General features: G+C 49.7%; 5 protein-coding genes across 6 annotated transcripts; 2 read left to right on the top strand and 3 right to left on the bottom strand.

Moving 5' to 3' along the window:
- Positions 1-3,862: 3,862 nt before the first annotated feature.
- Plin1 (perilipin 1) lies at positions 3,863-16,894 on the bottom strand. The gene is made up of 9 exons (XM_052160204.1): positions 16,788-16,894; positions 16,092-16,150; positions 13,343-13,547; positions 11,546-11,628; positions 9,813-10,077; positions 9,094-9,266; positions 6,674-6,877; positions 6,020-6,265; positions 3,863-5,182 (listed from the first exon to the last, which is right to left on the bottom strand). The coding sequence occupies exons 2-9, from the start codon at positions 16,134-16,136 to the stop codon at positions 4,844-4,846; spliced, it is 1,560 nt and encodes a 519-aa protein (XP_052016164.1). The 5' UTR covers positions 16,137-16,150; positions 16,788-16,894; the 3' UTR covers positions 3,863-4,843.
- A 3,508-nt stretch (positions 16,895-20,402) lies between these two features.
- Pex11a (peroxisomal biogenesis factor 11 alpha) lies at positions 20,403-27,027 on the bottom strand. Of its 2 annotated transcripts, XM_052160190.1 has the most exons (4): positions 26,870-27,027; positions 26,360-26,564; positions 24,677-24,792; positions 20,403-22,431 (listed from the first exon to the last, which is right to left on the bottom strand). In XM_052160190.1, the coding sequence occupies exons 3-4, from the start codon at positions 24,771-24,773 to the stop codon at positions 21,863-21,865; spliced, it is 666 nt and encodes a 221-aa protein (XP_052016150.1). In that variant the 5' UTR covers positions 24,774-24,792; positions 26,360-26,564; positions 26,870-27,027; the 3' UTR covers positions 20,403-21,862. The 2 variants fall into 2 exon arrangements, with proteins under 2 accessions (XP_052016150.1, XP_052016144.1); XM_052160184.1 differs by lacking the exon at positions 26,360-26,564.
- A 106-nt stretch (positions 27,028-27,133) lies between these two features.
- Wdr93 (WD repeat domain 93) lies at positions 27,134-68,815 on the top strand. The gene is made up of 18 exons (XM_052178299.1): positions 27,134-27,197; positions 34,337-34,674; positions 35,222-35,414; positions 35,702-35,766; positions 40,846-40,924; positions 43,493-43,608; positions 46,155-46,193; positions 50,372-50,407; positions 52,735-52,819; positions 53,424-53,595; positions 55,167-55,237; positions 55,688-55,774; positions 56,538-56,657; positions 57,341-57,554; positions 58,531-58,594; positions 59,653-59,809; positions 60,147-60,351; positions 68,601-68,815. The coding sequence occupies exons 2-18, from the start codon at positions 34,375-34,377 to the stop codon at positions 68,695-68,697; spliced, it is 2,100 nt and encodes a 699-aa protein (XP_052034259.1). The 5' UTR covers positions 27,134-27,197; positions 34,337-34,374; the 3' UTR covers positions 68,698-68,815.
- A 5,246-nt stretch (positions 68,816-74,061) lies between these two features.
- Positions 74,062-75,290, bottom strand: Mesp1 (mesoderm posterior bHLH transcription factor 1). Its single transcript, XM_052178286.1, has 2 exons — positions 74,634-75,290; positions 74,062-74,366 (listed from the first exon to the last, which is right to left on the bottom strand). Exons 1-2 carry the CDS (start codon positions 75,288-75,290, stop codon positions 74,301-74,303), a joined length of 723 nt encoding a protein of 240 aa, XP_052034246.1. The 3' UTR covers positions 74,062-74,300.
- Positions 75,291-92,995: 17,705 nt separating this feature from the next.
- Mesp2 (mesoderm posterior bHLH transcription factor 2) lies at positions 92,996-95,392 on the top strand. The gene is made up of 2 exons (XM_052178272.1): positions 92,996-93,838; positions 94,582-95,392. The coding sequence occupies exons 1-2, from the start codon at positions 92,996-92,998 to the stop codon at positions 94,822-94,824; spliced, it is 1,086 nt and encodes a 361-aa protein (XP_052034232.1). The 3' UTR covers positions 94,825-95,392.
- The last annotated feature ends 8,212 nt before the right edge of the window (positions 95,393-103,604 follow it).

The following is a 103,604-nucleotide window of genomic DNA, read 5'->3' as shown; positions in this document are numbered from 1 at the left end:
ACGAGGGAGGTTAGGGGAGGAAAGGAACAACCTGGTCCTTTGAAAGTGGTAGACCTAAAAGTCCAAAGGGGTCTGGCAAGCTGGTTTCATTATCGTGGTGGTTTGAATACACTTGGCCCAGGAAGTGGCACTATTTGGAGGTGTGGCTATGCGGGGGTGGGCGTGGCCTTGTCAGAGTAGACATGGCCTTGTCTGTCACTGTGGGCATGGGCCTTAAGACCCTCATCCTAGCGGTGGTGGCGCACGCCTTTAATCCCAGCACTTGGGAGGCAAAGGCAGGCAGATTTCTGAGTTCAAGGCCAGCCTGGTCTACAAAGTGAGTTCCAGGACAGCCAGAGCTACACAGAGAAACCCTGTCAAAAAAAAAAAAAAAAAAAAAAAAAAAAAAAAAAGACCCTCATCCTAGCTGCCTGGAAGCCAGCTTCCTATTTGCCTTCAAAACAAGAGGTGGAACTCTCAACTCCTCCTGCATCATGCGTTCTTGGACACTGCCATGCTCCCGCCTTGATGATAATGGACTGAACGTCTGAATCTGTGAGCTAGCCCGTTAAAGGTTGTCCTTATACGAGTTGCCTTGGTCCTGATATCTGTTCACAGCAGTAAAACTAAGAAAAAGCAAAGTGCAGGGAGTATCAAGGTCACTCCTGCCAACGGGTAGTGTGGGGACACCTAAGCAGGTGTAAAAGCTGAAACCGCTGTGAGTCAGACACTCTTGTCAGTCCTACAGAAACGGAATCCACTAGAAGCGAGACTTGTGTAACAGGACACTGATCAACGGCAGCAAGCCAGGCTGCCCGAGACGCCAAACAGAACCCAGTCTACTGATTCCAACCAGGCAGCAGACAGCACTAAGTCAGGAATTTCCAGCTGACCTCTGGGAATAAAGATAATTCAGTGTGAAGCAATTGAGAAGCATACAGGTCTCCAGTTAGTTCTCCACATGGATGGAAACACCAAACCCCCCACTTAAAGAATATTTTAAAAATTAATCAAATGTAGAAAACACTATGAAAATATTTGGAAAAATACATGTGACACCGCTGAGATCTCCACCAGTGAAGACACAGGTTTAAGGCAATAGACAGTCTTTATTAGGTAGCCGATGGCTACACTGGGTGGTACAGACCTGGGTGCAGTCATGAGCCTTTCTCAGGGTGGGTTTTTGGGGGGTTTTGTTTTGTTTTGTTTTGAGACAGGGTTTCTCTGTGTAGCCCTGGCTGTCCTGGAACTCACTCTGTAGACCAGGCTGGCCTCAAACTCAGAAATCCACCTGCCTCTGCCTCCCAAGTACTGGAATTAAAGGTGTGCACCACCACTTGCCTGGCTTTTTTTTTTTTTTAAGATTTATTTATTTATTATATATAGGTACACTGTAGCTGTCCTCAGACACCCCAGAAGAGGGCGTCAGATCTCATTACTGATGGTTATGAGCCACCATGTGGTTACTGGGATTTGAACTCAGGACCTTCGGAAGAGCAATTAGTGTTCTTTACCACTGAGCTATATCTCTCCAGCCCCCTCAGGGTGGTCCTTTAAGTGCAAGCACGTGTGTGTGTGTGTGTGTGTGTGTGTGTGTGCTCATGTGCGTGCATGCCTGTGCACTCAGCCCCCCCCCCACACACACACACACCCTGGACTGACACAACCTATTTATCAATAGCAGTCAGAAGAGGGAACTACAGAAGTTGAAAAGCAACATAGGGGCACTTTTCCAGAATTGTAGGATTTGATGGATTAGACCTCTGTTCTCATTTTGGCTGATGGTGCTGTCTACATGGGGGGTCACATGGCCTGTGATGGAATGGTACTTCGTTCATGGTGTCAGTTTTGCTAAGGGGCTACTAAGGTCTGGACCGCTGTTACAATATTGCAATGACTTTGTAGTAGGGAATACTTTTAAAATCATAACTAAGAATTAAAAGCTATAAAAGAAGAAAAAAGTCATTAGACTAAATATAATTATAAATCAAATTGAATCAATCAATTTAAGTCAATCAATTCGATCAGTGCTAAGAGCACGTTGCTCTTGCAGAGGACCCTAGTTCGGTTCCTAGTACCCACATCACCTAGCTCACAGTGGATTGTAACTCCAGGCTCACAGGATCCGATACCATCTTCTGGCTTCCTGGGGCCAGAAGATGCCCTCACAGTGCACAAACCCACACAGACACACAAACTTAGGCACATAATTCAAAATAAAACCTTTTTGAAAAGAACTCCTACTCATTGAAAAAAAAAAAGTCATGCAGAAACCATGAGGCGTGAGTTGAGGGGCAGCATGTGCTGCCGCCGCGAGCTCAGTATCTGGAAAAAGGTACAGAACTTGCAAGCACGGATGCTGAGAAGTAAGTTATCCAGCGAAAAATACAGAAATGTTTTGACAGCCACTTTACAGAAGGGGAAATACAGATGTTCAATAAATACAGTAGGACTTTTGTGGTTTGTTTTGCTTTGTTGCAGTGTTGTAGATGGAATCTCAGGGTGGGTAGGGAGGTCCACCTTGGCTGGGAGGTATCCAGGGTAGATGGGGGGAGGGTCAGGGTGGGTGGGGATGCCCAACATGAATAGGGAAACCCAGGATGAGTCTGCATTCCTGTCTACACATCCAGCCACTGCCCATGGAGTCCTGCCAGAGAAAGACTGCTTCTGCATGGCACGGTCTAAGGACCCCTCTTGCCAGGTCCACACCCACTATAGACCAGAGCATTAGTGAGGGTGGTGTGTACTTAGGAGGGGTGTGTTAGTCATGCTCACGTGTGCATGCCCCTGTCTACCCCCATCCCTATTTTTGGCATCCTTGAACTCCAAACACCATGGATTAAGGTATAAAACTCATTACAACAAAGATCTGCCAGAACCCAGGGGTCAACCACAGCGCAGCACATAGCAGGGGCCAAGAAGGCACTCATGGGTCCAAGGGATTCTAACAGGATCTAATATGGATATCTAAATGACAGGTGTGTCCTGATGGTTTATGTGCATTTCTATAGCAGCATATGACAATAACTGAATAAAATAGAATTTCCTTTAAAAACTACCTGGAATCATCAGTATTGCAAATTATATATTATTTAATCAAGAATGTCATAGTTACACGCTACAATTTGTCTATGAGTGCATGTGCGCATGTGCACGCACATAAGATTGTGTGTGTGTGTGTGTGTTGCTGAAGATCAAACCCAGGTATTTGCACATGCTAAGCAAATGTTCTATCAATGAGCTACTTCCTAGCCTTACTGTTCACAGTAGGCAGGGGAGGGAACAACATAAAAGTTTGTCCTTAGGAAGCTAGCTACACCAAATTATCCATATTAAGTTCATATTATGGATTACCATTCAAAAGAGCAAGTAGGATTTCTGATACTGGTACAAAAAGATGGATAAGATGGATTGTGTAGTTGAGGAGCTGGAGAGACAGCTCAGAGGTGGAGAGTGCTTGTTGATCTTCAGAGGACCAGGGCTTGACTCCCAGCATCCACATAGCCGGTCACAACCATGTGTAATTGCAGTTCCGAGGGATCTAATGCCCCCTTCTAACCTCCGTTGGCATCAGGCACACACACGTGGTGAACAGACATATATATATATGTGAGCAAAACCTTCATGCATGTGAAGTATAAATCTTTTTTAACGTAATAAAAAATGTTTTAAATGGTGTATTGAACAAAGTGGAAAAAGTGAGGAAGGCTGCCACTCAGAGCTTAAGTAGGCAAAGACAGAGGTTTCTACACATGCGCTTGCCCAAGTAGACAGTGTATAGCTGGAAGAATACACTGCACTGTGGCTGTTTTTGTGGAAGAGAGTAAAAAAAAAATCCATAAAGGAAAACACACACACTTTGTAGTATTTGCACGTTACAAGTATATATTATGAATTTTATAGATTGACCAAGTATCGGTATTTCTAGGAATGGGATTTAGAATGAACAGGGACTGAGGATATGTGCTCTATATATTATATACCATATTAAGCAAAAGAGGGCCACTGCTGGTTCCCAGCATCTCGGGAATCAACCTTCCAGGGTGACCACACAGGCAGTGATGCCGTGGGAAAGTGGCTGGCACTAGAGAGGACAGGCCCGAGGCCCCACCTGTGCAGGAGAGAGAGCCTCAGAAACCGGAGCTGCTGTCTAAATAAACACACAAAGCTTCCGCACCTCAGCTGTTCTTTTCAAAGCAGTGTGCTGAGAGCTAGGTAGTCAGAGGCTCTCACAGAACTCAGCGACAAAAATGCACTGAGAATTCCTGACATTCAGAGAGAGCTGGCCAGAGAGGGGCTCACCTAGCACTGGAAATGGAACCAGCCTAGACTATATACGGAGACATTACTGAAAAAAAGAGGAGGAGGAGGAGGAGGGAGGAGGAGGAGGGGGGAGAAGGGAGGAGGGAGAAAGAGGAAGAGGAAAGAAAAAGAAATGGGGGGGGGGTAGAGAAAGGCAGGAGAAAAAAGAAAAGAAACTGTCAACTGACCCACTACTTTTTGGCAATAGATTCCTGTCCACAGAGAAGGGGATTCTTAGAACTAGTCAGATGTCACCTGGCCACACGTTTTGTTAAAGAAGTGAGAAATCCAATTAAGCAATTGCTTTTATAGTTTAAAAAAAAATAAGCTGTGAGAGATTCTGCCCACGAGAGGAGGAGACAGTCGACTGCTGCTCTGGTGCCCCTTAAAAACTGGCTCTGATGGTCAAGCCCCCAAAGGATGCTTTAGACATGATGTGTGCCTCGAGAGCATCCTGGGGTCGTGGCTCGGGCTTCCCAAGAGGCCACCCTAAAGAAGAGGCCCTTGGGGAGAAGCGACCTTCCCGCGGGGTGGCGCCGGGGCGAGCAGGGGCACAAGTTGCTCAACTCTTCTTGCGCAGCTGGTTGTACTGCGCGCGGCCCAGGATGGGCTCCATAACGCTGGGCCGGAAGAAGCTGTCGCTGACCCGGCGCGCAGGCTTCTCCCTGGGCATAGCCAGGAAGCCCGGACGCCCAGACGCCTCGGTTTTGTCGTCCAGGCCGGGGCAGGAGGGCGCGCTGAGACCGCGCACGCTGCGCAAGCTGCCGCGGGGCTGGCCGGGGCGCGGCGTAGACTCCGGGCTGGCGGGCCGCGCCCCGGACCCTTTGCGCTCCGCCTCTGCAGGAGGGTTATCGATGTCTCGGAATTCGCTCTCCGGCTCCATCAGCGACAGCCTGGGAAGCTGACAGCCGGGCATCCTTGTTAGGGATCTCTCTCCTAGGAGTCCCCGCCCTTTCCGTGGCCTTTGGCCTAGTTCTCCCGGGGGCGGGAGGGGGGGGAGGGAGGACGCTGCCATCACAAGGATACAGACTGGGTGTAGGCCATTAGGATGGCAGGGGCGAGGGGACATCCGGTAGAGTCCCTGGTTTTAAGAGTTCTGATCACCTCTGGTGGACGGAGGAGTCCCCGTTCTTGAAGCGTGCCCCCTCTCCCAGTTTCCATATGTTTGGGACCAAAAAGAAATAAGCTTGACTGACAAGCTCTTGGTAGCAATGATTGAGTGACCTTTCCCCTGGGCAGATCTAGAGATCTTGTTCCAGAGAACTTGTTCCACCAAGCTCTCCTTCAGCCTGCTCGATCTGTAACTTCCATTGGAGAGGGTCTCAGGGACTCCCAAAAGGACAGCATTAGTGTCCCTTGGCCCCTCCTCCCATTCACCCCCACCCCCACCACCCGTTGGTGATAGAATTGACATAGGGCCAGCTGCTGTCCCCAGGTGCCTGAAAGTCTATTGGACAGTGGCATGTAAGCCTACCAGGTCCTTCCTCCGGGATCTGAAGAGGCAGGGCTGAGCCACTAGGGACTCACAAACAAATGACCCTATCATCAAGTGAGAGGCACGAAGTGGGGGTGGGGTGGAGTGGGAGGTATCTTGGGCTGGGAAAGATAAGTGTATAAGAAGGCTCTGAGCGCCGAGGATTGGAGAAGGGTCTCCAGGTACTGGACGAAAGGAGGGTTTATATCTCCTTCAGTCAAATCTACCTTGGGAGTCAGAAGGTGGCCCTGGCACAGGACTCACCGGCACATAGTTTACCACAGTGTCGACCACGTTATCCGTAACACCCTTCAGGGCATCGGACAGGGACATGGCCCTCCCTTTGGTGGAGGAGGCAGCCTGGGCTGGTGTGAGGTGCAGGATCCTTCCCACCGTGCCCAGCACAGCCGCAGGTGCCCATGTCACTGCTGAGATGGTGTTCCGGAGAGTCTTCTGCACGGTGTGTACCACACCACCCAGGAGGCCCCTCGGGTTGGGCAGGGCTGTTACCTGTGGGCCAGAGCACCGTTAGCCCCTGCCCTACATCAGCTGCTTGGACCCGGTCCTTAACCACCAGCCTCAGCTAGAGAAGAAATGTGGACATGGAAGGAAGGAAGGAAGGGAGGGAGGAAGGAAGGGAGGAAGGAAGACAAAATCTGGGGCTGGGTCTGTCCTTAGCTATAGGGAGTGGCCCCTGGTCATGTCACTTCCTCTCTCTGAACCCCAGTCTCTTCCTCTGTAAAATGGAGCAACAATCCCCACCCCCTACTTTTATTGATTTTGTGACAGCCACTGAGTGACATAGTGATAGTTAGTTGGCTGTGGGTTTGGGGGGTGACCTGGGGACAGAGTCCTTTACCTCATCCCCCTGCTTTTTACCCCCCCACCATGGGCTCTCTCTCCCCCCTCCCCTGTCACCTCTCTGAGCACGCTCTCCTCTGCCTCTGATTCCTCTTCTTCCTCCTCCTCGTCCGTCTCCTCTCCCTCTGTGTCCGTCTGGTCACCGTGGCTCTCATCCTGGGAGGCTGCCAGGTTGTGCAGCCAGGGCACCCGCACCTCACTCTGCCGCCGCTGGGACACCACCTGCATGGCTGCTGATGCACCCCACTGGGCCAGGCTGCTCTGAGGGGGGACAGCAACAGACAGCTGCTCAGCAGACCTACCCCCACAGGGCTACAAAGCCCTTGTCAGAGGAGCAGGGTAGGGTGGGGGCAGAGCCTGGCCCTACCGGGTTTTTTGTTTGTTTGCTTGTTTGTTTGTATTTTTCGAGACAGGGTTTCTCTGTGTAGCCCTGGCTGTCCTGGAACTCACTCTGTAGACCAGGCTGGCCTCGAACTCAGAAATCCGCCTGCCTCTGCCTCTCAAGTGCTGGGATTAAAGGCATGTGCCACCACTGCTCGGCTCCACAGGATTTTTTTAAATCTATTTTTTATTTCATTTTATGTGCATACATGTGCATCATCTGTGTGCCTCGTGCACATGGAGGTCAGAAGAGAGCATCAGATTCCCTTGAACTGGAGTTTTGGGTGGTTGTGAAGTCATTATGTCTGTGCTGGGAACTGAACTGGGTGTTCTGCAAGAGCAACGTGTGTTGCGTGTTCTTAACCACTGAGCCATCCAGCTAGCCTCTCCCTCAGCATTTTAATTAGAAAAAGCTTATCACTGAAGGCACACATCATTGCACCGAGCTCTGTGAGTTTTTGTAAGCACACTCTATGTAACCAGAGCAGATCAAGACAGAGACCATTTCCACACCATGGAAGACTCCTGAGTGTCTTCTGTCGGCATCCCCTGTCTGTGGCCCCCTTCTGAGGTCTACAGCCACATGTTCGTGCTGGCCCCTCCCTTTCCTTTTTAATGTTGGATGGAATCCAGGGCCCTTCCGCGTGAAGCTGGAGCCACACCCCAACCTCTGTGCCCATCTATTTAGTTATTTACTTAGCTGTATTTTTTATCTATCGAAACAAGGCCACTCACTATTAGACCAGGCTGGACCCTAAATTTTCAATGATCCTCCTAGCTTCTTCAGAGAACCAACTCCTGAGGGTTGTCTTTTGACCTTGGCACTAGTGCCACCATGACATCCATCCATCCATGTCTCAGAAAGGGTGGACGAGATGACACACGGAGTAATAATAAATAAAACAAAATTTGAAAAGGAGAACACTCACATCTGGATGTGATGGGAAACACTTGTAATCCCAACACTTGAAAGGCAAGAGAATTGTCACAAGTTCAAGACTAACCTGAGCTACAGAGAGAGAGCTTATCTCAGAAACCAAATCAATCGAAGAGAGCTTAAAAGATAACGAAAGAAAAGGCCCTGCAGTTGTTTCCTGCTAACCTCTGGGTTTTCTCTTCTCGAATTACCATGGCGATGTATGCCCAGGCTAGACCCGCCCCTGTGTTCTAATTTTGTTATTTGCTTCTGTTTTGTTTGTTTGTTTGGGGATCTTTTGTTGTTGTCTTTTGAAATGATGTCTCACTGTACAGCTCTGTTCGGTCTGGAACTTGATCTATAGACAAGACTAGTCTCAAACTTGAAGAAATCCTCCTGCCTCTGCCTCCCATGTGGAGACGATTAGCATGTCCTAACACACCTGTCTTTACCGCCCCGCCCCATGCTTTTTCTTTCCTTTTTTTCTTCAATTTAGTTTCTCACTAAATTCCTTTGTTTTTCTTTTTTTCTTTTTTTCTTTTTTTGGTTTTTTTCTCGAGACAGGGTTTCTCTGTATAGCCCTGGCTATCCTGGAACTCACTCTGTAGACCAGACTGGTCTCGAACTCAGAAATCTGCCTGCCTCTGCCTCCCAAGTGTTGGGATTAAAGGTATGCACCACCACCACCCGGCTAACTAAGTTCCTTTCTTTAAAAAAAAAAAAAATCATCCTAACTTTGTCAAGATGACTAGAGAAGCAGCTTTGTCTGGGTGTTCTGGGGGAAGCCGAGAACCCTAGAGGGGAGACTGGAGGTCTGCAGAGTCAGGGATGGCAGCTAGTGGGCCTCTCATCCACTGAGCAGGCTTTATGGTGTTTGTTTGTTTGTTTGTGGGTGCCACTGTTTCAATAGCAAGTAGGGGCAGGAAGGCCCACAGAAGAGGCCCACATGGGGTCATGACGGCTGGGAGTCAGAGAGACTCTGAGGGAAGGTGGTGGGCAACCCTCAGTGTGCATCACGTCCGTTTTCTTCTTCCATGGCCTGAACAACCAGCCCGCCAGCCTCTTAGGACCCCTGGCTTTATGTCTAAAGTCCCAGTCCAGCTCGAAGGATATTTCCAAGACAGAAGGGATCAGGAAACCCACAGAGTTGGGCCAGGGAGAACTCAGAGCAGACACTCACCAGGGGTGCCACACCCGGGATCCACATGGCCAGAGAGTGGCCCTGCTTCAGGGCCCATGCTGTGGTCTGCATGGTGTGTCTAGAGAGAGTGTTGGCCAGGGTGCTGACCCGCCTCACGAGGCTTGGTTTGGTCTTGGGAGCCTTCTGGGTCTTCTGCCGTCCAGAAGAAGGGGCTAGATACAGATAAGGGAGGAAACAGGTCAGAGAGGGACTGACTGGGGGCAGGGGAGACTCTCAGCATTTGTGCTTCTTGTGGAAGACTTGAGTTCAATTTTCAGCACCAATATGGATTCCAGGGGATCCAATGCCCTCCTCTGGCTTTTTCTGTGTGTGTGTGTGCGTGTGTGTGTGCGTGTGCGTGTGTGTGTGTGTGTGTGTGTGAGAGAGAGAGAGAGAGAGACAGACAGACAGAGACAGAGAGGCAGAGACAGAGACACAGAGAGACAGAGATGGAGAGAGAGAAAACACAAATAAAATGCAGTCAAAACAATCACACATATGGACATTTTGGAAAAAATAGGAAATGGACCTTGGGCTGGGAACCAGTTCCCTAATTTCTACCACTGGTAAGCCGCCCTCTCACATTTGGGGTGGGGGAAACTAAAGCCTGGGAATCCTCTGAGGATTCTGAGGGACATTCCCTATCCCAGAGCAGGGCCAATAGGACCTGAAGCCTCCCACTGATCCTCGGGTGCTGAGCGGGTCTGAACAGCGGATACCTGACTCCGCCTTGTCTGGTGGCAGGAGGAACTCTACCACCTTCTCGATGCTTCCCAGGGCCAGATCAGCCCCTCCAGAGGCCAGTCGGCCAACCCGGGTGTTGGCGGCATATTCTGCTGTCTCTTTGGCCATTCCCAAGGCAAGCTCGCAGCCAGCCAGAGTGGCCCCCAGGACCTTGTCAGAGGTGCTTGCAATGGGCACACTGATGCTGTTCCTGGCGCTTCGAAGGCGGGTAGAGATGGTGCCCTTCAGTTCAGAAGCGATCTGAGGAGTGTTGGGAGATGGTCAGCTATGTGGAATCCCTCACAGGCCCCGATCCCAGCAGCTCCCTGGAGGGCCCCATTTAAAGGCCCAGGGCCAGGCATGGCAGCGCATACCTGTAATGTAAGGACTGGAGGCTGGCACAGAAGGGGCACTGAGAGTTAGTGCTACCTTTAGCTACACACTGAGTTCCAGACCAGTCTGTGCTACATGACAAAACCCTGTCTCAAAATGCCAAACTAAATACACAATAATAAAAAAAAAATGGGGGGGGGAGCTGGAGAGATGGCTCAATGGCTAAGAGCACTGACTGCTCTTCCATAGATCCTGAGTTCAAATCCCAGCAACCACGTGGTGGCTCACAACTATCGGTAATGAAATCTGATGCCCTTTTCTGGTGCATCTGAAGACGGCTACAGTGTACTTAGATATTACAATAAATAAATCTTAAAAAACATAAAACAAAAAAGGACCCAGGGACCAGCAATAATATGTATGGAGAAAAAGACCTGTGTCAGCTACCTGGGTCTTCTGGGTTCTCCACACTACCTGAAGATCTGGCCTTAGAAGATAGTCCCAAAGCCTTGCCTGTTAGCACCTGTCCTGATACCTTCACACAGGCAGCCCGTCTTCTGAAGCCCTACCCTCGCTCCTCTGTCTTTCCCTCACACCCTATTCACACTGGTTGGTAGACATGGCTGGCTCTCCTGCAAGTTTTGCAGTGGAGTAGTTAGCCTTCTTCCTCTGTGGCAAAGACAAGTTGACTGGAGCACTAGAGAGGGGCGGCTCGCAGGCCTGCCCCCAGTGGCGGTCACCTCAGGCTGTTTACTCTTCACAGTGTGGGTAGCAATGCCAATTACCAAGGATGACCCAAGAGGGCTCCATGAAGGCTGTGTGCTGTGGCCGTTGGCAAGGGCATGATGCAGGGGAGATTTGTAAGAAAGATTGGCGGTTGCTCAGTAAAAACACACGAGGTCATAGGCCCGACTAAAGCCAGCCCTGGATAAAGGTTGATAAAGGTGTGCCCAGGGGGAAGTGACTTCTTTAGTCTCGTGGTCCATAAAAGGTTGGATCTCAAGGCCATGTGTGTAATCCTGAGATCTTATTGAATGGAACCCGAGATCTTAGGTAGCTGTTGTCAACAAGGAGCCCCGTGTAAACCCAGAGTTCCAGATCCCAGGGCCACAGTATCAGAAAGCTGTGCGATTATGTGGGAGCCATGTTAAGGTTAGCCCTTCCTTCCCTAAAGACCATGAAAATGTCTATCTGCGCTTGTCCGAGGTATAGACCTGTGATCCCAGACACCCCAACTCTACCTGGCCTCCCAGGAAGACGAGGGCTTTTTACTTGCCTAAGAGGGTACTCACCCCCACGAACGCAGAAAGTGGCACAGCTAGACCGTCAGCGGCTCTCCTTCATGAAAGGAGGACCAACAGAGTATAGGGAGCACCAGGGAAGAGGGAGGACTCACCTTTTCTGGAGGGTATTGAAGAGCCGGGATCTTTTCCTCTAGGTGGTCCAGGCCTCTGCAGGCCAACTCATTGGCAGCTGTGACTGAAAGGGAAGGGCCATGTTGGGGTGATCCCTGCCTGCTTGCGAGGAACTAACAGTGGCCTCCGCCTCAAAGAAAGTACATTGGGACCCACACATTCCAGCCCTGCTGCTTCCGGGGCATTTGGGGACCGGAGAGTCTTGGCTGTATCTAGCGCTCATGTACTTATGATTCCTTGAGAGCAGGGTCATTTTGGAGCCGGTGGAACCTGCACTCAAGGCCTCGCAGCTCCACCTGCACAGTATGTGGCTTTAGCAATCCCGTCTGTCTGACTAAGACTCACATAACCCCTAATTTTTAATCTCTAGGATCCTGGGCAGTAGCTCTCTGCTGCCCCCTCCTGTCAGAAGTCAGAACCACCAGCCTCTGCGGTTCCGCGGCTGGATGGGCAAGCTTGTAGTGAAGGCAGTTCTGTGAATCACCACCAAAGGCTTTTCTCTTCCTTCCCTGCCTCCCTGTTCAGGATTCTGGAATCCATGTGGAAGTGAGGGAGGTGGCACCAGGGCCTTTGCATTGGCCTCAGTGAGACCAGGCTTGCCTAGTCCTGGAGGTGATGAATTCACAGCTACACAACCGTCAAGATGGCTGAAAGCTGGCAGGAGCCACAGGGAGAAGAAAAACTCCACAGAGGATTCAGACTTGTCAGGGGAGACTGCCCACGGTTGGCTGAGGACACAGGCTCTGTGGGCAGGGTCATGGAAGGCACAGATTCAGAGGGTATTTATAGATACTCTTTCATAGTTCTTTCAAGTAACAAAGAGCCCAGAGGATTGGCTGTCTTCTGATTGAACAGAATGAGGGCTTCCAGGAGGGCTAGCCTTGGGCCTGAGACATTTTTACTATCTAATTATCAGTAACTGAATGTATTTTTCATGGACAACTTTATTCATACATGTGGTGCATTTTCTCACTCTTATCCCGGTGTCTTCTCAATTGCCCTATGACTCTTGTCAACCCCCATGTTCGTTTCTCATGTTCTCGTCATTTTGTTTTCTTGTTCACAGAATTGAACTGGGGCCATCTATGCGACCACGGATTTTAAGTGGAGCCTTTAAGTCTTCCTTGCCTGGTTGCTGGGTAGACTTTTCACATACCCGCAAGCCTCTATCAGGATGGTAGGAGATGCCAGCTTTCTTAGTGCTGCTGAGAGTTCCCTAAGCCCCGCCGAGAGCTGAGTCTTAGAGACCATAATTTCAGATGGAGTCAGAATAACGGAGATGCGGCGAGTGGTAAGGCTCACCTCGATGGACCCTCGTTTCTGCTACCAGGAGCTCTCTGCTGCCCCCACCTGTCGGGATCCAGTATCAGCAGCAGCTGGGCGAAGGGGCCTTCTCTTTCCTTAGCCTTCAGCACTGCTAGGCCACTTTTCCTGATACTGTTGCTTCTGTTGCATTTGGAATTGAGGTGCTTAAATGTCCTGCCACTGGCCCTACTCTCACCGCTTCTCACAGAGAGGAGCCCACCTCCATTACCCCGCCTCCCGAACACTTTTTAGCCCAGGATACCCTAGGCTGGGCTACAGCTAGACAAGTATAGGTACATGTCTGTAGAGGAGGAGACCAGGAAGTCGGGTATAGATAAGCAAGGGAAGCAGTCAGGGCGGTGGACAGGGCGGTGGAGTTGTGAGATGATCAGACAGACCGACAAGCAGACAGGCAGACACGCGGGGAGGATCAGTGGGCGGGCGGGGTGCCACGGAGTTCTAGGAGGACTCACACTGGGTGGACAGCCGGCGGACCACCGGCTCCATGCTCCAGGCAGCCAGGTTGCTGGCACCCTGTACGCCCTTCTCGTAGGCATTGCACACAGAGGCCACCAGGGGGTGCGCTTCTTTGGTGCTGTTGTAGGTCTTCTGGAAGCACTCACAGGTCCCGCTCACCACAGGCAGCTGCAGGACTCGCTGGAGCACATTCTCCTGCTCCTGTCAGCAAAGAAAGAGTCAGATGCTCCCGCCCCCACTCAGCCTCCTCGCGAGCTGACCCTTGTTAGGATCAAGCATGTCGTTGTAAGGCCAGCCCAAGCCTAGGGGAAGCCAGGTATCTCCAAATGGCCCAGTCATGAGAATGCGAGGAAGCCCACGGGGAAAACGGAAGCCATCCTGCCACGCCTACCTAGACTCTGTCACCACCTAGGCTCTGGGGAAGTCCTCAGACCATTTGTGTTCTCTGGGAACCAAGCCAAATCCCCTCCCCCCCTCCCTGCTCATCTCTGAGACTGACTACCGAGGGAAAGTGAATGCTTGGGAGTTTGAGTCCACCTTCACCTAGTATCTTCACCTAAACATTTCCATGGTCTTTCTGAGATGCTGGACTCATGTCTACAGATGCTGCCATTGTCAAATAGGCTCTTCTCCTCTCACGCATCCCTTTTTTTGTTGTTGTTTTTTGCTTTGTTTGTTTTTGGATTTGGTTTTTTCGAGACAGGGTTTCTCTGTGTAGCCCTGGCTGTCCTGGAACTCACTCTGTAGACCAGGCTGGCCTCGAACTCAGAAATCCGTCTGCCTCTGCCTCCCAAGTGCTGGTATTACAGATGTGCGTCACCACCGCCTGGTTCCCGCATCCCTTTCGACTTGATAGAATATTATTCTCTCACTATCACCTCCTCTGTGAGTCAGGTGACACACATCTCATGTAGCCCTGGATACATAGGGATATAGTTGAGGATGTCCTTGAACTCCTAATCCTACCGACTCCATCTCCCAGTGCTGGGATTACAAGCATATGTCGCGTGTCACTAGGACCAACCTTTGACTCTCCTCCATCCTGGCTGTGTCTGTCCTTGGGCTGCTGACCTCTGCCCCCTGCTCTGGCTATGTGTTTATGTCTTCTTTCTCCCGGTAGAGTGCCTGGAGGGCCTAGTGCCTGTCTGCAAGCCGAAGCCAGGAGAAATGAGCCCCACGTGGGGCTGCACCTTGTAAATGTGTAAGTTAAGCTCTCTCTCTCTCTCTCTCTCTCTCTCTCTCTCTGTATATATATACATATATACATACACACATATATATATGCATACACATACAGGATCTCACCATGTAGCTCTGGCTGTCCTGGAATTCACTGTATAGACCAGGCTAGCCCCAAGCCCACAGAGATCTGTCTGCCTCTGCCTCCCAAGTGCTGGGATTAAAAGCATGCACCACCACCTCCTGGCCAGCTCCTATCTTAGTTTATGAATGGTTCATGCGATAGATCTGTGATCCTTTCCCCTCGGCACTCTAAAATTTGGCATGGCCTTTCTTAAAATACGACACTCCGTGTTTACGACACTCCGTGTTTAAGTTGGTGGTCCGGTGAGCCTGGGCCTGTGGGGTGTAGTGGGGCCATCTCTTCTTATTCAGATGCCATACTCTTATTAAAAACATTTTCCTTTGTCAGCACTTGCATAATTAAATTTTGGAAAGTAGAAAAAGCCCAATCTGTGAGTGAAAGAGTGATTCTCATCATGGGGTAGGAAGCAACACTCAGTAGAGGCTCTAAGGCTCCGGGATACTGGTCGGGTGCCTAGAGCTCTCTTAATCGGCACTGCAGTTCCCTCTAGATGCTCCTGGGCCTTGTTCTGCTTGCAGGAGGTCAAGTTAACAGAGCCATCAAGGAGACCTGCCTGGGCTCCGGGACAAAGCAGACCACATGATTTTTGTTCTGCAAGTGAGTCAGATATCAGAGGGAGAAAGGGATTCTGACTGCAAGAGGAAACACCCTCTTTAACGGTCTGAGCAGAACATTCAAGAGTTGTTTCAGACAAAGCTAAAGGAGAAATGAACTGGAAATGGAAAAAGCCACTAATCGTTAGTTAGAAGGTTTAACACTATATATATATTTTTGTCATCCATTGACACCTCTCTCATGATTTAGTATAAAAGAAGGCAGTCGCCCCGAGAGCGGAGCTTAGTTAAAGCCTAATTTGGAATGAGTTTCATCTCTTCCAGAGTCATATGCCTGAATTTCACTATCTGAACTGGGCCCAAATCAGAGAGGCCTTGGCAAAAGATGTCAAGGACACATAAAAGTATCAGAATTACTCAAAATCATGGTGAAAACCGAGTCAGAGCTAAACACCGGACACACTAGACTCCCAGTTCATCCCCACACACAGCCGCACAGGCTGTGGGCTGCAGGTGAGGGTCGTGGACTGAGGCCATAGCCACAGAATGCATGGGCTCTGTCGGCCATGCACATTCTTGTGGTGGCCTTGTGCCTCTGGATTTATGACCAGGTGGTTTCTCTCCCTCTGTCCCTCCTGAAGCCCCAGCTGACATTGCTATCCTTTTCTCCACGGCTCTTAGACCTCTATAGTCATCCCCCTGCCCCTCCCAAATACCCCTGTGAAAGTGGCAAGGACAGGAATAATAGAGACAGTGAGTTCGGAACCTAAGATAGACATCTTGCTTGAAGGCCCCTCTCTCCTGCTCTGTTCATCCCTCTCCCCTGGGTGGCCCATTCCCCCCCTCACAGGAGCCCAGGTTACTTACAGGGAGATCTCCATCCAGCAGGGTCGGGCCCTTGGCCATTGACATGCTCACTCTCCACGCTGCAAAGCAGAATCCCAGATCCATCAGAAGCCTACAAGCTGCTTGGTATTCCACAGGCTCCCTCCCTCCCGCTCTGCTGCCCTCTAGCCATCTGGGAGCTTGGCTGGCCTAGGTTAGAGGGCAAATGTTACATAGGACAGGCTGCCCCTTGGGGTCCCAACACAACGAGTCTCCTAGTCTGCTCAAAATGAGCTCCGTAATCTGCTCAGAATTGATTTTTTTAAAAGGTCTCACGAAAAATGAAAATGTAGGCAAGTAGATGAAGATAATGAGACGAGAAATGGGTTGGGACAAAATCTGCGACTCTTAAAAGAGAGACTGAAAGAGACTAAAGAATGAGTGTCAGGTAGAGTTTAGTCTTTTCTTCACAACAAAATTCCAGTTAATTCCCGTTTCCCTCTTTTGTAAGCTAGGTTAAGCCTTCTCTGAAAGAGCTATCTTCTGGGTAAGCCCATGGTCCCTCTGTGCCCCTGGCCTCTCATTCTTTTCCTTGGGGGTCTCCCTGCAAATTTCTGCATCCCTTGGTAATTTTCCCCAGATGTGCTTTCTCCCAGCTCCTTCCCTTCAACACCGAGAAAGCAGCCAGGTAAAGCAGACACCCAAGGTAAAGCAGACACCCAAGGACCCCACACTCACTGCAGCTGACAGCCACCTCGGTCTCAGACAACCCAGCTGGGGAAGATCTCCTCCTCAGAAACACTTCCAGCCACTCCAGGGGATCTTGGGCAATGTCGCTCAGACCTCCCAGCTAGAGGAGGGCAAAGAGGAAGGGAAAGCTGGGACAGCCCCTTGCCATGGCTGTCTGACCCAGGGTGTCCCCTGGGCTCCTCCTAACATCTATGGGGAATGCTTAGCCAATAAAGAGGTGGTTCTCAGAGCAGAAGGACTCATTTGTCAGAGCCCAGAGATGATAGTTCCAGAATATTTCTGACTTTCAATTGACAAAATTTACTTTCCATAAAAAAGCCACTGCAATGTGTGTCATTAAACTCCTGAACTCAAAGTGACATATAATTCTATAATCTTTGCTCCCTTTCCTGAGAAGTTTCTATGGGACAATGTTCAGACATAGCCCCATCCTTTCTTGTTTGCTAGCACAAATAACTAGTGAACAGCATGATTCAAACCCACACAGGGATAGGGTTCACCTTAGTGTATTAGTCTATGGCTATCAAGATTAATTTTCTGCACAGAAAGACAAGATAGAGCGGTGAGAATTGAATTCTTAGTAACCTGGGCTCTGAGGGAGTAGTTTCAACCTCTGTAAACCTCCAGAGTTAAAGAAAACATTTTAAAGCTGGCTGATGCGGCATGTGCCAGTAATCCCAGAACTCAGGAGGCTGAGATGGGACTGATGATTTGAAGGTAGCCTGAGCTAAATAGCAAGCTTGTGTCTCAAAAATCTAGGGGATAGGGGTGGAGCCCCATGCCAGAGTGTTTGTTGATGGCCCTGGTTTTGATCTTCAGCACTGAGGAAAGAAAAGAGGGAAAGAGGGATGGAGGGAGGGAGAGAAGGAGGGACAGAGGGGGGAGAGAGGGAAGGGGGACGGTGAGAGAGAGGGAAGGGGGACGGTGGGTGAGAGGGAAGGAGGACAGAGGGGGGAGAGAGGGAAGGGGGACAGAGGAGGGAGAGAGGAAAGGGGGACAGAGGGGGGAGAGAGGAAAGGGGGACAGAGGGGGAAGAGAGGGAAGGGGGACAGAGGGGGGAGAGAGGGAAGGGGACGGAGGGGGAAGAGAGGGAAGGGGGACAGAGAGGGGAGAGAGGGAAGGGGGACAGAGGGGGGAGAAAGGGAAGGGGGACAGAGGGGGGAGAGAGGGAAGGAGAGACAGAGGGGGGAGAGAGGGAAGGAGGGGCAGAGGGGGAGAGAGGGAAGGAGGGACAGAGGGGGGAGAGAGGGAAGGAGGGACAGAGGTGGAGAGAGGGAAGGAGGGACAGAGGGGGGAGAGAGGGAAGGAGGGACAGAGGGGGAGAGAGGGAAGGAGGGACAGAGGGGGGAGAGAGGGAAGGAGGGACAGAGGGGGGAGAGAGGGAAGGAGGGACAGAGGGGGGAGAGAGGGAAGGAGGGACGGAGGGACGGAGGGAGGGAGAGAGGGAAGGAGTGACGGAGGGAAGGAGAGAGGGAAGGAGTGATGGAGGGAAGGAGAGAGGGAAGGAGGGATGAAACTTTAGTCTGAGATGTCACCAAGGTGTCAACAAGCTGGGCCTGTTTGTTTGTTTGTTTGGTTGGTTGGTTGGTTGGTTGTTTTGGCCAACCAATAGCACCCAGACAGCTAAGAACTATCCGTTGCCATTCCTTCTACAACAGAAACTCAAGCCCAAGCTCAAATTTGAGTTCCTGATTTAAGTTGATGGACCACTGTGGTGCCAACCTGTATCTTTAGATAGACTAGAAAGAACCTCTTAATCACAACGAACGAGAGGACAACACTCGTGTTAGCGCCTACTTAGCAGATGTGCATGCTGCTGAGTCTACTAAGTTTGTTAGTGTGGGTGACAGGATAGAAAGGCACTGGGTAGGGTCGCCAAAATGGATCAGCAAGTCAAGGTGATTGCGACCAAGCCTGACCACTTGAGTTCAGTATCTGGGTCCCACAGAACTGAAGGAGAGAATTGACTCTGGCAAGATGTCCTTTGACCTCCATATGCATGCTGTGACATTTGAGCACTTGTATAAGTGTGGGTGTGTCCGAGTGTGCACGTGTGTGGGAGCACACACACACACAGACAAGCACGCACACCCCGAATACTTGCATAAATAATAATGATGTGAGAAAGAGCTACAGATAGATTCTTGCAGTAAATTTTATCTTCGGTATAATAAAACAGGAAACAAGAAAAGAGAAAGAACAGGAAAGAGAGGGGTGTGGAGCAAGGAGCTTCCAAAAGAGGTGACACATATGTAAAACATCTGATACTTATTAACCAAGGTCTGAGCTTTCGGGCTGTTAGACAGCAGTGGAAGAGGAGGGAAGCAAGTAAAGTGGCCTTTGCCTTCGCTTCAAGGTTCAGGACGAGTGATCTGGACACAGCCCAGGCTAAAGGGCAGTTTGCCTTCCTGGGCAGTGGCTTTGGGCCAGAGAGGATATAGGATACAGGGCTCTGTGCCTGAAAGCTCTGCTGACAAAGCTGGTGCTTTGGCCGCTTCCGTACGGATTCCAGGATGTGGGTGAAAGGTGACATGGGAAAGAGCCAGGCAAATCCTGAGGGCGAGGGTGAGAGGTAGTTCTCCAGCACCACAGGGGGATGGGCAGAGAGGAGCTGCTCCCCTTCTTCCACTACAGGAGAGCAGGGATCTGGGCCATTCTGTGCACAGGTGGGCCCCCAAGCCAAGCACCCAGACGCTTGCTGCGCCAGTGCTGGGCAGCGATGCCCCGCTGTCGGTGTGCTGCCCTGTGCAGCTCTGTAGTTGACAATGTTGGTTTCGTTAAAAAACACAGAAATAGTATGGGAATGTGTTTTTGTTTTAATCCCAGGTTTGGGGGATACGGGGCTGCTTCACAGCAGGTGACTATGATTTGCCTCGTGCCTGGTTGCTGTTGGCTGTGGTGGTTGTGGTTGGTCGTGGTTGGTTGCGTCGTGTGCAAAGAGACGAAAAGAGGAAGTTAGATATCTTGATGATGAAGATCAAACTTGCTCCAAGGAACTCAGTGGCCCTAATCAGCAGGGAGTAGTCTAATAATATGGTCGCCCTTTTTCCTATCCCGGACTTTATTCAGGGACTTCTTTCTCTCCTGCCTAGTGTTAGGAGGCTGAAAGGGAAGGTGATGGGTGGAAAAGGGTGGGAGAGAAAAGAACCCACAAAGTAGCCCCAGGTCCAGCTACGCAGCCCCTCAGGCTTTCCCAGTGTTTGAAATCCCTCACAAACATGGGCCCAGATAGAGAGGGTTAGCTGAGGGGAAAGATAAGAGGGTGAGGCGGCAGGGCCCACGGAGGTTTACAGACTCTAGGGGATGGCAGGTCTTCACCCTCCAATACCTTCTTTAATGTGTAAGACCATTACGCATTACACATGTGTACCAGAACAGATACTATGAACCCTTGTCACGCCCTGAAGGCAGGCTTCTCCAGGAAGAAGCTGGCCGGCCACCAACAGGCTACTGTGGAGCATCTTAGGAGGAATGATTTGGACAGCTCTGCAAGGGAATCTCACAGCCCAGAGCCTTGACACAGTCCCTGTGCCTTCCTCCCAGCCTGCACCCTGTCACTCCTGAGCTCCCTCGGACTCCGATTCAGACACGCAGATGCATGAGTCAACTTTATCTAGAAATTTATTAGACATAATTAATATTACTGTACAAATAGGCATTTACTGGTATTTGTCTTGTTTTAGCCACTTTAATTTCTCTCAAAATCCCCCAAAAGTCTTCTCAAAGCAAATTATCATTTTAAAAATAGAATGCCAAGGGCCTGAGTCCACTTTTCAAGAATCTTCTTCACATTCATGGGAAGCAGTTACTTAGTGCACAGTTCTCATTCCACTTAAATATACACGGCTTTATAGGTATAGGCCACCTACTGGTCAGCGTCTCCCACTCCACACACCTAAACTAACCAAGCTCCAGACAGGAAGACTGACCCGTGAAGAGGGTCCACTGGCAAACGCACTAACTCGGCATCCCCGAGTCCCCTCCACGGGCTCTATCGCTTTCTCGTCCCTCCCAGTTTTCCTGAGAAAAATCGGATATGTCACAGAAAACTGACATTCCTACATTCATAGACAGAAACATTTTAATTCTCTTATTTTGATAAAAATTACTGTGGAGGAATTGTCCAAACTGTTATGTAGTTTTAAATTAAACCAACCTGGGTGAGTGGAGATTGCTTTGCATTTCATAGACTGGAACAGAAACCATCAATTGAAGTTCCAGGGCTGGGGAGGGGGGCGAGGTGTGGAGGGAGTGGGGGTGGGGGGGTGGGGCGTTACGGGGCTAAGGGCTCTGGAGCCTGGAAATGCTGCTGAAGGTCATGAGATCATGCGCATCACTCTGGAAAAGGACTCAGAATGAATCCGTGCTGTCGGCTTTGCTTTGTACTCTCACGGCCCTTATCTGTGCCGGATTACATAATAGGCAGAGGTGACCTCCCGCCTACTTTCACCGCTGGTCCCTCCCACAGCTTTCCTGCTTACTCATGGCTCGACTGAGAGGCTTCTACCTGTGGACACAGCTTCCACCACAAAGGTACTGATGTTTTTCTGAGTCTACTTCTGGACATGGTCAGGACACAGCTGCAGCAATGACCGGGGCCAACAGGTTAAGAGGCTCTGAGCCAGCTCCCCTCCATCCCACTGCTGACATCTGTGGGGATGGGGGAGAACAGCGGAAGGGAAAGGGGAAGCCTTGACCAGAGCTCGGAACGTTGGGCTCCAGCCCTGATGTGCTCGTCAAATCAAGGCCCCATGCCACCGGATCCGTAATTCTAGTGTCTTTGGGTCCTTTATTCTTTCTTTCCTTTCCACCTTGATTCGTTCAGCATACGCTAAACTCTTACTACATACATAAAAGATGCTCAGTCTCGTTAGCTGAAGGGAAAATGTTAAGAAGTTAAACCGCGTCAGTCCGCATGCGCCATTGTTGGTCCTGCCTCTGCTCACATCACAGGTTGGTAAGATGCTCACATGATTAAAAAAAATTAAGCACAGTAGACGTCACAGAGACAAAGACAAATGTCTGTTTCCACTGAACTGCTCGCCTTAAAGCCTCCAGACACCCTAGCGGGCCTTCAGTTTCAACTGGGGATACACTACAGTGACGAGACCAGCCAAAGAGGACACGAGGCCTCCAAGTCCGACCACGCCGAGATTGGACCTGTAGATCCCGAGCTGGTTCAAAGGGATCAGGATGTCACAGAAGTTCTTCACGGTGTCCAGGAGCAGGGGAGGATGTTGCCTGAGAGACTGGAACAGGAGGAGGAGGAGGGATTGGAGCCACTGGCTTTCTTCACTAGCCACGCTGTACTTAGGGGGCTCCTGCGAGGATTTCTCTCTCTTTGCTCTGTCACGTGCAACCTGTCCCATCTGCAGCAAGATTTCGTACAGATCCCGGACCAGGCTCAGCAGGAGGAAGTAGTAGTAGTGGCGGGCTGCCCGCATTTGCCATTTCTCTCTATTGATTCCAGAGGTGAGACCCACACTTTTCGCCCAGAGGACAGTGTCACAGATGTAGTACACCACGCGGCTCAGGTTGGCTAGCGTCAGGCACAGGCGGGGCACGAGGTCAGAGGCTTGGATGCTCTGCTCTGTTGCCTGGATGGCATGCAACACGTTGCCTAGTCTGAACCCTGTGGAAAGAACCCACAGAATCCACACTTTATTAGTACTTAGTGGGAGGCACAGGTCCTGTGATAAGCTAAGGATGGAGGAGACAGCAGCTGACATCAGTTGAGGCTCAGTCTTAGCGGAGGAAAGGAGCCCTACAGTGATCCTGCAAAGCCCAAAGACAGTGACTTGACGACTTATCACCCCCGTTCCAAGGACTGCATTAGCATTCATTTCCAGAATATTCCAGGCAAGGTTAATCGTGGATGTGTACTAACATCTATACTTCAGAAGGAAAAGAGTAGTTAGCATGACCTCCAGATTCAACACTCTTATACATTTGATTTCCCATTTATGGTGGTTTAAGTAAGAATGACCACCCTCCACACACACCTCCAATAGGCCATTAGCCACCGGGGAGCAGAACTCTTTGTTAGGATTAGGATTAGGAAGTCACTAGGGAACAGGGCAGTAAAGAATCCAAAGTCCAGGCCCAGGTCCGGTTGTCCACCCCCCAGATCACCCCTTCTTCTCCTTTCTTCCTTGTCCCCCACCTCCCACCAAGACACAGCTCTCAGCTGCTTCTCCAGTAGCCATGCCTGCCTGCCACCAGGATCCCTGTCACCATGCTCCCAGCCACGATGGTTATAACGAACTAAGTCCCCGAAACTGTGAGCAAGCCTCCAGTTAAATGCTTTCCTATATAAGAGTTGGCTTGATCATGTTTCTTTGCAGCAACTGAACGGTGACTAAGGCGTCATCAGAAGGGTACCTTTGGCAAAGCAGCACTATCGCCTGTCTATCGTCTAGCCCACCTATGGGAGAAGAGCAAAGAGAAACGTCGGATTGAGTGTCTGTGGTGATGGATGGTCACGTAGTGCTCCTAAATGAATTAATCGACCACCGTAATGTGTCCTTATGTAAGCAAACAATTAGTCAATTAGTGGTCATCCACGCATTGACTGGGGCACCCAGGGATGGGCCATTCGGCTTAGAAACAGCCCAGAAGCAGCTGCTCTCCAAACACGTACAGTCCCAGAGGAGCACTTGACATTATTTTACCGCGCACTAACCCAGACCAGTATATGAAACGGCTGTTTCAAAACTGGGGTTTCAGGCTCTCGTTCCAGCTCTTGCACCAGCCGGCTGGATGGCATGGGGTTAAGTACTTTCTGGACTTTCAAGACAGTGAAACTCCAAAGGACACCTCAGCAATGACAGTCTAGAGAATTTATGACAGAATTTCAAATCCTGGCTTTCAAAGCCATCCAGAAATCTTACCCAACCTTTTCCCGCCCCCTTGTTGACTAGTTAAGTCTCTCTACCAAACTAGCTTTTCGGTTTGGCGCCGATCTTCCTTGAGAGCTGTAAGGGCAGACTTGGCTTCCACCAGGCCTGAGCCTCTGCTGTGGGCAACCTCCCCCTCAGAAGACTTGTTTCTCCAGCCACAACTTAAATCCTCACCTCCTTCAGAATATTTTTCCCTCTGCCCCAGCCATCGTATTTGGCACTGAATATAATTTATAACATGTGATTTTTACCTGTCCCATAAAGTTGAGGAATGCACCTTTATGAAGTAGGTATTTAATACAACTTATCAATATGGGGTGCTCTACACCTCATCCCGATACATTTGCTGATCTACTGTTGAGACATCTGCGCTTCATCAGACAATGGAGTCGGGCAGGCGGTCGCTCTGAGAAGCATGGGGTTTCCCAGGGTGAGGAGGACAGTGTGCTCATCAGCGACAACCCCTGCCTGCACTCTTTGCCTTTCACACGAAGCTACCTGGCACACAGTCTGGGAAAATGTCTTCATTTAGATCCTCCACCAACCCTCAAGGGAGGAGGAGGAAAAGGCATATGGTCTAGGATATGGCTATCCTGTTCCAAAGAACTTAAGGACTGATGCTAGACCAAAGCTCATGATGGGCATTGCCAATACATTCTGAGAACCAGTGTGAGCTGGCACACTGTGGGCCCACTGGGCTATGACAATATGACGTGAATGGACACACTGTGTGCCCCATGGGCTATGACTATGCAGGAGCATATGGTGTGGCGCCCAATTCAAACAGAGGGAGACATCTGTGAATCCTCTACAGCAGACCATTCAACCTTCTTGGGGTCTCCAGGCAAGGCTGATGTCAGCTTCACTGTAGAGTTGGTGAGTGGAAATGAAGACCTCGAAAGCATGTTGTAAACTCCAGGGTCTGAGGCTAAGGACTCTAAGGCAGAAGCCACCGCCCCTCGGGAGACGGGTACTTACATTTACGGCCAGTGCTCACACTGGTCTCCAGGCTCTTGAGCTTCGTCACCAGCTCCTCTTTGCCAGCTTTAGACTCTAACAAATATCTAAGCAACATGCATGCGTGTTGAGTGGCTCTGAAATGGGAAAACAAACGAGGAGAGTGGTTTACAAACCAAATCAAGGCTGATTCAAGGAGGGAAGGAGAAACACATCAAAAAGCAAAGAGAAGCGTGGTGCTGAGGAGGAGCTTCTGGGAAGGTTTCTCAGGCTGAGGCTCTTACAAAAGCAGCATTCTGCAATAGGCCTTGCATAGGAGGGCCAAAGGGTGAGCATGCCGTGGAATGGGACACAAAGGTTAGGGGAGAGGACTCAACGGTTATGTGGGGTGCAGCTCCCCGAAGCCCTCTGCTGGCACAGAAAAAACGGATGGACTCAAAGTGAGAGGATGCACAGAGATGTCTTTCAGCTCCACAAAGGTTCACCTATGCTATGCGCCCCTACAAAGAATGGGTTTCAGATTTTCAAAACAAACAAAAATCCGCCATATAGTTTAAACTGACTAACTACTGCTTCTACGACAGGAAGCAAACTCAAAAACCAAGTGAAGGGTCCAGTCTCAACATTTAGTTTTTAAAACTTAAGGACCAAATACACTCCTGCATAGTAATGCATTCAGTAAATTGATTAATATCATGCCAGCTAGGATGGCAACAACACGGTGATGAATATACTAAATAAATTAGAATCACAGACATCCAAATGCATCTGTAGCCTACTTAATAAAGTAGGTGCCAGGTCGGGTGTGGTGGCGCATGCCTTTGTTCCCAGCACTCAGGAGGCAGAGGAAGACAGATCTCTGTTGAGGTAAAGGCCAGCCTGGTCTACATAGAGAATTCTGGGTCAGCCAGGGTTATATAGTGAGACCCTGTTCAAACAAACAAAAATCAGTAGGTGTTGATCCCTACTGTCTTAGAATTGCAAACTGCATTGGCATCCCTGCACAATTTAAATATTCTTCTCCGTAAAATTGTGGCACAGAGCTGGTGGCTCCTGTTTACAACTCCAGCACCCAGAAGACCAAGAGAAGAGGGTTATGGTGCAATCTGAGCTACACCGTAAGTTTTCTCAAAATACAAAAATAAATCTTCCCCAGAGTGGTACATTTTCCACAATGAGCTGTTTTTTTTTTTTTTTTTTTTTTTTAATAAAGTAAAAAAAGAGGGAAAGAGGGAGAACAGGAGACAGAATCCACTCTCTGGCCAGAGGCTCACTGCTCGTGTCATACAGCTTCCTCTCTCAGACTTGGTCCAGTGGTGGCTGAAAACAGGGTATTATTTTAGGAACGCCGGTTTGTTTGTTTGTTTTCTCATGGTTCTATAGCTCCTTAAAAGGGTTGGGAAATAAAATTCTGCTGAATACGTATATCCTAAATCAAAGACAGTGTAGGGTACATTCTGGGCACACTAAAATGACATGTGCTGACTTTTAATGAACCATGGATAATATTCAACCATTCTGAGAATCTACCAAGTTAAACAGAAAGGCAGCAAGGCTAAGTGAAGGGTGGACTGGAAGAGAAGAGTTGTTAAATAAAAACTCCTATGGTTCACACACCCCCTTTCCCTTCTATTAAATGTCATCGAGCAGCATTCAAATTTCTCTTTAAAAAAAAATGAAGTAGGATTAGTTTTAAACACTCACTGGTGATTTCAAAAGTACACCACGTGCTTTGGAGGTATTGTTCAAACACTATGTCCATTGTGCAGTGTACAGTTTACAACGCAGCTTTTTTTAACAGTAGATATCTCCAAGGCGCAGGCTGGACCAAAATGAAGATAAAGAAGATAAATCTGCCTTTCCGAGAGTAAGACTTCACCAGCGCTCCAAACTACAGGCGTTGTGTTTCCTTAGGTACAAAAGAAACCCAAAGTTTTTCTGGAAAAGAAATCTCTAGGAAAGATGTTGAGCCGCCGGGACTGAGTTTCCCTCTCCCGGGGAAAGTTAGGAGATAAGCACTCGTGGGCCGCTGTCACATCCAGAGACACCGAGCGGCGGGCACGCGCAGCCCCTCTGGGTTTACAGGGAGGAGGGGCTCCAGCGGGAGCTGGCCGCGTCCTCGTGCCTCGATTTCCCGGGCTATTACCTATTTCTTGAAAAAGAAATACCGGGTCCTGAAGGGACGGGGGCGGAGGCTGACGGCACCTGACTCACCTGAAAAGTCGGTCCCGACCCTGGCTTTGGTTGGCGACTCGGATGAAGGCGTCCATGGCTTCCACCCACGGCCACGCGTTGCACCCGCTCACTCGTGGGTCCTCTGGGACGTCGCGGGTCCCGGGGGACAGCCGGGATCAGATTAGTCGCCGAGTGGGTGGGACCACGTCTCTCCGCCCACACGGGGGTGGGCACAGCTTCGGAAGCGCTGATTTTTAGAGTTCCGGTTGGGATCGGAAGTGGTAGTTACTAAGGCGACGCCAAGCCACAAGCAGAGCTGAGCTTCACAAGGTCGGCTCTCGAGGCCTTCTCCCGTCTCGGTTTCCAGGTAGAGGCACTGAGTGGACCACTCCCCTGCCTCAGGGTTCCAGGTGTCCCTAGGTACTCACGAACCCCATCAGGAATGCTAACTGGTCTTCTCAGGCAGAGGACCCCTAAGTCTTCTGAGACTGCAGGCCTCATCCTTCCTCAATGTCAGGCCTTATGATGCAGGCAACAGAGCTAAGTCAGTTCCTGGGGTGTGTTTCTAGCAGGAGAGTGGGGTGAAGTGGGAGAATTTTCTATTATTATTTATTATTATTATTATTTTGGTTTTTCAAGACAGAGTTTCTCTGTGTAGCCCTGGCTGTCCTAGAACTCATTCTGTAGACCAGGCTGGCCTCAAACTTAGAAATCCACCTGCCTCTGCCTCCCAAGTGCTGGGATCAAAGGCGTGTGCCACCACTGCCCAGCTTCTATTAAGATTATTGAAAACCAAATGATTCCAGAGGAAATCCTAAAAGCTCCACAAGAACAAAGTACAGGCAAAGGAGACCACAGTGACATCGCAGTGCTGATCATTGGTTTTGTAGAACTTGAAGACGGAGCCCCACTTATTTAGAAAATTTCTTTTCGCCCTTGCTCCCCCTTTCCTCCCTCGTTACCCCTCCCGTCTTTCTGTTTGCTTCTCTGGTCTCCCATTATTTACCTCCATCCCTTACAATGTTATTCCAGCAATGACTCTGATGGCTAGGTTTGGATTATCCTGCTGAAACACAGCCTCAGTCGTGTTACCCTACGTTCTTAGGGGATCCCCCAAAGGTGCTTTTCTAAGGATGGGCTAGCATATGAGTTCCCGTCTAATGTGAAGGCCTGTCAGCCAGGGCACGTCAGTGACGCCTCTCTAGCCTGCTGAGCTATGAGCCCTGATCCCTGCCGGGACCTGGGCCGCAACAACTGTACAGTGATACACAGCACATGGTCCTCCCTTGCCTGGCGCCCTTTCCTAATGCGCTATCTCATTACTGGGGACAGCAAGGCTCCCTATTGTGGGTCGGTAAAAGAATTTAGGAACAGACTCAGATTGAAGCTGGAGGGCAGTTGTACTGAGCGTTTGAAAGAAAAACAACAGGGCAGACAAAGTGTAAATCTCAGTAGCTTCCCGGAATAGAGAGATGAAGAAGAGGAAAAGAGAAAGCCATGCTTTTTACAATGGAGGTAGTGAAAGGGTGGGAACAGGGCGTCAGAGAGCAAGTGGGACGGCCCAGAGCCCCTGGAAAGAGCTGCTCCTTGAAGGGAAGTTTATACGCTTGCTCCTTGTGGCCCTGAAATCAGGTCTCCTGATTTTCTTTATTCCCCCTGCCCTAACACTTGCAGGCCTGTAGATTCTATTTGAAAATTGTATAACAAGTAACAAATGGTGAGGTGTGTTCTAGTTCCTGGGTTGACACACACTCTCACAGTAACATAGAAAGCTAGGCTGACTTTTAGAATTCTAAGGCTCCTTGAAATATCCACAAACACAGCTGGATATAGTAGTATAGAGAAAAAGGACTCCCAGCCCTTCCCCACTTCTCTTCTGATTTCTTGCTCCCCCTACATTGATGAAAGAGGGGAACATGTGGATACTGCAAGCTACATGCAACATCTGTCCCATATCTCTGCAGACAGCTATGCTGTAGGAACATCTAGGTCTACCTGTGCTCATGTTAGCATCTGGTTCCCCCTCTAGGGAAACTGGGAAAGGCTGGTGCAGATCCTGGTGTCCTTTGGGCAGTGATTTCCATAGACGCGACTAGAAGAGGGACATAAGGTTTTAGGTAAAGATATCCTCTTGACTCTATGATTGTGTAGTTCTTCTTTCCAGAAGAAAGAGAATGGGAAGTCCTCTCTAAGAGCCCAGTGGCCCAGCCTTGTCCTTGAACCCTCCACCCCCTCTCCTCCCACCAACTCCCCACCCCTACTTCCATATCATTTGGGATGAAAGGTTGCTTTGTAACATACTAGGTTTAGCCAGGGTTGTTCCTGTGGGTGTGGTTGTATAGCGGTAAGAATCTGTTGAGGACTAGCTAAGCACAGATTGCCCTGCTTGGCTCACCGGGCAGGAACCACAGTAAACAGATGAGTGCGGTAGATCTGCCCGATGACAGAGACAAACACGGGTGCTTTTTTTTTCTCTACTGAAGTGCAAGATTTATTTCCCTTGTTTTCAGTGCATTCCTGCATTTTAAACAATGTCATAGAAATGTAACCATATTGTGTGTGTGTGTGGTTTTTTTTTTTCTGATTTCTTTCACTTACCATAATGTACCCGAGCTTCATTCATGTCAGTACTTGGTAATTTTTTTTTTTTTAGATTTATTTATTATGTATACAGCCTTCTGCTGGCATGTCCCAAAAGAGGCAACCAGATCTCATTACAGATGGTTGTAAGCCACTATGTGGTTGCTGGGAATTGAACTCAGGACCTCTGGAAGGCTCTTAACCTCTGAACCATTTCTCCAACTCAAGTAATTTTTATAGTTATCAATTGATCCACTGAAGTGCACTTGAGTGGTCTCTGGTTTGGAACAATTGTAGATACGATGACTGTAAGTACAGATTTTCATAAGAAACTTAAGGGCTTTTGGTTTGTTTGTTTATTTGTTTGTTTAAATACATAGTAATGTAATTGCTGAACCATATAGAGGGTTTTACTTTGTAAGAAACTACCACACCATGTTCCATCCTGGCTGCATTATTTTATTTTCCTAAGTGTGAGAGTTTATCTGTTTGCCCAGTGGTCAAACATGTAATCATTTCCCCTTTGTGCTCCTAGAAATAATGCAGTCGTTGTGCATAAGGTTTGCAAGTGTTTTATCTCCACTCCTAGAATTGGAATGACTAGACCATCATCCTATGTGTAGGTATAATTTTGTTTCTTTGGTTGGTTCATTTGGTTTGGCTTTTGGAGGCAAGGTTTCTTTCTCTGTGTAGCCCTAGCTTTTCTGGAACTCTCTCTGCAGACCAGGCTGACCTTGAACTCAGAGATCTGCCTACCTCTGTCTCTCAAGATCTGGGATTGAGGGCATGCACCAGCACTGCTCTGTTCCTCTTGTGTTTGACTCTTTAAGAAGCTGTCAAACTCAGTTTTAAAAAGTGTTTATTCTTTGACCTTTCATACATGTATGTAATACACCTTGGTTACACTCATCCCATTCGTACATGTATGTAATACACCTTGGTTACACTCATCCCATTCGTACATGTATGTAATACACCTTGGTCACACTCACCCCTCCCCCTTCTTGTTCTCCACCTCTCCTCAGTAGGGGGCCGTTCTGGTGCTGCTGTGTATTCAGATGCTAAACACTGTATCCCAAAACCTGGTCGCCCTGAGACTAGTGAATTCTCAGTACACCAGCTTTTGTTGTATAAACCTTGCTCCCCAAGTTATCCCTGATTGGTTACTAAAGATGGGCTGGGCAGAAGAGAGGGAGGCAGAGCGAAGGTTCCCAGGCAGGGACCTCGAGGAGATTAAGGAAGAGCCAGGAAGGAAGTGGCCGTGGGGTAGGTGGCTCAGGGGCCCATGGCCGTGAGGGCTGGCCTGATGGAGTAGGCGCACCCAGGCAGAACATGGCAAGTGATATCTTGGGGATCCCACAGAGAAGTCCACAAAACACACAGAGGGTGACGTCTGCCCAGCGCGAGTGCTTTTGAGCTTACTGTGAACCTACAGGTTTCTGTGTCTTTTACCTGGGAACAATATGATCTGAATTTGGGTAGAAATCCCTAGCAGACATTTAAATACAACAAGGGGGTGTAGCAACCCCAAGAATAACAATAATCACAACAGTCCTTCTCCTACCGGCACCCCTCCCCTTTCATGTCTTTTATTTGGTCTTGTTCTGTGACTTATAACTAGGGTCACTCCTGTAAGTATGGGTGCGAAGCTATGAGGGCTCCCCCCACCCACCACCACCACAAGTAACTTGCCAGCCTGTGGCTACACAATGGACTCTTCTCTCTCTCATCAGTGACCTCACAACCACCCTGGGTGAGGTGGTGGGGCCTCATGAGACCCCCCTCCATGACTTAAGGTCTAAGGTCTTGCTGTGAGATCACAGGTGCCACAGCCCTGTCCTGTTCCTGCCTGAGGCGTCCTTTCACCCTCCCTCCCGCAGCAGAGGCTATGTGGGCGGACCATTTAAGGCTGAGCATTGAGCAACCACTGGTTCTCATCGCTTTACCTGCCACAAATCTTTGCATTAACCACAATTTACTGCAAAGAGAAACTTTTTGTTTTGTTTTGAGCAAGGTTAAGGACAGCGTTAGTCTATGAGTATAAATACAAATATTTGGGTGGCATTTTGACAACATATGCACTCACAGGGGTAGTGGTTGTCTGCTAAGGCCCATGACCCTCCAGCCAGAGGTCTTCAGCCAGGTCCATGGTTCTCCATCCCATAGATCCAATCAGAAGCCAAAAATGGTGATCTCATAACAATCATGCCATCATCATGCCAGTAAGCGACACACCTGTTGACTAATTCGCTGGCACTGTGGCATTCAGGGTCCAAAGAAAAAGGAAAGACCACTGCCAACTCACAACCCCTCATGCTGTCCCTCCCCTACCTATAGCCCTGGCAGCTCCTGAGCTAGTCTCCTTACTTGTTTGGTAGTTTTGCAAATACTCCATAAGTGAACCCCCTCTGTATTGAAGTGTGGAGACTGGTTTCTTTCACTCTAAATAAGATTCGGACATTAGTTTATGTCATATGTGGCAACAGTGCCATCCCACCCTGTTACCACATGGGACTTCGTTCTTTGTACCCATTTATCCACTGAAGAACATCCCCTCTACTTCCCACATTTGGAGGTTGTAAATGAAGTTATAAATATTTACAAGCAGGTTTTTAGTTTTGTTTTTACTTGTAGACTGTTGATATGGTATGTGTCTATGCAGCTGTATAAGGTACTGTCAGACCGTTTTCCTGGGCTCTGTACTGTTTTCTATTCTCAACAGCAACCCTGACCCTAACCCTGGCCATCAGCCTGGATGATGGAGAACATGGTGGTGTTTGACCATGGCTGACAGAAAGCTGCTACAGCGCACAGTGGTGTTTGCGAAGTGATGCTGGATTGTTTTGTTTTGTTCCGTGCTCCTGTAAATGTTCCTAAGCTTTGTTCTGGGATGACGTTAAGTTACACAAAGGCACTGTGGTCTTCTGTGCTTTAACACATCTTTCCACGGGAGTGACACGGTACAACACACGATCTTGGGCTTATTTCCCCACTACCAAGTCTAGATCCTTCTAAATGCTCTACCCCACTGTTTGTGACGTACGAGACTGTCCAGTCTGGCTAGTTAAAGGAACTACATTACTTCTTGCTCTGGGTGAGCTCAGCTACTGTCCTCACTAATGCCCTCGAGTGGTCCTTGTCCCAACACCAACCTCATCTCTCATGCATTGGGAGCATCACATATGTACTCAAGCATGTAGGGAAAGACCATGATGGCAGCTGGATACTTATAGGACTTGCATAGACTACGACCATGATACAATATAAGACCATACTGTCCTGGGTTCAGCATATTAAATGCCTCCTAATGTCCTCATTAAAGGTTTTTTAAAACTATGACAGTGGCTGGTGAGATGGCTTACTGGGCAAAGGCACCTGCATCAACCTGAGTTAAATTTCTAGGACTTACATGGTGGGTGGACATAGCCAACTCCCTAAGGCGTCCTCTGAATCCCACACATACACCATGGCACACACAAATAGAAACGTGTAATTAAAATGATGACATTTGAAATCCCCTTGTTGCATGTAATTTTAAAAATCCACGCTAGCTCTGGCTAGGCTCTAGAATCAGTAGCCGCCTGTCCCTCCCTGCCCAGTGCCGAAAATGGCCCTCAGGCCCTGGTTCCCTCAGCTGGCTTGCTAAGCAGCCCAAACCCGTCCTTCCAGAGAACGCCTGGTACTACCTCTCTTGTTCCACAGACTGACCGCCCCAGCTACACCGACCACCAATGACCACTCCATGGTTTCGACCTCTCTCTTGCCCACCTAAATCATCACAACGGAAAACACCAGACAGCCTTAATATTTAATACCAGCCAGATTTGTATTAGTAAATCTTTAACCCCAATAAGCCTGTGCAAAGAACACACAACTCAGTTACAATATTTATAAGCCGCATGCCTAGAGTGGGCAGATGTACCACTACCCTCCTCTGTTCCCCAGCTAGGAGATCGAGCCCTTGCTACTGGTGGCTCCTCCAGGCCACGTGGTTCTGCTCCATCTTCCACCACCTCTTCTCCATCTTCCTCTCTCTCTGTCCCTCCATTTCATCCTCTCTTCTTCCTCCTCCCTCTCTCTGTTCTAAAACTTCCAGCCCTAACTTTCCCTTCCACTGCCCAATCACAGGCTCTAGTCTTTATTCAACCAGTTAAAGTGAGGAGAAGGTTCACATGGAATTACCTGAGTATGTGATCTGCTCCTCTTGCTGTTGCGGGTTTAGGGGGAAGGATTAGCACCAAGGAAATCAACAACATCCCTTTTACAAAGAATTGTACACACCTTTGAAGCTTCTGAAGTACAGATTATCTGTTCCCTTCCTATGGGCTCGCACTTTATAAAGATATGTAGAGGAGAGCTGCTAAATTATAAACACTTTGGAAATATCTAATTATTCTGATTTTGCAGGCCCCGTCATTAGTATTCTTTCCATGTCCCAGACATTTCTGTAGACTCTTTCAGAGGAATCAGGGGCAGGGCCTATCACACCAATGAGATTGACAAAGGAATAGGTTGTCCCACAAAAATTGGACATGTTGAGCTGCCTCTGATTGGGCCTGAGAGAAGAGAAACCTGGAGATTCAATGGCTCAAACAGAGCCATTTGCCAAGGCAGAGAACCAGGGAAAGATATCAGCTGTAAGTGGATTCCATTTGGAACAGAAGACAGTTACTTGTCCTATCAGGAAGTGAAGAAAGATAACAAAATGCCAATTCTCTATCACCAATCCCATCTTCTCAAGTTAGCCTAGTGACCCGCCCTTTTGGCCACCTTATGACTGTGAAGACCATCCCAGGACTGTGGTAGCAATCATGATCTGTAAGGAAGTCCAGCCTGAGGCAGAAGGGCCCTAGGACACTGTGCTGGGGAAGGCTAGCTTCTTGTTGACCCTTTTCTCAAAGTCTCTTTGCTTGCTTTGCTTCTCAGCTCTGAGTTCCCAGAAGGTCTCGGTGCCACCTGCTGCGATGTCATCTTTTAAAGGAAGTCAGGCTCAGAAGCCAAGGCTGTCTGTGTTTTCCAAGGGACCACTGGAGATTCCATCTCCAACTGAGGCAGACTGGCCTAAGGATGACGAAAAGGACTTCGTCTTCAAGGACATGGATCAGGAACTGGATTCCCTTCCTCAGCCTTACCGAATGATTAACAAGCTGGTGAACTATCTGTTTGACCAGTCATGGGAAATTATTGAAGAGAGGGAATCTTTACGGGAAGTTGAGAAGAACTGGACCGTGACCACCACCTACCCTCCGTCTGCAGAAATCCGGGTGTGAACAAGAGGGCCTGTTTGTTTGTTTTGGTTTGTTTTCACTTATATGTTAATGAAAATGCCTGATTCAGGGAAGAAGAAATTCTTCTCCATCAGAAATACAGGTGCATTTTTGAGAGACAGTAGGGCATGCTGCAGTTTCCTGCAGGAAATGGAGTGTTATGGTTAGCTGACGATTACACAAAGGCCCTTATGTCATGGTATTGGCACTGAAAAACATCATTAATGTATTAGGTCCCCTCCACATGTGGCAATGAGAACTGTCAGAGATTCAGCCGTTGTTCTTCCCACAGGACACTAGGCTGGGTAAAGCACAGGATGTGTGGCTATGCTCATGCTCAGAACGTGTACCTAGTCTTACTTCTGTTTCTCGGATTACTTTCCCCCAAAGTGAAGTGCTCCGGGCCAGCATTTCCGACAGGCACATGTTTGGCAGTGATATGTCTAGGAAGATCCCTACTCCTCTCCGAAAATCTAGTTCAAATTGCTTGACAGCACTGACAAATGAAAATAATTTTTGACTTTCTTTGTGCTTGTTTTGCCAGCTCGACAAAATGCCTGGTGGTATGGCTGTTTCCCAAGACTATCTGTTTATTGGAGGACCCAAAGGATTCTCGATCTATAATCTGCACAGTTGCAAAAAAATATATGTTTTGGAGAAGTTTAAGGTTGATGTTATTTCCATCTGGGCCACAGATTTGGGGAATGACGTGCTCATTGTTCCTGTGGATGAAATGGGTATTTGTTCTTCTTTGTTTTTAGATTAATTTATAGGAACCTATAGACTGGTATTCAGTTTAATCTCTTTTGCAAGTATAAGTGAAGTCAGGTGTGGTGGGCTCTCTCTGCTCATGTAGTCATAAGTATAATCTACACACAAGAGGGATGTGCCAGGCCTAGTCTAACATTTCGCACATAGGTCATAGGGCTGCAGAATGCAGGCAGGACAGGAACTTTGGAGTCAGATGCTGCGCCCAGCGCTTCCCGGCTCTCCAGTCTCACAGTCTTCTATTTTTCTGTTTCAGGTATTGTTAGATTGTTTTACTTGTGTAAGGACAGTCTTTATCTCATCAAAGCCATCAATGAAACGGTGAGTTCCCGTCCCTTCCCCAGGAGCTGGAGAACATCAAGCGGGCACAGAGCACACTCCTGATAAACAGCTCGTATCCAAGATGTATGAAGCCGCCGAGAATTAAAACTTTACTAAAACCAAGCAGGGCTGGGATGGCTCAGGGGGTAGCCCGATGACCTCAGTTCATTTCCCTGTGATCTCTCTCTCTCTCTCTCTCTCTCTCTCTCTCTCCCTCTCCCTCCCTCCCTCCCTCCCTCCCTCTCTCTCTCTCTCTCTCTCTCTCTCTCTCTCTTTCCCTCCCCCCCCCTCTCTCACACACACATACACACACACACTCTTTTAAAATTACTTCAATGAAACTCTGCTGGGCAATGGTGGCGCACACCTTTAATCCCAGCACTTGGGAGGCAGAGGCAGGTGGATTTTTGAGTTCAAGGCCAGCCTGGTCTACAGAGTGAGTTCCAGGACAGCCATGGCTACACAGAGAAACCCTGTCTCAAAAAGCCAAAAGAGAGAGTGTGAGAGAGAGTGTGAGAGACAGAGAGACAGAGAGACAGAGAGAGAAAGAGAGAAAGAGAGAAAGAAACTCTAACTATTCTACAATCGCCATAGATTCGTGCGTGGAAACCGGTGGCTGCCATGGTAACTGAGCTGAGCGGTTAGTCGATGCTCACAAGGCTCTGTGAAGCTCTTGGAGATTCACACCAGCCAGTGAGACTAAGCGAAAGCTTTGTCTGAGGACATGTATGACAGGGCACGTCACCATCTCCCACTAAGGGAAGTGATGGCATGCCAGTGCTTTCCAGAACCTCCGAACTGGACCATAAAAATGCTCAGGGCACAGCAGGGGTTGAAGAAGGCAAATCAGGGACTGGAAAGATGGCTTAGCCAGCAGAGTGCCTGCTGCTCTTTCCAGTGCCCACATCTGGCGGCTCATAGCTGCCTGCAACGCCAGCTCCGGCGGCGCCTGACACCTTCTTCCGGCCTCCCTGGGCACTCACCACAGGCGGATACTCTTTTTTTTTTTTTTTTTGGATTTGGTTTTTTCAAGACAGGGTTTCTCTGTGTAGCCTTGGCTGTCCTGGAGCTCACTCTGTAGACCAGGCTGGCCTTGAACTCAGAAATCCACCTGCCTCTGCCTCCCAAGTGCTGGGATTAAAGTCGTGCGCCACCCCCCACTCCCCCCCATCACCCCCACCCCAGCTAGGCGTATACTCTTAAAGATACACACATTATTTAGTTATGGAATGGAAAATAACAGGAATTGATTTGCGTGTGTGTGTGTGTGTGTGTGTGTGTGTGTGTGTGTGTTGGTCACTGCATAAATGTGACAGTCTGAGGACCTCTTTCAGGAATTGTTCTCTCCACCATAGGATTCAGAAAGGACTGTATGTCTCAGTATTTTTTATTAATTAGTAGTAATTGCAGGTTTTCACTTGCAGTTTATCTTATAAAAATACTTTCAGTGGAGCAGGGCATCGTGGTCTACACTGTAACCCCAGCACTGCAGAGGCTGAGGCAGGGGCAGCTTTGTCAGCACGAGCCAGAATATGATAACAAAAATTCCCATTTTCTTCAACAAATAAGTGCCAGGCAAGGAAACGAGGGGAGCTAGTATACATTAGGAGACTCAGCCAGGCATAGTGTGTACCCTTTTAATTCCAGGACTTGGAAGGCAGAGGCAAGTGGATCTCTGAGTTTGGGGCTAACCTGGTTTCCATAGTGAGTTCCAGGAAGGCCAGACTATGAAGAGACACCTTGTCTGAACTAGTTAATTAATTTAATATTTAAGAAATAAGTGGACAGTGTGTGTGTGTGTGTGTGTGTGTGTGTGTGTGTGTGTGTGTGCAGATGGGTGTGTATCTGTGTGGAGGCCTCAATCACTCTCCACCTTGGGTTCTGGTGCACTATCACTCTGTATGTAGCTCGCTGATTTGACTAGAGCAGCCGCGGAAGCAAGCTCACGGTCTTCCGTTCTCCACCTCCCCAGCACTAGGATCGCAGGCGTGATGCTACCTCAGTTTATCGTCACCCCTCCCCCCAATCCCCACCAGCACCCCCCCCACACACACACAATTTACATAAACGATACTGATTCAAACTCAGGTCCTCACTCAGGTCCTCAGGCTTGCATGGCAAGCTAAGGCATCTTTTCAGACCCTTATACTTGGGGGTTTTTTGTTTGGTTTTGGTTTTTAAGATAGGGTGTGGTGGTTTGAATGTGTACAGCCTCATTCAGACTTATGTGTGAATGCTTGGCCCATAGTGGCACAATTAGGAGATGTGGCTTTGTTGGCATAGGTGTGGCCTTTCTGTAGGAAGTGTGTCACTGTGGGGGAGGGTCTCCTACGTTCAAGCTTCATACAGTTTCCTTCTGATGCCTGTGGATCCGATGCCTGTAGAACTCCTGGCTCCTCCAGCACCTTGCTTGCCTGCATGTTGCCATGTTTCCTGCTGTGATGATAATGGACTAATCCTCTGAAACTGTAAGCTAGCCCCAGTTAAATGTTGCCCTTTATAAGAGTTGCTGGTCATGGTTTCTCTTCACAGCAGTGACACCCTAACTAAGACACAGGGTCTCTCTTTGCTTCCCTGACTGGCTTGGGACTCATTATGTAAATCTGGCCAGCCTTGAACTTGTAGATCTCTGCCTGCCTCTGCCTTCAAAGTGCTGGGGTTAAAGGTGTGTACCACCAGGTCTGGTGGGCTTTGTTTTGATTGTAATCTGAACCAGTTGTGACAGACATTAATACCCTCTAGGAGGAGACTGTGGAAACTCAAAGCAGACTAGTTATTAGCTACTGTTTAGGAATGAATCATTTGGGCTTAACTAAATATTAGCAACTTATTGGATTTGGAAGGTAATAAACACAACTAAAATTGTGATACCACAACACAACAACATGATGATACAAGGGAACTTGTTGTCATTAAGGAACTGTGATGTCACAGTAATGTCACAGTGCAGCATGGGTGGCACAGTTGTAAATTCACATGCAGTATTGTTACAGCATAGTCATGTCAGAATGCTTCATTGATGTCAGAATGTGTCATTATGATCTTACAGCACAGTAACAGTGAGTGATGTCCCATGATGCACTGTGATGGTGTAAAAATGCATTTGATGGCACAATTGCAAATTGCCCAGGGCAACATTGTGACAGCACAATCAAGCAGTGTGACGTCAGTTTGAGGCAATATTTGTGACATTGGTGTTTATGATGTCACAGTACAGCATTGTGGCATGACTATGCTGTGACAAAATTAAATATTATAATGGCACAATGCAGAATTATGATGCTGAAATGCAAAACTGTGATGTCATAGTGGACCATTACGATAGCACACAGCAGTATTGATGTCATACTGTGAAGCATTGTGATGCCACAGTCAAACATCCTGAAGACACAATGTAGCACTGCGATGTCACAATGAAACATTCTGATGACACAATAGAGCACTGTCTTGTCACAGTGCAGCATCACAAAGCATTGTGGTGGCACAGTGTAGTATTATGACAGCATAATACTTTGTATCATAACAAGCAGCATTAAGATTTTAGGATGGAGGATTGTGATGTCACAGTGCAGCACTGTGACACCACAGCTGAGCATCTCCATGTCACAGTGAAGCTACGCTGTAGCATGATGGAGTATCATGATGGCCACATCAGGGACTCATTATACCACTTTGTTTTTGTGTATTTGAAAATCTATGTGACTGGGGCAGTGGTGGCGCATGCCTTTAATCCAAGCACTTGGGAGGCAGAGGCAGGCAGATTTTTGAGTTTGAGGCCAGTCTGGTCTACTGAGTGAGTTCCAGGATAGCCAGGGCTACACAGAGGAAAGAAAAAGAAAGAAAAAGAAAGAAAGAAAGAAAGAAAGAAAGAAAGAAAGAAAGAAAGAAAGAAAGAAAGAAAGAAAGAAAGAAAGAAAGAAAGGAAGAAAGGAAGGAAGGAAGGAAGAAAATTATTCTAGTACGTTGATAGATATTAAGATATATAAATAAAAATTGTTTGCTCTTTAAATAAGTTAAGGACTGTCTTAGCTAGGGTTTTACTGATGTGAACAGACACCATGACCAAGTCAACTTTTTTTTTAAAGATTTATTTATTATATGTAAGTACACTGTAACTGTCTTCAGACACCAGAGGAGGGTATCAGATCTTGTTACAGATGATTGTGAGCCACCATGTGGTTGCTGGGATTTGAACTCAGGACCTCTGGAAGAGCAGTCAATGCTCTTAACCACTGAGCCATCTTTCCAGTCCTCCAAGTAAACTTTTATAAGGACAACATTTAATTGGGGCTGGCATTACAGGTTCAGAGGGTCAGTCCATTATCAGCAAGGCAGGAATATGGCAGCGTCCATGCAGGAGTTGCTGAGAGTTCTACATCTTCATCTGAAGGCTGCTAACAGGGGCCTGGGACAAGTGGGGACTGGAGTCAGCAGGGCTGGAGCAAGAGGGAGAAGGGAAGTGGTGGTGGGGGGAAGGAAGGCTGCTAACAGAATATTGACTTCCAGGAAGTTAGGATGAGAGTCTTAAAGCCCACACCCTCAGTGTCACACCTACTCCAATAAGGCCACACCTACTCCAACAGGGCTACACCTTCTAATAGTGCCACTCCTTGGGCTGAGCATATGCAAACCATCATAGGGTCTCAGCGGCATGACTAGTCTACCACGGCATGTTGTTAGTGGGTCTCTAGCTCCTCAGGTGTGGCATGCCCATCCCGCAGCCTCTCCCAGCTGGCCCCCAGTTGGAAAAGCTTCTATTCCAGGGTTCTGCCCCAGCTCTGCTACAGTCCAGACAAGCACCAGTTTTCGCTGTCGTGTAGAACCTACTTCGACTCAGCTGAATAATTGAGTACAGCCTTGACTTTAGGGTTTGCAAGCCAGGTCTGACGGCACTCCGTGACCTTCGAGGAACTCCACTGCTTGTCCAATCCCTGGACAAAGCTGGGGATATGAACTGATGTGCAGCCTTGCCATCACAGGCTTCTGGAAGACAGACCCCTGTCCTAGTGTGAGTCCCAGCCCTGCCCTATGCCCCGGCCATTAGCAGGCAGCACTCACTCTGTTGGCTTCTCTTTCCAGGATGATACCAGCAAGCAAAGCACCTGCATAAAGATGGAGGTCTCGCAGAGTGGGGACTATGCGGCTTTCCTGTTCCAAGGCAAGGTCACCCCAAAGCTGGAGGGGGGGGGTCGGATGTGTGTCTCGTCCAAGCTGTCACTGTACACCTGTAATCTATAAATAACATTAGATCTGGACACGTGCGGTGGTGCACACCTGTGACCCTAGCTCCAGGGAGATGCAGCCAGAAGGGTCCTGGGTGTGAGGACACAGCGAGACCCTGTCTCAAAACCCAAAAACCAACAAAAGAGTAACTTTCTATTTAAAGAATAACAAGGGCTGAAGAGACGGCTTGTGAGTGAAGAGCTCTGACTGACCCAGAGGGCCAGGTTTTGATCCCAGCACCCGAGTGGCAGCTCACAACTATCTGTGACTGTAGTTCCAGGGGACCCAACCACCTTTCCTGGGCACTGTCTGCAGGTGGTATACAGACATGCACAGAGGCAAACGCCCATACACAGAAAATAAGTGACATCTTTAAAAAAAGACAGGAGAGGCAAAACCTATACATAGCTCCTCTGAGCTCTTATACTAACACCTGCATGTAACCTGATTGTGTGTGTGTGTGTGTGTGTGTGTAGACTAAACCAGGAATAGTGATACTGCCCCTGTTGGTGGGATTTCCCATCACTTCCTTGCTATTTTTCTGGTTTTTGTTTTTGTTTTTGTTTTGTTTTTTCTCCTCTTTAGGCAAGGATACAGTATCACAGAGTCATATGTCACTCTAGTATACTTCTGTGACAACTTCCTTTTTTGGGGGGGGTTGGTGTGTGTGTGTTTGTTTGTTTGTTTGTTTGTTTGTTTGAGATGGGGTTTCTCTGTGTAGCCCTGGCTGTCCTGGAACTCACTCTGTAGACCAGGCTGGCCTCGAGCTCAGAAATCCTCCTGCCTCTGCCTCCCATGTGCTGGGATTAAGGGCATGCACCACCACTACCTAGCCGGTGACAATTTCTTCATCGTTAGTTTCCATTACTCTGACTTTTCCCCAGGAGAACCAACCAGATAGCCCTGGAATGTTCTTCACTTCAGTTTGTCATTTTTCTCTTGGTTCCCCGAGGCCGAGGATTTGTGGGGAGCTAGCCCAGGGCCAGGCACTGTCTCAAGAATTGTATGGTCCCGGGTTGACTCACTTTTTCTGCAATTAGCTTAGATCACAGGTTCCTCCAGGCTGGCTCCAAAACCCTGTGCTCAAGCAATCCTCCTGCCTCAGACTCCAGAGTAGTTGTCACTCCAGGTCTACACTACCATACCTAGCTTAATTTTTCCCTTTTAATCCTCTGTAAGGAGCAAGACACTAAGCCCAGACAACAAGGGAGGCAACTCAGGTGTCTCCTAGAGGCAGGAGAACCAAAGATTATCTAGACATGTGTTAAAACTACTCTTGTAGTTATTAGATGTTTTGGGGATCAACTTTGAGAAGATACAGGTACCTTAGTTTTCCTTGAAGTTTTATGTACCAATCTTAGCACGTGTTTCCTCATCTGGCCAGCTGCAGTTACGCCCCGTATCAAAAGAGCATACTCTATTCAAATGTTTGGTAGTTTGATTTTCAACTTTTACACATTTAGACATATAAATATTTTATACAGTTCTGGAGCTATACTTTTTCCCCCCAAAGAATCCCTACATACTAAATGTCTGTGGAAGCTAGAGATTTTATAGTGCTTTTTGTATCAAAGAACATGTCAGGGGCTGGAACCATGGCTCAGCAGTTAGAAACACTGGCTGCTCTTCCCGAGGACCCAGGGATCGTTCCCAGCATCAATATGGCAGCTAGAAACCATGGAAACAACATTTAACTCTGGTCCCAAGGGAACTGACACCATCTTCTGGCCCCTGCAGGCACCACACACACACACATAACATACAAACATACATGTAGGCAAAACACTCACACATTCATGTTCTCAGGCCAACATAACAGAGACCCACAGTGTGGGTAGCTTCAAACGATGGTGTCTGTTCTCTCATGGTCCTGGACAAGATGTGTGAAATGAAGGTACCCATATGACTATGTGTTTAGTGGAACACTGGGGTGGGGTCCCACTCCATGGGAGAGCAATCTTTCCCACCTGGGTCAACATTCAGACCAGGAGCTCAGCCTGGTCTTGTGATGAGAGGAGGCACCATAGATCTCCACCTCAAACGCTGGTCAGAGAACTCTTTGGGATCTGTGCCCATTCCAATTCTCCCTTTGCCCTAAGCCTCTCTTCCTATGCTTACCTGTGCCAGCTTCCTCCCCTAGGAGGCAATGTCAACTCTAGGGCAGAATGTCAGTAGAACTGACATTTGCAACATAGAAAATATGGGACTTGGCAAAGATGGCAGTTTGATTAAAAACTGAGTTGTGCTGGTGTTGTAGGAGAAGCCCCTGACTGCATTAGAGAGCAGTGGCTTGAGGGCTCAAGCCTCCATGCAATATCGCTCGTCAGGAAGGGCTTACACTAGCCATTGCTTCAGTTTGCGCAAGCCCCCTTCCACAGGCACTGACTGCAGAAGGTCTGTCGGGTCTCCAGGCCAGCGCTTCTGAGGAGACAGAAAGTCTCCAGCTGAACCTTGCCACAGCACTTCGTTGCCCAACGATTGTTTGTTTGGTTTCCCAATGCAGGAGCTGGGGATGTCTGGCTGGAAGTGTATAAGTTACCCAAGGAGATTTGGCTAAAGGAAGTGGAGCACCCCCAATCAGCTCTAAATCAAAAGAAAAAACCCAAACAGCTGCAACTGGTAGGAAACATCCTTTTAATCAATATTTTCTCTCTATACTATATTAGCCCAAATCTAGCCCAAATTCACCATGGAACTAGCAAGGCCACTGGGGCTTTGACAAACAGGAACAGTGGACAGTCTCCAAAATTGATTTACTTTAGATACAATATTAATAAGGAGAGATGTCTTGAGTAGCCAGAGGTCCTGTGTCTCTCTTGACTTGGACTCCTGTCCCTGAGACTGCACTCAGACGTTTCTCGTGGGAGGGGAGTGTCTTTTATCCTGTGTTCTGCCTCATGTATACCTTTCCCCACTCCTGGTCAGAAGCAATCCCTGAATGTTTCGGGTTCTAGTATGTTTACCAGCGTGTGGACTTTGATTTTCTTAGTAGGTGCAACTTAACTGTTTCAGTTGGCTTGAAATCTAATTTCTCAGTAAAGATTAAAGCTTAGTTTACTTAAGAATATAATATAAATATGCATGCATTAGTTTTCTATTTAGAAATCAACTATTATTAATTGAGCACCGCATTTGAAAAATATTGTGTTAAGCTAGGTGGTGGTGGCACACACTCAGGCAGAGGCAGGCAGATGTCAGTGAGATTGAGGCCAGTCTGGACTGCAAAGTGAACTGAAGGGCATCCAGGGCTACACAGAGTAACCTTGTCTCAAGAAACCAAATAAAACAAGAATAACAAAAAAAAACAAAAAACAAACAACAAACAAACAAACAAAAAGAAAACAACCATATTGTGTTTAGTGTGCTGGGATAGGGAAGTAACTCAGTGGTAAAACATTAGCCTAACCTGAGCTAGCACACACTAACTAGCCCAGCCTGATCTAAGCAGCACATACTAGCCTAGTCTGAGCTAGGCAGTCTACAGTAGCCTAGACTAGACTAGTATACACAGAGACAAACACCGTGTCAGGTCTGACAAAACAAAATCCATGGTCTTATTAATATGGGGGACAAAGGCTGAGATGCTCCTGTGCTGAGCCCCCCATAGGGTCTCCTCAGAAGGAGGAGATTTAATAATCAGAGTGCCGAGCCTCCTCTTAGACACTGATGGAATTTGCCAGTCACACATCCTTTCTGGCTCTTTGTACATACGGCTTCTGTTTTTACCAACCCTGATATGTGTAAATGCTCCTTTGTATTAACTGGATGGCAGATTTCCAAATTAAGGTCACAATCTTAATTGTGGTTAATTTTAATCACAAAGTCCCATGATGTCATAGTCAGTGCCCAAGCAATATATTTTTGAAAGACTGGTTGATTTATAATTGAAGTAGGAAGAATACATTGGTTGAAAATATTCTTTCTATGTGTGTGCATGCACGCATGCACAGACTGGATTTTGTTTTGTTTTGTTTTGTTTATTTTGAGGCAGAGTTATGTAATATGACCTACAAACTTGAATTTGAAGCCATTCTTCTTCAAGTGCTGGGATGTGTCTATTTATTTATTCTGGGTTTTGAGACAGGGTTTCTCTGTGTAGCCCTGGCTGGCCTAGAACTTGCTCTCTAGACCACCCTGGCCTTGAACTCAGATCTGTCTGCCTCTGCCTCCCGAGTGCTGGGCTTAGAGCCATCTGCACCACCGCCCGGCCATGCACTTATCTTTCATAACCGAGGATCAACCAGCAGCAGTGGGGGATCTTTATTGTAAGTTTTATTGAGAGTTACTTAACTGTAGATTGTTAGCATCATCCCATGCTTTCCTGATTAGAAATACCCACTTCAGGACTGCGCCACAGGCTGCCGGGCATAGCGGCACACACTTTTAATTCCAGCATTTAGGAGAGAGGCAGGTAGATCTCTGAGTTCAGTGCCAGCCTGGACTACATACTGAGTGAGTTCCAGGACAGCCAGAACTATATAGAGGAATACTGTCCAGGAAAAACAAACAAACAAACAAACAAACAACAACACTCTACACCACAGCACAGTGCATCCATGTTCAGGTATGTCACACGGTGCTCTCTCTATATATATATGCTAATTTCAAAAAGAAAAGGAAGGCCTGGAAACTGCTCAGTGGATAGAGGCGCGCGAGCTGGGCAACACGAGCGTTGCCCCTGAGACCCACATAACAGGAGAGACTGCCTCCCACAAGTTGTCCTCACTTCAGCAAGCAAACCAGGTGCATGCAAGGCTCCCTCTCACAAAGAAATAAAGTAAATTAATTACCAAATTACATTATTTAAATATTAAATTTTAATATATTAAAATAAAAATACAATAAAAAAGAAAGGAACTACTCATTTCATCTTTCTTCGGTGTTGGTTTTCGTGTGGCCCATAATGATCCTCTCACCGTACGCCATTATTACATGCCTCATCTGTGTCCAGCTCATTTAAGGTCCCGAAGAATGGGTGCCATGTTCTGAAACCCTGCAGGCTAGAGAGCTGCCCAAATGCTGGTCCTCCGTGTGTACTCCGTGAATTCAGTTCTTAGAAAAGGAAATGGGTCAGGGAGAGAAAGAACATCTCGGAAGATATCAGGAGTCAGGAACGTGGATCAAACCCACTGTGAATTAATTTCCCTTTTATTTCCTCTCCTCAGAACACTCCTGACCCTGTTGTTACAGAAAGCATAGAAACGGTAAGAAACTTTAAAGACAGTCTCCAGGGAGAGACTTCAGGTACATTTGAAAGGTTTGTAAGTGAAAAGTTTATTACTTATCAAGTACCCTGGCAAAAATGTCCTGCTGTCCACCTGCCCCTGCCCCTGCCCCTATCCCTACCCCTACCCCTACCCCTATCCCTGCCCCACCCTACCCCACCCTGCCCCACCCCCACATTCCCTTCTCTCTCTCTTTTTAAAAATTATTTATTTATTTAATGTAAATAAGTACACTATAGCTGTCTTCAGACACACCAGAAGAGGGCATCAGATCCCGTTATAGATGGTTGTGAGCCACCATGTGGTTGCTGGGAATTGAACTCAGGACCTCTGGAAGAGCAGTCAGTGCTCTTAACCACTGAGCCATCTTTCCAGCTCTTCTCTGTGTCTTAATCTTGTATCTACAGCCATTGGAAACAGCCTCTAATCATGTGTTCTGAGGCAGGTTTATCTCAAGACAGGGAGCTTAAATTCCAGCCCCATCACTTACAAAGCCCCTACCCCCAAGGCCGTGGCAGGGGCCCTGTGATGTAGTTACATCATCTTTTATTTTTGTAAAGTTTGCAAAATTAGTATTGTTTAGTCACCATCCCATGAGACTCATTTTCCTCTGCTGTAATTTCCCTCATGTTGAATGGTGTTAAAACAACCATGGCATTTTGTGTTCGAAACTTTATGGGCACTTTTTGATTTTTGAGGCAGGGTGTCCATGTAGCCCACAGTGACCCCGAGTTAGCCATCTTCCACTGCTTCCCCAGTGCTAGGATTCTGGACACTCACTCTATGCCCTGATTTCCCTAAAGAGGCCCCACCTACTCTGTAGCAGTGTGGCCAACCAAGACAGGTGAACTGCGCAGTTCCTTTTCATCTTGGAATGCTTGGCAGGGCAGAGCAGACCTGTCCTGGGACCTGGGGCACAACCTTTCCTAAGGTTTACCTGAGGAGCCACAGACATCTGAAATGGGGTCTCTTGCTAGAGACCTTTTGTTTGACGCTGCACAAGTAACTCTTGGCAGCACCATTCTGGGAAGTCAGCTGACAGCATGGGACACGTGTTCACACAGCACTCGAGAGCTCCACCTGGGAAGACCTAGACTTCAGGGTCAGTCTCCAATACAGAGCAAGTGTGAGGCCAGCCTAGCAACATAAAGATTCTTTCTCAAGAAGAAGAAACTTCCTTCAAGACTTAAGTAATGGGGGAGTCTCCTCCAGATAGAAGTGTGCAAGGACGGGAAGTCAAAAAGATGACAAGAAGCCAGGCATGGTGACCCATAGCGTTAAACCCAACACAGCAGAGGCGGGAGGGTTTCTGCAAGTTCTGGTCTATATAGTTCCAGGACAGCCAGAGCTATAAAGCAAGACTCTGTCCAAAATGAAAAAAAAAATCCACCACTTTAGTTCATACTTAGCACACTGATTTTTGTGTGTTGCTTAGGATGAAGGTACAGAATTTAAAGAGCTACTCTCAGAAGGAGAAAGGAGAGGGGCAGAGAGATGGCCCAGCGATTAGGAACATTTGCTGCTCCTCCAGAAAGCCTGAGTTTGGTTCTTAGCACCAACATCAGGAGATTCACAACCGCCTGTAACTCCAGCTCCAGGGAATGTGATGGTCTCTTGGACTCTCCAGACACACACACTTATGTGCATACCCTCTCCCCCAACACAAATACACAATTTCAAAAAATTAATCTAACGAAAGGGAGAGACTCTTAGAGTCATGTGTGCAGGTGCAGAGCTGACACGTCCAAATGAGAACCTGAGTTCCTGTTCTCCATCCCGCTGTCTGTGAGCCCCCTCCTCCTTCCCCTCCCATCCCGTGAGCCCCCTCTTCCCTCCCCTCCCCTCTCGTGAGCCTCCTCTTCCCTCCCCTCCCATCCCGTGAGCCCCCTCTTCCCTCCCCTCCCATCAAAGCACTGTTCCTCTTGACTGAAGGTTACTGCCTATTTTCATGGTGTGCTGTTTAATAACTTTTTATCTTCTAAACAGATAAGCACAGCTCTAAATCCTCACCACCCTTTTTCTTTATTGTTCTTGGCTGCCTACATTTTCCAGGGTCTCTTATAAAAATGCCAAAGAGCAGCAGTAAATAGCCTTTATCAAATTGAGCACGTGTCTCTCTAGCCTCTGCCGGTTAAGGGTTTTGTTTTATTTAAATCAAGAATGGGGGCTGTGATAAGATGGCTCAGCAAACCATTCATGTAGATAGCACTCATATATGTAAAATAAATAAATAACTATTTAAAAAATAAATCAAGAATGGATAGTGACTTTTATCTACATTTTTCTCATTAAAAATGAACTCTGTATATTTAAGGCACATAACATGATGCTGTGGGATACATACAGATCTTTAGGAGAGGTTTCTAGAGTGAAGCAAATAACACGTTCTCTGCACACTCATGTTGCTGCTTTGTGACAAGAGCAAGCAAACTCCCTCATTCAGCACAGTCCCACGCACAGCTCTGTTTCGTACCGGCTGCCCTCCTCAAGTGCTTCAGTCTTCAGATAGCTCAGCCTGCGCAATGAGTCTTTGTGGCCTCTGGTTCCCACTACCCCTTCCTCCCCTTCCTGGAGCCGTGGCAACCACTGCTTGGTTTCCAGCTCTGTATGCCTGATAATCTGTCGAGGTTCTCCATTAAGCGTGATTTGGTCTCCCAGGAGTCTGCCATAAATAACTAGAGGCTTGGTCTCTAGGGTGGTAGTATTGGAAGTTCTGTAGAACTGTAGATTTTGTTTTGTTTTGTTTTTTGAGTCAGGGTTTCTCTGTGTAAGCCTGGCTGTCCTGGAACTCACTCTGTAGACCAGGCTGGCCTTGAACTCAGAAATCCTCCTGCCTCTGCTTCCCAAGTGCTGGGATCACAGGCGTGCACCACCATGCCCGGCAACTGTAGAACTTTTAAGCCAGGGTGGTGCCTAGTGGTCATTCTTGTGTTCTATCCCAAGTCCTCAGAAGAGAGAGAAGCCCGGCCCTTCTCTCATGTAAGATATCACGTGGCTTGCGTCTGCGCATGCTCCTCTCATTACTATGGATGCTGTGAGGTGACGGAGACGAGAGATTGCTACTTGTATTAGTTTGTTCTTTGCTGCTATAATAAATATCAAAAGCAACTAGGGGAGGAAAGGGTTTATTTCGCCTCGTGCTCCCATGTCACAGTCCATCATCAGGGGAAGCCAGGGCAGAAGCCAGGGCAGGGATGGGCTTGTGGTGGAGAACAGCTTACTCCCCACTAGCTGGCTAAGCTGCCTTTTTTATGCAACTCTGGACCACCTGCCCAGGGGTGGCACCGCCCACGGTGGGCTGGACCCTCTCACATCAATCATTAATGAAGATGCTCCACCCACTTGCACCCAGACCCATCGGTTGGAGGCATTTTCTCAACTGAGGGTCTCTCCTCCCAGCTGACTTCTAGCTTGTGTCAAATTGACAAAGCAAAGCCAAACCCAAACCACCTAACCAGCACAGGCCTGTTATGTAGCCAGTGTTGTGCTGTTTGGTAATGTTCTGTTTGGGTGATAGTCTACACACACACACACACACACACATACACACTAATCCTAGGTTCATAGGTATTTTCAAATGTAACTATGAGCTATGAGTCTGGCTTATTGTTTTTGTATGGGTTTGTCTGGATGGTTTTCTGGTCAGTCTGGTGTCAAGATATGCTAGCCTTTCTTGTAAGTTGTATACCTTTCCCCACTCTTAGGTGTGTAAGTCTTGAGGTCTCACCAGCAAAAATTTTTATCATGTTTTTAAGTTTTACGCTGTTCAATTCATTATCTGTTTTTAATGTTTTGAGCCTGTTTTGGTGATAGTTCACTTTATTTAGATATTCTACTTTATTAAAATATGGGTGTGAGGGCTGGAGAAATGGCTCAGTGGTTAAGAACACTGCCTCTTCTTCCAGAGGTCCTGAGTTCAATTCCCAGCAACCACATGGCAGCTCTCAACCATCTGTAATGGGATCCGATGCCCTCTTCTGGTCTGTATACATACCTGCAGACAGAGCACTCACACATAAAATAAATCTTTAAAAAAAAAAGATATGGGTGTGAATATTTCCTTTATAGGCGGGGTTCTTTTTTGTCTATTTCTCTTTCTTGATCATAACATTTATTTATTTATTTATTTGTTTGTTTGTTTGTTTATTCTATTTCAGAGCTCGGGACCAAATGTCAGCTCTAACTCAACCCAGGTAAATACCTTATCTCTGAGCTGGCTCCCCAGCCCCTGTGGTACTCTGTTTTTTAAAGTGAGTCTTCATAGATCTAGCCTGCTGGTTACAGTTTCTAACAGTTTATTTAATTGTTTACAATGTAACACCTTCCAAGTTTATTGAGTTTTGTTTTGTGCCCAAAATGTGATTTACATTGCTAAATGCATTTGAAAAGATAGTAGGTTCTGCTTGTGTTGGCCAGATTATTAAGTGCTCTGCATCTAATGCTTTTCTTTGCATAGCAATACTGTATTTACTCACTTAGGTAGCTGTTACTTGGCTAGCCTGCCATTTTGTTCTATTACTAATATTATAAGGAAACTTTCTCCTGTGTTGTTTCTGCCATTGCTAGCAAACTTTCTCATGTCCAAGCTGATTAAATATTCTCTTATGTTCTGTGCCCCTGGAAACCAGTCACGATAGAAGTTAATAGAACTGCTTTGTATAGTTACCTGCAACAACCTTGGATCCAAACCAACCACCCAGCAACACATCCTGCATCTGCATATAAGCTTTTATGGTATTTGCTTCTATAAACTGCCCTTGGGGTGGACCCCAACATAAGAGAGACACCTGGACTAAAGTAAGAAACTATTTGAAAAAAGGCTTCCATTTTGAGTGGTGGTTGAGTAAAGTTTAGGTTCCTAAGGCCTCCCTGAGAACTGCCATCCTACATGGCAGAAAGAGACATGTACCTGGGTAACTGATGTCCTGGATGGTGAGTTAAGACCTGAATGGTAGGGGACTGGAGAGATGGCTCAGCGGTTAAGAGCACTGACTGCTCTTCTGAAGGTCCTGAGTTCAATTCCTGGCAACCACATGGTGGTTCACAACCATCCATAGCACGATCTGATGCCCTCTTCTGGTGTGTCTGAAGACAGCTACAGTGTACGTACATATAATAATAAATAAATCTTTAAAAGGAAAAAAAGAAAAGAAAAAGAAAGACCCGAATGTTAGACATGGCAAGTCTCCTGCTGCCGATGGAAACAGGACAAATGCACAACAAAGCCATGTTACTAAGGAAATCTCCTGTCTCTAAATCCTGATTGGTGGGATAACTTGGCACAGATGTTAGTGTGTTTTATGCTTAAAACTCAATGTGGGCTCCTAACTCAGTGCCACAGCCAGCTCCAGAGTCTGAATTTGTGGGCCTGATCAATCAGCCTTGGGGTATGGCATTCAACAAACCATTTCTACTTGCCTGAGAACGGTTTCTGGGTGGTTTGTGGGGATTCCCAGATGCCAACACTCGACCCTGTCATCCTTTAGAAGAGGAGTCTCTAAGACTGTTTTCTTGCTTCTGTGAATTTTTGTTTGTGTACTTTGAAACCCTGCTAGTAGATGCATACCAGTTTGGGAAGCTATGTTTTCTGATAAACTGACTTTTTAAACATTACTCTTTGGTCCCTGGTAGTCTTTGTTCTGCTTGGATCTAAGGCAGGCATTTGTAAGCCATCCCAGCTTTCTTCTGCTTATTTTGAGTTGACATATATGTTTTAATACTTGTATTTTCAATGTGTTTATGTATATTTAAACTGAGAATTAGAGTCTCTGTCTCTCTCTCTCTCTCTCTCTGTGTGTGTGTGTGTGTGTGTGTGTGTGCACATTGGTACAGTGTGTGTGTGTGTGTGTGTGCGCATTGGTACAGTATCTCACTGTAACTAAAGCTGTTTTAGCCTTGCCCTATAGCCCAGCATGGTCTCAAACTCACAATCCTGCTGCCTCAGTCTTCCAAGTGCTGGCTTAAATAGAGTTTCTTTTTGACAGCATATAGGTGAATTTTATCTTTTGATTAGATGTGTCTTTCTTATTTTTGTGTTTGTTGCATTGTACATACTCAGTAAATATTGGTGGTAATGCAGGGATATAGGAACAAATGAATTCCACCTAGCAATCAGAACTGAGGTAGCTGCTCTTTAAGTATAGTATTTAGCCGGGCAGTGGTGGCACACACCTGTAATCCCAGCAGTTGGGAGGCAGAGGCAGGCGTATTTCTGAGTTCAAGGCCAGTCTGGTCTACAGAGTGAGTTCCAGAACAGCCAGGGCTATACAGAGAAATCCTGTCTCGAAAAAAAAAAACCCCAAATCCATAAAAAAAAAAAATAGTATTTAGTCCATTTACATTTGGTTGCTTCATTACATTTGTTGCTATTGGCAAGTTTGGATTTAAGTCTACCATCTTTCTATTCCATTTTTACTTGTCTCATTCATTTTCTTCCCTCCCTTCCTTAAGAATGTTTAATTTTAATGATTTCATGGTTCTCTTTTCTTAGCTTATCGACTGTGTCTTTCCCTTATTTTAGGACTTAAACATTTCTTTTAAAAGTGACCTTAAGTTGAGTCTTCCTGTTTTTATAATGAAGATTAAACCCCCTAAGCCCATCACAGGTAAGCAGGCGGCAGCCCTCCTCCTTTTGCTGTTGGTTTCCCCATTGTCCCGCAGCCTTACTGCACGGTCCTGTTTTCTACTTATTATCAGTAATATCTAATTAAGTGTGTACTTCCGAAGACAAGTTTTTAACTCAGAGGTTCTATGACTGAAAAAAAAAAGCAAAACAAAAGAAAACACAAATATAAGAATCTAGTTAGCAGGCTTAGAAGACTGAAGAGGGACAATGTTTCTGATTGTTGGGTGGAATTAGCTCGTTCCCATGCTTCTGTGTGAGCCATTGTCACTCCTCTGCTTAGCGCCTGCAGCCAAGCATGGAGCATGGAGAGATGAGTCTCCTTCATTCTAAAGCTGGAGGGCTACCAAGGGGGTGGGGAGAAAAGGAAAGGAAAGGAAAGGAAAAAGGGAAGGAAAAAGGAAAGAAAAGAAAAGAATCTGTAATCCTAGCATTTGGGGAAGGAGAGGCAGGAGGATCATGAGTTCAAGGTCATCCTCTGTAACATGAGTTTGAGGACAACCTGAGCTATGAGAGACCCTGAAGGAGGCAGGGGAACCGACAAAGGAAACAAGGTTTCACTGAATTCTGGGGTCTTTTCAATCCAGGCACCACATTTAAAAGCCCCTTGGAAGTCTTTGCAAAGGTAGAGGACTACTTCGGGCTAGGCTCTGGGCAGAATCACTTTATCAAGGATGTGCAGTGGGAGCAACACATGGAGATCTTCTACGCCTCCTACAAGAAGCACCTGGAAGGGGAGTGGGAAGAGGAGCCTGTCAGGTGAGCCTGAGGGAGGAGGCCCAGTCAGGTGAGCCTGAGGGAGGAGGCCCAGTCAGATGAGCCTGAGGGAGGAAGCCCAGTCAGGTGAGCTTGAGGGAGGAGGCCCTGCTTCCTGGCACTTCCTGGACCCATCCAAGATTAGTTGCCTCTAAAAACTTTCTGACTTGGGAGAATTTCAACACTTTTTTTTAAAAAACGTTTTTAATTTTACTTAATTATGTTTTTTTTTATTTTATGTATATTGGTGTTTTGCCTATACCTGTTTGTACACCTTGTGTTCGCAGCACCCACAGCGGTCAGAGGAGGGCCTCGGATCCTTTGGAACTGAGTTTTAGACAGTTGTCGGCCGTCATGTGGGTGCTGGGAACTGAACTGCTCTAGAAGAGCAGCCAGTGTTCTTAACCACGGAGCAACCTCTCCAGCCCCAGCAGATTCCTGTGAAAGGCTCCGTGGAGAGTGTTAAATACAGCTAGAGGGAAGGCGGCAGCTACAGTTGTAAAGGAGCAGTGGCCCGGGTCAGTTGAACACTGTCTAGCATGCCCACAGCCCTGGGTTCAAGGTCCAGCGCTGCAGACAGGGAAGAGAAGCATGAGCGATTGCGCCCATGAGAGAGCAGTAGACTCGTGTGACACCTCTGTAACAGAAGATAACAAAACGGGAAATACGCTGCCACTGTTACTGACACTTTCCTCCATTTCCTTCTTGTTGTTTTGCAGCCCCGGGATCTAACCCAGGGTCTGTGCATGCCAGATAGGATCTCTGGGTGCTGAAAACCACCCCACACCCCCCTTGTCTTTCTAAATGTGATGTCATCTAGGTCTGTATTTACTACAATAAGTTAGAAGTAACGTGCTTACACCTTGGTCAGCGGGTAGGTCCTGTTAGCCCACGATCTGATGCTAAGAGCTGAGCTCAGAGTCTGAAGTAGCCATGGTTTTAAGAACCAGCTTGCCTGACAGTTCCGGAACATTCTTGTTTTCATATGTGGAGTAAGACCTCCCATTTTGCTGTCAAGTGGACCTTAAATGTCCTCATAGCAGGACATGGAGTCTGAAGGCTCTGCCTTAATGGCCACCCTTTATTGTGAACCAAAACCCTAGCCTGGCTTGGTGGTTCCCAAGTCATTCCTACTGCCCAGCAAGATATCTAGGGACTATATTAATTATGCACTATAGGTACAGCACGAGAGTCCGCAAGCACTCCAGTACACTTCTTCAGTTCACTTTGAGTTTTGTGAGCCCCCTGGTGAGAAAGCACTTATGGAATGTCACCCACGCCTGGCCTTCCAGGGATCTCCTCTGAGGATAGTGTGACTTCCTAAAGCTGGGGGCTCCTTTGGCTGGGGCCCCATCTTCTACCCTGCTGACCTATGAGTGACCCCACCTTCACTAGCACTATCTTCCTCAGTGTCCAAGGTCTGTTCATCCCCCAGCCCCAGCAACTGGAACGTGGCTGCCATGGGCCCTGGGAGGGAGGCCCAGGGTCCATGTCTGATCTTAATTCCATATTGTGCCAAATCTCATCTTGCCAAGGGGTCTCCGTGCCTCTTGACTCCTGCCTGTCTTTTCCAGTATGGCCACCTTCCATTTCTTCTACACTAACTCCTTAACAACCACGCCAACGGATGTCAAGAGCTCTTCAGGTAAATAGGGGTGGGGTGACCCTTTGGGCAGCTCTTGCAGGGGGGCGAGTGAAGGTACAAATCGGGCTGCCAGCTGTAGCTTGGCAGTGTCTGTTTGATCTGTGTTCCTGAGCCCAGTTTTCCTAAAACGGAGCCACCCGATTTCAGGGCGGGGCTATCCTATAGGGGTCTGTGAGCGTATGCCTGGCGTGCTGCTTCTGGCTTATAGTCACAAGCAGACGAAACTCTGACATCCAAGTGGATACTGACCTTTCCAGAAGATATAAAAACAGCCAAAGGACAGCTGTACCCTAGAACATCCTCGGTGGAGGTACCACACTGTTCTTCCCCTTTCTGCTGAGTGGCACCCGCCAACACAAGGCACTCCAGACTCCATAAGGGGCCCACTTGCCACACAAACCACAGGCTTCCTGATACCCAATCCCGTCCTTTCTTCTCTCTCCGCCCCAGGAGTAGCATGTGTCCTTGGATTACACTGGACTGGAAGTCACAATTTCTTCCTCTATTCCCTGAACAAAACGCCAAAGGATAAAACTGGTACTCGGACTGCCAAGACTAAGATTGAGACAGTGCCTAACTCAGGGCTCTGGGAGCACGGGCTTCTCTGCTGAGCTGTTAGAGTGTGGGATGAGAGCCAGAGCTGTGCAGCCAGAAATAGGGTGCTCAGTGGGTGTTCACGGTCTGTCCCCGAGTTGTCAGGTGCACGGGGCCCCACAGGATCCATTGTGAAAGGAGAATGGGCTTGGCTTCTGACGGCCAGTGCTAGGCCCCGCCCAGTGCTAGGCCCCGCCCAGTGCTAGGCCCCGCCCAGTGTGCAGGCCAGTTGCCATCTGTATTTGACTTTCACGCTGTGCTTTAGAAGTCAGGTTGAGCACGAAGGAAATGTTCTAGCCCTCTCCCAGGCACCCTGGCCTTCTAATCCCCACGGGTCTACCGATTGGCTGTGGCCTTAGTCAAGCCACTTGCTTCTGTGCCTCAGTCTGATCCGTGAAGTGGCGTTCTAACAGGACCTGCCACATGGAACTCTTCTGGGAATCACATGAAATGCACTATGACCTATAACGAGTCTAACAGCGTCCTGTTACTAGCCTGGGACTAGTCAGTAAACGTCAGCTCTGGGGGAGGAGCTCAGCACCGAAGAAAGAGGAGGAGAGCCTAGACAAGGGGCCCCTCCCTCGGGCTAAGCAGACCAGTGTGGGCATCACATTCCCCGGGGATGGCGGGGGTTGGGGGAGTGGGGGAAGATGCTGGGCAGGGCAGGGTCTGCCGGGAGCCTGGCAAATGGTCTCCTCCCTTCCAGACTGTGAGAACGTGTGGCCCTGTGCCTCACCCATTGTAATGTCTCAGGTCAGCAGCTTCTCCTCCTACCTGGCCCTTGGTTGTGAGGATGGTGTGCTCATTCTGTGGGACCTGGCTCAAGGTGAGTTCCTCATCGCACCCCTCGACTGAGCACCTGAGCGTCTCCCCAGGGAGTGTACCAGGTCCCCTTCCTTGTCACGCTACAGGGAGGATTCGTCTCCCAGCACAGGTGGAGATATCCTGCAGCCTCTGCCCTGCTCTCAAAGAAAGCAGGTCACCTTCCAATGCCTTTTTGCCCCCGCATGCCAGTCAGCAGGAACTCTGCTGGGTTTGGAACTGAGAGACCTAGAAAGTGGCTAAAGCGAGGCCAGCAGCTGTTGGGGGGGCAGCACTGTGAGGGGCCCAGGGTCCTGGCCCAACTTTGCAGAAGCAGACATCTGAGAGCGCCTGCTTCAATAGGGATGCTTGAGTCAACCATGGCTCTCAGCCCCTTCGGCCAGAAGTGCGTTTTCATGTCAGCTGGAAGACATTAGTAGATTCCTGTCTGGCAGCGCACACGCTTTCCAGGGCCATGTCTGTGTCGCACACGTGCCATGGTCAGCCATAGGTCAGCTAGGCCATGGCTCTCCTTCCCCGTTCCTCCTGAGCCCTGGTCCCCTGTCCCCAACTCCTCTCTAGGTCCTAAGAGCTTTCCCTTGCAGACGCTGCACATTGCCTGACTTGGTCCTTGCCCCACGCATATCCCTCACATACCCTTGGTCACAGGACTAGACCCATGGCTGCTACCTCATCTTTTCTCCCCAGGATTCCTCTTCGGGGTCCTTGCTCTGCCTGAAGGATGTTTCTGCCAAAGCATTCACTTCCTGCGGTTCTTCCTGGTGGACCAAGGACAGAACGTGTACCCTGACTACCCAGTGAAGTTTGAGGTTATGTGTGTGGTGCTGTGCACTAATTCTTCCCTGCACCTGGTGACAGCCAGTGGGACCCAAGGGCCCACCAGCAGGGTGCTTGTTGACAGGTCAGTGGCTTAGGGACAGGACAAAGGTGATACTCTGCCTGCCAGACAGAAGGCTCTGCTCCACGGGCCAGACTGACAGCCTGATAGAACCTGCTGCCATAGTCACCGCTCTGCTGGCCCGAGCACAGTGGCACGTGGGTAGGGCACAGCTCTGTGTTCTGTCACTGTACTATATTACCACAGGCACAGTTCTCCCAAAATAACTCTCACCAGTTTCCCCAGAGACCTGGGATTTTTCTTTTTAATTAATTAATTAATTAATTAATTAATTAATTAATAGAGGCGGGGTTTCTCTGTGTAGCCCTGTCCTGAAACTTGCTCTGAAGACCAGACTGGCCTTGAACTCACAGAGATCTGCCTGCTTCTGCTCTCTCCAGTGCTGGGATTAAACACCTGTAGCTGGGTGGTAGTGGCACACACCTTTAATCTCAGCACTCAGGAGGCAGAGGCAGGTGGATTTCTGAGTTCAAGGCCAGCCTGGTCTACAGAGTGAGTTCCAGGACAGCCAGGGCTACACAGAGAAACTCTGTCTTAGAAAGCGAAAGAGCAAAACAAAACAAAACACCTATGCATGATTTTGCCTCTAAGCAATGCATTTATTAAGTTGTGCATATTTAGGAAACTTATGACCGGATTTCTATGAATCTCCAAATTGCTTTCTATGTATTTGGTACTAACTTGCTTTGTGACATTACCATGAGAGCTCTTCATGTTGGCACATGTGCCTCCAGGTCAGTTCCCCTGTGCATCATAGTCTGCGACTTACGCAGCCTCCGGCAGGTGAATGCCCCACTGGGCTTCGATTTTAATTTTATTTATTTATTTGTTTGTTTGTTTGTTTACTTACTTACTTATCGATTGCTACTATGGATGATCTTGTCACATATCTACAGATACACATCAAGTATTTCTCTAGGATAAATACCTAGGGGCAGATAGCAAAGTGTGACATGCCCGGTTTTTTTGTGCCCCACAGGCCTGTGATGCACATGGAAGAAGCCATTTATGCTGTGGCCCCAGTCCCAGCCTTGCCTGGCATGGTAGGTCTCCAGAGTCTCGCTCCTCCTCTCTGAGTGTCTCCATCATCCCTTCTAGACATATTTGTTGACAGCTTACTGTTGCTAGGCATTAGTCTTGCTTTGGGGTATATTGATATGGAAGAGAGGCTCCAAGGCCGCGGGTAGCGCTCGGCAGTAGAGTCAATGCCAGCAGGTCAATCCCAAGCATCAAATAAATAACCACACATCAGAGAGAAAGCGCCACCCTTAAGGTGCTCACACTTCATCAGGAGACAAATCGCCAAACAGCTGCCTCAGGACACAAGCATGTCATGGATGCCCAGAGCAGAGTAGGGATCACCTCATGCAGAAGTTGCAGAGGGAGGAGACTGTGATGGGAGGGACAACAGAATCAAGAAAGTTGAAACTACCCAAAGTTCATGTCTGTAGGTACATGAGAGGGACGAGGGTAGGTGTGGGCAGAGGGACCAACCTTTGTATGCTGGCACAAGGATGCGGACATGCCTCCCATTGATGTGACCTACAGCATGGACAGGTGGGGACACGGAACATTATCTTCCAAGCGGAACTAGAAGTGCACGCTGGGCTGCCCTGGATGTGGCTGATTCTGCCACACCCTGCTGACTCCCTAATCCGTTCAGGGTTATGATGGAGCCAGGCCAGAGAGAAAGCCTGATTCCTGATATGACTTGGCAGAGGAAGAGGCCCTACGGGGCCCCGAAGGCTTTTAGGATGCATGAGCCCACATAAGTCCTTTCTGTGCCCAGCAGAGGTCAACGAGCTGGGCTTGAAGCTAATGTACTGTTGGGTCCCTGTGGTCTCCAGGAGTCACCAGGGGAATGAGCTCATAAAGGGAGAGAGAGGGACCCAGAGGCAGGCAGGAGGGACCCTGCAACCTCAGGGCCGACAGTGAGGGGATGATTGGAGGGATACGAGACTTTTCCTTGTGGTCACAAGTGTCTGAAGAGGGACAGATGCCAGGAGGTGAGAGGGGGTCCTGGAGCAAGCTCCCACGGTGGCCTCTACCCTCTGCCTTCCTGTGAGAGCCACGTCTGAGAGGAGATGGTTTTCCTTCCCAGGTGCTAATCTTTTCCAGGAATCATACTATAAACCTCATGGACGTGGCCAAGACTGAGGTCATCTGTGCTTTTTCGGTCCTGTCATGCCGCCAGCAGGCAGTGCCCTGGAAACCGCTGTTTGTTGTCTCTTCACACCATCCATGTTTTCTGCTTCATGGTATGGAAGAGGATGTGAGGGCAGCTACCCAGCACTAGGGTGTACTGCCCGCTTCCCTGGCTTTGCTGACCCCTCACAAAAGCCTGGTGACACTCATCGGCTGCTTTCTCAGTCCCCTCTGTCCCAGGCCAAAGGAGCCTGCAGCCTGGGTCCCCCCTCCCACCCCGTGTTTGATAAAGTGCCGGCAAGGTCTTTGTTCTGCCTAATTAAGTAATTCCCTCCTGGCTCAAGCCAGATGAGGCGGCCTCCATACACAGAGAGCAGGTCCACACCCTGAGGACCCTAACCCCATGGAGAAAGCACTTACACTGAGCACGGTGCTCTCCTTCCCTCCCAGGAACCCATCCACATGGTCGGACCACATCTACTGACGATCCCAAGAACACCACAGATTCTGTTTTCTGTTTTAATTTTGAGGATTACACACTCCTGAAAGATATCTCCAAAAAGTGCACCATTTCTCAAAAGGCCTTGGAATATAACCAGAGCTTCTCCCAGATGTTGCCAGTGGAGAAAAGATGTGAGCAGTTCCTCCAGAAGAGGTAAGAGCCCCCCGCCCCATTGTATGTATGGTTGTGTTTGGGTGCGCTGTCACTGAGCGTGGTTTCCTGCTAAGAGCCTTCCTAATGCCTAATTGCTGCTAGTTGAAGGATTTTACCATGTGAGTCAAATCTACTCTGTGAGTTCCAGTCCGATGAGAGGCCCCCAAAAGCCAATGTGGAGGCTGGAGAGGTGGTTCAGCAGCTAAGAGAGGGGTTGCTCTTTCAGAGGACCCAGGTTCCCATCACTTACATGGTAGCTCACAGACATCCTGGAACTGGAGTTTCAGGAGATTTGACACCTTCCTCTGGTCTTCCCTGGCCTCAGGCATGCACATGGTGCACAGACATACATGCAGGAAAAACCCCTACAGTTGTGGGTACAGACCCAAAGACACATCAGCAGGACCAAAGTCCAAATTGAGAGTCTGTATTAAGCCTAGAGAAAAACACTTCTCATAAAGCAGCCTTGAATGCATTTTACAGGAAGCATTTGTAGAGGGATGTAAAGCAAGCAAGCAAGCAAGCAGTTTAACAGAAGCCAAACAATGCAGTTAGCTGGGGCCTTTCAACCTTAAGTTTCTGAAACAGGGTTGGGTTCTTTCTCATGGGACTTTTCACAGCAAGGGGGTCAGACAGGGTGGATTCTGTTTCAGGTTAAACCAATGATGGCTCCTGCTGAGACAAGACAGAGAAATAGTTGACCTGTTATTCTATAGACAGAAAATACAATAATAAAAAATTATCTTTAAAATAAACAAGGTAGCTTGCTCTTGAACAGCATGTATTCATGCCCACACACATGTGCCCACAACATAGACACATAAGTATACACCACATACAGAAAGAAAAATGAAAGGGAAGGGAAGCAGGGATGGAGAGGAAGGAGTCCTTCAGTAGATTTCTGCTGCACAGTTTCTCACTTTGAAAATTGAAGTGTTTTGTGTAAAGTGTAAAATTAAAGTGTTCTCACTTTGAAAATTAAAGTATTTTGTTGTGCCCAGGGATGCACTCTAGTGCCTCCTTTTGTGTTATAATAATTGGACTTTTTTTAGCCTTAGAGAATTCCATGGATATACACAGTATATTTTAATCATATCCACCGTCCACTGCCTTGCTCCACATCCTCTCAGACCCCACTACCACATCCCCGTCCAGCTTTGGGTGCGTTGTTGTTGGTTTTTACGCCCGCTGGGTCCAGCTGGTGCTGCTCATGTGCACACTACTGTGGAGCCATTTTTTTAGAGCACGGGCAACCCGACAGAGGCTCCATCACTGCAGAGAAAGGACTCCCCTCCCACGGTAACCATTCAGCTGCCAGTAGCTTCTCAGATGAGGGTGGCCTCTGGACCCTTCCTCACCCACGCTGCGGTGCTGATTGGCTTGTTCGCTGGGGTGAGTTCATGGGGACAATGCCCCTGTCATGTCCAGAAGACAGTGCTTTACACTGGTCTCTGGCTGGTTTGCACACTTCTGCCTTCGTGTTTCCTGTGCCTTGGTGGGAAGGGAGTGGCAGACATGTGGATTTGGGGCTGAACAGTCCGTATTCACTTTAGAGGTCGGTTTAATACTATGTCCATTTTAGCAAAATACTATGGCAGTGTGTTATTAGGTCTTATGGCCTCCCCAGTGATGGCTCTGGTTGGGTTTACAGTACCGGGCATGAGTTCCCTTCTGTGGAGTAGACCTTGAATCCAACTTCACACCATGGTTGGTCTCCCATAGCATTCAGGCCATACCGACGACCATTCATACCGATGGCCCTGTCTCAGCAAGCTGGCTGTTACTGGAGCTCTCAGGGTTCACATCCGGGGAAGACTGTTACCTCTCTTCCTCGGTCACCTGTAGAGCACTCTCTGCTGCTGTAAACATTAGCAAGCACAGAGGGGGCTTCCAACCCAGAACCAGTTTGATTTCTCTATATCCCATGACCAAAGTGTGTGGTACCTTCGGCAATAGTGCCTTACCACCAAGTTCTGGTGGGCAGCGAAGTGCAGGGCCAGCATCGTGGAGTGTTGTTGGGCTGGGGGGGGGGGAGTATCTGGTACTCCTTCTTGACAAGCATTTCAAATGGAGGTATCCACAGCTAGCCTGGGCTCTTGGCAGAGCACTGTCTGTCTGTACAGGGCCCAGTCATCTTAAATTAAGTCTTACTGGAACACAACTACACAACTTCACAGATAATCAGCGGCTGCTTGTGTGTTTCCGTAGCAGAAGTAAGCAGTTGTGATGGAAAGCACAGAACTCTTCGGGTGCAAACTGTTGACTCCCTGACTCCCTGGCCATTTATAGCAAATGCCCGTCCACACTTATCACTACCTTTTCTCCTTCACAGATGGTTCTTGTGGGTGAATGTCTTCTCTTTTATCCATTTCTTTAATTAAAGATTTATTATTATACGTAAGTATACTGTAGCTATCTGACACCTTCTTCTGGGGTATCTTCAGACACCCCAGAAGAAGGTGTCAGATCTCATTACACATGGTAGTGAGGCACCATGTGGTTGCTGGGATTTGAACTCAGGACCTTTGGAAGAGCAGTCGGTGCTCTTAACCGCTGAGCCATCTCTCCAGCCCTCTTTTATTCACTTCGCCTCTCCCCAATCCTTTGCTTGCTTTCCTTTCTGCTCACAAAGCCCAATGAAAAGACTCAGGATCCCTGAAGGAGCAGGAGTCTCACTTCACAGGACATCTCAGGATGCTATAAATCCTTGACAGTTCCTACCATGATCTGGCTACTTATTTTGGGTGGGATGAGGTCCCCTGCGGGTCGCTAGTCTCAGCCCTAACTGGACTTTCCAGAGCTTCGCAGCTGTTAGTTTTGTCCCCTTCCAAAACTTCTTTATCTCATAAAAAGTGGCCCCTGCGCTTCAGTGGTCTCCTCAGTCAGGGTAACGCCCATCGGGTCCCTCGGGCTCTTTCTCCCATTTCTTTGTTTAGACCTCTCCCTCAGGAAGTGCAGTGGCCAGGTTAGACCTTTCCCTCAGGAAGTGCAGTGGCCAGGTTAGACCTCTCCCTCAGGAAGTGCAGTGGCCAGGTTAGAGAGGTTTAAGACCAGGCAGGCCTGGGTGTGAACTTTGACTCTCCCTTTACCAGCTGTGAGACCTGGGCTGGGTCACCCTGCCTGTCTCTAAGCTCACAGGCAGAGCATCACCACCTGCCGAGCCATGCTGCAGACATTTTGAGTAGGCCTAACTTCTAGGGCTTGTAGGTTTCAGGAAAGATAATACAAAGTACCAGACACACTTTGTGTCTTAGCCAGTGTTCTGTTGCTGTAGAGACCATGACTAAGGCAATTCTTATAAAGGGAAGCATTTAACTGGGGGGTTGGCTTACAGCTTCAGAGGCTTAGTCCAGTATCAGCATGGCAGAGAACATGGCGTCAGGCAGGTGTAGTTGGAGAAATAACCAAGAGCTACATCTTGATCCCCAAGGGAAAAAAAGAGACAGAGACACAGAGACAGACAGAGAGGAGTGGGGATCTGGTGTGGGTTTTTGAAACTTCAGACACAATCACAGTGACACATTTCCACCAACAAGGCCACACCTCCAATTTTTTCTAACCTTTTCAAATAGTGTCACTCCCTCGTAATTAAGCCCCCTGTGGGGGCCATCCTTACTCAAATCACCACAGATTGTTTACTCCATAAATAGCAGGTACGATGTTCCCTTCTGTTAAAATCAGAATGCCTTAGGGCTGGGGAGACAGAGGTTAAGAGCACTTGCTGCTCTTGCAAAAGACTCGAGTTTGATTCTCAGCCTTCACAGGCTGGCTTACAACTGCCTGTAACCCAGTTCCAGAGGATATGGCATAATCTGGCCTCTGAGGGCACTGCACGAATGCAGTGAGGGGGGGGAGGGGAAGGACCGCACAAGCAAGCCTGGAGAAATCCTAAATACGACCATTAGGTGGCAGCACAGCTCCCCTCTGCTTTCTATCTCACAGGGCCAGCCTACACTTTCCTCCAACTTTTCCAAAAAGGAAACGGGTCTTTGCCCCCTAGGCTAGCTACCACCCCTGAGCCGCCTCGCCCTGCCTGCCTCGCCCTTCCTACATTATGCTGAGTTTTGCGGGGAAGTGCGCTGCTTGATCAAGAAAGGAACACGGACAGTCTCGTGGATTGGATTTTGGGAGAGGCAAGTGACTGACACTGCCCTGGTCGGTCGGGTCAGAGGTTTGGCCGCAATGCCCAGGAGCATTCTGGACCCTGGGGACCTGCTCTTCAGATAAATGTAGGGGAAAGGATCACGATTTCTCCACCGTACTTCCAAATTACTCAGGGAAGTATTTATAGAGACAAAAAGTAAAAATGGTAAGAGATGGTGAAATCTAGGGAAATGTTTATAGAGAGCCCGAGGGGAATAAAGCTGAGGGCGGCGATGTGGGTGGAGGGCCGCCGTCGTACTCTTGCACTCTTTTAACGGCGTGAATGTTTTCAAGAGGAAAAGGCAGGGAGAGACAGTGGGCCATGATGACAGCGCCATCCTGGTTTGGAGTCAGGAAGAAGATGGGAAATGTGTATTCGTAGGATTGTGGGTACAGTGGGCGCTGAGCATGCGTGGTGGCTTCTCTTGTAGCTTTCCCACAGAATGTGGCCATTGTTTTGGCAAACAGACTGAAAACAGTAGTGGAGTGCTCCCCAGGGCTGTGGAGTGCTCCCCAGAGCCACGGAGTGCTCCCCAGGGCCGTGGCCACTCTTGGGTTCCTGGGGCAGCGGGAGCTCTGTGACCACCCCGGTTAATCTTGCTTCCTGCCATGTCTTCCTATGCTCAGTCAGCCTTATCCCTTTATAGGTCAGAAAGGTGACATTTCCCACTTTACCCAAAGGTCAATAACAGGAGCCCGCCTGTGGGAATAGACCCAGGGGCCCAGGAACAGTCTGAGTAACTCCCTTCCCTTTGGCCACAGACTGACAGTTTTCACCCTTAACCCAGTGACCTTGTCACAGATACCTGGTGAGCTTAAAAGAGTAAATGGCCACTGCTATTTAAAAAATAAAAATAAAAAAGAGGTAAGGCATGGTGCCACACGGCTATGACCTTAGCACTTGGGGTGCTGGGGTATAAAGGTAGGGATTTGAGACCAGCCTGGGCTATGTAGCAAAACATTGTTCCAAAACCAGAAAGAAAATAGTATTTTTAGTGTTTGTGTGTACATCTTTATAAAATTTGGAAAACACGAATATCCAAAAGAGTACATTTAAATAGCCCATAATGCTACCACCCCAAATCATCAGCACCACCGCTAACACTTCCTGCCTGGTCGGTCAGCTTGGCATTTCACCAAGGTACGAGCTCGCCTCACGCACGCGCTTTTATCTGACTTTAGATTGCTTCAGAGTGTGACTTTCTGTACATGTGCGCGCACAGGGCACGGTCACGAGGGGGCCCGTGTGTGGCGTTTACGGAAGCCAGCACCTCAGATGCTAGTCCTTCTTACTTTAGGTATCGTTCACCTTGGGAACTTCTGTTCGGTTACTTTGGCTTTTCGTTTTGTTTGCTGGGTTTTGTTGTACTGGTGCGTGGACGTGTGAGTTCAGGTGTCCTGGGAAACGGGAGTTGGTCCCTTGGAGCTGGGGTTTCAGGTGGTTGTTAGCACCCAATTTGGGTGCTGGGACTGAAATGCAGGTCCTCTGCCAAGAGCAGTACTTGCTCTTAGCCACTGAGACATCTTCAGCCTGTTTGTTTGAGTTTTTTGTTTTTATTTTTATTTTTTGAGACAGTCTTTCAGTGGCCTGGGGCTTGCCAGGCCGGCCAGGCTAACTGTCCCCTGAGCCCCAGGGCCTCTGTCCCTCCCTCCCTCCCTCCCAGCACTGACCACTTGCTTACACTGTCACTTTACACATGGAGCTGTCTCTCTAGGCCCTGGTTTTAGTTTTGAGAGATCTTTATTGTGTCAGTCAACTTCCTGGAACTGTAACAAAATATCTGAGATAACTAACCTGTGAGCAGAAAAGGTTTACTTGGCTTATAGCTGTGTAGATAATGGTGGAAGGAACATAAAACTAGAGCAGGCTGAGTTTGTTGACATGGGCCCTCTGAGTGGGCAGTCTAGGTTTAATATGGAAGCTCGCACAGTTAGGAAAGGTGTCAGAAGTTTCAAGTGTTTATCAAAAGATGGCCTACGGAAAAGGAGATGGAGATACCGATCTCCCTTGGCTTAGTGCTGATGAAGGCCTTTCAGGCTCAGGGAAATTGCAGCGTTAGAGTGGGTACTCTGTAAAAACCTAATCCACAATGGGAAGGCCCAGAAGCCATGCCCTTCACGAATCCTAAGACACAAACTGGCGAGAGGGGCACCGCACATTTGAAGTGCTCTGTTGCTGCCCCTTTCCTTGTGCCAGACCTTAGGGTTGGAGACGCTGCTGCTTGACCGAACGAATTAAAGGTATTTAATTGGGCCCGGGAGTAGCAAGGGCCAGGTGGCAGCACTGAATCACAGAAACAAGTTATTATGATGGGCAGCACAGACAAAACAGTGTTTGTAATGACCTCACTGCTAATGGTCAGCACAGGAGAGGTGGATTTTATAACAGCATGACTCGTATGGACCTTTGGTACTGGCTAATCTAGGGGCCTGCTTAGCCTTGAGTCTGGTGATAGATCTAGAAGAAACTCTGGGGGGGGGGGTGGCCTTGAGGAACATCAGTATTGTCTTGTCCAGCATTTTCTTCAGAAAAAGTCACTACTGGTTTATCAGACTCTAAGGGATTAATTTCCCTCATGTGAAAAAAGTATTCCTTCCAGGGGTGGGGCTGAGGGTCCTACCTCCTCAGGTGAGGTAAACCCTTGAGAATCTGAGGATTCCACATCAGGGCTCATTCTGAAATATGGCTGTGGGCCTGCCAGCCAGGAGGTAGTGTGGGAGTCTGCTCTGGTGCCCTCTAGTGGTGACTATGGGAAACCTCAGAGACCTTTGGAACTGTGACTGAACTCTATACAGAAATCATTGGTGGCTCATGCCTTTATCCCAGCAGTTGGGGGGCAGAGGCAGGCAGATCTGAGTTTGAAGTCAGCTTGGTCTAAAGAGTGAGTTCCAGGACAGCCAGGGCTTCACAGAGATTCTTGTCTTGAAAAAAATAAAAACAAAACAAAACAAAAAACAACAACAAAAAAAAACCCCTAACAAAACAAAGACTAGTCTTTGTCACCAGATCCAGAGAGAAAGCCAGTTAGCCCTGAACTTGCCACTCCCGCATGCAGTGACGAGCGCATCGCTTTCATAAATCCTTCGAAAAGCGTATTTAGAGCCAGGCATGGTGGCGCACGCCTTTAATCCCAGCACAATGGAGGCAGAGACAGGTGGATGCCCACAAGTTCAGAGACAGCTGGTCTATGTACTGAGTTCCAGGCCAGCCGAGTGTATGTGGTTTTTAAGCTTTGCTTGCTTGTTCATTTGTTTTGACTGCTGGGGGACCATGGGCCTTTGGAACACCAGGCAGATGGGTAAAAAGAAGGTTTTTAAAATTGTGTTTGTGTGTGTCTCCTTGTCTGTATGTGTAGCACATGCATGCATACAAGGGTCTGTAGGGGGCAGAAGCAGGCATCGGGGCTCCGGAGCTGGCATTGTGAGGTGTTGGGGGCTGTCTCCTGTGGGTGCTGAGCTCCGGAGCTGGCATTGTGAGGTGTTGGGGGCTGTCTCCTGTGGGTGCTGGGCTCCGGAGCTGGCATTGTGAGGTGTTGGGGGCTGTCTCCTGTGGGTGCTGGGCTCCGGAGCTGGCATTGTGAGGTGTTGGGGGCTGTCTCCTGTGGGTGCTGGGAAGCAACCCTGGGTCCTCTGTGAGAGCGGTAAGTACTCATAGCCTCTGAGCCATCGCTCCAGCCCCTGAATTCCCATTTTTAAAAGGCTGACGTCTGATCTCTAGAGCTGGAGTCACAGTCTCTGTGCTTTAGAACCGGCTCTGTCACTCAGATGAGGGTCTCCAGTGTTTGCCCCTGCTGTAGCCGGTGTGGTTGCCTTCCTTGAGGTGGCTGGATGACTGCCTTGGGTAGTTTGTTTGGACATGGGCTTTTAGGTCCTCAGTTCCCGTGCCATCTTCACGGTGCCTGTGCCATAGGACACCAGACTCCTCATTCTTTCTTGAGCTGTCCGTCTCGATGCCTGTCACGTGTCAGGCTGAGGCCAGGGGCCAGAGATGAAGCCAGTGTGTCGTCATCTTCCAGAGTTTCCCACCTGAATGCTCAGGGACAGTCGCGACCACTGGGCCGGGCGGCTATGGTGACACCTCTTATGTCTGGTTGTGTGGCCCTCAGCTTCCAGCTGGCGAAGACCCAGATGAAAGGACACGAGCAATGGTCCAGGCTGCGGAAGTACTCCATCATGCTCCAGAAAGAACTCTTAAAGAGGTGAGCGCCCGGGACGCCACAGCCCCCCCACCCCCACCCGGGACACCGCAAGGTAGAAAGACTGGACAGAAAGCCACAGCTCAAAGCCCGGGACACCGTGGAGCCAGCAGGGCCGAGGTATTTAGAGGACCTTCAGATGCTGAGTGTCTCGTGGAGTTTAGATGTGTCATTTAAATAAACAGACTGGCAGCTGCTGTGCGTGCGGCTCATCCTTGCCTCCAGGCTCTGACTCCAGCAGGACCCCCGGGTCGCTCTTGGATCTCCCGGGTCGCTCTTGGATCTCCCGGGTCGCTAGCTACATGGGCCCTGGGGACCTACTTCCCTGAAGGCAGATGGCTCCTACCCCATGTCGTCCCTTTTCTTTCTACACACTTCTCTGACTCGAAGCAGTTCCTCACAGAATCGCTCTGAAGAGCTGGAGTGTGCCGTGGTGGGAAATGTATGTATTTAGCATGACCAAGGTCCTGGGTTAGCGACCTCAGAGAGAAGGGCCAGAAGAGTGGGGGTGAGTGATAGAGCCTTAGGCCACACAGAGATGGGTCAGAGAGGCAGGGCCTGGCGGGAGATGGACCGCTAGGAGAGGCTTGGTATCCTGGGGACCCGAGAGAATAGAGAGGCACTGGGCTGTATTCCAGAAATTACTCCTCCCAGGGAAACGCACCACACTCCAAGACGCTCAGGAAAATGTCTGTTTCTCTGAGGACACCATGTGGCCATATTGAGAACTGCAGGAAGCTACCTCCCATCTGGCCCCAGGAGGCCCAGGGGTTGGCTTCTGGGTTGTGGACCCTGTAGGTCAGTCCTGCCACTCCGTGGTGCTCCCATCTAACTCTTCTTCTGGGCTACATGCCTTGCCCCGTCTGGCCTAACATCCCCGGATAACACTGCTCTGTCCTCTCCCTCATGGGAATAAGAACTCAGCCTAGAGCCCTGCCCCTCGTTCCTTTTCTCCCTCCCCTCTCGCTCCCTTTCTGTCCTTCCTCCCTTTTTCCTTCCCTCCTTCCCTCTTCCCTTCTCCTCCCTGACAGTGCTTCCTCGGGATAGGCCAGAAGCCTTGGGACTTCAGCTTTGACCTAACACAGGACCCAAATGCTCAGTGACAGGCCTCATCTTTGACTTACAGAGGAAAGCGCAGACCCAAGTTATAGGGCTTGGAACAACTTCAGACGGTCTGATCAACTTTCCTACAAGCCAAAAACCTAGCTCCACTGCCACAGTTGAAAGGGCTTAGCTGGCTGGAATAGCCACAGCCAAGAATAACGCTGTGGGGCTCAGGAGCAGTATGGAGGTAGCATGCGTTTCCCACGCTTCCCTCAGCCTGCCTCCCCTGCAGCTAGGCTCATCAGCTGGGGTGAGCATCCATGACACTCACAGTCCTCAAGCACGCATAGCATCCACGACAGCCACGACAGCCACGACGGCCACGACGGCCACGACAGCCAATGCTCTCTTGGCACCCAGGACAAAAATGACCAGAGAAGAATTCACACAGCACATAGAGCTCATGTCCCTCTCCTGTGCCTCTAGCAGAGTCCCAAACCTCTCTCCCTGGCCTGACTGTGGTCGTATGGCAGTGCCAGCTGCAGAGGCTTGTGGCCTGTGTCCATCCCTAGAGGGACAGTAAACATCTGCCCCGTCAAACTTCAAAAGGCCTGGGGGAGAGCTGTTAGGAAAGGTCACCTGAAGGGTCCCAAGAACAAATCCTGCCAGCTACGACTACTGCGTCATGTACACCCACGACACAGACCCTCTCGCTTCCTGTGAGTGTGTAGAAGCAAAGAGAAAGAGCCTGAAATTCCAAGGTGTTTTAGGTGTGGCATCCGCAATAAGGTCCAGCGAGAAGGAGCCAGACCTGGCAAAGCCCACTCCAGGCTATGAGCGCTCAGGACGCACTAGCCTAGGGGTCAGTGTGCCATCCTCTGAGGAGGTGCTGGTGGCTCTAAGAGGGGGTATTTCCCTGAATGAGAGGCCCCCAGGAGCATTACGAGAGCAGCGCTGGGATGGTGCACACAGAGTCCAGGCAGGAAAGCTAATACAGCCGTCTGTTCACTCTGGCTATGGTGGCACCAGAGAGAAGGCAGCCCTGGGACAGCCACGGCTTTGTAGTGAGAAGAGGCTGCCTTCCCCCTGCTCTCCCATTCTCCGGGTGCAGGAGCCTGCTGTGCCCTTAACCACACGGATGGCTTCATTCACCATACATGATCAGAAAACCCATGTGCGGCTAGTCTGAGCGTGGCCTCTGTCATTCTCTCTGAGGACCCCATCAACCCCACATCCCTTCTACCGGAGGCTAAACCAGACTCTACAGCCTGCTCAGGGACTGCCTGTCATCTGCTAACGAGGACACTGCTGACCATCTCTCCAGGCCCTGGCACAACTAGTAAACCATCAGTTTGGCTGCTGTTCCTTAAAACACTGACTTATCAGTATCCACAGAGTACAGCTGCCTTGATCTGGACCAGCCCCACTGCTGCCCACACTGCTGGCCGGGATACCCCAGAGCTTATGCCTGATGCACGTGCTGGCACGACTCTGGGACAGCTGACCGGCCAGCCGTGTGCTTGTCCCTAAGCCCAGACTTCTCACAGTAGGAGGATCTCTTGATTCTTCCTGCTTCTGCTTCCTGATCTGCACCAGCAGGCACCACCCTTCTGGGGGGGGCGCTCTGCAGCTACAGGGACTTGACATCACATGGTTCCGATCCTTGGACACTTGGCCTGGCCATCGGCAGCTGCTCTGCAGCCGCTGGTCCCCCACCCAGGTTCCGAGCAGCTCAGGTAGAGAAAGCAGCTCCCTTTCTGGAAGACCGGCAGCAGGGTTCAGAGTGAGTTGCCCCTGACCTGCTGCCCAGGTGCCCATGTGATGGTGCTAGTGCCCAACTTCCTGGCCTTGAGCCTTGACCTCTCCAGACCTTGCAAAGGGTTGAGGTACTGTCTAGCATACAGGTTCTGGGCTCAGCCCTAATGCAGACACGTGGCATCTGCTGGGGCCTGAGATCCTCATAACTTCCCATCATGATGATGGTCCCAGAATTGGGATGCCTCTTAGATTGGCTGAGAACTGGGGTCACAGGCTCCCCCACTGTGGGGCTTGGGGTGCCTTCCTGGGTGCAGGACTGCTGTTGTCCTCCTGGGGACTGGCACTTGCGCTTTCCTCCAGGTGCTGATTGGGCCAGGAAGGGGGGATGGGCCCGGGAGCAGTGGGAGCTGACTCTATCGACAGTCCGCTGTCTCAGCCACTATTAGCAGGAGCCTGTTAATGAAACTTCACACCCGGGTGCTAATAAACAGTGGGCTGCTCCCAGGCCCCTCGGAGGAGAGGCCCTCCGCAGGGAAGGGGGCCGGCCAATGAGCTCCACTTATCTGTGAAAAGACTTGCTAATAACTTTAATTCCCCATCCTAAAACGCTGGGCCTTTACTTTGCAAATAGATTTTCTATACTTAGTTGGCTCCTGGGCCTGGAAGACTTCCTGTCCAGAGCCAGTTAAAGTACTGGGAGGAGAGTGTCAGGAGGAGTCAAAAGTGATGGGAAAGGGCGTGGTCAGTGAAGGTGTGAGGTCCCCCACCCCTGGTGATCCCTTACCGTCACTCTCTCTGCAGCCAAACACCAGCTATTGTATGAGGTGCTCAAGCCTGGTCTCCTGCGCTGCAGGACAGGACCGTGACCCCACGCTACAAGACCGGCCCTCCCGGCCCTAGCCAGGGTGCTGGAAAAGATCCTCCGGGGATTTCAAACAAATCCCACAGAAGAATGGATCATTGTGAAGGGGCGGTTGAAGGATTCGTGTTGGGTAATAGAAAGGAATGGAGTTCTGAAACATGAGCTAATGTGTTGGGGGGGGGGGGAACCTTGGAGACATGTACTGAAACAAGCCAGACACGCAAGACCACACTCCATGCTTTTCTTGTTTGCTTTTGTTTTTTGAGACTGGGTCTCCTATGTAGACTTGGGTGGTCTGAAACTTACTATCCAGACTGGGCTTGCGGTAAATTCAAAGATCTGCCTGCCCCTGCTGTCTAAGTACTGGGATTTATGGTCAGCTTGAATATTTCTTTTTATAGGAAATGTTTACAACAGATAAACTTCATTAGAGATAAAGTGCACTGCAGGGGGCTGGCTAGTGGTACCGAGGTTGAAGAGCCGGGTTGATGGGAGCTGCTGCTTTTTCCTTAGTCATCTTTTCTTGAGACAGGGCACACTGCAACCCCAGAGAGCCTTGAACTCAGAGATTTGCCTGCTTCTGCCTTCCAAGTGCTGAGATCAAAGGTGCGCCCCCACATCTGGCCAATAGCTTCTTTTTGGAGGTGATTAAATTACTCTAAAATTAGTGGTGATAATGGCGTAGCTTTATGGATATGCCAAAGTCCTTGAGGTGCACGGCACCCAGCATCCCGAGGCAAGGGCAGGAATGGGCAGCTGAAGGGAAGGCTCCCTTGACAGAATGAGACTCTATCTCAAAACAATATCGCTAAAATGCTTATTAAAAGAAATAAATGAATACCAAGGCCTGAGTTTCTGATAGTTGGGGGGGGGGGGAGTTGCCCCTTGGCAGAGTCTCCCGTGAGTCAGTGCCCCTACTAGATGGTTCTCTGCACCTTCCGCTTGGCGGATGCCAGGCTCTTCCCGGGCTCCTGGAGCCTCTCTTCCCGGCTGCATATTCCTGATCTGAACTTCAGCAGCACAGGCTAGCAATCAACAGGTCCTTCATCCCATCCTAGCCTGGCCTCCACCGCAACCATGACCACATCAACCAAACTCTCCCACCGACGGCATATCTCCAAGCCACACGAAGATGGGACGCTCCAGCCAGGGAGAACCTGGTCTGGAGATGGCGCCCCAGGTGCAGCTCAGCTGCCCAGAATAGCAGACAGGTCACTCTGCTCTCACGTGAGCCCTGCAGTGCCCAAGCCTTACGTGGTCAGAGTCTTGACCTTTGTGCGTCTGTATAATATATGCAAAGGTAGCAAAGGCACAAAACCACTAATGGAGTTGTATTTTCTGGTTTTATCCCATCCCCCCCTAAATTGAAAAAAGAGGAACTACTTCCTGTCACCTCCCCTCAGGAAGTTCCCCACTCCATTCCACCACACCCTTTCAGACCGACCCATGCAGAATAGGTGTTGTTAGGAAGATGGTAGAAGGCCTTTGCATTCCAGGCTGTAGATGACTCCCTCTCGAGAATCCCGTGTCAGCTTTCCCTGCCACATACCAGAACTTCCAGCAGGGTGTGGGGGGGTGCCACCATGAGTTTGGGGCAGCCTGGGCCATACAGTGTGAGGTCCCCCCGCCCCCAAAAAAGGAAGAAAGTAAAATAAATTCTCCAAATGACACTAACACAAACGATTTATTCACAAATAAATAAATACACACCAGGCAGAGCTTGTGCCTGCTTTAGCTTTGAGCATGTCCCCTATTGGGTCCCTCCTTCCAAGGAGGGTTGGAGAGGTACAGTCTGGATGAGGACCAGCTCCCACCCGGGAATGCCCACGTTGCTATCACCGGTGCCTTTTCCAGGAACTATTCCCTCCGAAGGTGCCAAGATGAAAGGAAAAGTGTCTGTGCTCAGACAGGGTGCCAGTCATCCATTGCATTGTCCCTTCGACTCTTCAGGCGGGCGGCCACTCCTGCGGCGTCCAGGTTTCTAGCAGAGCCAGCATGTCGCTGCTGAAAAGCTGCAGGAAAAGTGAACAGTGCCACAGTCAACATCTGCCCCAGTGTCAGGTTCGCGCTCATCCGCATCTCGCCTTGAGCGAGCAAATAAAGCATCCTTAATCCCTGTCTGTCCACCTCCCACCCCGTTCGGGCACCCAGGGCACGCGGGGAGGCTCGCAAGGGAGATCCCGCGTGCAGCAGAGAGGCTGCTCCGCGACGTGGGGCTGTGCGTCGCGCACCAACAGTAGGGGGCGCCACCTCGACAGCGCGGGGAAGGGGTTACTAACCGGAGACGAGGGCTCCATCTCCTGCCTTTCCTGGGATGCTGCTTCTGCGTACAGGAACGATGGGTCCCACGATTCTGCGGCGACTTGGGGTCTAGGGTAGGCAGGCGGGGACCCCCACGACATCCCACTGCAGACAGCCGGCCTTAAACGCTGACCGAGCGACTGCGCCTGCGCCAGGCCGCTGTCGGGGCACAGAGGGCAGCCTCGAGGTGACACTGCGGGCCGCTGTCGCCGGAGGCTGTCCTCGCTGAGGCCCAGTACGGCCGACAGGTGACCGATGTAGCGGATGGCCAAGCGCAGCGTCTCGATCTTGGTCAGGTTCTGGCCGGTTGGTGCCACGGACGGCGGCAGGAAGCGGCGCAGCTCGTGCAGCGCGCGGGCGAGCGTGCGCATACGTAGCTTCTCGCGCTCGCTGGCGCTCTGCCGCTGTCCGCTACCCAGGCGGCTGCCGTGCGTCCCGCGCCTACCGGGGGTCCCAGCACGCCGGGCCGGCCGGGCGCAGGGTGCTGCAGGGCTGCTGGCCTGGGCACCGTCCCACGAGTCCGAGGACCAGGCCGGGGAGCAGACGCTGTCCCCATCGGAAGGCATCGGTGGATGCGGACCAGCTGGACTCGGGATCCAGGACTCGGAGAGCGGCGTGCACAGGGGCTGGGCCATGGCAGCAGCGGAGGCCTGACCATTGGGTCCACTGCAGCTTTATCCAGCCCTAGGTGTGAAGCGGCCCCTCCAGAACTCATCAGCACATCAAAGCCGGCTCGAGCCAGGAGGGGGGCAGGGCCTGAACCCTTTGAACCAAGAGCTCTGAGGTGCAGGACCCCTTGGTCCAGTCTGCTCCACCTGGGCCGTATTTGGGGCCTCAGTAAGACAGGCTCCTAGGGCCAGGATGTTAAGCCAGCCCGGCAAGTTGAAAGAACCATGCTCAGAGAACTGAAGTCTAGCTCCCAGGCATAGGGTACACCTTCATTTATTAGGGACCCTATGCCATTGTTCCCATCTCTTTAATTTACAAAATGAATAACAAGAGACTCCCGGATTACATTGGCCGACTGTGGACTAGGGTAGGAACCTCCATACACGGAGAGAACTCTAGTTCATTCCTTCCCAGAAGCTTGGAGAGTGCCCTTGGAGAGTTCCCCGATGTCCAGGCTGTGGGAGGCACAATGAAGAAACCATTCCGGCCAGTAAGGTTGTGGGGTTGCCCGAGCAGGGGGAGAGGTGAGCCTGCCTCCCCACACAAGTCACTCCTACTCTTGGCAAGCTGGCAACTTGGTCCCCTTTCCCAGCCCTCCCAGGACCGGAGCTCTGCTGCTCTGGTCAGCTACAGTGAGTGGAAAGTCCTCTGACGAAACTCAACAGCCCTGAGCTGGATGTGGTGGCACACTTGGGAGGTGAAGGCAGGTGGGTCAGGAGTTCAGGGCCAGGCCTAGCTGTGTATGGCCCAGGGTAACATGGGCTACATAAGATCCTGTCTTGGAAAAAACTGAAAAGCAGACATCTTTATCTCTCCCGATGGCATGTTTATACTCTCACTATATCATAGTGATGCTGCCTGTTAGGGTCATAGGATGGATGCCTTTTATTTATTTATTTTCTTAAAGATTTATTTATCTTATGTATATGAGTACACTGTAGCTATCTTCAGACACACCAGAAGAGGGCATCGGATCCCTATTAAAGATGGTTGTGAGTCACCACGTGGTTGCTGGGAATTGAACTCAGGACCTTTGGGAGAGCAGTCAGTGCTCTAAACCGCTGAGCCATCTCTCTAGTCTGCCTTTTATTTTTTAAAGATGTGTGTGTGTGTGTGTGTGTGTGTGTGTGTCCATCTGTGCTGGTGCTCCACACAGGCCAGAGGTGTCACGCTCCTCAGGCTCTGGACTTACAGGCTCTTGTGAGCTGCCTGAGGTGGCTTCTGGGAACGGAACCTTGGGTCCTCTTTGAGAGCAACATGTGCTCTTCTTAACTGCTGAGCTGTCTCTCCAGTGTTCTTCCTCCCACCTCTTGAAACATGGTCTCATGTAGCCCAGGCTAGCCTTGAACTTACTATAACCCAGCTGGCCTTTAGCTCCTGATCCTGCTGCCTCCCTCAGCTTGCTGCGGTCGTGAGCTGTGTGCCTGGCTGTTGAGGATGTCTGCTCTTACCATACCTGTTCAGTGTTGTACCAGATGAAAGGACTAGGTCGGAAAATAAAGAGAAATAAATACAAATTGAAGAGATAAAACAAACCTATCCCTACTTGTATACAATTGCCTGTAATTCCAGCACCTGGAACATGAAGGCAAGAGGAGTTTGGACCAGCCTTGGCTGCAAAATGAATCGGAAGCTATCCAATGCTACAGGACTGTCTCACCTATGAGAGGGCTGGTGGTGTGGTTCAGTGGGTAGGGCGCCTGCTGGAAGCCCTGGGTCCTATTCCAACACTGCATAGCCACCTATAGCGCTGGCTTGCGACCCCAGCGCTGGGGAGAGGAAGAAGGGAAAACCAGAAGCTTAAGTGCAAGAAGACCTCTGGCCTAGAGCTGGGGCTCAGTAGCTAAGAGTACTGGCTACTCAGTGAGGTGTGCTGGCGCACGCCTTTGATCCCAGCACTCGGGAGGCAGAGGCAAGCAGATCTATGAGTTCGAGGCCAGCCTGGTCTACAGAGTTCCAGGACAGCCAGGGCTACAAAGAGAAACCCTGCCTTGAAAACAAACCAACAACAACAACAACAACAAAAAAACCCCACCCAAACCAACCAAACAAACAAAGGGGGTGCTGGCTGCTCTTCTGCAAGACCCAGGTTTGGCTGATTCCCAGCACCCACATACATGGTGGCTCATAGCTGTACTTCTGGGGGCTGCACTCTTCTGGCCTCTGGGTACTACAAAGCACACAGAGCACAAACATGCATGCAGGCAAAACCCTTGTACACACAGAAAATTGAGAAATATTCTCAGCTGCAGAGTGATCTCTCTAGGAGAGAATCACTAAGAATCACCCAAGGTTCCGTTCCCAGAAGCCACCTCAGGCAGCTCACAAGAGCCTGTAATTCCAGAGCCTGAGGAGCGTGACACCTCTGGCCTGTGTGGAGCACCAGCACAGATGGACACACACACACATCTTTAAAAAATAAAAGGCAGACTAGAGAGATGGCTCAGTGAGCATCTTCAGGCACATCTCAAAAGCAATCCCCTGAGCCTGACAGAACAGATCTGGGATCGGCTGAGACAGGGGAGCCACAAAGTCCTGCCTAGGCTACCGAGTAAGGTTCAAGGCCAGCATGGATACTTGGTAACTCTCAGTCTCGAAATAATAACAGTGTGATAGAGTAGTGGCTTAGCAGGCGCGGGCGAAGGCTCTGACTTGCTCCTCGCCATGCCCTTGACCTAGTGCGCATATCACTCCTGCTACCTCTTCTCCAGCGAGGCCACCAGGTACCTCGTGTCCAGCATTACATCCGGACCTCTCTCTTCTTCTGGAGGAGTGACGCTCAGATCCCCCCAGTGCCAGTACCCTGAATTTTTGCATCCTATGTCTTCTAGATGGGTGATGGTTTCTGGCGGTGAAGACCCCATGGGTTGGAACCTGATTCTCTGGGCATCTCTGCCCACTCACTGCCATCCCTCTGCCCTCTGCTGCCCATGACCTCCTCAACCACGTCTCCACCCTTGCCCCTCTGTCAGACGGTGCACACCCGCAATGACACCCAGAGAAGCAGTATTGACCTCCACTGAGGAGTGGGGAAGTGGAGCCCATGCCGTGAACTCCTGTGCCCAGCCCAGAAGGTCCCTTCTTAGGCTGCAGCTGTCCGTGGGGTCTATCCGGTCTGAACCGGAAATGGATGGCTTCTTGGGGCTCTTGATCTGAGCAAGAACCTCACCTTGAGTTCCAGCTCAGGGGCTGTGCCTCTTAGTTGACTCTAGAGCATGCATCTGGAAACCTGTCGTGTGATTGGACAGGGTGAGAGTGTCCACGGTGGCCCCCGCAGGCAGTAGGGGCGAGGCCTCAGCACTGAGGACACCCGAGTACCCCAAATACCTTCCACCCGCCATGTGGTCAGGATTCCACATCATACCAAAAAAAATGTTGAGAAATTTCACTGAAAGATCTTGTGTCTTCAATTGAAAACACAGCAGATATACATGGTTTCCAATTGAAAAGTGTCTGGGTCCAGAGGGCACAGCCAATGCCCCAACAAGCCTGTGTCTGCAGCTTCTTCCTGCTTACTCCAGACCAAACTGGCATCGCGGATTGCTTGCTTCTTGTTAATAGCACTTTGAAGTTGCGGTTTATTAACTACAAAGTTGGGCAGACATGTTTGGACTGGGGGGGGGGGGGAATGACACACGTCGTTGAAGGCCCAACGCCTAAGGAGCCTCAGATCTGAGGTGTAATTGTTAGCCTCGCGTGTCAGAAACACAGAGGGATCTGGAACAGGAGATGCTTTGAGTGAAGCCGGGTAAGATGGCGGTGCCAGACAAGAGGGAAAGTTTAAAAGGCAGAGTTAGTGAGTCTGCAAGGTATGAGAGACAGGCACATGGCGGGTCCTACCTCCAACTCCCTCCCACAAGTCTTGAGTGCTAAGACTAATACACTGAAGTGCCACGTGGAGGGAGTCCCTCCCTCCCCTGGGACCAGGCTGGCCCCTGTGGTCTCTGGGAAACTACCTCAGCGGCCCAGCTGGTGCAGGGCAGGGGGAGCCTCTGCTTCCTTCTGCCCCTTTGATCTCCTTATCTGGCCAGCGTCTTCAGTGGGCTCATTTGGGAGCTGCTTGGAGTTAATGAGTTCTCCAGGCTGCAAGGCCCACACAGCCGCCCGCTGGGCCAAGGCCTTCACACTTTTGGGGCCTATGTTTTGACAAGTGCCAGACCCAGTGGCTTCTGCTCCCCTGGCCCGAGCCTCCCCTGGGTGCCAATGTGTAAGGCTGGGAAATGAGGCCTCGCCGCCACCCCATCAAGACAGAGGTGAGAGTTCCAGCCTCAGCCAGGTAGGGGGCAGACAGGACAGGGAGGCCCCCTTTCAGGCTCAGGGTCCAACCTCAGCCTTCGTGCTGGAGCTGGGCACCACACTCCCTCCCACTCTGTAGCTTCAGTGCCCTCATTTCCCCTGCCTAGCCCCTATGGCATAGCAAAGGTACCTTGCAGTCCCCAATCCTGAGCCTGCCGGGAGGCAGAGGCCCCAGAAGAAGGAAGCAACTCTGCCTCCCCCACTAGCCTGCTTAGCACCAGCAGATCCCACCAATGAAGCCCAGTGTCAGACTCACAGGCTATCTCAGCTCCATCACTCCTGGGACAGCCTAAGCCTCCCAGGTAGAGAGTGGCCAATGCAAGCTAATGTCCTTGTCTTGCTCCACACTGCGGGTGCCAGTAAGGTAGGCACCGCCTCCACCATGCAGGGGAGAGGGGTTCATCTGGTCACACACATGTTCCTTCAGTCTCATCGTGCAGGCCTTGGCAGGCCTCCCGCTCCTACCCACAGCACCCTGGGATGAAGGGATACAGGTGAAAACATGGATCCTGGAGAGGCTGTCCCATGTCAGAGCTAGTAGAGATGGAGAAGGCGTCTCTTAGTCTCTGTCTTGGGGCACAGCCTGGGCAGACCTTACTTCACATACCAGAGCCTTGAGGAGACAGGGAAAGAAAGAGGTTTCTAGGCCCCAGCCAGAACCACATTGGCCAGAAGTTCTGCAAGATGGAGTCAGAGAATCCGGATATATGACCCTCTGGGCTCATGAGATAGCTCTCTGGATAAAGCCAGTTGCTTCCAAGACAGGCAGCTAGAGTTTGATCCTTAATCCAAGGGCCCACAAGGTGTCCTTGACCGCCACTCACACACCTGCAAGTGTGTGGCTGCATGCACGGGGTGTGTGTGTGTGTACACCCCATACATTCAGTAAGAATAAATGCTTTTAATTTTTCTTCAAAATTATGAAAGTATCTCCTCACAATTCAGAGACAGAAAGGGCACCGAAGAGAGGCTACCCTCCTCTCCCTCCCCTCCCCTTGTCCTTCACCCCTTGGGTCACAGATGATGCAAGGCACATCGACTTAAAAGGCCCAGCAACAGAGGGCCCAATTTCTCTCTTCCTGTACCTCTTGCCCCATCAGCTGCCCTCCAAGTCTGCCCAATAAGGCTCTCTGAGTTCCTGAGGCTCCCAGGGGACCCTCCCAACCAGACCCCCACTGTCCCCTCCTCACACCTCTGGCCCTCGGAGCCACCGAGCTGGCACACCATATGGAATAGATTATTCTGGACTCAGGATAATCTGATTATCTGGTTCCCGGCCAGTTGGATGCTCAGCCAGTGGCAGCCACAGACAGCAGAGGGTGATGAGGAGGGAGGGGGTGGGAAAAGAGGAGAGAGATTTGGCAGGTCACTCCTCTCCACCCCCGGAAAGGCTCGAGAGGAAATGCCAGGAGCCCCGTGGGTCTGATGCTGCTTGATAACACTGAGGGATAGGTCTCGCCTCTCTCTTTAGGGGTGTCATATTTATGATTCATGGCTTCATTCGGGTAATTGGGGGGTGGCTCTGAGTGAAACCTCAGAGCCTTAGAGTGAAAACAGGAGAAATTGAGATATAAAAGGATTAAGAAGCTTGAGATAGCTAGCAAAAAGCAAAGACGTAAACACATATGAATTCAGGAAATGATGGATCAGGTTCTGCCTGTGGAGATCTCTGCGAGCTTCTGGGATTTCTTGTGTTCTTGCACTCCCAGATATTGCCAGCAGGGGGCGATGCACAGTCACTTGAAAGCTAATTATTTATTTTTACTCCATCTCCCTAGGAGGCCAGAATGACCTCAAACTATACAACCCAGACTGGCCTGCAATTCTGGGAAAATCCCTCCTATTTCAGCCTCCTGAGTGCTGGGATTGCAGGCATGGAATGTCATGGAGGCTTTAAGCCTGAGCCAACCTTCCTCCAATCGCTAGGCTTTCCCTTCTAGAAATGGAAATGTACCTGAGGTTATGCTTTAAGATGCTGGGATCATGAGGGGATGCCAGTGTCTATGGGATGGCCTGGGTGAACCTGTCTGTTCATCAGCCCAGAAGGAAAATAGTTCTTATATGCGGACAGCAGAGCAAGACAGGGTCCCCAAGAAATGAGGAGGGAGATGGGGAGCCCACACACAGCCCTAGGTCCAGATAAAGCAAAGAAAGCGTTGGTCTTGGTGTTGCATGCCTGTAACACCAGCACTTGAGAGGTAGAGGCAGGAAGATCAAGAGTTCAAGGTCATGCTCAACTATATTGTTGGTTTGAGAGTAGCCTGGGCTTCCTGTCTCCAGACAGACAGACAGACAGACAGACAGAATGAAAGGTCAGCCCCAAAGCTGAAATTCTACTCACAGGTTGTTTAAAATTCTTTGTGCCAGCCAGTCTGGGAGGATCTGTAGACCTAGTTCAACTACCAGTGTGAGGAGTGAGACTGGAGTTCCCAGCATCCTCAGCGTCTGCTGCCTGAAGGGAGCTGGGACAGGGAATTATGCACACAAGGTTTGGGGAACTCTGTCCCCTCCTCCACACCTCACACTGGAGCACCTAGCAAGTATTCTACAGACAGGAGCAGGAGTGGGAATTCCACACCAAGTTCCAGGGGTAGCCAAGGCCCTTGGTTAGGTCCGGGGCTTTGTCTCAACGCCACGGGTGCCTGACATTAATCCCAGGAAAGAGCTAGAGAACCAATAGGGGAAGGGGCTGAGCTTAGACTAGCGACATGATTAAGAAAAGGGCCTCACGGGGCCAACGCTGCGTATCTAGAAGGAAGGATCTGGCATAGTTGGTCCTCTGCTCCTGAGACTCTCCTCCAAGGCAAGTCCAGAGCCAGCCATGGGCCTGACCCAGGAGGTTTCTCCACCCCTGGGATTCTGTCCTCTTTCAGTCCCTGCAAGGATGCAGGGTGGCCAGGGGCCAGGCCACTCTCCTCAGCCACCCATCTCTGGGCTGGCCTGAGGTTTCACAGTGGTCACCCACGCACCTTGCCCAGCCATTCTGAATGGGAACCTGTCATGACTCGAAGACAGTAAAGGTACAAGTGTCATATGCTGAGTGACAACCTCAGAGGCAGAAAAACCCATTGAGTGTAAGACTGTGGATCCTAGCAAGACCAAGACACTCTGCACACAACGCAGCCTGTGGAGCTATGCGGTTTGCAAGGGCTCACTGTGTGTGTGTGTGTGTGTGTGTGTGTGTGTGTGTGTGTGAACACACGGACAAACTCCTCGAGGCTCACTGGATGCAGTCACATGTCCTTCAACTGTAAGGACATGATCTCCAAACATAATACAGGCAGTTTGGCCACTCTGCAGAATACAGTGGCGTAAGCTGAGGTAACCACAGCTTTATGGTATTGTACATACCGTTGGCTGTACTGCTACCATGCACACTAACTGCACGGTGTATAATATGCCAGGAGAGGCAGGTCTCAGCTCACATTTCAAGAGGGATGTGAATCTTAACTGTACTGTTTACACTTTTCACAAGGAGACTCCTTCTGTATATTACTGAGGGAAAAAATGTAAGCTTTCTTTTCTTCTTTTAATTTTTTTACATGTACAATCTATTGGTTTTTTTTATGATTGAGGAAGACATAAATAGAAGAATCAGGAGTTCAAGGTCATCTTCAGGTACATAGAAAGTTTGAGGATAGGGCTGAAGCAATGGCTCAGTGGTTAAGAGCACCGACTGCTCTTCCAGAGGTCCTGAGTTCAATTCCCAGCAACCAAATGGTGGCCAACAACCATCTGTAATGAGGTCTGATGCCCTCTTCTGGTGTGTCTGAAGAGAGCAACGGTGGTGTACTCATATGTATAAAGTAAATAAATCTTTTTTAAAAATCCATTAAAAAAAAAGATTCCAGCTGGGCGGTGGTGGCACACGCCTTTAATCCCAGCACTTGGGAGGCAGAGGCAGGTGGATTTCTGAGTTCGAGGCCAGCCTGGTCTACAAAGTGAGTTCTAGGACAGCCAGGGCTATACGGAGAAACCCTGTCTCAAAAAACAAACAAACAAACAAACAAACAAACAGATTCCAAAAAAAAAAAAGAGAAAGTTTGAGGGTAGCCTACACCATGTGAGACCTTATTTTAAAAACACAAAACAAACAAAAAACAGCCAGGCATGGTAGCAGGCACTGCACCTGTAATCCTAGCAGTTGAGACTTCAAATGGAGCGGGGATGTGCAAGGCCAGTGCGGGCTGCACGAGACGCTGTTGTAAACCAACTGACCAGGAAGCGCCTAGGGCAGGGCGCCACGTGTGGAGCCCCTGTGCGCAGGCGCTGGTCCGGCTGTCCTGCACAGGAGAAGCTGCACTTGGTAGGAGGCAGAGATGTGGCCACAGCACTTCTCTCCGTGTTTTCTTACTTTTCTGCAAGGTCTATCTGTGTGTGGTTTTAGCAAAAGAAAGAGGATGGAAAAGAGAGGAGAGGGGAGAGGAAAAGAAAAGAGTAAACCCTGCAGTCCAGCTGGATAGACACCTCCCCTCCCCTCCCCTTCCCTCCCCTCCCCTCCCCTCCCCTCCCCTCCCCTCCCCTCCCCTGCAGCACTGGCCCATCTCCCATTTCACAGGTGCTGCAGGTGAGACTGAAGCCTGGCCTGTGCAGGCCCTGGGTTAGGAGCTGCCTCCTCCAGGCCTCGCTGTCCTGCCCAGCTTAGCCTTCTGGTGAGAGGAAAGCAGAGAGTGCCCAGCTGAGGACCGCACCTGTGCCACCGGGGGCCCCAGCCCCTCCCTGCTTCCCCAGCCAGCAGCACTCTTTCACACCTTCAACATGTATGCCCTGGTCCCTGCCCAGGCCTGCAGGGCCCTGCCCTGGCCTGGCTGCAGTTGGTGCTTGGTGTGAGCACAGGGTCCTTTTTCCACTCCAGCCGCATCCCAATGCCTTCCTGGGATCAAACTCCCCCCCACCCCCCAGCTTGAGCACACCATGGCCTACCTCATCCTAGTCGGAGGCAGAGATGCCTCCCTTGCCCTACCCAGCCAGCCCCAGACTTCTGGGTCTATCTCATACTGTTCCTTTTGTCGGCAACGCCTCCCTCTACATGTTGGAAATCCACAGTTTCAGACCCTCCCCTAACACGGAGGCCTGCCCTAATTAATCGCCTTCTCTGGTTTCCAGGGTCACCTTGCACACCAGGTCACATGGGGTCTCAGGACTGACCTCTCTCTCAGTCCTTGCCCTCCCTCCCTGACTCAAGAGCAGGCCACTTGTCCCTTAGCCCTGGCCCTAGTGCAATAAATAGCCCATAAATTAAAACCAGACGCCAGTGGGTTAGAATCTGGCTCGAGCTGCCTCACGTGAGAGACAGCCCCTCACAGGCAAGAGCAGTACTGTGGGGTGAGCCGTGGGTTTTGAACTCAGAAGGGCAAAGTGCTCAAAACATGCCCTTCCGAGGCCTGGCAAGGAGACAGCCAGATCCTGGGGCTTCTTTGTGCTTTGCCCTGGTGGCCGTCAGTTTCTGGGACTCCCTACGATACTGGGTGGTGCTCTGCCAGACAAAACCTTGTCAACAGGCATCCCTGGGTGTGCCTAGCATCAAACATCAGCCTCAGGACCAGACGGGCTGAACAGACCCACGGATACCCTCCATTTCTGGTCCAGCGACACAACCCCGCCTTTACGCTGGCTCCTTCCCTAAGTATTCTCTGGGGCTCTGAGAAGCCTCTGCTGGCTGTTTTGGAGGCCCTTGCACACTCCAGTTCCCAAGTTAACACCTTCTGCCCTGAGGGAGGCAGCCTTCGTGTCAACAGGCAGCCAGAAGGTGTGAAGGCAGCCAGTGCCTGGCCCAGGGGGAACCCAGGCTGGCCCCCTCCACTGGCCAGTAATGAGAATACCACCAGCCCTGCAGCCCCTGCCCACCTGCTCATGCTGTGCCCTTCTGCCCTCCTTTTCCCACAGCCTGACACCCTGGGCCAGGGAACTCATGGGAGAAAGCAGAGAAGCCAGACCTCAGCTTCCTGGAACTGTTCCTAAATATGCAACGCCATTAAGGGCAGGTTGGACCAGACACCTTACCCACTAGCCTCATCTCTCTCTCTCTCTCTCTCTCTCTCTCTCTCTCTCTCTCACACACACACACACACACACACACACACACACACACACACACACACTTCCCAGTGTCCTCTCTCTGACTCTGGGCTTCTTCTCTGGGGAAGCTCAGAGGCTCCAGACCTGAGTCTACTCTGTGGACTTGTCAGGGGCCAAAGCAGTCATCTACACAGCTCTTGCACACGGTCTCCGTGACCGGCAGGGTCAGGCCACTCATTCTTTTGTAAGGCAGCTCCAGGCAAGAGGCTGGAGTAATTGCTCAGTGGCTAAGACCACTTACTACTCTCAGAGGGGACGCTGGCTGGTTCCCAGGCCCCAGAAGTTAGCTCACAACTGTTAAAACTGAAGTTACAAACTGAAGGTACTGATGGTTGTGAGCTACCATGCGGGTGCTGGGACCTGAATTCCAGGCCTCTGGAAGAGCATCATCAAGTGCTCTGAACCACTGAGTCATCTCTGCAGCCCCTCTGCAAGGCTTTTCTTTCTTAGATGGGCCTTTGCTCTGTAGCCCAGGCTGGCCTAAAGGTCAGAAGAGGACTGGCGTCACAACTGCAGCGTTCTCAGCATGTCTCCTAAGTGCTGGGACTGTGGGTCTGCGCCCCATGCCTGTTCTTGTTGGCCTGAGCACCCCCAAATCCTTCATCTAGTTCTCCGGTGACCCAGCCTAGAGTCCCCTCCCTCCCCTAGCCTCCCTTCCCTAAGCTAGGGCTTGTGTCCAGGCTCATCAGCTGTGGCCTCTGGTTTCACCCCTTACTGCCTGGGTAGCAGGAACTTCACCTTTTTGGGTGAAAGCCCCGGCATCCTGCCAATCCAGCCACAGCTTGGAGTTTGCACTCAGGCTGACAGCCTTTCTGAGAGGACTGCTTGCTGCTCGCCTGACGCTTCCTGAGCCTGAACTTTCACAGGGGTGTATGAGGCTCTGTGCACCCCGACTTATCCCAGATGATGGAGGCAGGTCACTCTCTCTCCATGACGTTAGGTTCTGGCTGGTAGCCATCACTGGGTATGGGTCTCACTCTAAATTAGATCACGCCATATCTTAGCTCAAGATCATAAACTGTCGGTGCCTGGGCTGTAGAGCCTGCGGCCTATCGCTGAGACCTGTTCCAGTGAACATGTCCCTGTCACCTTCCAGAACACTAATCTGGTTTGAATTCACTTGACCAGGCTTCACCCAGATCACTTGGCTCCTCTGTCAATGAGGAAGGCCAAACACAACCTCAAAACGTCAGCTTAACTCAGTGATTTGTTTTATTTAACAGTAAGGAAATTCAAAAGTATTCCATGTTGTTGCCAATGACGGGGTCTCTTCTGCCTCCTGCATCCTCAGTGTGTGGTTTTGCATTGGAACCATAGGAGGAGAGCTCACGTTCCAGTCAGTGCACAAGGCAGGAGTGCAGTTCCAGAGTCTTGAGGTATTTAACCAAGCCTGGAGTGACAAGTGCAGCTGCAATACAAGCTAGGCAGGATACTGAGGCAGGGGGATCACAAGTTTGAGTCCAACCTAGGTAACACAGTAAGAACCTGGTTTTTGTTTGTTCTATTTTTAAGCTCTCCTAGAAGACCTAACCAATGAAAACCACTAAGATCTAGTTGTTCTTTCTATATGCAGGAGGAACCAGGCTATAAACAAGCCTTGAAAACACCCAGTCCAACACGGTTCCCACGAAAAACAGGAGCCAGAGATTGGAACAGAGGCAGGATGGGCAGTGAGCAGGGTGCATACTCCTGAAACCCATGCACCTACTGAGTCTGCTGGCCTGATCTAGCCTCTTCCTCCTCCCATCACTGGAAGAGGAGGGCCTATGTATCCAGGGAGGACACTGAGGCCCAGACTCCAACCAGCACAGCAGGGCAGACAGTAAGACCAGAGGGCAAGACTCAGACCTAACCTGCTTATGGAGCAGATTCCAGCACAGTTAAGTACCTGGCTTAGGCACACCTGCATTGAGAGGAATGCTTCAGGGCCCCAGGGCTGCAGGGAAGCTGTAGACTTTTCTGAATACCTGGGTCAGAACCCCACTCCCAGCAGGAAGCTGTTGGGAGTCTCTATTTTTGGTCTAGCCTGATCTGGCCTAGCTGGCCAGCACCTATGGCTCCGTATGAAGCTCAGGTGACCATAGGACCAAGAATGTCTCCATGCTGGCTTCACAGAGGAAAACGGTGGGGTGGGAGTGCAGGGTACCCAAGGCCAGTGCCGAGAGTCCCAGAGACCCAGAACACTTTCTTTCTGCCAGGGCTGGCTCAGAAGACACCAGTGTCCTCACAGTCCAGTCTGTCCCTTGACCCCATCTGCTGCTCCTGGATTTGCTATTGAGTGGAATGCCAGCTCTGGGCTAAACATCAGGGTACACACTGTCTTATCTCACCCCAGCCGTCACCCTGAAATCAGAACTCTTACCTGATAAAAGATAATACTAAGGCTGGGTCAGGCATGGTAGAGAAAGTGCTCTAATCCCAGCACTTGGAAGGAAGAGGCAAGTGAACCTCTGTGAGTTTGAAGCTAGCCTGGTCTACACAGCGAGTTCCAGGACTCTGGGATGGAGTTAGACTTTCTTCATTCACCAACTCTTTTGGCAAGAAATCCCTTCGGTTGGCTGGACAGGCCAGGGAGGGAGTGGAGCAGTGTTGGAAAGTCGGACCTTTCTGGAGGTTATAAAGCCGGGAGACCACAGGGTCTCATGTCCACCCGGCTGGCCGTGACCTCCATCTGTAGCTGATGCTGACCATGAATCACCAACTCTCCTATATTCACCTGCCAAGCCCTAGGAAACACGCATGTGAAACCATGCCCCGCTCTATCCAGTCTACATATCGCATTCCACAACTGCATGTTTAGCTGTCCACACACTAACAGAACACTCACAAATAAATAATAAATGGTGGGATTTTTGTTTTGAGAAGCATAAATTAAAGACATCAAGAGAAATTTTTACCTGAAATTTCAAGTGACTGGTTTTTTTTTGTTTTTGTTTTTTGTTTTTGTTTTTTTGTTTTTTTGTTTTTGTGGTTTTGGGGACTGACCTGGGGCCTTAGCCATGGTAGGCCAGCGCTTTACCACAAAGCTCCATCCTAGGCCATCAGTCTAAAGTTTCAGATGCAGGTCAAGATATGCATGTAGAGCCACAGCTGGGATGGCAGAATAACATTTAATGTTCTGTATCACAGCAGGGCAAATATGGCTACGGCTAATAGTGCATTTTCAAATAACTAAGAGAAAAGAATAATGCCTAATTCTTGTAATCCTAGCCCTTGGAAAGCTGAGGCAGGAGCATTTCCATGAGTTAGTGTTCAACTTGAGCTAAGAGTGAGACCTTGTCTTAAGAAAATTAGATAGAGCTGGGTGTAGCTTCACATGCTTGCACTCCTAGGGCTTGGGAGGGGAATATAGGTGAGCTGGTGATTCACAGTCAGCATCAGCTACAGATGGAGCTCAAGAACAGCCAGGTGGACATGACACCCTGTTATCTCAAAGAAAGGAAAGAAAGAAAGGAAGAAAGAAAGGAAGGAAGAGAGGGAAGGAGGGAAGGACAGAGGGAGGAAGGGAGGGAGGAAGGGAGGGAGAGAGAGAGAGAGAGAGAGAGTCAGTCTGGGTGGTATTAGGATTTCTCTTGCTGTGATGAAACCCCGCAAACAAAAGTAATTTGGGGAGGAAAGGGTTAATTTTCCTTCTATTTCCACATCACAGTTCATCATTGAAGAAAGAGCAGGAACTCAAGTACAGCAGGAATCTAGAGGCAGGAGCTGCTGAAGAGGCCATGGAGAGGTGCTGCTTACTGGCTTGCTCTCTGTGGCTTGCTTAACTTGCCTCTTACAGCACCAAGGACCATCAGCCCAGGGGTGGCCCCACCCACAATGGGCCGGGCCCTCCCACATCAATTCCTAATTAATAAAGTGTCTTATAGGCTTGTAAGCAGCCCAGTCTTGCGCAGGCATCAACTCACTTGAGGTTCCTTCTTCTCAGATGACTTCAGTTTGTGTCATGTTAACACGGACTGGAAGGCACGAGGATGTTAGGGGGTGGCTGCAGATGGGCTGTACGCGTGAAGACCTGAGAACCACGTCTAGTGGGCCACGGCAGTTCTGAAGAGAAGATGGACTGCTTCCAGCATGCTGTTCTGGGAAGGACAGTCAGTCAGAAAGACTTTCAGGGCTGCTGTGGCCCACTGATATGGTTTAAGTATGTCCCCCAAGTTCCTGAGTTAGAATTTTGGTTCTTTGAATGGCAATGTTGAGGTGATACAGAAACTGATTCTGTCTGGCATCTGCTTATAATGCTAACACTTGAGAGACTGAGGCAGAATCAGTCTCAAGTTCACAGCCAACCTGGGCTCTATGCATGAAGCCGGTGGGGACTTTTTAGAGATGGTATATTGGAGGTGGCTAGGTTGTCCTTATTAGGATGTGTTCTCCAAGACTCCAGTCAGTTCCTACCAGAGACAGTTGTTACAAAAAGGGCAAAGTTGCCAAAAGTGGTAGCTGGCACAGGCCTTTAATCCCAGCACTTGGAAGGCAGATCTCAGTGTTCATGGCCAGCCTGATCTACATAGTAAGACCCCGTCTGAAGGTGGGGGGCACATTTTAAAAAATTAAATTAGCTTTAGAAAATTCAAAAAATAACAGAAAAAGGAGGAGTTTGTTTTGTTGTTTGGTTTTCAGTACTGAGGATAAAACTGGGTTCTTGCAAATGCCAGGCAAGTGGCCAGCCCCTGAGCCCACCCTCAGCCCCAGGAAAAGGAAATGAAAGTGCAGGAAATCTCCCAGCAAATGAAGAATGAGATAAATCAATCAGAGGTGTAAATAGAGAAAAGAGAACTCATCCTGGAAGCTCAACTCAAACGCAGAGTGAGACCCTGGCTCACAAAAAGAGAAAAAAAAAAAAAAAAGAAAAGCAGGATGTGGAGATGCACACCTTTTAGCCTGGTTTACACAGAAAGCTCCAGGCCATCTGGAACATTCTAGGACATAACAGAGAGGCCTTGACTCAAAAAAAGAAAAGAAATGAATGTTTTTCAGTTCTGGGGCCTGGGACATTCCAAAGCACAACTTCCTAAAGGCTCCCCTGCCCTTCACACTGCTGAGCTGGGGAGTGTTTTCAGCGCAGGGGTTGCAGGGGATTGACCAAAGCCTAGTAAGTACTGTGTGCTTCCCAAGGAGACCTGAGTTCCTGAGTTCACATGGCCGCAGCGGCCGAGCTAGAAGACCCCGGGTAACCAACCACCCAGGGCTGTCACTCTGGAGAGTCCCAGGGCCTCTAGCCTGTCAGGTTCCCACTTCTCACAGCGAAATGTTTATTTGGTTATGTAATTAAGTTAATTTTAAAAATGATAGCATTTACAAAGCATTGTTTACTCCAGGCTGTGCCAATTAAGTCAAGTTTCTTGAAAACTTTTAGTTTTTAAAAAACAGGGTTTCTCTCTGTGTAGGCCAGGCTGTCCTGGAACTTGCTCTGTAGACCAAGCTGTCTTTGAGTTCAGATTTGCCCGCCTCTGACTCCCAAGTGTTGGGAGGTTTCCTGAAAACTTTTTTAAAAAAGTTTTTTATTTATTTATAAGTAAATAATAAATGCTCTCACGCATGTCCATACACATGTGCCTGTTGGATCCACTGGAACTGGGGTAACAGATGGTTGTGAGCCATCATGTGGATGCTGGGAATTGAACCCACGTCCTTTGCAGGAACAACCAGTGCCCTTGCCCACTGAGCCATCTCTCCAGTCACTCTGAAGCATTCTTGTCACACTCACCTCAACTGGTATTTTAAATTCTATTACCCTTCTGCTCAAGAGTCACAAAGGCTCCCCATGGCCTTGAGTGTAAAACCCAACTCAGCCCGGTTCCAGATGTGCCTGGCCCTCCCACCCCCACCCTAACACCACCAGACCTTTCCCTTCTGGAATGTTCTCCATGGCCCCCCTCTCCCTAATGAAGCCATGCTCTTGGTTCAAGGCCCAGCTGGACCTGCTCAGCCTCTGTGGCTAAGGCCTGACTGCCTCGGAAGCTCATTTGCCCCTTAGTATTCCACCTCAGCTCCTCTCCTGGAGACCACGCAGGGCCTGGGTGCCTTGTTTCAACTGCAGTTGATGCTAAGGAGAGCCTGTACTTGGCAAGTTTTATTACCTCAGTTATTTCTCACCACGGTCCTGGGAGCAGGCGCCATACTTGGTCGTGTTTTGCCAACCAGAAGGACAGGCTCAGGCAGGTTAAGGGCCCTGCACAAAAGCAAATGGATCACAAAACCCACAAGCACTTTGAAATGTTAGTGCCTGGGTTTTATTTGTTTTAGTTTTTTGAGACAGGGTTTCATGTAGCCCAGGCTGGCCTCAAACTTTCTATGAACTTGAACACCTAATTAATTCTCTTGCCTCTACCTCCCAAGGGCTTGGATTATAGCCATGAGCGCTCACTGGTGCCAGTATTTGGGTTTTTTGTTGTTTTTTTTTTTTCTTTTCTGGGACAAATTCTTGATGGGTTGACTCACCCATCCAACGATGGCTGACCTCATCTCCCTCCAATTCTCTTGCCTCAGTCTCCCAAGTGCTAAATTGCCACACCTCTATCAGTCCCTTCTTTATAAAGTGTAGGTGAAATTAAAGCCCACAGCAAGTGCTTTCAGAAAGATGATTCCAGGGAGGGCCAGAAGTCACTCTGTGCAGCAATTACTACTGAGATGAGAAAACCAAAGGCTCAAAGAAACCAGGTGGCTTCAAGGTGACACAAAGCTTCAGGTTGGCTTTGGCACCCACCTCCTTCCATGTCCACTTCCCACTCTTCTCCCCCACGCTGCTGGGTCCCATCTTTAGTGGGAACAGATACTGTGGTCAATGAGAGTTTCGAAGCGTCATTGGGCAAATTAGCTAATGACGGGGATCTGAGGAAGCCCACTGGTCGGGTCCAGCACAGGCACAGCCATTAAAGGCTAATGATGAAGGGTGGCCACTCTGTGAGTGAGCCAGTGAGGCTCGGGACGTCCAGGTAGCCAGTACCTTGGTGATGGTGATGGGTGATGGTGATGGGTTCGGGTGCATTCACCGTGCAGTAGCGGGGCGGAGTGAGGGTGGGGGCTCGGTGAGAAGCTTAGCAACTCCATCCAGATGCGAATTGTCCCTCCCACACTTCCCGGCAGCAGGGGCCTCCATTAGAGCCTTCGAGGGGTCAGAATCCACACCTCCGCAAATGGGCCCGCTTTCCCAGGGCCCCCCTGGCCAGACCTTCCCTGGGCTCTGTGGGTTTTGACACCTCTCTGCAACTTGGCAGGGGACCACCTCACACCTTTAGTCCAGATAAAAGCTAGGACCTGGAGGGGACCGGTCCAGCTTCCCAGAGTCACACCAGTCATGGCCCAGTCGCCTCCTCCTCCTCCTCCGAGCCTCCAGGGCCTCGACCACTGGGTCTTCTCCCAGGGCTGGGGCTGGGCTCAGCACTCGGACTCCACGTCTCCGGCCTCGTCCTCAGATTCGTCCGGTTCGTGTCCTTGCTACGCCACCCGCCGGCCCTCACAGTCCGCGGGCCCGGCCCGCAGCGCACGCACTAGCCAGGCCGCCCCGACGGCTCCCCGACGAGCGCGGCCCGCGCCCGCAGGGGGACAGCGGCAGAGTGCCAGCGAGCGCGAGAAGCTGCGCATGCGCACGCTCGCCCGCGCGCTGCAAGAACTGCGCCGCTTCCTGCCGCCGTCGGTGGCACCTGCCGGCCAGAGCCTAACCAAGATCGAGACGCTGCGTCTGGCCATCCGCTACATCGGCCACCTGTCGACCCTACTGGGCCTCAGCGAGGACAGTCTGCGACGCAGGCGCCGACGGAGTGCGGACGCCGCGTTCTCTCACCGATGCCCTCAGTGCCCCGATGGAGGCAGCCCCCCACAGGCTCAGATGCTTGGTCCTGGTCTGGGATCAGCCATTAGTAGTGGGGTCGCCTGGGGGTGCCCGTCTGCTTGTCCTGGACCCCTAATCTCACCTGAAAACCTTGGGAGCAGGCTCTCCAACGTGGATCCCTGGGTGACACCTCCTTATTGTCCCCAAATACAGTCACCCTTACACCAGTCCCTAGAAAGAGGCGCCGGCACCTCTCACTGGGCACCACCCCAAGCATGTCCTGGTACGCAGATATCCCCAGAGCCTAGAAACAAGACTGGACACTGGACGCCATCCACTGAGCCTGCGGAGCTGACTAAGGGGTACCAGGTAGGTCCCAGGACCCCTGCTGTTTTTCACCGGTTTCAGTTGGAACTAGAGTAGATGGTCTCCAGTTTGTACAGGGTCTCCTGCTTTTCAGGTCCCAGGTTATCCAATGAAGGGGCAGATGGAAGTAGCCTCATTGATACCTAGGGAAGTTATAGCCACTGCCGTAATTGCCACCTCTGCTATGCAAGTCACCACAGCTTGGGGAAGAGAGGATGGCCCTGAGGCCTACGCGGAGGCCTGGGTAGAGGGGGAGGGCCTTCACTACCGGGATGTTCTAAGTTCAGTGCTAGTGAGGCGAGGGTATTGGCAGCACTTCCTGAATAGATCCTTCTGGAGCTGGCGACCTCAGTGTTTTCTTTGAGATTCATTCATCCATAAATGACTTGTGGTCCATAAAAGATTATACTGATGACTAAGTTTTATAAAGCACTCACTGTTTGCTTTGTACCTGTATCCGATTATACAGCACTATGATGCATTATAATGCTAATGCAGCACTATGAAGCATTAGCAACCCCATTTTACAGGTGGGAAAACTGAGATGAAGGGACTAGCTAGGGAGTAGCAGAGCTAGGATCTGAAGGTTGGCAGTGGGTCTCCAGAACCAGGGTTCTTGATCTCTGTGCTCCACTGTACGGTTCGCCTGAGGCCATCCGGACAGCACCAGCTACACTGGGGAAAGAGCCAGCTTTGAAATCGCCAGTCAGTGCCCTGGTCATAAACCCTTCCTGTTTCTCTTTCAGAGTCTTTCTGTGTCTCCAGAACCCTGCCTGTCCCTGGGAAGCCCACCTCTCCTGCCCCGCCCGTCATGCCAGAGACTGCAGACCCAGCCTCAGTGGAGCTGCTGGGGCCACAATGCAGAGATGCTATCCAGCTCTGAGGATCAGGGTTCCAGCCCTGCCCCCAGCTCAGGCCTGCAGCTCAGTGGCTGTCCTGAACTTTGGCAGGGAGACCTGGAAGGACCCCCACTGAATATCTTCTACTAATGTGGCCTGGCCTGCACCCTGTCAGTGTGGAGTTGGGTTGCCTTGGAAGAGCCTTCATCTGCCTCTTCTGTGACATTTCACACTCTCCTTAGCTATGGATTCCCTTTCCCAGAGGATATCTTTAGTGGAAATAGTGTCTGGGACAGATAAACAATGGGTGCCTTCCCTGGCTAGAGGGGGGGCTGTGACAAGACCCTCCACTTCTAGGAATCTTCTAGAGCAGTGGTTCTCAACCTTGGTAATGCTGTGACCCTTTAACAAGGTTCCTCTCGTGGTGGTGACCCCCAACCATAAAACTATTGCTACTTCGTAACTAATTTTGCTACTGTTATAAATCATAATGTAACTATCTGTGTTTTCCGATGGTTTTAGATGAGCCCTGTGAAAGGGTCGATCAACACCCTCCCCCGACCTCCCAAGCGGTCACAACCTACAGGTGTTCCCACTGTTCTAAAGGCTCAGAGCTCTGCAGAGCACAGGCTGAGCTGCTCTGAGAATGCGGTGGCCTGAGTGTGGAGGACAGAGCAACTCCATGTCCTGCTTACTGGGGACAGCTGGCCAGAATCCTATATGCTGGTTTTATAACTTTTATTGTTGTTTTACAATTAAAACAAAAACTTGTTTACTTCTGATTTTCTTTTATTGGCTTACGTTTCCTTGCCTTTTTAAAGGGAGAAGTTTTTCTGTTGGGCAGATAAGAAGCCTGCCACTGTAGCCCTTCTGCAGTCTAAGCCTGCCAAGGCTGATGTGGGCCCCAGCGTGTCACTTTGACGGTGTTTGCTGTACCTGGGCATAGGGGCCAGGAGCGCCACCTGGCCTACAATGATAGGTGGCTGAGCCCTGAGGGTGTGTGTGTGTGTGTGTGTGTGTGCAGTTATGGGCAAGCATGGGGATACTAGATGCCCAGACACCTGGGAGGTAGGGCTCCGTCACAGTTATAGGAAAGGTGGTGCTAGGCACCTTTGATCCCAGCACTCCAGAGACAGAGCTAGGCAGCTCTCAGTGTGTTGAGACTAGCCTGGTCTACATACAATTCCCAGGGAGCCAGGGCTGCACCGAGAGAGCCAGGTTGTCTCAACAAACATTTTTTTTATTTGTTTTGTTTCAAATGATGCTGAGTTGCCCCTCCCAGCTAGGACCAGTTTTAGTTTTGTGGACCACCATGACAAATACCACCAACTGAGTAGCTTGAAGGACAGAGACTTAGATTAGTTCTAGATGCTGGAAGCCCAAGACCAAGCGTAGGCAGGCTTAGCTCTTTCTGGGGCCACTCCCCGTACCATACAGAAATCCTCCTCCCCCCTCCTCCTCCCCCTCCTCTTTCTCCTTCTCCCCCTCCTCCTCTTCCTCCCCCTCCTCCTTTTATCTGTGTAACAATCTCTTACAGGAATACCAGTCATTCAAAGTAAGTGTGTGTGTGTGTGTGTGTGTGTGTGTGTGTGTATGCACGCGTGCATGTGTTGCATGTGAGTGTGCAGGTGCTCACACACCCACACATGGAGTCAGTGTAAGGACTAAGGCTCTCTTCCTCTACCACTGTACTTTACCTTAACTGCCTTGAGACAGAGTCTCTCAGTAAACCAGAAGCTCACTGTTTGGGCTAGCCTGGCTGGCCATCTCAGGATCATTGTCTCTGCCTCTTAATGCTGGAGCAGCAGACATAGGTTTTTTTGGTTTTTTGTTTTGTTTTTAACAAGAGTCCTGGGGAGCCGCATGCTTGAAGAGCAAGCACCCTTCACTGACAGCCATTTCCCCAGTCCCCCACCCCGCCCGCCAATTTAATCTTTATTCCCTCTTAAAATAACTTTCCGAAAGTCAGTCCCATTCTGAGGTACTAGACTGCACACGCTTCCTGTCACTGTAATTAAAAAAGAGAATGTTATTCTCAGCTCGTGGTTCCAGTCTAGATCAAGCTGCTTTTGATTTTGTGAAAACAAGAATGCATGACCGATCAGAGCACTCACTCCCAGAACCTAGAAGCAAAGAGAGGGACCCTGGTCCTCCAGCGAAGTCCCACCCTCCAGTGGCACCATCCTGGGTACCAAGCGGGCAAGGGCACAGGCAAGATCTAAATCAGAGCCTGGGGCTTCTATCTGAGCTCCAAGGAACTCCATTCACCCTGATGCTAAGTACCAGAGGAAACTACTCCCCATTGATCAGGTCATATGTGTGGAGACCCATAATCAGTGCCTGGGTTCTAATACAAAAGTAAAGATGAGGACTGTACGTGGGGACCATTTTGTTCCTCAGTTATTCAACCATCAGTCCTGTTGCTTCATCTTCAAGAAGCCTAACAGGCTCCGGGAAAAGGATATGGTGATCTATTCACAGCTGATGTTTTGAGTTGACTGAGGGAGAGACAGAGTTGAGAGAATATCAAAAGAGGCGAGATTAAGTGGAGCCTTGTAAGATTGTGATGAGGAACACAACTTCCTTCTTGGGCAACAGATTCTCCGACTGAGGACTAACTCAGTTGGTACAGTGCTGGCCTCACATGCAGGAGGCCCTGGGTTCAAGCCCCAACACTACATAAAACTGGACATGGTGGTGATCCCTGCAGGGGGAGGGGATGGAGGCAGGAGAGTCACGCTCAACCACATAGCAAGTTCAAGGCCATCACGGGCTGCATCAGACTCGGCATCAGAAAACAAGTCACCAAAACCCCTTAAATGGAGAGAGGGAGGGAGGGAATTATGGATTCCCTGACCAGGGTCTTGGCCGTGCATGGGGGCCTTTGCCCTATATGACAGCCCAGTGTCTGTTGACCTACTGAGCCTCAGTGTCCCCCTCTTCTAAAGGGAAAACTGACTTAGATGATTATCAGAGGTCCATTCTGTTTTCTCATCTGTTAGAAGTGGTCTACTTCCAACTTCAGGGTCTGACAGTCCCTAGTGACTGTCAATCTCATCCTGGAAAGATGAGAAAACTCTACAGTGAGTGAATGTGCACACAAAACACACAGACACATACACATATACATAGGCACACACACACACACACACACCACTTATTCCAGTGCACTGAAATCAGCTCTTCCTTACTGAGTAACTGTGGGTGAGCTTTGAAGCTCTTTTGAGGCTGTTACTTCAAATGTGGCGTGGAGATCGTAACAGACTCCACCTGCCCTTCAGGGTTCCTATATTTTGCACATAGTGGCTACTTAAGAAATGGAATCTCTGGGTGTGGTCGCAGCCCCTCTGACCCAGTCAGGTGGCTGCCAAACTCGATTGGGTATTGAGCCACGATTGTGACACAGTGTCCTGCTTAGAGAGGGACTTGGAGGTCCAGAGAGGGTTGGCTGCAACTGTTCTTCCTCACACGTTCATTTTCCAGTTGAGGAAAGACATCTTGGAAAGAGAACAGCTTCCCATAGCTCCCAGCAAGGTGTGGGGATCCTGCCCGCCCTCGGCTTCAGTCTGCTGTCCCTGCTTCCCAACAGGATGCAGATCTGTGTGATGGTCTCACTAGATCTGACCCCAAGGCAGAACCAGACAAGCGCCAAAGCTTCTTAGGGTTCACATTTTCATAGGGTGAGCTCCCAAGGGGATGCAGGGAGGTGTTCCCTGCCACAGCCCTCAGCACTGAGGACTCACGGGGTGTCGGGGAGAGGACCCACCTACCAGCTACGAGATCTGAGCATCCTCTGGCGTTTGGCAGCCTCAGTTTCCAGTTCCCTTCCATGTGTTCCTTTAAGGTCACCCCCCTTCCATGTGTTTACCACCTGCGGGGATCATGCACCTCAGTCAACCCAACTGTTGATGCTCCTGGAGTAACAAGAATCACCTCAAGTAACTGCCACCTCTTTTTGCCCCCTAGAAGCAGGCAGGCTCAGTCCTGCCTCTCAGAACTGTAACCCTTCCCTGTGCCCCACCCATGCCGTGTCTTTGAGTCTCCTGCAGACTGCCCTGAACCACATCTCAAAGCAGCAAGAAGGGCAATGTCCGTGCCTGTCTGGATAACTGGGGACCCTTTTACTGCCTTTAGAAGAGGAGTACTGCCTGAATACTCTAATGGTCCTGCAAAAAAGATACCGTGCTGGCTCTACCTGCGGGCAGTTGAGGCTTGGAGGAGTGGGCATGCTTGGCTCGGAACCAAGGCTGCACTAAAGGTTAGCCCAGCCAGGTTCATCCCTAACGTTCAGATGCGGTTTGGAGACCACTGGGGCTGCTGGTGCTGTCTATTGGAGGCATCTGCATCCCAGCTGGCAATGAGGAGTTCACTTTCCTGGCAGGCAGAGGCTGGACAGGCAGGTGGCAGCCTGCATCCTAGTTAGCCTCTGCTCTGTGACCTTGGACAAGCCTTTGGCGCTGGGTATCTGGGTATCTCAGCAGCGTTTCAGGGGCTGGCGTCCTCTGGCCACACAGGGTCTTATGAGCGCCAGTGTTTTAAGGAGACAGGGAACGGGAGTTTGTAAATGTAGGTGTCACAGACTCTAGCTCAGCTCCAAATAAAGGATAGAGGCTGCAATGGTGGAGCCAGAGGCTAGCTCCTGTGTTCTCAGGCCTCAGTGTGGCTCTGTAGCTCCACAGAGTCTAGTATGCATTAGGCTTGATCCACAGCACTGGAAAGGTTCAGTTAAAAACAGAACAGAACAAAACTCAAAACACCTGAGCTTAAGATACTCTATGATCATCATTTAGCATCGGCTAGGAAAGAGAGGGTGCAGGCAGAACTCTCTCTCTCTCTCTCTCTCTCTCTCTCTCTCTCTCTCTCTCTCTCTCTCTCTCTCTCTCTCTCAATCTCTCTGTCTCTCTCTTAAGCCAATTCTCCCCTCTGATATCCATAGAGCCCAGAACTCACCAGGACCAGGAACTCACCCCTCCCCCTGCCGAATGTCAGAAGGTCAAGTGCCAGTCACTGCTGCTGGGTACTGGCGACACGAAGGGTGGGTGCTGGCGTGGAGGAGCCCGGAGATTTAATCTAGGACAACCCAGGGAGCCTCCGGCCGGCCCTCCTCACCAAGGCTCTCGCCCTCCCTCGCCTTTTGATGTGCAGATAGAAGGGGAGAAGTCCGGAGCTTCCCTGGCCCCAGTACCCGACCACGCCCTTCTCACTTGGAAGATGGGCTGCCTGGAGCCAGATGGGGCTAGGAATGGCGGTACTTGCCTCTCAAGGGTCAGACCATGTGTGAAGTGGCACAGCCATATCCCCTAGACATGGCGGGAGTCAGGTGCCTGACCCAGTTCCAGCAGAGCTGAGCAGACCGCTACAATGGGTAGTCTTCGCTCTCTCACGTTTGCGTTTGGGTCCCTCTCTACGTGTCACATTCCTGGGGACTTTCTGCATCACGATTCATTTTATGTCTTTTTCTGAGAAAACATAGGTCAGAGTCTTTTTAGGAAAATCTGAAAATTAACTTTATTTGGCCACTATTTGGAAGTTTTCCTTATGCCCTGGAGATCACTGAGCACAGATAAGCACATAGCTAGAGGAGGAATCTTCCCCCGGGGTATCTGCCCCTGAGCAAACTCAATGGCATAGGCATGTTGATGCAGGGCAAACAGTGACATCTGACAAACCCTGACTAGCCAGGAGAGAAGATTACAGATGTTACAGATGTAAGGCTTCCCAATACAACATGCTTAGAGCTTTCAGAAAACGTAGTTTACAGAGATGGGGGGAGTCCTACAGGGTGCACCCCTGGGGGAATAGAATTCAGTAAATAAGATAGATCGATTAAAATAAACATTTCCTACTTTATAGCACAGATGATGAAACATTGTAAAAAAGAAGTTAGGTATTAGTCTTTGCTATTCATAAAAAGATGGGTTCAGATAGCTTCTGTTTGCTGGAGTGCTTTAAGACTACATACACTGCCAGGCTACAAGCAGGCTCCCATATAATAAATGTGTTTGTTTTGGAGGCGACATTCTTTAGATTCTTTAAGTTGGAGTTATAGGGCTAATAAGAATAAACTCTGTTCTGTTTGTGTTTTCTAATTGTAACTGAACTTGTAACCCTGGACATAAAATGAAAAGCCAGACATATTCTGTAGCATTTGGATAATAGTCTCTTTGTTCTGCAAAACTTGTATAAAAAACAAAACAAAACACCACCTGGTTGCTAGTCAGTCACATCAGAGGGGAAAAGAAAGACCTGATTGCTGCTCAGAAGGCAGAAACAGCCTGATTAATAGCAAGTCAGAGCTGCGAAATTCCCCTGACTATCCATTCACTTCCTCCTTCCCCTCTGTCACAGACTCCTTATCTCCTCTGTGGAGGCTCTGTCAGCCAGGATCCTCTGACAGAGGTGGAGAAAGGAGACTCGGGAAGTCAAGGTCACTCTTAGCTACATAGCATGTGGAGGCCAGCCTGGGCTACATATAGAGTTCTAGGTCATCCAGGGCTTTAAAAAAATTCCTTTTGGGAAGTAATATTTGTGGGTAATAACTAATGTCCCAAGATCATTGCCAGTCAGGGCTGAGGCTGGGTGAGCTTCCTATAACCAGGCTCTGACTGGTATTTTTGCTGAAAAAAAACTGACTCCTCACGTGGGCCCCCACAGTAGCAAAAGAATGTCCCTGCCTGCCTTCTGCACCATCTTTTTGCCTAAAGCTATCACACCGGGGGCTGGAGATGGCTCAGTCGGTAAAGTACCTTCCTCACAAACGTGAAGATCTGAGCTCAGAGGCTCAGCACCTACTACAAAGCAAGTCACAGCGGCCCTCGCACATCAGAAGCCCCAGCTCTGGGAGGCGGAGACAGGAGAGTCAGCAGTGGATGGCGGGAGAGGAAGACACCTGATGTTGAGTACTCCTGGCCTCCACACACATGTATACACATGCAGAGCGTGTGTGCTCACATGCACCATATCCAGGTGCCAACAGAAGAATTAGGAGGACAGAGAGCAGCCCTGTAAGCCCAGTGACCTGAGTTTGGTCCCTGGAACCCAAGTAAAAGTGGAAGGAGGGAACCAATTTCATGAAGTCATCTTCCGCGGGAGTGTCACCCCCACCTGCACTTTGAAAAGCCCTTTGGGTCGGCTTACTGAACTCTGCCCACAGGTCTGCTAACCACTCAAAAACTGGGGGATGTCTGGGCACTTTCATCTGTTTTCAAGGCTGAAAATAGAGTCACAGAGGCTTTTTACAGTGTCCCATTCCAGACCCCTAAGAGGGCACCACCTAAACCTGCGTCACAGGCGGAGCCTCAAAGACAATCAGTCTAGGAGGGGATCGGCCCTTACACAGAATCAACTCGCTTCTCTCGAGCAAAAAGGGCTTTGTGGATCGCCTCGAAGAACCGAGAGACCCCAGAGCACACCTAGACCGAGACAGCTTAATTATGGCTGCTTCGCTCTGGCCTACTGCCTCAATTCGTTTTGATTCATTTATGCCTAAAGCTGGGTGAGGGACAGAGTTAGGAGTCGCTGTGTGAGGGATAGAGTTAGGAGTCGCTGTGTGAGGGACAGAGTTAGGAGTCGCTGTGTGAGGGATAGAGTTAGGAGTCGCTGTGTGAGGGACAAGAGTTAGGAGTCGCTGTGTGAGGGATAGAGTTAGGAGTCGCTGTGTGAGGGATAGAGTTAGGAGTCGCTGGCCCCTTTGCCTGTCCTACCAGTTTGCTTGTTGTGTTTAAGAATCTATCTCTCTAAAAAATGCTCAACTTCATTAGTCATTAGGGAAATGCAAATCAAAACAATCCTGAGATTTCACCTTACACCAGTCAGAATGGCTAAGATTAAAAATTCAGGAGACAGCAGGTGTTGGAGAGGATGTGGAGAAAGAGGAACACTCCTTCACTGCTGGTGGGGTTGCAAATTGGTACAACCACTCTGGAAATCAGTCTGGTGGTTCTTCGGAAAACTGGGCACCTCACTTCCAGAAGATCCTGCTATACCACTCCTGGGCATATACCCAGAGGATTCCCCACCATGTAATAAGGATACATGTTCTACTATGTTCATAGCAGCCCTATTTATAATTGCCAGATGCTGGAAAGAACCCAGGTATCCCTCAACAGAAGAGTGGATGCAAAAAATGTGGTATATCTACACAATGGAGTACTATTCAGCCATTAGAAACAATGAATTCATGAAATTCTTAGGCAAATGGATGGAGCTGGAGAACATCATACTAAGTGAGGTAACCCAGACTCAAAAGGTGAATCATGGTATGCACTCACTAATAAGTGGATATTAACCTAGAAAACTGGAATACCCAAAACCTAATCTACACATCAAATGAGGTACAAGAAGAACAGAGGAGTGGCCCCTTGTTCTGGAAAGACTCAGTGAAGCAGTATTCGGCAAAACCAGAATGGGGAAGTGGGAAGGGGTGGGTGGGAGGATAGGGGGAGAGAAGGGGGCTTACGGAACTTTCAGGGAGTGGGGGGCCAGAAAAGGGGAAATCATTTGAAATGTAAATAAAAAATATATCGAAGAAAAAAAAAGAAAAAAAAAAAGAATCTATCTCTCTCCTTCCCTCCCTCCCTCCCTCCCTCCCTCCCTCCTTCCTCCATAGAGTTTTCCTGGGCTCCACCTCCTGGTCCTTCTGTGACTGCGTGCCAGTGGTACAGCTGTGCCCAGCTTGCTCATCTTTTTAACTTGCAAATTGAGCCCAGCCCATGTTGTTTGGATCCACAGAATTGTGGACTTTTGCTCTAAGGTTCTGGTGATCACTTCATTTGCTATCCGCCCTCCCGTGGGGGTGGGGGGCGCAGTATGTATCCGGCACAGAAGGCTGTCTACAGCACCAGCCACTCTCCACGCATGGAGTCTTCCCAAGATCTCCTTCCCCAGTGCCTCGCTTTCCTTTAACCCTCATTACCAGGGTAACCGACTCT

This window comes from Apodemus sylvaticus, chromosome 1 (assembly GCF_947179515.1).
Source record: "Apodemus sylvaticus chromosome 1, mApoSyl1.1, whole genome shotgun sequence".
Lineage (NCBI taxonomy): Eukaryota > Metazoa > Chordata > Mammalia > Rodentia > Muridae > Apodemus > Apodemus sylvaticus.
The sequence above is the reverse complement of the archived record's forward strand: the minus strand, read 5'-3'. Positions and strand labels throughout refer to the sequence as shown.

Excerpts from the sequence above, each read along its gene's own strand:
- Mesp2 (XM_052178272.1), top strand. The coding sequence starts at position 92,996 with ATGGCCCAGTCGCCTCCTCCTCCTCCTCCGAGCCTCCAGGGCCTCGAC. Across the intron at positions 93,839-94,581 it reads AGCTGACTAAGGGGTACCAG|AGTCTTTCTGTGTCTCCAGA; the intron begins GTAGGTCCCAGG and ends TTTCTCTTTCAG.
- Wdr93 (XM_052178299.1), top strand. The coding sequence starts at position 34,375 with ATGTCATCTTTTAAAGGAAGTCAGGCTCAGAAGCCAAGGCTGTCTGTG. Across the intron at positions 43,609-46,154 it reads AACCCAAACAGCTGCAACTG|AACACTCCTGACCCTGTTGT; the intron begins GTAGGAAACATC and ends TCCTCTCCTCAG. Across the intron at positions 59,810-60,146 it reads TCCATGTTTTCTGCTTCATG|GAACCCATCCACATGGTCGG; the intron begins GTATGGAAGAGG and ends CTTCCCTCCCAG.
- Mesp1 (XM_052178286.1), bottom strand. The coding sequence starts at position 75,290 with ATGGCCCAGCCCCTGTGCACGCCGCTCTCCGAGTCCTGGATCCCGAGT. Across the intron at positions 74,367-74,633 it reads AGATGGAGCCCTCGTCTCCG|CTTTTCAGCAGCGACATGCT; the intron begins GTTAGTAACCCC and ends CTTTTCCTGCAG.
- Pex11a (XM_052160184.1), bottom strand. The coding sequence starts at position 26,925 with ATGGACGCCTTCATCCGAGTCGCCAACCAAAGCCAGGGTCGGGACCGA. Across the intron at positions 24,793-26,869 it reads GGTCGGGACCGACTTTTCAG|AGCCACTCAACACGCATGCA; the intron begins GTGAGTCAGGTG and ends TTCCCATTTCAG. Across the intron at positions 22,432-24,676 it reads TGTGAGCACTGGCCGTAAAT|GGTTCAGACTAGGCAACGTG; the intron begins GTAAGTACCCGT and ends TTCTTTCCACAG.
- Plin1 (XM_052160204.1), bottom strand. The coding sequence starts at position 16,136 with ATGTCAATGGCCAAGGGCCCGACCCTGCTGGATGGAGATCTCCCT. Across the intron at positions 13,548-16,091 it reads TGCTGGATGGAGATCTCCCT|GAGCAGGAGAATGTGCTCCA; the intron begins GTAAGTAACCTG and ends CTTTGCTGACAG. Across the intron at positions 5,183-6,019 it reads CTGTGGTAAACTATGTGCCG|CTTCCCAGGCTGTCGCTGAT; the intron begins GTGAGTCCTGTG and ends CCCGGCTGTCAG.